Source organism: Phoenix dactylifera, chromosome 1, assembly GCF_051530095.1.
Source record: "Phoenix dactylifera cultivar Ajwa chromosome 1, Ajwa_hap1_PhDact_Kaust_v1.1, whole genome shotgun sequence".
NCBI classification, from domain to species: Eukaryota; Viridiplantae; Streptophyta; class Magnoliopsida; order Arecales; family Arecaceae; genus Phoenix; species Phoenix dactylifera.
Genome location: NC_143190.1, coordinates 49,348,918 through 49,491,643, shown reverse-complemented (window position 1 = coordinate 49,491,643; position 142,726 = coordinate 49,348,918). Strand labels below are relative to the sequence as shown.

Here is a 142,726-nt window from a genome sequence, read left to right as displayed (position 1 = left end):
ATTTAATATTAGTGGATTGATTTAAATTTAATCATTGGTATTGTATGAATTTTGTTAGTCTCAAGTCTAGTTTATTCTCTAGAGCTCTGTCATAGAAAGTGTACGGCCATATTACATAATTGGAACTGGATATTGGATTCGGAGAGTGACAATTTCAATAACAAGCTCTTATATTGAAACAGGCTTGGTTGGGGAAATGGCAGCGAGCCAAGCTATAAGGCAGACAACTAGACCCAACGTTTTAGCTCAGTACATGCGATACTGATTTTTTTAGGGTCGATTTGGATATCAGGATCCCCTCTTCAGCAAAACATAATGAAAGGCAGGAACGACGGAGAAAAAAATAATGCTAATTTTTAGGAATGGCAGATACATTTTCCAGATGATTTATCTTATACCTAGAGAAATAATAATTACTCCAACAGTCTCCTCCCATCGCCGAGTTTCCAGCCCCGCCGACAAGACATTCCAGCATCCACCCTTAATTAAGGAACTCACTAGTATATATACACTCGAAAATTACCAAATTCTCTTAAAAGTTGAGACCCATTTTTCCCATCCACTAAATGCTCCGCGAACCTAAACCAGACATGCAGGACCGAATGAAATCTAAAATGCCATAATGAAATAATTAGACTTCTGCTGGGTTTCTTCTTTCGGCAGCCTTCCGAATGAGAATTTTGGGTTACGTGGAAGGGTCAGTATGGTATGGACGATGAATTTCCAGTGGTGGAGAAAAAAATCAAGGGCATCAAGATGGTGGGCCTCTGGCTTGGGCAATCATAGCGGCCATGGCGACCAAATCGACGAGAGCGTCGGCAGCCGAAATGGGAGAGAATTGTCTCGGATACTTAAAATCTCCAAGGTGGACTTTTTGGTGGATGCCTCCTTAGGACATTAAGAGGAGTAATGATTAGCCAAGGTGCGGCATGGTCGTGGCAGGATATCGGAGGACTTGGGAAGCATGATATTTAGTGTAGTGGTGGACCTCCAAGATTTTCTTGATCGAGGAAGGCCACGAACCTTAGTCCAAAACAACTCAAGATAATTTTGCTTTTTCTTTTTTTTTTTAAATTGATACATTGGTTGCTCACACTGCTGCACAGCTAGCTATATCACGTGCCGCTTCGTCGGTCTCAATTAGATCTAATCTTAATATTTAATGGGCGGTCACCGAGATGAAGAAAACGAGGTAAAAGTTTCAGCATTGCCACTGAGGTGATAGCTAAGTAGAATTGAACCTTTACTTCCACCCGCGCGGTTCGAGTTCGAAACGCACATGCGTCGATTAAATGTGAAGACCGGACGCTCTCCGCTCAGACATGTGGGGTGGAAGGGCTTATTGGTCCTCTGGTAATTTCGGTGGTGTTAGATGTGGCATACTCACACGGAGGATTTGTACTAAAGCCTGGAGGGATAATCGAGCCGGGCCCACGAATGAGGAGGGTATAAGTAAAATCAACTAGGGTGCCCAACATACGGTCATTTCTGCTCGCATCGAACATTCTTCTAGCGGGTAGAGATCCAGTGGGGGGGCTGCTACGTAGAGGTGGGCTTGTCTCTTCCTCCCTCCTACCTCTTTTTCTATAAAAAAAAAAAAAAAAAAGTTTGATCATTGGATGTGCTCCACGGTATAACGGTCGATTTAAAGATGGACCTCCACCGCCCCCGGTCTCTCCTCAGGTAATTCCGGACCGGCGTTGACCAGTCAACGCAGTTCGTAGTTCATTGTTATTGAGACGAGAGAAGGGGGATGGACTCCGACACGCCGCATGTTAGACACGTGTGGAGGACCCGGCAACTGTTGCTGTCTCTGATCCGACACCACCCACTGCCAGCCACGTTAGTGTCCGCTCGCTCTCACGTGGGGGCGCGTGCGGGGAAGAGATCTTGGGCGGTTGGACCTTTGACCCGACGTGGACGGATATGATCGTCCCCTAGCTGTCTGGTCTCGTGCAGCAAACAGCCTCATGTTTCGAGTGTAACATGGATCCAACGAGAAGTCCATTCTTGGATCACATGACAGGAAATGGACTTTGAATCCTACGCCGTCCGCGTGTATTGATGTCTAAGAAAGATTACATTTGTTAATCGTTACATGATTGATTTCTTGCAGCAGGAAAGCGTGCAGGGAAAACTTGGGACTGGATTGTCCCTTGCATCACAGAAATCTCAAAGTGATCCAAATTTCGTTATTCATCCATCACCGTAGATCCCAAAGCGTGCGGCTGATGATCTGACGATGGATTCACTCAAACAAAGATGAATTCTTCTCTTGTAGGAAAGATACACCTCAGTGCCTGAGCCTCTGCAAAAAAATAAAAGATTAAAAATTTAGAAAAAAAAATACAATAACTCATCAAAAATTAAAATAATTATGAAGATATTATAATTATAATTATCTAGATCTATATTCATCTAGTATTTCTCTCTAGAACCATCTTTAATGTCATTCATATAAAAAGTAATTAGAATTAAAAATAAAAAAATTATATAATTTTTAATTAAAAGTAAAAATAGAATGGCAAGCGCAATTCATGCTACAGGCAAATAGTGGAAAAAAAAGGTAGGGCTGAAATAGAATCAAATATTAGCATATTCATATATATATTTATTTTAAACAAATATGGATATAAATTGGATATCTAAAACATGAATATAAATACGGATATAAAGGATAATTAAACTTTGTGACCATAGAATCAACGATATTCCTGAGTGAATTATAAATTAAGTTAATAGTATGCTAATATGATCATTTATTTTTATTAAAGTTTGTGAATACTATATAAAATTAAATATAGTTACAAATGGAATCAGATATTTGGATATGCATTAAATAGTTGTCTATCCATATCCATATCCATATCTTTTTTTTTTGACAGTTATAAATAAAGATATAGATATTAGTCAAATACTTAAATTCCTATCCATATCCAGATTGATTCGGATACGAAAAATGATTTAGATAGATATTATCCGATCTACTTTCATTTTTTAAAAAATATGCTATATTTGATTTGGAATCTGTACACTATGATTAATTTACAGAAAATAAAATCTTTAATAATTGAATAACATGTCATTAATTCTTTTCGAAGGAGAATTTAGATAATTAATTAGTAATGGAAAATCATGAGTAGTTAAAGAGTAATTTGATTTTTTTTATGAAAATAACATATCTATGTATCATCAGCAGCTTGCTTACTTGAAGCCAGTCGTACACAAGCAAAACTTCAGATAGAAATTCATCAGATCTGACTCAAAGGACCCCCCCCCCCCTCCCAAAAAAAAAAAAAAAAAAACGTTGCAGAGCTTTTAATGTTCCTTTTAGAAAGTGATCTCACTGCGCACCAAGGGGGCAAAAAGATAAGAATAGGAGAGATGCTGAAGAAATACTGCAAGGATCATATGAGAGCGGAAAAAAAAAAAGAGAATCCTACATGCTTGGATTAAATCTTAGCAAATATATGAGTAGTGCATGATCATGAGAAATCATTCAATACACTAAAGGAACTACACGGTCAACAAGCGTTTGTAATCGGGGGCGCATCGCCATCTGACTGCATGCAGTGTAAAGATGATATTTTGGATGATGATAGAGTAAGCAAATTGTATAATCTAGAAAGATGTGCTCTCTAGATCTTTCCGGTTTGGAAAAAAATGTCACTATATTTTTCAAATCAACTTTGCAAAATTTCAAGATATATATCAAGATTTTGGAACACGACAGATCCTTGAATTGCTTTCACATTATTAACAAGTCAACTAGTCCAAACAGGAGCTATTTAGGAATCTGTTAGGTTCAGTGGGAAGCAACAAACCTTCATTTCAAAATGCAAAGCGCCACCGGTTACCATGGCATTATTTGCACGGGTGCTTGCCGTAAACGGACGTGACAATTATCATGTAAGTAGGCAGCCTGTCTTAAATCGATGTGACGATACCATACTAGGAAGGCACTTGGAAGCATGCTAAGTCCCATCTTGATCGAGACAGGCACCAATGTCACTTCTCAAGCCTCGTCGAACAACTGAAAACCTATAAGATTAAATTGAAAAAATAAAATAATATCACATTTCACCATAAAAAAACCTTATTACTCTACAATCATAAAATGATAAAGCTTTGTAACTAATGTATTCAGACAGCAAGATGTCAATGTAGGGGGTTGTCACCATGTTGTTGTTGTTTTTAGCATATACAAGTTGCCTCAAATCATTCAATCCACAAGGAGAACATAGCTAAACTTCAACATTCCAAGAAGCTAAGCATCAAGTATTAGCATAAGACTGCTTCTCGCTACTCATATAACATTCGCTCCGAAGAATGGAAGGAGCTAAGTCGCCAAATTGGCTGGATCTCCTTCAAACGGAACACTGTTTAGGAACCTATTTTCGATGTGGAACTTTTTTTAAACAAAAGCTCTTGGGAAAAAAAAAGAGAACTTTTTGAAAAAGGCAAGGAGAAATCCACGAGGGGGGCGGGGAATCTTTTTTATCGGCTAAGCGCCGCGGTGGCCACCATCTCCGCCATGGGAACCGTGACAAGAGAAAGGAGCCGAAGATGGGCGAAGAGATTTTAATATTAAACTTCAGAAAGGTAAAGATAGTGATTATCAATAAGATATTAAAAGTTTAACTATTTATACAAAGAAGATGATGGGGAGAGAGAGAGAGAGAGAGAGAGAGAGAGACTTTGTGTGAGGGAGAGAGAGCTCAAGGACGAGATCGGGAGGAGTGGGATGAGGGGTTTGGGATCTGAGGAGGAGTTGGAAGGAGTTTAGGAGGCAGAGAGGAAGAAGGAATGAGGATTTAAGGGCAATTTTAAATCCTTGAATTCTCCTACTGCTTAAATTTGGAGTTTAAGGAAAGATTGGATTTTTGTGGGGTTTTTTTTGGTGCTAAGATGGAGGAAGATTGGATTTTTGTTGCTTCCCAAGCGTAATCCACGCGGATTTCCACTTTTTCCCTTCTTTCCTTTGATTTTTTTTTCAGATAAATATAAGTTGTTGTATTCCTCGAGAAGGAAGTATTGAATGAGAGATCCATTTCATCCTAATCGGAAAGAGAGAATAGGAAAAAACGAAAAAGGAAGATTTTTCCCTTCTCCTTTTTTAAATTATTGGATTCCTTGCACCAAATCCTGGAACACTATAGCACTTGAATGCCAAATCCCTAGTTTTTTCCGTCCAGTTTCATGGTTTCCTGTCGCCACCCGCACATAGAAAACCCTAGTATTCTGTGGAGATGTCGTTTAAGAGCGTGGTCCGAGAGCTGAAGGAGATGAGGGACGGGATCGGGAGCATGTCGAGGAGGGGCGCAAGAGCGGCCGCCAGCAACGGCCGGGGAGGGGCGGCACGGCCACAGGCGCCCGGCCTCCAGAGCCTCCACCACCCCTGCCACTGGTGGCCGGAGCGGCAGCAGGGGAAGTGGGCGGACCTGCCAACGGAGCTGCTTCAGGACGTGATAAAGAGGGTGGAGACAAGCGAGGCATCGTGGCCGGCGAGGCGGCACGTGGTGGCCTGCGCCGCCGTTTGCCGGTCGTGGCGGGAGGTCACCAAGGAGATCGTCCAGAACCCCGAGCAGTGTGGCCGGATCACCTTTCCCATTTCTCTCAAGCAGGTATCTTCTTCTCCGTTCTCTAAAGATCTGATAAAAGTCGCTTTTTTCACTCCTATTTGGGGATTGGATTAGGTTTTTGCTCAAAACGCTTGGATTTTTATCTGATTTTTGATTGATTGGAATAGCCGGGGCCGCGGGATGCACCGATCCAATGCTTCATCAGGAGGGAGAGGGCAACAGGAGCCTATCACTTGTATTTGGGACTTAGCCCTTGTGAGTTATCTAGCTTTCTGTGTTTCTGTTCTTGTTGATCTTTGATCTATTTTTTCTTTGTTTTCATATTTCTCTTTGGTTTTTAGGCTGCTTGGTTGTGAGAATCTCATGTTGCAATACTTCTAAGGAAACTCGTATTGCCTCCCATCATTTTCATATGATAGTAGGTGGTGTTTAGATTTTTTTGAAATAAAAACCTATAAATTGTACCTTGATGTTAATGTTGCTAATGAAGTTCGGAGATTAACTAGCCCACTTCTCTTCGTTGGTTTACCAACTATTTTTGTATTTCAAGTAGGTGACCGTGTTGACTTCAAACCAGAGGCAGGTCAAGAAAATAATGTGATATTACCATATATATATAGTTCATAGAGTACTGTGATGGCTAGCAGAATAATGGCAACACCTTTTATGTTTTGAAAATACATAGAAGTTGCTAGTTTCATTGTGCTAAACTGCTAATACAAGGAAAGGGATTTTTGTAGATCTCCAAACAGGATTATTTGCATGTCTAAAATCAAAATTTTGCTGAAGAACCTGCATCAATTGTTTGTAAAGATTGGTTATGTTAAGAGAACGAAGAGGCAGTCCAAGAGTTCCAGTTATAAAACTGCAAATAAAAGTGAGTTTTGATTTTGTATTTGGCCAATTAAATGTTGACTGATTTTGCAGCACCGCATGGGGAGAACGGGAAACTTCTGCTTTCAGCGCGCAAGATCAGACATGCAACAAGCACTGAGTATGTGATTTCACTGGTCCCAGATGACTATTCTAGAGCTAGCAGTACCTATATTGGGAAATTGAGGCAAGTGTTGTTGTAGGTTCTGCCATAAGTTGCTTCTTCATTTTCTTTACCAATTTATAGCGATCTATTGGAATTTCAATCAGGTCAAATTTTTTGGGTACAAAGTTCATGATTTATGACGGCCAGCCTCCCTGTGATGCTACAGTTAGATTAAACAGTTCCTCAGGTCGAAGGATTCATTCAAAACAGGTCTCTCCAAGAGTACCTGCTGGCAATTATAATGTTGCTACCATCAATTATGAGCTCAATGTCTTTCGAACCAGGGGGCCAAGGAGAATGCATGTCATGATGCATTCAATTCCAGCCTTGGCAATTCAAGGGGGAACTGCACCAACTCCCACAGGCTTCCTTCACCCTCCAGATGAACAATTCTTGGCTTTATCACTTGCAAAGCTGAAGGACCCAATAGTAGAGTTCTCTTCCACAAGCCTTGCTGGGTCACCAATGCCTGCTACGGCGAGATGTGAGCCACTGATTCTAAAGAATAAGGCACCTAGGTGGCATGAGCAACTCCAATGCTGGTGTCTGAATTTCAGAGGCCGAGTCACAGTAGCTTCTGTTAAGAATTTCCAGCTTGTTGCGGCCGTGGATCCCTCCAACCAGGTTTCTCTCGCAGAGCAAGAGCGAGTTATACTTCAGTTTGGGAAAATAGGAAAGGACATCTTCACAATGGATTTTCGGTATCCACTCTCTGCGTTTCAGGCATTTGCTATCTGTTTGAGCAGCTTTGACACAAAGCCCGCATGTGAATGAATAATGGAGACATGCTGAAGCTTCTTAGATATTCCTAGATTGTTTGCTATGCAAAATCTGATGTTGTAAATATATTATCCATAGGCCGCTCTTGGCGCATCAGCCTTTATGGCTATTCAGCTGGTTGTACATTTGCTGCTCGTATCTGGGCGCAAAGTTGGACATGGGAGGTTATTGTCTCACATATCTTTTGATAATTGTCTGCAAAAGAGAGGAAACTTGGTATGCTCCTTAATGTGTTTGTAACTGTCATGCGCTGTGTTTTTGTTACTGATCATGCAGAGATTGTGGAATTGAGTCTATTTCAGAAAGAATATTATCAGTTATGAACTTGCTTTCTCCTAAATTGAGAATATTCGAATTGTTAATGCAATGTTTATGGGCTACAGACGCAATTATTTCACATTATTACAGTCATCAAACATAATTTTATACCGGATGGCAGGTAACAATGCTGAAACTGACTCAACATTGATTGTTTGTTTGAGCCAGCATTGTTTAAAGAAAAAAAAAATAAAAGAGCTGCTATAATAGCTGCGGCTCATTACATTGCTGTTTTGTGCAATTGTGAATGCTGGTTTCACGCTCTACTTGTTCCTTCCTTGACTTGCCTTGCCCTTGCATTCCTGTTAGTTGTGGAGGTGCCATCAAGATCACCCTTTCCCTTCTTTTTCTCTTCACAGTTAAAGCGACATCCATGCCGTCGTGGCTTCTGAGGCTTCTCTGGATCACTTTCACTAGATTCCATAAAGAGAGCTCGAAGGCACCGTCTTCTGATTCTGGGCTCGTGGGAGGGTTTCTGGTCTGCAGGTGTTATGCTAGGGGCAGTCTTCTGTGGTTTAAGGGGCGCTGTTTGTCGCCTCAAATTTGCAGCCTCCATTTTCTTGCTTGATAGGTTCAGGTGAATGCCAGGGTCTCTTACATTGCAGGAACTGTCATGCATGGTTGAGTTGTTGATGCTTTGCACATTGCTATTAATGCTGGCTGTAATTGCTGAGTTTTCGTTACCTCCAGGATTCCGCCTTCCATCGACATTATCACTGCTTGCCTCAACATTGCCCTTATCATGCTTGAATCCCCTGTGAACATGGGTGTCTGAACCTATAACCATGGATGCTCCATTGTTTTCACCTGCTAAGGTTATCATACTCACTGCTTGTCCATTTCCTATCCTCTTTGAGTGCCCAATGCTCAAATCCTGGGCCAGTCTGGAAAGCCCCTCCTTGATCTCCTTCTCAAAGGGAGCTCGCTGACCATTGAACTTAGCACATGACATGGTAGAGATTGCAATTTTACCCTCTTTTCTGCTGGAACCATTTTTTGTCGACTTATTTCCGGTCACGTTCTCTTGCTTCTTAGAATGCTCAGGTTTTGAGCTTCTGAGTTCTGCTATGATATCACCAGCCTTCAGGGACGATCTGGTTGGTTTGGTATCAGATGTTATGCTGGATAGCTTGGCTTCCGTCTGTTTTTCCGGTCCATTGCTTGCTTCAGCTTGAGGTTCCTGGGGCTGTGTTTCTATCTTTGTTTTGGACTCATCTTCATCCAGCCCTTCGACATGGCTGCCTGGTTCTACGTTTTCGGTTGGATTTTTCTCTTGGCTAGCTTCTGCTTTTGTTTCAGGCTGCTCTTCTGAACCTATTTCAGAATTTTCTTCTGACTTGAGGAGTTTGCTAGGCTGCATGTCTAATTTTGATTCTAGAAAATTTCTGGGTTTTTCTTCATTAGTTTCCTTAGGTTCCTTTTCAGATATCGAGGGGTATGGACTAGGGGTGGCATCAATTTCTGCTGGAAAATCGTTCTGCAGAGAACTAACAGAACTTTGTTTGGCCTCTAGATCTTGTGCAGGTTGGTTATCTTGTGGCATATAAGCTGGCTGGATTGGATTCATTTCTTGTGTTTGAGAAATAGTTTGTATCTGTAATCCTGGCTGCAATTGTGTAGGTGATTTGGTTTGTACTACAGGCTGGGATTCCTGGGGCAGTAGATTTGACTGGTTTGAATGTGTAATACTCCCAATTGGTGATTCAGGTTGTGAGGAAGGAGGCAGAGGTTGAGATGGGAGCCGAGACAACTCCTGAATTGCTCCTGGTTGTGGCTGGGAAGCTCCTTTTGATGGCGATGTAGAAGCATTCTGAATTGCAGGTTGTCCTTTTGAATCTAATTTAGATGGCTGTGAGGGGTGAGATGCTTTCCCGGGTACCGTCGGGGACGGAACCTGCAAGCGAGATGGTGATGGCTGATGTTCTTTTCGATCGCCCGATAGAGAATGAGATGACTTTCGTGTTAGTGATGGCAGTGGTGATGGAGGCTGAGGTCTCGCAGCTCGAGTTGCTGATGCTGGTGTGGACTTTGGTTGTGTCTGAGATGGGGATTGAGGTTGAGCTGGAGGCAATGGAGTAGATGCTGGAGTTTGTGGTAGGGGTTGCCACCGAGCTGGGATCGGTGGACGCAGAGGGGGTAGGGTTGGATTTGCCCAGAAAGGGAGCCAAAAGCGAAATGGCTGGGGTCGGTTGGGTCTATCAGCCATGACTGCCCTTTGGAAAAGAAAACAAGAATTTTGATGAACAGCCAGCATATAGAAGTCAAGAGGCTTTTGTACATAGTTAGGCAAACAGAAATTACCAGAGACCCTTCTGTGTGGATTTGCATCTGATACTCAATGCATGGTCCTTAAGTTAGGTATACTTCAGCAACTTTCTCAAGGGGAACCTCTTGCCTTGAGAAGTTGGATTCTTGTTGGGGCTGCCTTGGTTATCAGGCATTGAACCTATATTGCTCATAGTTGCCATAAAGGTGAATGAATGCAGGAAACAATCAAAGTGGGAAATGTGAATCCATTTATGGGGTTAGAAAAGAGGTACACTGTCTGAACAAACAAGAAACATGTTAAAAAAAAAAAAAAAACTACGAGAAATCATGGCGAACTTGTAGGAAAATGCCAAGGGGCATGTTCCACATGGTTAATATTTGTAGTTCACAATGAAGTTTCCTAATGTCTTTCTAGTGGTTTCCTTGCAGTTTCACATATATTTCTGCGTTGCGTCGAGGAAACTGGATAAAATTCATTTTCCAAATGCTTTAGGATGATACAATTTTCTTATAAACCCGATCTCTTTTACCTGCGCATAATTATTAAAACAAAGCTCCTCTGTCCCTGAATAATGTTACAAGCAGACACAAGATACCAGCATAATCTGTCATATTCGAGTTCAGATAAAGTGTAGGAACCATATGGATCATCACATGCCCTGTGCTAGATTTCACATCAGAGCATCAAGGAATACCACTCAAGGATAACAAGCAAGAGCATTTTTTTTGATGGAATGATGAGGATTCACAGATATCAGAGACAAAGATTGCATCCCTCGTCTCCTTTTCCTCTATTACAACCCAGAAGAGACCCAAAAACAGCCTGTCCTCGAGTAATGAATCCCTCTGGTCTACCAAGAATTCATCTATCAGTCTCACTATAAGCAGTTACAGGTGTTGCAAAAATTTGCTTCTTTGTGTGCTTCTATTTTCTAGAAACAGAAACAGAAGTCCATGAATGAAAGATGAAGAGTAGTCGGTATCCATTTTCATTGTCTCTTCCTTTTATATCACCCAATGCATCGCATATGCCAGAGTGCTACTTCCAAGATGATTAGGTTTCAAAAAGTCCTAGTGAAGTGATGTCAACATTCACGATGCAAGTAACATTTATATTTTCTAATATTATCTAAGTTAATTATATAAATTGTTATCATGATTCAAATGAATTGAATAGAAAATTTGTGATTACATAAGATCTAATTCATCATTATATTTCTGTTAATTAATTGCATAATTGAATCTTCATTATGGATCAAGCATGTAGGTTCAATTGAAGAACTCAGAGTAGATATCATAAAAGACAAGAAGACTGGATTTATGTTTATATGTGTGTCTATATATGTCACACCCCCATTCCGAGTTCACGAACCAGGAGTTGTGTCAACCGCCGCATACTCATAAGGACCCCTCCCCACAGACATACAGGGCATCTCAACATGACATCATAAACAAGCAGTAGAACAACCTTAAATGATAATAAACAAATTTATTTCAATAACTAGCTCAAAATTTAAATGTCTCGCGATTCTAACAATATTCTAGGGTAGTCCATCGATTTAAGTAAACTATAATCTAAAATAATAAGTGCCAAAGTTCTTCTAATTGCTCTTCCATATTGAAAACCCTAATCATGCTAGTTTTCTAAATCTGTATAAAAAAAAAAATTGTATAATGAGTTAGATAGCCCAGTAAGCAATGATCACTTTAACTAAATAAATCAAGCAATCAAATAGATAATAATTTGTAAAAAATAAGCATATATGCAGTAGTAATATATGAATCAAATCTTTTTTAAAATATTAAATTTTTGTTCATGAATTAATTTTTTTTAAAATATTTAATTCATCTTATCGATCCTGAGCTATGACCACAACATCCTATGGCAGGGTCATAACATCGACTAGTCTTTTTGCAGTAGTGAGTTGCACATCATCTTGTAGCAAAGTCCTTCAGAACTGCTGGTCTGCTGGCGGTATGTTGCTAATCATCTTGAATATAACCTTCAGGACAAATCATGTGCCAACGCATTAGCCCCCATTAGCGGCGTCCTCAACATAGCTAAATCGAAATTCAAATAGTTCTAGATTTCGGATTTTAGTTCTAAATGCATGCGGTGTCAAAATCAATCAATCATATCTATAATAAGATCATATATTATCATAATATTTCAAAATAATATTTTCTATAATAATATACTATCCAAAGTATTAGTCCAATCGGTTTCAAAAATTCTTCTAAGATCCTAGTATTTAAAAATTATCAAAATTTATCATGATCATTCCAAAAACAGAAATCCTAATTCCAATAGGACTGACCAAGCAAGAGTGCCTGACACTCCAATAGATCTAATCAAGACAAAACTCAGCTGATCATATTCGAACTAGGATGCAGATGGTTCAATAGAGATCGAGAGTAATCCAATCTAACAGTGTCTAAGAAGGGTCAAGATGGTGGCTGGCATGCCGCCCGTTGATCATGGATCAGGGCCCTTGACCGGGGTTGACCCAGAATTTGAAGAGAAGTATCTTATTGGGTCTATCATCTCTAAAAGAGTAGAGAGAGAAAGTCCAGTAGAGAGAGAATCAAGAGAGAGAAAAGATGGAGAAGAGAGAGAGAAGAGAGAGAAAGAGAAAGGGCAAGCTTCTCTTTCTAACAAAAAAAGAGGAAGGGAAGGAGATGGCCGCAAGTGGTGCCCAAGTTTAAGGACTCACGACTGGCCAACAAGCGGCCGACAGTAATTGGCAGCTGGCGATGCCTAAACCATTAAAAACAGGATTTTCAACTCCTTAAATCATGAAATTGAGGTGCTTGATGGTCGGAACTCCAACCAATGCTACATGCCGTTGCGGAGGAATGAAAGAAGGCCACAGTGACAAGAATCAAGGGTGGAATCTACCAGAATCAGAAGAAAAAAAAGAGCTTGCTTTCCGAAAATAGGGGAAACATGGGCTTTGCCACTTTTCGGCCAAATTCTGATAATCATTGGCCGGAATTGGGCTTCCAGGCGTCACCAAAGTGGGACAAGAATAAATGGAAAGAAATGTGCCTGGTCTCCATCTGATCCTCTTTAAAGCAGGATCATTGCATAAATTATACATCAACCAAGAGAATAGAAAGAAAGCTCACTAAATTACTTATGTTAGACTATGAGAAAATCTAACTAAATTATACCAGAAGGTGGAGAATAAAATCTTATATAAAAAATAATAAATCGAAAAAAAATCTGCAATGTCTCCATCTGACTTTTTTTATAAAAGTTAAAAAAAGAAATCTAGACAAACAATGCCGGAGGGCGACTCCGCTGAGGGTCGTCCCCAAAATCCCTCGTTCCGTAAACCAGCTCTCAATCCAATGGGCCAAAAAACACTGTGCGATGGATGGCGGAAATGTTTTATTTAAGATCGCACAGGACGTATCGATTCGCTCCAAGCTGTCGCATGCTTAAGCGTCTCTTTATTTACTGCTTTTGACCTGATTTGATTATGGGAAGAGGGCCTTTAGTCTGTCTGATGTTCTTTTCAGAGCTCCCATACAAAAAAGAAAAGGAGGGGCGGCGCAGATTTTATTATTCAGGCCCGTTTGTCAGAGTCATGGCTGCAGGACAGTCAACTCTTCAATATATCAGTTTTGGGTGCAGAGCTGAAGGCCGTTTGGGCATGCCTTCGTCACGCTCAGTGTATTTTACGGACCAATTCTATCGTTCTGAAGGGAAACTCAGCTACGATCATCAATTGGATTCGGGGGGTCCAACGAGTAACGGTTGCATCTATTCTTTGCTCCGAAATATCTGGGCAATGGTGAGGGATGGAGGGGCCTTGCAAGCCAAGCATGTCTTCCGTAAAGCTAATGGGATTGCGGACTAAGTGGCTGCTTAGATAGCCAGTCACTCGGATAGTACCCTGTGAGCTGGAGATACGGAGTTGCCCTCGGCACTCTGAGGTATTTTATTTTTTGATTTTATTGGATGCATCTGTACTCGTCTGATATGATCCATCCGCCTTAGCCAAAAAAAAAGAAAGAGAAGAAAAAAAGAAAAAAGAAAATAAAAAGATTTGTCTCAGCATAGATAGGATATGGTGGATACCGAGATGAACTGGCTGTACTTGTATAAGTGTCTTCCGAACTGTAAAAGACAACAGGGTAGCAGAAAGTGAGAGTTTTTATGCAAGCAAGCAACGCCCTTGATCTTTTTATATTAACAATTCAGAGGGTTAAGCCACATGGTAGTTTATTTTTTTTATTTTATTTATATCATGAGATAACTTCAACTTTATTATTATAACAGCCAGCTACCTTCTGTACTGTGTCAGAAGTCAGAACAATGTGCTATTAAACTAGTAACAAATTTCTTGTAACCATGATATGAAGTTTGCCTTGTAAAACCAGGTCATTATTTCCAGCAGAGACATTTGGCATTGCATCGGACTATTATCTAAAATTTCAAAATCTTAAAAAATATACCAATTCCAAATGATTCAGAGGCAAGCCATCGTTTCTCAGCCCTGCCTGATGGGTGCCTCTTTCTGAAGTACATATATCATAGCATTCAGATCTCGAACGTTTTCCCCCCTCTTTTTCGAAAATAAGGTTTCTATAACTAATTTGTTAAGATAATCAACTCCATGACAAGTTCCTGAATAACTCTGTAAATTAGCAAAATATCCTTATATCCATTAGCTTACATGCAAGAAAGGATGCAATTTGCTGAATGATTGAAAAAAAAAAATCAAGTACAGTCCCTAGAATTTTCTATCAATAAACATGCACTTGCACTAACAAAACTGAATAATAAATCTGCTGAGTACCTGGTTCTCATTCAATCAACTCAGCAGGCAAATGAGCCGGTAACATAATATTAATTGTTGTTGCTCAAGCGAAGCAGACAAAAAAACAAGAAGAAAACTCCACATCATGCGGACAATTCTCCAAATATAAGACTCTCTCAATAACAAAGCACAAACGGGAATAAAAGCACCGCAGCATATATGTAATAGTATATGTAATAGCTTCTCTTACGACTGAAAAAAGGATCAAGAACATGGTATAGTGGAAAAAGAAAAGCTTACAAGTCCATAGAGAAGTACCAAGAGGCTATGATAAAAATGCAGGCTGCATGGAAGACACATGATATACAGTTTTTTTTCCATTTTTCAAAAGTAACAACCATCACCAACAGATGTTAACTTTTTTTTTTTTTTTTTTTTTGATACAACGGCAACTCTCACCAAACGTGTATGAGTGCACCCATAGGAATCAAAGAACAAAAGTCGACGGAGGGGGGGGGGGGGGGGGGACTCCGTGCCCACCCACCAAAATTCTCTTGAGTGGTGCACCGCATAGGAGGCGACCCAATCGGCCGCAACAAGTGTCAACTCCAATACAGCATCAAGTGAAGCCTTTTGCAAGCACAACAGTTCTTTTTGTAAGTGTTGAAATAAAGATTTTTCCCTTTTTTTGCAGAGTGTAACTGATACTCATCTTTTCCAGAGCACTTGCATTCATCAACAGAAACTTAGGAAAATCAATGCAATCCTTCATGAACCTAAACTGGAAGAATAGAGTAGTAGTTTTCAGGTGATTCCTCACACACTCAGAAAGTATCTGTTTATCCCAATAATCTGCCTCAACAATCTCTGTGTGTGCATGGAACTTATCTATCTGTCACAGTCAGAACAGGCTCAGAAGACGTTGCACCAAAAAATCATAATAATGTCGGGAAGAAATTATTCTGGACAACTTATCCCAACTGAAAGCTTTTGCATATTTGGAGAACTATTGAGTAGGCATACTAAAATTGAAGCAAGATATTTGTCATTGAAGTGCATTATCAGATATAGCTTCTTCAACTGAATCAAGCAATGTCCAGGAACCCTTGGAACCCTTGGAACTCCAAGCACTTGACAAAAGGAAAGGAAAATCGTAAGAAAAACAAATTCAATAAAAACAATTAGCTTATAAAGATGAATGGAATTAAGGGGCCAGCCTCGGCAACTTCTGTACCAAATTCCAGTTTAAGTGTCTTAGTGTGGCTGAGACCCACCAGTAACTACAGGAATCTGTTGACCTCGCTCCCCTCCTACCGCTCTCCACAACCTCACCCTCAGGACAATAAAACTCTGGGTTGGCGATATTTTTAGTAGGAGTAGAAGATATTGACCGAATCCAAGCACAGCGCCTCCTCTACGAAAACACCGAGAGGCCTGTGGGTGATGACCTCCAGCCTGGAGAGCCTACTGGCACATATCACAAGGTTCTTGATTTGGAAGCCATTGTAAACAATCAGATTCTCCAAGGCTTGGCAGCCGCATACCATCATTTCAAACTGCTCGTCGGTCGTGGCAACATCATTGAGCTCGGGTTCGGAGGCTCTGAAGGCCAGTGAACTCAGTGTAGAACGGCATGCTACCTAGAGTAGATCAAACACACCGGCTCAGGATCAAGAACAAACAATAGTAGTGGAAGCAAAAAAATTGGGAGAGAAAAATAAATTTATTCAGAAAAAAATAAATGCCGAAGCCACCCTTGTTGTCAACAAGACTTGGGTCAATTGCTTGCCACCTCCCAGCAAAGTTCATCCACAAGAGGTTCCTAGTTTTTATCCTGGAAGCTGGCATTCTTCACCCAAAAAATCTCCACTCTTTCTTGGTTCTGTTGCTTTCCTCGCACTCAGATCTCATGATTATCATTTTTCTTCTCCAAACAAAACTACAGGAACTAACATGTTAGCCTGTCAACCCCCACAGAGTTCTGATAAACTGCATGAACAACATAGCAGAAGGGCCTTGCAATAGTTTAAATGCTGGTAAAGATGTAAATTGTGAATGCGGCCATCGACACAACCAATGGTCAACCGAACATATATTTACTGTTGTTGGAGGGCTATAGATGGAACTAATGCTGCCACTACTCATACTTCAATATGCAGACATGCCATAATATCTGCACCGACCCGAGATTACAACACTCTTATCGGATCTTATATCAAGTGATTAAGTAAAATGGAATTCAGTTCATCATATGAAAACAGAATGATGAAAGAAGACAGGAGAGTGCTGGTCAATTAGTAGGGGAGGGCAAGATCAGTTAGAAATTTACTAAATGCAAACATTATTTGACAAGAAAAATTATTTATTTATTTTTGAGATAATCAAAATATTGTTGATAGACACAAGGGCAGTGCCTCATTGGAAATAACATTACAAATCTACCACAGGTCAAGTTGCATCCAACAATAAAAGGTAAACACTGAGTAGCCTAAACATGCAACAGCGTCAATCAAATCATTCACAGCGATCCAAAATTACAACAAAAGAATGTCTGTGTTATAACTTTTATTGCCCGTAACTTCTGGACCCTAGTGAAAAATTCAAGTTTCACTTTCTATCTACAGACAAGTCATGGTATGAGAGAAAGTGCCCGACCCAATTTGGGAGTCCCATCCAAGGCTTGGTGTCAATACTCGGCAGAGATGGTCAGAATCGACTTGGGCTTCAGCTCATGCTGCAGAGGTGCTGCAAGCTTCCCAGAGTTGTTGAGCCTCGACTTCACAGTATTTTGGGGATCACCACCATTTTTTTTTTTTTTTTTTGCTGAAAACGGGTACTTCATACAGTACGAATACGAATACACCCAATAAAATCAAAATACAAGACCTCACGGAGTGCCAATGGCAGCTCCGCCTCCCCTGACCAAAGGGCATACCCCGAGTGGTGGGCCACATGACCAGCCACCCAATCGGCTGCCCCATTGGCCTCCCTGAATACATGTTTGGCCAAAGTGGCCCCTCCCTCACTCATCATCACAATATCGCGAATGAAGGGATGGTCTGTGCTCTCCCCCCCCAATCCCCTCTGAATCCATCGGACAACAGTGGCCGAGTCCCCCTCCAAAATAATCGAGCTGGCCCGCAGTACTACCCGCGCATGTCGAAGACCTACCCAGGCTGCGTGCAACTCTGCTCCAAGCACCGATATATCAAACAACTGACAGCCACCTGCGGCCACTACCCTGGAGTGCGGGCCTCGTATGACAAAGCCTGCACCGCCTCGCGTGCCGCCATCCAGAACCGACCCATCGAAGTTGATCTTGAGGAAGCTCAGGGGTGGGGGCTTCAAGGTGAAAAACACCACCGTATTGCCCTCCAAAAGCGAATGTGCTTTCATTGGTAGAGAACCTTCTGGTAATTTCTCCAACCACAGCGCCCTTGTGCAGACTGCATCTCATCCAAAATGGTACACGTAACACGTATGAGGCACAGAGCGTGTCTCCCATGTCCGCCCTACTCAAAAAGGGAGAGGAATTTATCAAAAAAAAAGAAAAGAAAAAATTGAATTGCATTCTTTCTAAGAAACATTTCACCAAACATTTTCTGCTCACCTCACAGGTTGGGCACAGGAGACCAGCAAATGGGATGCTGGGACGAATGACGACCTCGCCTCCTCATCGCCGCCGGTGAAGAAGCCGTGGAGTCGTGTAGATCCTGGTTGTCTCAAGGTCCCGACGCTGGTGGTGAGGTGATGGTGCTGGAGCTCCGGGGGATGAGGAGATGAAGACGACTGAGGAAGAAGACGTCGGTCGGTGGGAAGATGACGGTGATAGAGCACCGGTTTCCGGCCGGGATCCAGTGGAGCACGGCATGCCGGTCTTGAGGAGATGAGAGGAGAAGACGAAGAAGACACCAGTGGGATCCAGCGGAGAATGGCGTGCTGGCTGTGAGGAGGTGAGAGAAGAATACGAGGAGGCGTGCCGGACGGTGGAGAGGTGCCGTGAGAAGAAGACGGTAGTGGAGCACGGTGTCGGTCGATGGAGCACAGCGTGCCGGGGAGAAGAAGATTACGCTGGAGGAAGAAAAGCGGAGAAGATGACTTGGGGAAGAAAAGGGCTCAAACCGCTGTTATAGCGCCCAGGTTCGCCCTTGTTTCTTGGGTGCCCCCACCCCTTGGTCATCTCAAAGTGAATTTCGATGGTGGTATGTTGATGGATGGTGTAGCTGGAGGCATCGGATTTGTGATCAGAGATTCTTTTGGCAGGCTAGTAGCAACCGGAGGACGGCGCATTCCTGGGATTACTGTTGTTGGGGCGGAGCTTCGGGCTGCATGGGAGGGGTTGACATATGTGAGGAGGGCCCTTGGAGCCGAGAGAGTGTATCTCGAGGGGGACTCTTCTGTGGTGATTGACTGGATCCGAGGTGTGGATAGATATGGGGACGGCCATCCTCTTATCAGAGAGACTCGCAGGATGATTCAAGAGATGGGTGGGTTGGCTGCTCATGTGTTTCGGGAGGCGAACAGGGCAGCAGACTGGGTCGCCTCCTTTGCCGCTAGGCACTCCGGAGACTTTTTATGGACATCTGCAGAAGATATTCCTTCTCCTTTGTACTCTTTGCTTTCTCGTGACTGGACAGGATGTACTCTAGTTAGAGCTATATAAAGTGCCGCATTTACCAAAAAAAAAAGAAAAGGGCTCAAAAGTGGACTTTGATAGTAGTACGTCGGCGGTGGCTGGAGGTATTAGTTTTGTCATATGAGATCATCTCGGCAGACTAACTGCAGCCGGAGGCCGATGCATATCTGGTCTCATAACACTTGGGACAGAGCTTCGGGCATTATGAAAAAGAATCTCTTATGTTAGGAGGGTATTGGCCGCAGAGTGTGTGCACCTTGAAAGTGATTTATCGATCGTGATTGATTAAATTCGGAGAGCAGATAGATACGGTGATAGTTATCCTCTCATCCGAGAGTATTGCAGACTGGTCCAGGAGTTCAGTGAGGTTCAAATATCACATGTTCAAAAAGACGAATAGTGCTACAAACTGGGTCGCCTCTTTCGTCGTCCGACACTCTATAAAGTTTTTATGGACATCGGCAGAAAGCATACCCTAACCCTTGTACTTTTTACTTTCTCTTGACTTGGCAGGATGTACTCACGTTAGAGCTATATGAATTGTTGTTTTTACTATAAAAAAAAGGGAAAGGACTCAGCCACTTTTCCATCTGACTTGGATCAGCCGACAACCAATTTAAAATAAAAAATTATAAAATATTTTTTATTTCAAAAAGTAAGAATAGAAGAAATGAGTGTAATCAATTGGTAACCATAAATTCTTAACAATGAAATATCTTGAATACCCTAATCTATGGATTGCGAGGGTATTTCTTAACATTTTATTAAATAATATAAAAGAGCACCATAACAATTCTTAGGACTATGTCGGAAGCCGGTACCTAAAAAATTAGCTTTTACATATTTAATTGGTCATAAAAAAATAGCACATTATAAAATAATTTATATTTAATTGAGCATCTACCTTAAAAAAATATATAAAATACTTATTATATTTTTAATAAAAAGAAAAACTTTACTTCATTTTATCTAAAACTTAATTATACTTTTGAGAAAAAAATATCTCCCAATTTCTAGTCAATGAGAATTGAACTTTTCTATACCCTACATTTTTTTTATGAAATATAAAATTTTTATTCTAATGGAAAAGCTGTTTTCAGATCTTCCTACTTTGAAAACCTAACCAAAAACCGCGTATTTTTTTATGTTTTTGCTGACCACACTTTCCTGAACCAAACGGGTCCTTAGTTTTGCACCGGGCCACCAACCATTTAACCGGCATCTGCAAATCCATGTTTTCTATATAGCATATTAGCATGAAACGCCATTTGAGCATGTGTATTTCATAGGTCATGCTTGTATTTCTATGCCATTTGGTTTGGGATTATTATTGATTAGGAGGTAACAACATAGGCTCCTTATTTGCCAGACAATTATCTGCACGTCAATTCCCCCAATCAACCCACTTTAACCAGAATTTGTTTAGCTCAAAGGGAGAGTAATTATATTCTAGTTTACCCATTTCACTTTTTTATTGGCGTAGTTCATTCTACCATGCAGATGAACTCCAGCGAGCCTTGTTAAATTTTACTCAACGTGCCAATCCATGCAATCAAGCATTTGGCAATGAGCCGGATTGCACTGGACTATGAAAATTATTTGGCATTCTTCACAATCGAATCCTTGTTGATTCAATCCAGTTCGAAGTCCGGATCCAGGCAAACCTCATCTCCTACCATCATGAGCTGATTCGCCTAATTCTTTTTGTGTTTGTTCTTTTGCTTCGTCTTCAAGACAAACTCAATGGCTTTAGCTACCACAACGGAAGATAAGCACCCTTGAATTCCTTACCTTGCTCTGTAGACAAAGCTAAGGACCAGTTCCACTGCATCCGTATCCTTAAAAACTTCCATGGGGAAGGATCCATGGTCTCCGCAACCATCACAACCCCAGAGGAACAGTTCTGTGGCCTTTGCATCTGCTCTCTGGCTCCCTCTTGCATCAAATAAGGTACGATAGCTCGCGAAATTTGGGAACGTTTGCGAGCCTTATAACTTTCTTTCCTGCATGTAAACAGCATGTCACCAAGGTTGTTAACAAAATTTCTAGAGCAATTGCTTGCCTTGAAAATGCTCCCCTGATACACCCACTTACAACAGTTATTCATATAAAATCTAATGGGAGCACAAATGCTCCCCATTTCCAAAACCTTAATTCTTTCCATTTTAGTCAATGGAAAATTTTCAAATTTATGAAATGTTTTGTGATGGAAAAAATATGAGTCAGAGGTGAAAACTTTGAGCTAGGAAAATCCTTGTGCATAGAATGTTTTATATTTGGTAATTCTCAGAATATTTATTTCTATTTTCTGATGAATTCGAACTCCTACTTGTATAATTTGAGAACTCAAATTTTCATTTCACATACAAAGAGACAGATTATTGATGATACATAACAATTAACACACTACAAATGGAGTCCTCATCCTGGAAAATTTCAGCTGAAAGAGGTAGCATTTAATCACCAGTTCCTTCAGCAGATCGTCAATCCAGAAAACTGGTGATGACTCGACTCCTAAAACAGCTTCAATCTTCGCTCCTTCAATTTCTTTTAATCCAAAGTTTTATTAATTAATCATCCTACAAATTCTTAAAGCCAAAAGTATCTTCTGATTATGTCAACCGAGTTTGATATTAGCTGTTACTTTTATTTCACAGATTAGAGATGCAAGGCGTAGCTGAAGCAATACGTTTCCATGGGAACCGTCTTAAACTTGCGGTTCTACAGCACATTAGCATGAAGGACAAATATTTATGGTCTAACTTATTTACACGCTTTGAGAGTGCTATTTCAACTCCTACCTTACCTCATAGAGGATTGGAGAATACAACAATTGCACAGCTCTTGAAAGCAAAGGGAGAAGATGAGGCAGGAGCCGTATACTGGTGTAATACCACAGACACAGTCTATGATGCCGTGAAGAATGTAGGAACTCATTCAACTTCAACTACACAGAAGAATACAAACTTAATTAACTGATCTGAATGCAATAATGGCAATTCATGGATTTTTTTGATTTGTAGATGACACAACATAATATTGGAGCTTTGGTTGTTGTGAAGCCAGGAGATGAAAAACTGCTTGCTGGAATAATCACTGAAAGAGGTAATCAACATTTACTTGTTCCACAATCCAAGGACATCAAAATCTTCATTCTTTCCTTCTCATGGAAGGTTCTCAAAAGAAACATTTCTTTGGTTTCAAACCTATTATGAGCAAGGAAAACTGTTTTCTGACTCATCTCAGAGATTTACCAAACAACGTGAGTTTCAAACTAGGATAAAAGAATACAAATCTTATGGATGGACTTGATCCAACATGGTACAATTGATGTAGTTCCTGTAAGCATTCCAGACTATTGTTCGCCACAGAGGGACAGAGAATTTTCTACTAGGACAGAAAACCTACAGATCTTACCACACACTCAAAATTTTGGTTCCAACTGAACAGGTGAATTCTTTTTCTATTGTGAATTTATGTTGCTACAGATTATCTCAATAAGATCATTGTGCAAGGAAGATCTTCCAAAGCCACAAGAGTTGGAGAAATCATGACTGAAGAGGTAGACTCTTGCATAGTTACTGTAACAGTCTGACAATATATATTATAATTCCTTAATCTTCTACCATTTTGTGAGTATGGTTTTACAGAACAAGCTCATTGCAGTGTCTTCTGATGCAAATATTCTTCAAGCAATGCAGCTAATGACAGGTATGCTATTGACCATTTCTCGAAAGTGTTCTTCCCTAAATTTTGTATTTGACAATTCATCAGAATAAACAAATAATGAATAAACCGATGTTTATTTCTGGTGCTGGCAGATAAACATATACGACATGTCCCGGTGATAGATCATAAGGTAGTTGGCATGATTTCCATTGTAGATGTTGTCCGAGCAGTACTAGAACAACAACATCAGGAAGTGAAGCGTTTGAATGAATTTATTAGAGGGGATTACTATTGAATGTCAGCAATGAACTACCAGCGATAGTTCATATATGAAGGCCTTTGAGGTGGACAATCATGATGTTTAAAGCTATATTATGTTCTTGTGGATCTATCTTGAAGGTCAATAGATGGTTAGTTAAACTTTCATTGCCAATATTGCAACATACAAATTCTGAGAGTACGCTATGTTCACTGACCAGGCTTGAAATTCCAATCAGTCTTCACAAATTGTTCCAGCAACAGAACGAGTATTCTTACTCATTATAATTGCATCAAGTCAGAAAAAAAAATAAAGAAGAAGAAAAATCAAATGTTTTTAAAGAGTTTTCTGCAACAATCATAGGCACATAGGATATGTGACATGGAACATCTAGAGCAGCCAAGCATAAAGGGATTTTGCATTTTGCCAAAGCTAACAAACTGCATAACAGTAAAAGCATACAGGTTTTAAGACTGTTTCATAATCTAACAAGAATAGAGTCCATGTTCCCAGCCATAAAATGATGAAAAATTGGCACTGCACAAAGAAATTTGATGCATTGATAGACCAGTAAATATCCAACTTTTGAGAATCATGAAACCGAAAAATCCGTAGCCCAGGTGATTCACTACCTCTCTCTTGCTAAAATGGGATGAATCTTCTACACTAATGTATCTAAAATATATGCTTTCTCCAAATCTTAGGAGAAAATGATGGGTTACACTGTAACTACCTGGGACCTCTCCAGAAAAGGCTAGCCGGAAGGTTATTTGTGTTCCTTGGCTTTATATAAATACCCAAGATCTACCCAATGTATAACCGATATGAGACTAAACACATGTCCGCATAGGTCTTCGCACACTCCTTTGGTTTAAGTCCTAATATCTTCGCTAGACTAAAGGTCCAAATCCAATCAAACCTAATCATAAACACTATGATCAATCCATGGCCAGCTCCGAAAGAGGTTGTGTCGTAGTGTCCTCTGGTTCGCATGGATCATGGTTTGGGTCTTCTCTGAAACTATTTATAACAACCCAGAACTCGCCCAAAAAGACTAACCAAAAAATTATTTGGGTTCTTTGGCCCTACATAAATACCCAAGATCTATTCAATGCATAGTTGATATGGGACTAAATACATGTCTGCACTGGTCCTCATATATACACTGGAAACTTGATTCTGAGTACTTTCCAAGATGTCCATATTTTCTAGTGTTTGCTATTGCTACCATTTTTAGCCTATACAGAATTTGTCACTAATGATCATACTTAGAGTTGAGCAGGAGCTGCATTCCTATGAAATAAAATGACATGGTTGATGAGGAACATGGTTCCTACAAAAAAGCACAAGTAGAAGGGCCTCAGTAAGAAAACTTGTGAAATTACAAATAAGAAAATTTGATAATTCTGACATTCGGACAAGGCCCATATATTTTGATTTGGCACACATGTGTGTCCCTCTCTTAAGTGATTGGACAAAACCGCAAGTTGGAGCATGAAAGTGTGAATAAATGTCTTGCTGCAAGATGAAGATATTCTTAGAGTACTTTTAGCATATACAAGAAAAATTGTGGCCGAATACTAATTAAATTGTGTATTCCATTTCATTGAGTAATCTTGCTAATTGAGACCCGATCATTAGCACTCATTGACTAAACATATGTAACATAGTTTGCCATTTAAGATGACAGACATGGTAGCAAACCCTCCATTTTGAAACATATTAGACTATACATGAACAATGATAATTCAATAATCAAAACTTTCAATTGCATGCTTCATATATGGAAAAATCAAGATCAAGAAAAGAGAAAGAACTTTAAAAAGTGAAAAGATTGATATAACACACAGTAGTACAAATAAAGAAGAGAATTTCAAATTTGAAGCATGTAACAGGATCCAAATTTTAATCAACCTAGCTCAAACAACCACCTTAACTACATCGTCATGTACAAATGGCTGTTAACACATGTATTTTCATTTTGAACATCATCTTAAGATTCTAATGTCTGCATGCCATTTATTATTTTAATAAAAATAATAGATATAAAACCAACATTAAATCTATTAAGTACCTATCTGAGCTCTTAGCAGCAATCATCACCAGTGCCTTCTCCTGACACGTATCAGTTGGCTACATAGCACAACTCAAAGTTGAGAACTCTTGGCAACAATGAAAAAGGAAATGCCTATGGTAATTAAGGTTTTTTATAATGAGAAACATAATCCCAAGGCAGAGAAATAAAATTAATGTATTTAAAAAATGATGCACATACTACAATCCCCATGAACTATCTGTCTATCCATAAACCATGTTGCTTTCTCGAATGCTAAAATAAAAGAAAATGAGATTATATTTTCTCCAAAACAACAATATATCCTCCACCAGTCTCCTATGCAGAAAATCTCTTGAAAGGGGAAGCCAACTTTCGACTTACTTAGAATACTTAAATCTAGTGGATTGAAAAGGGTCCCATAGTATGATTATGAAACAATTGCTAAAATATAGATATTTTATATGTTTAAATAATGTACAATCACAAGTAAATATAAAAAATATTGGGCAAAGTCTCCATAATCATCATAGCTTGCAGTTAAACCATTAAGAACTGGCCAATTTCCTTTGGGAGTTAACAAATGGGAAACTTTTCTCTCAAACATGGTGAGGATTTCTTTCTTTCAAAATCCAACCAGTGGCACCCTTACACATAATCTATAAAAAATCTAATTTTGAAGCAAAGATGCAAACTTTGACAGGTAGGACACTATAACATAAGATAAATTGAAATGCACGAAGAAGTGAACTATGTTCTTTACAACGGTCAGGCTGGATCATGAGGAAAAAATGCCTCAGAAAACTAGAACCAAAGAGGAGAAAAAAGGTCGGACAGGTAAGGAGAGCATGATATTTTATAACAGTAAATTATAAATGTCAACCTTGTTGGTTTATGGTTAGAAGGTGCCAGTAACATCTGAACTTTACTTTCAGTTGCACATCTATGCCACTAATATGGAGTGAACTATTAAAAAAAAAAAAATGAAGTGATCAACATTTTAGAACATGAACAAAAATAACTAGAAAGCAGAAAAACAGATACAGGTAAAATGGAGAGAAAGAATTTACTATCTTATTTTGAAAGATAAAGCAAAATTCTTAATAAAATTTAGAGGCAAGGCTCATTATTTATGTTTAGGTTACTAATAAAGCTTAAAATTTGTATTGTTGATTAAAAAGAGTATTATGGATTAAAATTCTTTCTAAGATTTTGATATCTGCATAAGGATGGACAGAAAATTGAAAATGAGGCATAACCAAAGTAGAACCTGATGTGTTTCAGAACAGAATCATGGTGCGATGATTAGTGGTCTAGACATCACAAAGCTTGGGCTAACTCCTGGTATGAAAAACATGAAAAATGATTTCAAAGCAGGTGGGGAATGCGAGAGTGGTCAGAGTTACTCATGTGTATTACTATTATAAGCTTTCAATCATGTAATGGCTAAATGATACCTGTAAAATGAACTCCAACGTATCCTACACTAGCATAGATATAGTAGTTATTTAAGAAAAACACAGGTACTAACATATTACCTTGTTCTTGAATTTATAGACAATATATGACATTGCATCATTAGCGTCTAAACATTCTAGTATCCACTGCAGAACACAGGATAGCATAAAGATTTTTTATGTGATAACTCAAACATAATTCTCGAACCAAAATCCTAAATCTTATTGTTGATAGAAGGAAAGAAACATATCACTAAGTTCAGTGATGCCAAACATCTGGTCCCAAATCATCTATAAATCATTTAGCATACTGGAAGGAAAAAATTAAAAAAAAAATGATAAAAGGTAGGAAAAAAAAGAACAATGTTTCAGCTACTTCTAGAGATGCAAAGAAAGTGGTTCTCAAATGCTACAAACACTTGAATTAAACATGGTTGGTTACATACCGAAGATCAGTTCCAGATAAAGGTTTGTGAAATGTGAGCCGACTTGCTTGACAAGCTCCACAACTCTCTCCCGGAGCGCAAAGAGCATGAAAGCCAAATGAAACTTTCAAAAGACATCAAGTCAGATACTCGACTAAGTTTCGATTCCGTTCGGACTAAAAACAATCAGAAGATTCGGGCCATCTATACAAATTATCTATACATTCTAACAAAGTGATCAAAAAATTATAATTAAAACAAAAGATTGAGAAATATTTTTATTTTAATTTGTGAATCGAAAAGGACGACCTTCATGTTGTCGAAAGCATCACCAGCACGAATAGAGATCTCGTTCGGCGTGCAGCTTTCGTCGAGATTGATATCCACATAGAGAACTAGTAGCTGAACCGGATGTTAGCATTCCATTGAGAACCAATTTGATAGCAAAATTCGTGAATAAAATTCGACAAAAGGGTTCAAAATCGACGAACAGAACAAATAACAGGGAATCAAAATCATGCAGCTTGACCTCCTTCTGGAACTGGATATTCACCAAATGAGGGTGAGCTCCATTCGATCTGAATCGAAAGAACTCATATTTTTTTATCAATCTTTCGACTAAATTAACAAGGGAAAGCTTATTATTTGGTTCCTTCTCTTAGGGTTTAATGGATTGGAAGATAATGCTTTGGGGGAAAAGGGGCAAGCATTGGAACTTTGTGAGGGAAGAGAGAAGGGGCAGGGAGACGGATGGATTAACTGCCACTAGGCGTCGAGTTTGTCGCCGCGGAGGGCGAGGATTTTTTTTTTTTTTTTTTGGCACAATAGCTACGCATGTTGTTCTTTTTGCGTGAGTATAGCCAGCTTTATTGTCCTGAGCTCTGCTTTCTTTTGTGAAACATGAGTGTCTGGGAATAGGCTGCAGCATGTACAGAGCGCTTGGCAGGTGATTGGAAATTCTTTGCGGTGAAGTTTCGAGGCTTGTCTGGGGATATTTTGTTGTTAAGGAAGCGGAGGATGACTTCTGTAGATGTTTTATGCAATTATTCTCAGTAAATTATGATGGTTATTTCGGAACCAAATGAATCGCCATAGATACTGTGTGGAGTATATGCCAGCATCGACTACCGAACAAGGAGAATTCTTTGGGGTGAGTTGACTAGTTTATTGATCTAGGGGATACCGACTATGGTTGTAGGTGACTTTAACTGTATCTTAAGCCCCAACGAGAAAAGGGGTGGAAAGGCCTATTCTGACTTAGTGGATAGGAGGGAGTTTCGAGAGTTTTTGGCAGAAAATGGTTTGGTGGACTTCGGCTTTTCAAGACTATGCTTCATATGGTGCAACAATCATCCGACCAGGCTAGGGTGTGGGAGCGGATCGACAGGGTTATTGCATCTCCAGACTGGGTTCAGAAGTTTTCATCTTATCAGGTCAGTCATCTAGCTCGGATTGCCTCTGACCATTGCCCCCTTTTGATCTCTACAGTTTTGGGTACCGCACATCACAGCCCCTTCCGGTTTGAGAAGCTGTGGTTGTCATATCCCTAGTCTTGGGATGTAGTCAGGAAGGCTTGGGAGGTGCCGGTACGAGGTGATGCCATGTAGAGAGTGTCACGTCGGTTGGAGCTCACCAAACGTCGCCTTCGTCGGTGGAACCGGGAGGTCGTCGGCAACGTCTTCCGGAGATTAGAGGAGGTGGAGACTGTGATTGCGGACCTCTAGGGGCGGGAGGATTGAGGAGAGGAGCTGACTGAGGCTGATATGGCAGACTTGCGACATTCCCTAGCTTCCCACCACTCCCTACTGTGGCAGCAAGAGATCTTTTGAAGACAAAAGTCCAGGGTATAGTGGGTCAAGGATGGCAATCGGAACACTAACTTCTTCCATCGATCGACAGCCATTGGGAGGCAGAGGAACACGATCCGCTCATTGAGGGTTGGGGCAGGCCAGTGGGTGGAGGAGGACACTGCTGTGATACATGTATTAGTGGAGTTCTTTAGATCCAGGTGGTCTGAGGAGGGTGGGATATCTGAGATTGGCCAGCTCCCTAGGTCGGAGACCAAAATTGCGGAGACCGAAAATGCAGCTTTGATTCAGCCAGTGTTGGAGATGGTGGTGCAGGAGGCAATATGGGGCCTTGCAGAGGATAAGGCCCCTGGTCCGGATGGGTTTCCACCCTTCTTCTTTCGGAGGTATTGGTATATTATTCGAAGAGCAGTGGTAGAGGCAGTACAACTTTACTTCAGTCGGGCTGTGATGGTAGATGATTGGAAGGCCAGTTACATCACATTGATACCGAAGCATTAGGACGCTTCGGAGCTGAGTCACTATAGACCCATTAGTCTATGCACCACCTTGTATAAGGTGGTGGCGAGGATCATGGTAGGGAGGATGAGGATCATGCTGCCAAGAGTTATCAGCCAGGAGCAAGGAGATTTTGTGGGGGGAGAAGCATCTCAGACAATATTCTGTTGGCTCAGGAGATGATGGGGGATTTACAACGAGCATCGAGGAGATGATGCTTGATGGCAGTGAAGCTGGATATGAAGCGTGCTTATGACTGGATTCGGTGGGATTTTCTTTAGCGAGCACTCGAGAGCTTTAGTTTCCATTAGGTTTGGATTGATTAGGTTCTACGATGTGTGTAGGGCCTAGCTATTCCATTCTGGTGAATGGCACGTCATCGTCTTTTTTTCGAGCTACTATGGGGATCCACCAGGGATGTCCTCTATCCCCCTATTTATTTATCATTTGCTCCGATGTTCTTTTCCGTGCTTTGTATGTAGCTTGTGGGAATCGGGAGCTGGCAGCCTACAACCCAGCCCCCAGCGCCCACCCCACCTCTCACTTGCTTTTTGTAGATGATTGCCTCCTACTTGATAGGGCAAAGGTGATGGATGCGAGAGCTCTACAGGGCGTGTTGACAGAGTATTGGTGATGTCCGAGCAGAGAGTCAACCTCCAGAAGTCAGCCATATACTTTAGTTCGAGCACAGAGCGGAGAGTGCGACGGGAGATCAGGGCGATTCTGGAGATGCAGGAGCAGGGAGGCCCTTGTTTATCTAGGAGTCCTCCTCACAAGGAGAAGGTTACGAGTGGCGGAGTGTTCTACCTTGGTGGAGAGGGTGCAGAGCAGACTTGAGGGCATCATCACTCTCCATGAAGGGCAGATTGACACTGATTAGGTCAATTTTGTGCTCTATGTCTATCTATCTGATGGCACATATTGTTGTGCCGAAGACGGTGCTGGTGAGGATTGAGCGGCTCTTGCAGAGCTTCCTGTGGGGCTCCTGGGGGCCATGGGGCACATTTGGTGGCCTGGGAGAGAGTATGTCTGCCATTATGAGAGGGTGGTTTGGGTGTGCAGTCACTTGTGGGGAGGCATAAGGCACTCATGGCACGGCGTGCGGTACAGCTGGTCTTGGAGCCACATGGATTTTGGAGTCGAGTCATGACGACTATATATGGTCAGGTGGGATCTGGCAGGCAGGTGGCAGGTGGCAGGCGACCGGAGGAGTTCCTTTATGTGGCAAGAGATTGGGAGGTTTGTGCCCATGGCCCTGGCGCATTCCAGGTGGCTGATCGGCGACAGGTGGAGCATTGACATGTTGGAGGACCTGTGGGTGGACGCACTCCCATTGAGACTATGGCCGACGATGGTTAGTAGTGAGGTAGCGATGAGGCTACGGGTGTGTAACTTGCTCAGGCCGGGAGTGGCGGAGTGGGATGGCGACAGCTGGGTCAGTTGTTTGGGGAGCACTTGGCAGATCAGGTTCGAGCGGTCCCTATTCCGGGATCAGCCGGTCTGGATGTTAGGGTTTGGAGCACTACTTGTAGAGCCAGTGCCGGGATTGGTGATGTCTCTTGGGCTTTTCAACAGGAGTCAGAGCAGGTCTTAGATTGCGGTTGGGTGTAGGGTTTTGGGCTTCATCAAAGGGTTGCTCTCTTTCTCTAGAAGCTGGCCTAGGAGCGTCTGCCGACGAGTTTAGTACTGAGTAGACGAGGAGTGAGCATCTCTTCCCTGTGCTTGTTTTGTGGGGTGGACGAGTCGGTGGATCATATACTTTTCCAGTGTGTTTGGGCGAGGGGTGCTTGGAGGTTGTCAGGGATCTCGGAGGACGCTTGGAGCTGGAGAGAAGGTTTTCTGCAGGAGTTTTGGAGATGGTCTGGTATCCCCAAGATGCGCTTTTTAGCTATTAAGGCAACCTGCACAGCTTATCAGGTATGGCTGGCCAGGAACACCTGGACATTTGCCGAGCTCAGTCCGTCCCCGTGGTTCGTGATGGAGCGGGCTCGTGCACAAGTAGCAGAGATCATCCGTGCAGCTTCAGACTATAGACTTTTGATAGCTCGGGACATTTGGGGCTCTCATATTACTTCGGCAGCTCCACATAGGGTATTCTTTACCTGGGAGCCTCCATCCCCAAGTTTTCTCAAGATCAATTTTGATGGTTCAGTCATTGAGGGAGGTAGGAGGGGTGGCGCTGGATTTGTCATCAGGGGCCCGAGCTTCAGTGTAGTGGCAGCAGGGGACTGTCAGATTTTCGATACCTCAGTTTCTGGAGCAGAGTTGCGGGAAGCCTGGATGGGCATGTGCTATGTGAGACGAGTGCTTCAGGCGAGCTCAATCATTCTAGTGGGTGACTCGGCCATGGTTATCAGTTGGGTCCGAAAGGGCCCGAACAGTGTCGGCGGAGTTCACCCCTTGCTTTGCGATATTTGGATGATGGTGAGTGAGAGTGTTATATTTCAAGCTATGCACGTATATCACAAAGCTAACGGGATGGGCAACTGGGTGGCGGCATATGTAGCGAGTCACTCAGGAGGCACTCTATGGACTGGGGAGGGAGGGATGCCAGGAGCTTTTTGGGACATTTTGTTTTCTGATTCGATTGGGTGTATTCGTACCCGTGTTGTATGAAATGCCCGATTTAGCAAAAAAAAAAAAAGAGTCTAGAAAGAAGATGTGGCATAGAAGTAGAGGCAGCTATATAATATGTCCAAAAAGTATCTTTCGAGTGTTTTGCAGCAAAAGAAGTGATCAGTCCGCAGTCCTATTTGTCTTTCAGTATACATGCACGATCTGAAAGGAACCGCAGTTTCTTACCATACTGTGAATATCACTGAGCAGTGGGTGTCCGTCTTCCTGCCGACTTCATCTCGAATTTACTCTATCACCATAGCTAAATCCCCTTTAAAGAAGACGCAATCTGCCCTGCCTACAATCTTTAAAAGTTAGCTTGATCCAAATCCCGCCGTCACTCTGCTTTCTTATTTTTTGAATCCAAAGTTTTGGCCCAAGGTGCTTACCGTAATTATGATACGTAGGACGCGCGTGGCATGAATTTGCAAGCGAGTGTTTAGAATGATTTCAATCAAATTTTCTTTAAAAAAATAATTGTAAATTATATGTTGGATAATCATCTTGTTATTCAAAAGCAAAGGAAAAAATTAATTTCTAAAATGTGGAGTTTATTTTTCTGGAGTTCAGTTTCTAGACTATTGAGAGGGTTCTTTTTTTCCTTTTAATTTTCTAGGATCATATTATGTGTCATCTGTTTGCGACTATCTTTAACTCCAAACAAAGAAAAATCTTTTGTGACAATCTGGTATTAGGATTCTTTAAAATGCGGTTAACGAAGATACACAGTCACAAAACAGCTGTGGAGACTTATCATAACACATTGCCACTAAACAGAAGAGATTAGGTCAAATCAGGTTAATTATTCAGATCGGCTGCCTTTTTGATACCCATGCCTGACCTTACGGGACATTGGAGTTTAACATGGGATTTATGCTTAAGTCAAGTTAGATAATGCACATAAAGCTGCAATTGGACTAGCATCCGGTCAATTAGAGGGTTCTCAAAGACTGATTTTGACTAGGGTCTAAATTTGGAGCAACTACTATAGTCTTAATCGAGAAATTTAACCGTTACTTAGATAGGTCCCATAAAATCAAGTTAGCCTAGTTAGCCATGCTCATAGTTAGGCTGGCGCGAGATCATAGCCATGGTCTATGCCCCCTGGTGAGTTGGGATCTCAAATAATGCTCATGTTCAAATTGAGTAGGATAGGAGTCGGACAAACATAAGTTAAAATTGATCGCATCCATGGCTGGCTAGAACTAACCTAGATTAATCCCATTCACAATTCCAATTGAGAGTCAAATTCCCCTAATGCTTTTAAGAATAGTGGGATACATAGTGGAATTTAATCATCTTAAGTTCTTATTGAGATCGCTTTTGTTTGTGTAAGTAATTTGCTTGCTTCTAGTCTTAGCTATCGAGTATTATGGTTTGCTTTTTATTTGATGAACATATCATTTGTATTCATTTGACTTCTTTGAATGCACTAGTACAAGTTTGACAAACCACACTTTCGGACACAAAACAGAACGGGTTAGTTGGCGGCAGTAAACAACCATCTGCTAGATTTTTTACATAATCTGGTAAATAAATTGACATTTACAAACATGGAACATATTCAGATGCTTAATTTGGCATAAGGATTCATCCAAATTACAAAATGCTGGCTGCTTATTGCGTAAGTTGTTGAACATATTGTAATAGCAGGTACAGCAGTTGAAATTTTTCATGATTTTTTCCCTTTTTTTTTTTGTTAGAAAAGCATACAAGGCATCTCCGTGTCCAGGATTCAAGACATTTTTGCTCCAAGATTGAATGAATTAACTCCACCTTAGGATCATCGAGTCGTGCCATTAATGATGCAGCCATTTCGTTTTCTCAGTGAAGCTACCGATGGGTTCTTTCATCTAATTACATCCAATGAAAAATGATAGTTAATATTCGCCTGCAATAGATAATTAGTATTGTGTTCTTCTGCAAAACCTGTATCAAAGGAAAATATGAATGCAATGCAAGCTATTCAAGAATAATTTGTGTTAATATATGGTATTGATGGTCAGTGTCATGACTTCAAAGGTCCTCTAGTGGAAATTCTAATCCTTGGTGGATTACCATGTCGTAGCAGCTTCTCATATTAGTGTCCCAGGTGACAGACGAACCATTAACCTGAAACATAAGAACATAAAATAAATGTACCAATTAGTTGCTTGTGATAAAGTGGCGATTGATGCTATGCTCTGCTCTAAACCAATAGCTGTTTGCTTACAGTAGTTACGGTGTAACATGAATCCATGAATGCTTCTGGCACTGCTGCAGGTGCACTCATGGTCCTGCGAAGGGCCAACTCTGGATGATCCAAGGCCATGTCGAGCCCACCTCGTGCGACTGCTTGCTCCGAGTTGTTGAACGGAAGATAGGATAGGGCCACGGGCTCGCATGGCATCCCAGCTGGCGGACAAGTTGTGCTCGAAACTGGGTCCATCTACAATAACATCAAGAGAGCTACGTACGTTATTACGAATGACAATGACAACACATCAAAAGTGGAGGAAAAGGAAAAAGAAAAGAAGAAGCTGAGGCTTCACTTTGATTCTTATATCACGAATTCTGACTCAAGTTTAACAAAGGAGTGGACCTCTGGATACAAATATCTTTGTCATTTGTGATAAATGGCTACTTGTAGTTCGAACTTCAGCTTAATTAGTCGCCAACTTTTATGGACAGTAGCAGTCATTCTCTAAGTCATTCTTCGGGGAAATCTATGAAAATAGAGCTAATTAATTAGAGAGTTGATTAGGCCACCATCAAGTGGGATCCAGTGCAATTATAACTACGACAGTTTGACGAGTGGGCACCATTGATGTGCATCCTACCAAGGCCATTAATTTGTTGCAAGAAGTGTCTCACTTCAACCATGCTAGGTGTACGTAATTAAGTGACATAACAGTTGAACTCCTTTTTGAAAGAGTTTCTGTGGAGTGTTTGGATGTGCCATCGAATGTGTTTGACAACTGCAAATCTTGCAATTCTTGCATTGAAATGATTGGGGATGTCTCCGCGGTTGTAACAGTGATTGCACTGTTACCTAAACCATGTTGCAACTAAAATCAAATTTAATTAATCTGAAACTCTGGCTTACTGCTTGCTAATATTGAGTGAAACTGTTCAGTAACTTTTATGTCTGAATCAAAAATGTACAGCATCTATGTAATGATAAATTAATACCAACCCTCGCAAAAAAAGCCTCGAGATAACAGGATTTATGCCTCCTATATATAGAAGGACGCACCACCCAAGCTCACGGCCCTTCACCTCTAACGTTGGATTCACTAAATGCTAAACCTAGTTCTTTAAGGTTCCCCCCGGCTAGTTTGTGAGGGTTGATTTCTTCCAAGTTCCAAAGGACAAAACTGGCACAGGCCCAGTTACTATCAGATTCAGTGACATCCACTAGGGGCCTAGCTACCTAAGCAGGACTCCCCATGAGGCCTGCCCCAGCCTGCAAGAGTGCGAAACTTGCATTAACTTGTCCGAGCGCTTTCAGTTCGCGTATTCAATACACCCCTTGTATATATTCTCCATTTGCAAACTGACTTTGAACAACATCTAACTGTGTAATTGCTTCTTTTAAAGCTCAGAGAGCAGTAAATTCTTTGTTCCCCAAAGCAGAGGAAGCTTATCCTTGCGTCGGTCATGTCTTGTACAGGCGGACCCAGGTTTTATTACCTTTATAGTACTGTCTATAATGCAGTTTCTTGATGTTTAACTGGGAAGAAATTTACCTCTTTGCTGAAGAATTCGTCGATATTGTATTCGAGTGTTGAATTCGCACTGGCCAGTTTCATCGACAAAAACTAAGGAAATTCAAACAGATAGACTATCAATATACAATCTATTTTGGATTCCAAAGTAAAATTATTAGCCTGAAGGCATGGCTCTACCTCAACTTGTTTCTGAAGCGATTGAACATAGTTGATGATCTCATCAAGCATGCTAGCCTTGCCCGTTATCTTGTTGCACCCCGGCACAAGATCTTGTAAAAACTTCATTCTTTCGCTGATCTTTTCTCTCCTTACCTGCACCAACTTTCCTTGTTCAGTTCCATATACGATTCAATTTTCCCAAACACCATCTCAAAGCAAAGAAGATGATATATATACTCTTTCAGCCAAGCTATGTCTATCGGTGGCTTGGCCCCGTCGAGCTCTCACGTGGATGTAGTCCTGCATCGGCGCCAATGCTTTTGAATTCTCCTTTGAGTTCTCACCCGAAGTTTCTTTCTTCTTGTCGTTACTGTTGGATTGTTGGTTTTCCACTTCTGGCTTCACCACCAATACTGTGCCATCACCAGTGCAACCCACCTGGTCAAAGAAGTCAAAGTCCTTACTAACTCTTTAATCATGCAATTGCTTTGTATATAATTATGTGAAAGAGAGGAAGTATTGAGAGTCGATCACCTTTCCACTATGAAATGCGTCAGCCTTCCTCTTCTTAGAGGCACTGGTAGTGCTCTCTTTCTGCAACGGAGAAGAGCCCAACATGGTATAGCGGTTATTGAGCTGCTGCTTGCTCTCCTCCTCCTTGTCCTTCCCATAGCTACTGCAGATGGTTGTGGGGCGGTTTTCTTGGTCTATACAGCTAGCTAGTAGATAGCTATCATTTGCATAGCAACGGTTGCTTAAAGTAAAGTAGGAACCCTGCTGTGGTTGATGCCATTTGAGCCGGTCCAAAAGGTTCCGGTCCGAAGTTGCCATGCTGGTGTTGGTCCCAGAGACGGGCCGGTGCATCAACATATTTAGCATTGCGCTCAAAAGATAGAGACAAATTAGAAGAGATAGAGTGTGCGTAGCTGCCTAGCAACTGGTGATAAGAGGACTCGCTTTCCCCTCTCCTTAGCTTTATATAGAAGGAAAATAACAAGCTCTCACCAACTCCCCTCTCTTCGCTCTCTCTTTCTTTCTTCTTCCTGGACTTGGAGTACATATTTACACGGGAGAATGGCGTCCCGGTGATGGGTTTATTGTCTCGGTACATAGACTTTAGACTCAGCCCCGAATTAAATTGAGAGGGAGAGAGTGATGGCTGTAGCCGGGCTCACAGAACCAGAGCCCGGAGATGAAGCAATCATGTCGCGACAAAGTGGGGCCCCTGGCTCCCTGAGTGCACTGTGGGCCCACCAAGGACTTGACGGACACGTGGGCTTGTCTCCGAAAAGCAAGCCAGGCTGGAGGAGGACGCGGGCGTCCGGACGTCAATAACGTAGGATCGCCGTTGGAAACCGGGTAGCTCCCGAAACCGTGGGTGGCGCACGTGGTTTATGTGGCCACGTGGCAATCTTTAATTGGTTGCATGTAACGGTTGTGGGCGGCGTATCTCAGGGTGCGTTCACGTGAAGGAGCTTCCACTGGCCCAGCTACCCAAGTGGCCGTAACGTCTTGGCTTTTATTTGTCAGTGCTTCTTCAGGAAATCTCTGGAACTGTTACCGCCTGCTACCTCCCGGATTCCCTGCCCGTTACCTCAGCCTTCAGTGCAGCACCGATTCGTTAGCCGTTTGTTTTGCTGCCAACAGGAATGACAGCGGATAGAATATTCATAAAATTTATATTTTTTATATTTAAAATTTTGCTATTCGAATTTCTTCTAAATTTGATTAAAAATTTATCTAAAAATTTCAAACTTATTTCGTCTAAAAAAGTAGTAATCCATCCGATATACGAATCCATCCGATTAATTTTTATTTCGATCGATTATTCGGATCAGATCAGATGCCCGACCCGAAATTATAAAAATAAAAAAATATTAAGTAAAAATATGTATAAATATAATTTTGCAAGATAAATAAGTTTTTTAACTTAATAGTAAAGATATAAATTAGATGTCATCGGATTTTGAGGTTTCACTCTCCTCACAATATATATATATATATATATATATATATATATATATATATATAATCGTATTCGGATAGTGGATATTCGAGGGTCAAATAATAATTCGTCGCAAACTCTAACAAATTTTAATTTTAAATTCCAAACCTATTCCAAATTTTGTAAAATTTTGCTAAATGAATTCTATTAATATTCGAAATAGGTCAGATATCCAAAAAAAATCGTCCGGCTACCATTCGTGCCATGTTGCTGCATTTTAAGTACTGAATAAGTGTATGGAGTTCCATATTTCAAAGTTCTCATCAATTCAACTATATTAATTAACTTAGCCAAATAAAAAAGCGAAAGAAACTTAGCCAGGTTTCTAAGCTATGCAATTGAATTAATTTTATAGATTGTGAAAGTTAGTTTGTGATCAGAATTGGAGATACGATGTAAAAAAGAGAGCCATCGCTTTGAAAGAAAAAAAGGTGAATCAATATATTAGTATTTAGCATAGTATCTCTATTAGTATAGAACAAAAACTATCAATCTAGCCTAATACTATCACTTACCTATGGATCCGACACATATAGTTTTGTTATATATATATATATATATATATATATATATATATATATATATATATATATATATATATATGTGTGTGTGTGTGTGCGCGCGCATCCCCTGTCGAGAGGGCGGCAGATGGATTGATTAAGATTTAAATGACAAAGCTGCAACCCTCCGATAATACAATTCGACATACCTCGGATATATTCTGCTTCCCAAAAGCCTCCAACCCTGCTTCCGGGTTTACACGGCCCAAGAGACTCGACTTGTAGGGATTTGATGGGATTCACAGTAATTGGGCCATTCACGAGGCTTGACATCAAGCATACATGCATAGAATTGATCAGAACCAGTTTGAAAAATGGTTAGGTCATATGTAACCTTTTCCCTTCTTCCCTTAAGACACGCCAATTCACTTGCACCATTTTTGTCTTGGTTCAACTCCATTCTCTTGTACCTTTCCGTGCATGATCCAAGAATCCAAGAGAACAGCTGATTAAGATACGCTTTATGAGAAACTGAAACTTTCTGTATGGCCCGGACTTTCAGTATGGCACACATTTCGGTACATTTAACTGTCAAAAACGTCAAGTTGGCGTGAATTACTGGAGGCAGCCTCAAGCACGACAGGTCATATACTACGGGATTAAAGAATGTTTCTTTGGTGTATCCTTATCTTTACGGAGACGGAGGTGGCAGGACCACAAATTATTTTGCAGAAACGAGAGGATTAGTGGTTTACCTGAAATTGTTCCAGAAATATCTTCCAAGGTTCAAACGCAATACACTTTGCCCTCTGCAGCCTTCAACTGCGGTTTTATCTTCGGGCTAAAGCAGACTGTTGATTTCAAAATATTCATTTTTTGGCTTCAAGCAGAAAAGTAGCGCTCCAAAATCCCTACGAGGTTTTGCCTAGTAGTTTCGGCAAGCAATAGACAATCATTAGTAAAGAGAAGGTATGAGATCGGTTGGGCCCTTGAAGCCGGCGTATAAATATCCAAAACCTCATTCAGGGTAGCTGCTTGGAGGGTGCAAAACAGGATATTAGCATAGATGATAAAGAGGTATACGGATGGTGGGCAATCTTGACACAGGCCGACCAAAGAAGTGAACTTCATCAGCATAAACATAGCTTAGAATCCAGCTGATCCATGCTCCACAAACCGAAACTCTCCAAGGCATACATTACAAAGTCTCAGCTCATACTTGCATAAGCTCTCTTTATATCCAACTTGATAGCCATAAGACTGTGAGGATAAGAGGCCAACTGGAGGTCATGCATAACTCTTGGATGATAAGCACATTATCCGTGATATGCGACCACTTACAAATGCCTCATGCTATAGGCTAATAAGATGAGGAAGGACTGGCATTATTTTGATCATCATGATCTTTGCAATAGCTTGGTACTTGGTGGTATAAAGGCTTATCAGTTTATAGTGGTTAGGCTCATATGCATCCTACCTCTTTGGAATAAGGGTGACAAAGGACTTCTTTCAAACACCTGGCATCACTGTCGAGGAGAAGAACTGCTGAATGGCGATAATCACATCATGGTAGGAAGGACATCGACATATCACCCCCCAAGACTAGCTACCCACCTTGATCTAAAGAATTGAAAGATCTCATGTTTGATAGCCTCAGCACTACCAATCGCCTGCCCATTGCTATCCCTCAACCTTTGAATACAATTTCTTTATCTTCTAATGATCGTGGATTGATGAAAGATTTTGGTATTCTTATCCTCCTTTTTGATCCACTGCACCATTGACTTCTTCGGCCAAAAGGTGTCCTGCTGCCTCCATGGAGAGTGATGCTCGGAGGGCTGCCTCTTGAGATCTGCCAACTCCTCAGGAGATAAACTTCCTTCTTGGTTCGGCCCTTCCGCAACTGAAGAACGACAATAGAATCCAATCTTCTAAACATATTGCCCAACTCTACTCGATTCCAACTCCGAAGCTTTCATTAGCGAGCTCCAATTTATAGATAACTCTATACACGACATCACAGTGCACCAGAACCTTTCAAGCACCTCGCACAGTATCCCACGATTAAGGATAAGAAATCCATAATTTTTCAAATTGAAAAGGACAATGATAAGCAATACTAGCAATAGTGCAAATCAATATTAGACAGTAGTCCGAGGCAATGTGAGGCAAGTGATTCACCCGGTACTTAGGAAATTGTTGGATCCAGGTGGCCATGGTGAAAGCCCTATCAATCCTTTTCTAGACGTTGGTGTAGCCTAGTTAATTGCTACGCTGGATGAAATTGGGTCAAATGAAGCCAAGATCAATCAGGCTATTCACTGCGATGAAATTTCAAAACTCCCTAATCTCAATTTTATCGGTGATCCGATCAGAGAGAAGAAAAATTTTCTTCAACCTGCTCAACTTGAATCTTTCGAAAGAAAACTATAAGAAGATGGAAAATTTTTGAAAGTCATGCTTTAAATCTTCTTTTCTTTTATTGATCATTCACACCTCTTAAAATGAGGTACATAGTTCCTATTTATAATACTAGTGAGGTTGCCTCCCTTTCGTAATTTGGGTTGGATTTCTTTTCTAGTTAGAATAGGACTAGACATCCTAAAATAAATATGATTAATAAAAATATTCTAGAAAAAACTAAAATTTACAAATATTTTTTTAAAAAATAAAATTCTTGAGGAGGTAGATCTTGACTTCTACTTCAACTATGCCTTCTGTCGCTCCACGTGATTCTCTTAGATAGAGAGCTATGCCTGATTCTTCTTGGATAGAGCTATGCCCACTTAAAGTTTTATCCAAAAAAAAAACTTTTTGTTTAACCAGTCTGTTTTGTGGCCTAAATGATGGAATTTCAACCCAATTCAATCTCCTAGGAGATTGGCCGAAAGTTGTAAATATCGAAAAGTTATCCAATTTCATAAAAAAGATTATTTTAATCGGGCATTGTATGACCAAATTATGGCTTCTGAAAGTTTGGCTGCAACTCAGCTTTTCAATGTGGTGGATCTTACTCTTGAACTCTATCCAGCCCCGTTCATAGCAGTCAAAGTGTTCCATATCGAGCCAGGTGATCCTTCCGAATACTCGTAGTGGCTAGAGTATTCTATATTGAGTATGGTGATCCTTCTGAATACTCATAGTGACCAAAGTATTCCACATCGATTTTGACAATTTCTTCAGAATACTTATAATGGCCAAACTGCTCTACACAAGTTGGACACTTCATTTCAAAGAAAACACTTCTCTCTATACTAAGTGCCACCGTACACAGTCGATAAGATCCAAGATTTTTCATTGCTTTCTCTTTTAATCTAAAACTCTGAGGCTTGACTTATGCTTCCTAAGTTTATTTTCCTCTTTAAAGTGATGTAGCACCATCTACCAAAAAAAAAAAGTGATCTAGTACGCTGCTGAATCCCAAGTATGGACCACTACTCGGCATTATTGCTTTACGTTATCACTGAGAAAAAGAAAAATTGTTCCATGAATAAATTATCTATCTGATATCTCATTTATTTGGCACTATGAGTAAACAAGTGGAAGGTCCTCCTGCCACTATGTTGTTCACTTCATTATCTCAATAAAGTTGGACAGGCTTCTCTCCTCTTTTTTTTCTTTCAAAAAAAAAATAGTCAACACCAGAAGGTGCAAAAAAGAGGGGATGACGACCCAAGTCCTGTAGGGCCAGGCTTGGAGATCCAAAATTTAGATTTGCTCTTTGGGCCTGGCCCGCATGGCACACCCTGAAAGCCTGAAATAATTGAAGGACTCAGGCTAAATGCCAAATCCAGCCACCTAAAATTTGGGCCACGTTTCCCAAGATTCTGGTGACTGCTGGGCTTCTCCAAATCACCAAACCCATTAATTCTAATGCTGTGGAAAACACCGTAATTCTCTACTTGTCTCTAATTTCGAGCATGTAATCGCTTCAAACGACCCTGGCTCCATAACAAAAGCTACTTTCTGTAATTCCATGTCGCATTTTCAGGCTTAATATAACATAAAAAACGTGGCCTGGTATCCCAAGGATTTCCATATATTATCCTCGCCCTAAAGCTCCAGGCTTTTAGAAATGGCAATCTTTGACTCCACGGAAGATTGATTTAATTAATAGAGACCAAAAGATGAATGCCTGCTCTTTCCAAAGATGAATGCCATATGGACCTGGTCCGGTCGTTGAATCCACTTGTGTATAAAAGGTCTTATATGGACCTCAAACCATATGGCATCTTACCTTGTCTCTCCTCTTTCCTTGGTTTGGTCATCAGTCACTTTAGACGAATGAAACTGCGTCTTGGTGGTGATGGTCCGCAGAAATTCCATTCAGATAGATACGGAGACCGACACATATTCTCCCAACTTGTGTGGAAAGACCACAGAACTTGAAATCGTACCAGCCTACAGCAACGTAAAAGAACGGAATTCACAGCCATTGCTTTATGGAGATCGAAATGAGATAGAATATAAGAATTCTATGTCAGCTCTATTAAAATATTTGTAGAAGGAAAAAAAAAATATTCGATACATCTTAAGAGTTATATTTACTCGTACACAGTTTCTATATAAGAAAAATAATATAAGCTAATATATTATCATGCTAACAAAAAAAATATTATATATGATACAGATTGTTACTCTAACAAGATCATGCTAGCAAAGAAAAATAATATAAGTTGATACAAGATCATGCTAATAAAGAAAAATATTATGAATGATGCAAGTTGTTACGTGATCTCTAAAATTATACTAATAAAAATTCCATTCAGATAAATAGATTCTCCCAACTTGTGAGGAAAGAGCACAGAACTTGAAATGGTACCAGCCTACAGCATTGGAAAAGAACGGAATTCACAGCCATTGCTTTATGGAGATTGAAATGAGATAGAATATAAGAATTCTACGTCGGCTCAAAGCAAACTTTTTCTGCAGTGCAGATTCCTGGAACAATTGGCTTTTTTGTTCAGCAAAGGAGCAACTTGTTGGATCGGGGCCTGTTCTTCGAATGGATCTTAACCTTCCACACCTCTCGAGAAAGGGGAACTTTTTGGTGCTGTGTTCCGAGGTCTTTGGGAGATTCTAGCTTAGCCGACTTCTGTTCTTGTCGTTGATGATGAAGTGAGATTGACAGGTGACACTGGAGGAGCAGCATACCTCCATCCTTCTATGCGGATGTCACAAAATAATATACATACTTCAAATTATGGAAAAACATGTCAAAATGGAGATCACCGTAGACGTAACTGTTGGGTTATCCCTCCTATGTTGGAGAAGACTTAGTCTAACAAATATGGGCTAAGTTTTAGCCCATTTGGTTAGACTACTTTTGGCCCAAAACGTGAGGCCCATTAGGACAATATTTTATGTTGAGAAGGTAGGATATGTGAGCCGTCTTCCACAAGTTAAAAATAGAGGAAGGCAGCAGAGAAGATGCAGAATTGATATTCAGCATGCAATCTTGATCAAATGACGATTGGAAGGTGTTCCGTGGTCCGATTGAGCTGCAATTTGGATAGCAGGCGCACAACAAGTGGTTCTCCAATCTGTACGGTGTGATCGCCATTTGCAATCTTCTAGGAAAGTCAGATTTTTGCATAAACGTGGCTGTTGTTTATGTGAGATCTTTTCAATCTTTCTCTCTTATTATTGATGTTTGTCAAGAATATTATTCTTGAGATTATGTGGTGATATGTGCCTCTAGTTTTGGCTAGAAAGAACTGATTATATACCCATTATTGGTTGATAGTGGAAGTTTTTTGGGTGGAATACGGTCCCGTGGTTTTTACTCTCTACATTGGGGAGGTTTTCCACATAAAAATTTGGTGTTCCTTTTGTGTTTTCCATTTCTTTGATCAGCTAGATATTTGTGAATGTCTTGATATATATATTAAGTGGATTGGCTCTAGTTGTTTGTTTCCTAACAGATTTATATAAGGTGGGAGAGTTGTTGATTTCGTTGTGTTTTAATTGTCTTATTTATTGTTACCTCTCAATCCCAATAGAGTAACTAGCAAACTTAATCTATGGTCAGGCAGACATGGCTGCCAATACCTATCGCTAGTGGCAGATATGTGACTAAAATACTGTAAAGCCCATGCATGCGTTCTTATATATTCAGCGTTGGCTTCAGGAATAAAGAAGGTATAAGGCTTGGAATAAGTCTGATGCTGGCCAAATATCTTTCCCAAAGAAGGCATAAGCAGAGAATAGTTATTCTGGGCAAACCTGTTTCTCTTAAGCACTACTATTCTAAGAGAAAGCTGTCGTAAGTCAATATCTATCATAAAACCCTCCTTAATGCTTAACTCCTTCTCTGTATGGACAAAAAGCTCTAGTGTTATTTCAGAAAATGTAGTCAACTAAAAAAAGGCATAACTTGTAGAATAAACATTCTCATAACAACAGCTATTCCTGTTGCGCATTCCTGTTCCTGACCCAACCACAACCTAGCAAATTGCATGATATATATGTATTGGGGGAAAAATGGATTACCCCAAAATGCATGAACGCATCACCAGCACGCGACCAAGGCGCCCGACCAGGAGGCGCCCGACCTGGAGGCGTCCGACCTAGTGGCGCCCGACCTGGAAGCATCCGACCTGGAGGCGCCCGACCTGGAGGCGCCCGACCTGGTGGCGCCCCACCAGAGGCCCGACCTCAGGGCTCCCGACCTGGCGCCCGGCCATGCGCTCGACCCCGAGACGCCCTACCCGGGCACCCGACCTCAGCATCCTTGACCTCGGAAGTCCAACCTCACTATCCACCCGCTGCGGTCACATCCTTCTGCAGCTCGATCGGGGACTATGCCCTACAACAATTAAGGCGCATGGCCTCCGAAGATCTTCGGCTCACTCAACAATTAACGCGCATAGCCTCCGCTGATCTCCGGCTCACTCAACAATCAATGCGCATGCTATCTACGTATCTCAAGCTCTCCACGGCAAACAGTTGGCTCACTCAGCCACGTCCGATCAGCCACGACGACTCACTAGCTTCGGCTTGATCTCCCACGGCAATGCATTAATTTACACGATCGTGCATTAATTCACACGATTATGCTCAATCATGACGGTAACCTGTTCGCCCCATCACATCGCAGGTAATCCTGTACCCCTCTATAAAAGGAAAACCCCTCCCTCTTAGAGCGGGGCTGGACTCTGAAACTCCAAAAAATACTTTCTCTCCCTTTATACATTTGCCCCCTCTGACTTAAGCATCGGAGGGCAAGCGCCGGAAACCCCGGTCACCGGCTTTTTACAGGTCCCTCGGAGGATGCCGCCCGCCGACGAACCGCCAACCGCCATCTCACGTCGGAGCTCCTCCTTCTCAGCCACTGGTCGCCTCCAGGTCCAATTTCCAGCAACAGTTGGCGCTAGAGGAAGGGACCGAGTTATGGCCATGAAGTTGAGAAGCAAAGGAGCCTCCAATGCCTCTCGGCATCCCCCACCGAGTCCCGGACACTCTATCCAGAATTCACCACCAAGACCTCCGGCAGATTCATTTCCCCAAGTCCAGCCGGAACAGTTCAACATCCTGGTGCAACAAGTTCAAGCCTTGGCCGCAGCGGTCCAAGGCCTGCAACGCGTGGAGGCCCCACTTATGCCCCCTCCACAGGCCCAGGTCCAGCCGGTGCTTCCCCTAGACAAACCGGTGCCCCAGGGCCAGAATATCCATGGCTCCTGGAGAGCCAACAACGAAGAACGGTGCTGCTACCAAGGCTCAGCCCGAGAGTCTCCCCGGAGAGAACTGCTAGGGAGGAGCATTGACAGAAGGCCGCAGCGTTCGGAAGCTGAGTCAGCCCTGGACTAACACGGGCCGGAGCAGACTACTGTGGCAATCCCCCAGGGTAGGAAACTCGACAGGAAGGTCGAGAAGCTCGAGCGCAAGATTGAAGCGCTCCACAGTAGGAAGGCAAGGCGCGAGGGCGACTTTGAGTTCACCACTAAGTCCTCCTTTTTCTGCCAGATCGAGGATGAGCCGGTCCCACCGAGATTCAAAATGCCCCAGGTGGAGCCCTACAATGGAACTGCCGACCCCCTCGACCATTTGGAAAGTTACCGAGCCCTCATGGCATTGCAGGGGTCCTCGAAAGCTGTGCTCTGCAAGGCCTTCCCAGCAACTCTTCGGGGAACGGCTCGGCTCTGGTTCTCTAGACTGAAGCCGATCACGGTATCCTCTTTCGAGCAGCTCGGCAGGCTGTTCGCCACCAACTTTGCTGCCAACCGACGTTAGCAGCGAACGTCGGATTCCCTCCTCGACATCAAACAAAAAGAGGGAGAGTCCCTCAAAGATTACCTCGACCGCTTTACCGCTACAACCTGGGAGATCCGCGAGCTCGACCAGTCGATAGCTATGTCGGCACTTAAGACTGGGGCTCGATCCTACAGGTTACTCTTCTCCATTGAGAAGAGCTTCGACCAAGGTCCACCTCGACAGCGGGGACAGCTTCGATCAAGGTCCCCGCCTCGACCGAGATCTCCGCCGCAGCCACGAATGCCCTCAGGGAAGTACGGGAACTACACTCCCCTCAATGTTCCCCGGGTAGAGAACCTAATGGAGATATAAGGTCGAGACTACTTTCGACTTCCACCCCCAATGCGGGATACAGGAGCTCGGCGCAATCCTAGGAAGTATTGCCGCTTCCACCGGGACCACGGCCACGACACGGAGGATTGCTTCCAGCTTCGGAATGAGATCGAGGCGCTTATCCGCCGCAGAATACTCAACTGGTTTGTGCGAAACCGGCATGAGGAAAGGAGGCTAGTGAAAAATGCCGCACTGCCTGAAGATCCAAATGATAACACGCCTATCGCCGGCACCATCAACACTATCGGAGGAGGAAACTTAGTTGAAGAAACCACCGGGGAAAGGACCCCTCCGAAGCGCCCGCACACCTTCGAAGCCATCTCATTCTCGGACAAGGACTTGGAAGAAGTTGAAACTCCTCATGATGACGCTGTGGTCATCTCCATAATTGTAAATAAATTTGATGTAAAGCACGTCCTAGTAGATAATGGAAGCTCGGCAAATATTTTGTACTACGATGACGGAAAGCCAGCTTCGGAGAATGAATGCTCCACTGGTCGGATTCATCGGGGATTCGGTCCCGGTTGAGAGCGAGGTCAGCCTTTTTGTCACAGTCGGGCTCGCCCCTCGAGAAAGCACCGTGTGGATGGATTTCCTTGTAGTCCGTCTGTCTTCGGCCTACAACGCCATTCTTGGACGACCAGGATTCAACGCCCTCCGAGCTGTGGTCTCGACCTATCACCTGCTCATGCGGTTCCCCACCGATCGAAAAGTAGGCGAAGTTCGTGAGGAGCAGTCAGTAGCTAAGCGGTGCTATATGGCGACTCACAAAGCAAAGTAACCGGCTAAGGCACCAAGCCAAGAGGAGCAACCGGCCAAGGCGCCAACCCAAACATCAGATCAGATGCTTCCTATCGAAACCTTTGAAGTGCGGGACGACCCCCGGAAGAGACCACCTAGTCGAGTTCCTCCTGTCCAATATGGACGTCTTCGCTTGGTCGCCCGCCAACATGCCGAGGATAGACCCCAAGGTCATGGTTCACCGACTCCAGGTGAAACTGACCTGCAAACCTATGCAGCAGAAGAAACGGGGCTCTGCCCCGGAATGATAGCGATCAGCGGCCGAGGAGGTGGACAAACTTCTCGAGGCCGGCTTCATCTGGGAGGTCTCATATTCAGACTGGCTCGCCAACGTGGTCCTCATAAAAAAAACTGACGAAAAGTAGCGCATGTGCGTGGACTACACCGACCTGAATAAAGCATGCCCAAAGGACAGCTTTTCACTCCCCAGCATCGACCAGCTCGTTGACTCCACCTCGGGACACCAGTTGCTGACCTTCATTGACGCCTTCTCGGGATACAATCAAATCCGAATGGCGCCAGAAGACGAGGAGAAGATGGCCTTCATCACCGATAAGGGCATTTATTGCTACAAAGTGATGCCCTTCGGGTTGAAAAATGCCGGAACAACATATCAAAGGCTGGTCAGCCAGATCTTTAAAAATCAAATAGGCCGAAACATGGAGGTCTATGTGGAGGAAATGCTAGTAAAGAGCCGAACAGCAGAGAACCATGTGGCTGACCTCAATGAGACATTCTCCATACTCAGGAAGTATCGAATGAAGCTCAACCCTGCCAAGTGCGCATTCGAAGTCACCTCGGGCAAATTCCTTGGCTTCGTAGTCACCCAGCGTGGAATCGAAGTAAATTCTGAGAAGATCCGAGTGCTGCAAGAGATGGTGCCACCAAAGACGGTCAAGGAGTACAATGGCTCACTAAGCGGGTCACAGCTTTGGGAAGATTCGTTTCCAGGTCGGCCGAGCAGTGCCTCCCATTCTTCACAATCCTCAAGCGGCCAAAGAACTTTCTGTGGTCGGAGGACTGTCAGCAAGCTTTTGAAGAGCTCAGGCGTCTTCTTGCTTCCCCTCCATCACTTACAAAATTCTAGCAGGGTGAGCTCCTCTACTTGTACCTGGCCATCTTTCCGGTTGCGGTAAGCTCGGTCCTGGTTCGAGAAGAGAACAAGCTTCAGAGATCGGTGTACTATACTAGTCGGGTATTAAGGGACACCGAGACCCGATATTCCAAGCTGGAAAAAACAATCTTTGCCTTGGTTATTTCAGCTCGAAGGCTCCGACCCTACTTCCAGGCCACATTGTGACCATACTGACTGACCAGCCCATGAATCAAATTCTGCAACGGTCGGATCGCGTAGGGAGGATCGTGAAGTGGGCAGTCGAGCTCGGAAAGATCGACCTTGAATACCGTCCGAGGCTAGCGATTAAAGTCCAAGCACTTGCTGACTTTCTCGTGGAGTGCACTTTGCTGGACGATCCCGAGCTCTCACTCATGCCAGCGGAGGAGACCCCGAGGCAGCCATGGGTCCTATATGTAGACGGCTCCTCAACCTCGGGGGGTAGCGGAGCAAGTCTTATCCTTACTAGCCCAGATGGGGTAGTCGTAGAGCAGGCTCTACGCTTCGAGTTTTTCGCCTCGAACAATGAAGCAGAGTATGAGGCACTCATTGCCGGGCTCAAATTAGCAAAAGAGCTGAAAGTGGAGGACCTGAAGGTCTTCAGTGACTCCCAACTGGTCGTGAGCCAAGTTTTGGGCGACTTTGAAGCAAGAGAGCCGTCGATGCAGAGATATCTCCAAAAGGTGCGAGATCTCACATCCATCTTGAGCTCCTTCAACATCCAGCACATTCCCAGGACAGAGAACCTAAGGGTAGACCACTTGTCGAAGCTCGTGACTTTCCGCATTAGCGAGCTCTCTAAGGTAACAGTACTCGAATAACTCCAAACGCCCAGCACAGAGGAGCCTGAGCCAACCCTCTGCATCGACACCGAGCCAAGCTGGATGGACGAGCTTGTCAGCTATTTGCACAATGAAGCCCTTCCCAATGATGAGCTCGAGGCCCGTCGAATCAGACGTCTAGCCTTCCGATACATATTATATGAAGGCAAGCTTTACCGGAAATCTTTCACCTCTCCGTTCCTTAAATGCCTCCGTCCGTCAGAGGCGGACTATGCTATGCGAGAGGTTAATGAAGGGATATGCGGAAACCACTTGGGAGGCCGAGCACTGGCCCATAAAATCCTGCGCCAGGGATACGACTGGCCCACACTTCAGAAGAATGCATTAGACTTCGTCCGAAGGTGCGATCGATGCCAGCGGAATGCCAACATCCAGCACCGACCTTCGGTCCCGTTGACCTCGATCAGTGCCCCCTGGCCATTCGCCTAATGGGGGATTGACATCCTGGGACCATTCCCCCTGGCTACCGGGCAGCGAAAATTTCTGGTCGTCTCCATCGACTACTTCACCAAATGGGTCAAAGCCGAACCAGTGGCCCGGATCTCCGAGCAGAAGATGCAAGACTTTGTTTAGAAGTCAATAATCTATAGATTTGGACTCCCCCGCATCCTTATATCTGATAACGGCCGTCAGTTCGACAACATCCATTTCAAAAAATTCTGCTTCGAGTTCGGCATCGACCACTGCTTCACCTCGTTAAACCATCCACAGATGAATGGAGAAATCGAGGTAACAAACCGCATTATCCTTCAGGGGCTCAAGGCTAAGCTCGACCGATCCAAAGGGCAATGGGTCGAAGACCTCTACAATGTTCTCTGGGCCTACAGGACCATATTCCGACTTCCTACCGGCGAGACCCCCTTCAATCTGGCATACGGAACAAAAGCTGTCATCCCTCTAGAAGTCGGACTCCCCTCGCCAAGAGTGGAACATCACGATGCAGCCTCCAACTCCTCCCAACTTAGGGACAACTTGGACCTCATCGAGGCGACAAGGGAGGCAACCCGAGTTCGCATGGCGAGATATCAACGAAAAACAGCACATTACTACAACTCCCTCGACCTTGGGAAGCGTCACGAGGTCGACAGCAAGCCCAAGCTCTCTCGACCTCATGCTCGATCCTTCGACTAAGGTCGGGATGCCCCGCTGAGTCGACAGCGAGCCCAAGCTCCCTCGACCTCGAGAAGCGTCACGAGGTCGACAACGAGCCCAAGCTCCCTCGACCTCGTGCTCGATCCCTCGACTAAGATCGAGATGCCCTGCTGAGTCGACAGCAAGCCCAAGCTCCCTCGACCTCGGGAAGCGTCACCAGATCAACAGTGAGCCCAAGCTCCCTCGACCTCATGCTCGATCCCTCGACTAAGGTCGGGATGCCTCGTTGAGTCGACAGCGAGCCTAAGCTCCCTCGACCTCGGAAAGCGTCACCAGGTCGACAGCGAGCCCAAGCTCCCTCGGTCTCGGGAAGACATTCAACGATGGGGTAGTTCCTACGCGGACCCTCGTGGCTTACGATGACAAGGTAGTACCTACGCGGATCCCCGTGGCGCACAACGACGATGACAATGGGATAGTACATACGCGGACCTCCGTAGCGCACGATGACGGGGTAGTACCTACGCGGACCCCCGTGGCGCACAACGATGATGACGGGGTGGTACCTATGCGGACCCCCGCGGTACACGACGACGACGATGGGGTAGTACCTACGCGGACCCCCGTGGCGTACGACCCAGGGGCAGTACCTATGCGGACTCCCTGGCGTGCAAGCGCGCCCAAAGTAGGCAATACCTCGTAGGGAACGCAGCATCCTTCTCTGCTCGGTCGGTGCGAGCCATGCTTTTGCGCAAGGCTCCGGCCAAAGCGCCATCCTCGCAACAGATGGCGCCACCTATGGGAGCGGACTATAAGCCAAAGAACCCTATTGAAAGTCAACCTTAGAGCGGAGTCGCTTACCTCAACCTGAGATGCTCGGCTCCGATGGTGCGAGAGGTATATCCTACCCAGCACCTACGTCATTGCGCTTACTTGCTTATATTACAGGACGGTCAATAAAGCCTCGACCAAGCTCGAGATTCCCCCCTACGAAGGTCGGGATGCTCTTCTGAATCGACCACGAGCCGAGGTTCTCTCGACCTCGCGCATAATCTTCCAACTAAGCACGGGGAGCTCCTCACCACCAATCTCCAGTTCAATTTTCAATTGCTCCAGACCCCTCTGGATGGGGGCCCGGCCAAGTCCGAACGTCAACTCAAGCCAAGACGGCCTGTAACGACGTCCTCGAGCTCCATCCGATGATATTCTGACCATGCTCGGAAGTGCCAAGTCACTCACCATGGGCTCTAATTTTACCTGATGACACTCGGACCAGGTTCGAGATCAAAAAGCATGAAAGCTCCAATATAGCCCGACCTCGGCCTATGTTATCTTCGGAGCCCGAGCTCAAAGCTTCGACAAGCTTATTCTGGAAGCCGAGCCCAAGGATTTGGCGAAATTTTTTCAGAGGATAAACCTAAAGGCCTAGCAGGACTTCTTCGAAGCCCAAGCACAAAGACTTAGCGAGTTCTCCTAAAGTCCAAGCCTATAGCCTCAGCATGATTCCTCTTAGAACTCTAACAACTTAGCGAATTCTACCGGAATCTAGGTCTAAAGACTTAGCCGAGCTTGGAGACTTGAAGAAGTTTGCCAAAGAGGAATCCAACTTAAGCAGCCAAAATGAAGGTTTATCAATTACACAAACAGAAGGAAGCATAAGTTTGGAAAAAGAATGTTTCTCATTGATAAAGGCCCGAAGGCTAAGTACAAAATCAAGGTTCGGCTGTACAATGACTTCGAAGGCTGACCTCACTTACAAAATGGAAAAGAGAAGGCTAAGTCCTAGGCCCCGGCAGCTGCATCGGCATCGACCTTGGAGTCGTCTACAATGATCACATGGGGGTCCTCGGCAGAAGTTGGCTCGGGACCTTCCGCGGCAACCTCAGATGGGGTTTTGCCAGTGACCTCGGGAGCGCCCCCGGCGACTCCCCCAGAGGGAGTCTCCCGTGCCGCTTGCTCGGCCGCATCAGCCTCGGCCTCATCGGCCTCCTGCTCGGTCTCGAGAATCGCGGGATGCGCCGAGCTCAAGCCGACGTTCATTAGGGCCTCCTCGCTCAGGAGGTCGGTCAGAAGGATATCCCCCCGAGGCCATGCAGAGCGTTGAGAACCCTCTTCTCGTCCGCCGAAAGCTGGGGGAGCTTATATAGGGCCTTCAACCGGGGATGCCCCCACCTCAGATCCAATCCCCACATGAGCTCGGAGGAAAGGAAGAAAAATTTTCCCTTTCACTCATGAATGGAGGAAGGGGCACCTCGGAAGAGTGGCCTACCACCCCGAAAGGCGAGATAGAGCCACTCCCCGTCCGCCGGGTTTGACTTCAACATCAAGCACCGGCGGAAGACGTTCACCGAGGTCGGTATCCCGTGCGCAAAGCAAAGGGATAGGAACCCAATGATGGTCCTCCACGAGTTCGGAACGAGTTGTGCTGGGACGAGCTGGTACGCCACCAGCAACTCGTTCATGAACTCGTGAAGAGGAAACCGCAGGCCGGCCCAAAGTGTCTCAATGTACACCCCGATTCGACCTAAAGGAGGTCTCGTCACCCGGTCCTCCGACCCCGCAGGCTCAAGACGAAATCCGGACCGGAAGAAAAATCGAGAACGGACCAGCTCCAGTTCCTCCTCAGTCAGGCTAGACCCGACCTCACCTGGACCACGACCCATCCCAGAAAAGGAAAGACGAAGAAGAAAACAAGGAATGAAGGAAAGAAGAAGAAGAAGAAGAAGAAGGATCCCCCGAGCCAACGTGGGAAAATATCCTACTGCGGAGTCGCCGGAAATCGCCTTAGGGCGCCACCGGGAAGACTCGGTCGAGACTGTGAAAGAAGAAAAGAGACGAAGGAAGGATCCTTGACCTCGGAAGCCTAACCGAAGCGGGAGCAGCGAATGCGGCGGCCAAATAAGAACTTTTAGGGCCAGGTCTGAGATTTATATAGGACCTCCCGACGATCCAGATTGGCAGGTCCGGATCCCGCCTTCCGTCCAGATTCTGCCATGTGTCGGCCCCAAAGACCGAAGCGGCATATTTAATCCGGATCGACGCTTTGAATACAGAATCAAGGCAGCATCCCATCGAATTTCGGAGCCCCATCATGAGCCCACGACGCAAGGCAACCTCGAAAGGCAAAAGAGCGTCGCCCTGTCTCCTCTCATTAAGGATGCCCTAAAACACACGGAGCGCGGGAATAATTTAAGGCTTCCTGGCCCCACTAATATAGTAAAGGCAACTACTTTCTTCGCCCGAGCTCGTAAGCGGCTCGAACTCGAAAGTCGGAGGGTAGTGTTGGGAGAAAAACGGATTACCCCAAAATGCATGAACGCATCACCGGCACGCGACCAAGGCACCCGACCTGGAGGCGTCCGACCTGGAGGCGTCCGACCTGAAGGCGCCCCATCGGGGGCCCAACCTCAGGGCTCCCGATCTGGCGCCCGGCCAGGCGCTCGACCCCGTGACGCCCGACCCAGGCACCCGACCTCAGCATCCTTGACCTCGGAAGCCTGACCTCTCTATCAACCCGCTGCGGTCACATCCTTCTGCGGCTCGATCGGGGACCATGCCCTGCAACAATTAAGACGCATGGTCTCCGTAGATCTCCGGCTCACTCAACAATCAATGCGCATGCTATCTACGGATCTCAAGTCCTCCACGATAAGTAGTTGACCCACTCAGCCACGTCCGATCAGCCACGACGACTCACTGGCTCCAGCCTGATCTCCCACGGCAATGCATTAATTCACACGATCGTGCATTAATTCACACGATCATGCTCAATCATGACGGTAACCCGTTCACCCCATCACATCGCAGGTGATCCTGTACCCCTCTATAAAAGGGAAACCCCTCCCTCTTAGAGCGGGGCTGGACTCTGAAACTCCATAAAATACTTTCTCTCCTTCTACACATTAGCCCCATCTGACTTAAGCATCGTAGGGCCGGCGCTGGAAACCCCGGCCACCGACGGACCGTCACCCGCCATCTCACGCTGGAGCTCCTCCTTCTCAGCCACTGGTCGCCCCCGGGTCTAATTTCCAGCAACAATATGATATAGTAATAGTTATAGTAGGAGCGATATATTAGTAACAGCTTCTATATTCTTGAATGAGTGGACAAAATATTTTACAACAATCAAATATATGTTCTGGTGAAAGGTTTTGGGGACTATCTTCTATCATAATATCACAGAACTATTGAGGATGTGAAATTGATTTGCTGTTGTTGCAATATACTTAACTAGCTGAACTAGTATGTTTGTGATAGTGCTTAATACCATCTGCTAAATTAGATGTATTATGGGGGGCCCGATTCAAAGTTCGAGTAATTACTGTTTGAGCAAAAGGAGCTAGAGTAACTTAGGAATTCGACTCACAATAAATAAGTGTTCAAAACAAATTTAATGGATGCAAAAATTATTTTTATATGAAATCTGCCTAAAATTAACATTACCCAACTTGTAGAATATCATGTAGAAAAGAAAAATCAACCATCACCAAGTGACTGCAACCATCCGCAGAACTGGTCAAGACCACCCATCTCTTTGTAATGTAGTGTGCTACTCAAAAAACATTGAGGAAATCCAGGGTTTATAAAATAGATAATGCAATTGGACAATGTAGTGGTAATTAAGCAGCGGCGGAGCCAGGAATTTAGGTGGGGGGAGGCATAACAGCTTTATCAGATTCATCATCTTAACAAATAAATAACTACGTAATATCTAAAATTAATTAAAGAAGATAACCCCATCATTTTATATTATAACTAAAAAAATATATCTTGTTTTATAGATAGTTTCAGAAAGAATGTACCTTATATCTGTTTAGAGCTAATATTGGCTATTATTTTGGTTATAACAGTAAATAGTAGTTATGTGGAGACAAATTATCGGCCATCTCTTTTTTTTAAAAGTTTGAACCAATCCAAAAATTGTGTAGAGAACGAAGAAACTTAAATAATTTAAATTTAAAAAAAATTGAAAAGCAGAATTTTAAGTGGGGTTAAGTTCACATATCCTACTATGGGATTATCACATTATGATCGATAGACAGGTTCGTAGGGTTTTTTTCACTCGTTACATAATTAAAAAAAAAAAATGCATCCAACCATCCATTTTGGGTATAAAACCAACTCAGCTAGGTTTATTGAATCAAGAAAAGAAATCGAAATATTTTTTTTGGCAAGATCTGGTTAGGGAAACGAGATCATGGGAGTTGGATTACTCTTTTTTGAGTGGAAGGAACCCTAGAGAGGGAGAAATCATTAGGTTGGCAGAGTCACTAAAGAACTAGAATGGAATCATTTAATTATAATAGCAACATGACTTAGGATGATTTCATTCCAAGTCTATAATGGATCTAGTTCACCTGATAATTTTTCGGAGAGAGGAGAGGAGAGGGACTACGTGCTGCAAATCAGCAATGGAGGGTCTATATGTTACGGTGGAGAGGAGTCCATCAAGCTCCGCGCCTAAATGTTAGATTTAAAGTGCTACAATATAATCACGAGATGACAATAAAATAAACTATTGAAAACATAATCACTTTACCTAACTTGTTTATATTGTTTCCAAACTACACCTCAAATTTAGAGGAAAAAAAAATTGCTGGCCATGGTGCCTGCGAGTTTTAAAGGGTCCAAATCTGCATCTCCAATTCAGCAATAAAAGTACAGATATCATTATTAGAATATAAACGACTATCAAACAACATGCACAGTATATGATATGCCACGTGTTCATAAATTATTTGGCCGTGAAGATCCGTTCAAAAATACAGTAGGCTCTCGTGAGCCTGTATCCGTACGGTCTTCAGCGTCCTCCGACGTAAATAATGCCCGTGAGCTCCACGCCCTTGCCCTTGCTCGCTTCCGATGAATAACAGGAGTGGTGATTACGTGGCAGAAGGATATTGGTGCTGATTCAGTGCGACGTACAAGAGTTGGGGGCATCGATATAATGCCATGTCAGCGCCATGCACCAACCATGAATGACCCGGTTCCCTTGGCAAAGTATTGGGTCCCATGATCGGTAGACCATCAATAATGATCGGATTCCCTTGGAAAAGGGATGGGGTCCGATGCTTATCAAAAATGGGAGATGACATGACGTAACGCACCCTTAGATGCATATTCTGATTCATACAAAGCATGTGTCACATGCAGGCATGCATCATATCAAAAATTGTTCTTTACGTGGATCCTTATGTACATGCCGAGTAGGACCATCAAATGGTCCGATGAGCTGAGACGCAAACTGTTAAACTCTGGTGCTCAGCTGGGAGGAATTTAACAAATAACACAACGTGACACCCGACCTAAGCTGAGATCCATAATGTAATGGCCTGGTTCAGGTCCGGTCTGCCCAAGGCTGGCCCAAACCTTAGGTGACTTGGGCGATCGCCTAAGACCCCGGCTCAAAAAAGGTCTATCGCAGGAAAGACCTCGAAGACAAAATGGAAAGAAAAAAAAGATTTCTCTGTGAGTTCGCCTTAGGCCGACCCACTATAGGAAAGGCTTCAAAGACAAAACGGCCTTAGGCCCCCAAATACATTGGGCCGCTCTTAGGTCTACCGGACCGGCCCAACCAAGCTTTGGCCCAACCCAAGTTTCCGTAAAAAATAATTTAAATTATAAAAATCTTTTTGAAATTAGGGATAAACTATATTTACACCCAATAGTATGAAAAATCTATGCTTATTCTCCTGAGGTTTATTTTTCTCTAATACTTTAGCCCATAACTTAATAGAATACTGGTCAAACTGTTAACTTTTAATAGGACCTAAGTGCCACATTACTAATGTCGTTAATTTAACTGGGAGTAAGTGTAAATTTTACAAACTATTGGGTGTAAGTTTAATAAACGTAAACCTCAAAGGATTTTTTAATTTACTTAAAAAAAATAGAAAGAATAAGACTCCCATCGAGAGCTTCTTCTTCATCTGACTCCCGCTCGAAGTCCACTTCCACAAGTCACCGGAGGCTTGCCTCCTCTATAAAAAGAAAGCCCTTCCCCTCCATGACGCTCCACCACTAAGCAGCGACCCTCATTCTCTCTCTCTTTCTCCCTTCAAAATCATGACAATTCATCATTGTGCCCGCTGCAAATCGAGGTTGGAGAGCCCTCCAGAGCTGAGGTAAGGCCTTGGTCTTCCTCACCTTTGTCCTCTCTTCCTTCCCACGATCCTAAACCATCGTTGCCGGTTGAAAAATCGACCAAAAATTGATCGAAAAATTCAACCCCTATTTCGCCTTTGATCTCCTCTTTTCTCTCTTTAAACAGCCTTGTCTGCCTTTAGCGCTCCTTGCCGAAGCTCTCGGCTGCTCCCCCACGTTGGCCCCTAGCCGGAGCCCTAACCGCCAACGAGCGGACTAGGATCTGAGGATGACCAAGCGAAAAAAACACTTCAGCCTTATTTTTGGGCTGAATCCAGTTGGCCAGCTGTTGCCGCCAGCCGCTCCCCGGTACCTACCACCGTTGTGCCCTTGCCGAAGGACCACCAATTCCTTCCTTTCTCCTCTTCCTTTATTTTGCAAAGAAAGAAGGAAAAAAGAAGAAGAAGAAAGAAGAGAGGATCCACCCCTCTCTTCTCTCTCTTATTTCTCTCTCCTCTTTCTCTCTCTAAAAATGATCTATGGATCCCGGCTTAGAGTTCTCTCTTTTTTCTATAGACCCAATTAATCCTGGAGAGAAGCCCTTGAATTGCCTTGGTATTCGGGCAGCTTGCCGGACCGACTATTCCAGCCTTGTTAAGTGCTTCTGAAACCTACTATTGATGAACCCTATTGAATGACCATGACCCTAATCGAGTCCGTGCCTCATGATTCATTGATCGAGTCGCTTGAACCTAACCCAACCGGGCCACCGCACATCCGACCATCTGCCACCTTTTTTTGTTATTTTAATACTATTAAAGTTATCGAATAAGAATTAATTTTGCTTCTAATGTCTTTAAATAGATTTAGTAGAATCATCTAATGAAGTTTGAAGGTCTAAGTGCAAGAGGTAAGTAACCCGATACTCCTTATTAGTTTTTAAATTTTTACTTTTTTTTTGATATTATGAAGATGCGAAAATAATATTAAATGTTGATGATATCATATTTTTTTAAAATTAAGGATCAAGCGTATCATATTATGAAACTCATGATTTATTATGAAATAATGATTTCATAAATATTTTAATATTAATGACTTGTTTGTGAACTATGAACTTCATATTTATGAAATTTATATTTTTGTTATGAAAAGAATGATTTCATGATTATTCTACTATTAAATGCTTATTTATAGACTATGAGCTCTATAAAGCCCCTTAGTATTTTATTCATGTATGATTCAAGAAAATATGATTTAGGAACATATAACTTAAGAAGAATTATTTTAAGAACTATAACAAAATATTCTCAGATAGCTATGTATAGCTCCTGAAAGTGAGGTAGATCAATATCCGAAGCTAGGTCCATATGATCATCCTGCCAGTAGATAATAGTAGTTGGCATATGATCTTACCAATATGTAATAGTTGTTGGTATTTTGTCGATTACGATCCTGTAATTGGTATAATAGTGACCTTAACATTTAGTCTGAGAGAAATAATTTAATCTATGCTATGGTTAAATGGTTAATAATTTATGATTTTATTATATACATGGAACTATATTTTAGAAATATTGATGATTTATACATGCATAATTGGCTTTATGATTTACTTTATCACATGATACTCTGAAATATTCTATCTTGCGATAATTGCTATTTTCTCTATATGATGTATTGATTTATGTAAAAACTTATGTTTGATTAGCTAAGATAGTGAAAGGTTTACTTACCGAATTGTGTAGCTCATATCTCTTTTTATTTTTCTCTTTTCAAATAAATAGGATTAGTAAGAATGAAAAATGGTCTAGGTTTAGAGTTCGTGCTAGCAAGCTTGACAATTTTTTATAAAAATTTTAGTATTTTAATTGACTATGAATTTGTAGTTAATGAATTTTTAAATTTTAAGGATTATGGGTTTCCGTATTTATGTTTGGATTTAGACGATCTGAATCAGTATTAGTTTTATGCAATGGATGATGAAATAAAACTTTTATTTATTATATTTTGCTTGTGATAGATTTGGAAACTAGATATGATGGTTGGCTTCGTATTATCGTGGGTTGTACCCTCAATAGCATGGCCGTATTATATTTTGGAATTGGGGCTTGACACATAATGCATGTCAAATACTTATGATAGACTCTTATCCTCATGTATTTATCATGAGTTTAGATTCTCTTGAATTCGATGAGCAAATTTGACGGTCTAGTTTACAATTGGCACCTGCTCGTGTATTGCAGGATGGCTCGTGATGCACTAGTATTGAAGGGATGCTATGTCATATATAACATGGGTCCTAATGCATCATGTACTGGCATCATGTATACATAGATGGCCATGATGGTGAAATTGGATCCATTTTTAAGGTGTAATCTTTAGTTGGATTAGATTTGCCATTAATTTTGGTGGACTAGTCTAATCATGAAGCAACACACATAAATGTAGTTCATCTGTTATTGTGTAAGACAGTTGGACTGTTTTACAAGCTCACTCACCGATCTGATCCAACCAATAACCACTCATTTTTGCGCGGCTGCTCCTTCATGGCATGCACTCTCTCTTTATTACCAGTGCAAGTGCTAAGTTCCTGGGAGGAGAGAACCCTTTTAATCATAACAGGAGATGAGAGCGAAGGGGCGAGACAGAGGAGGGAGATGAGGCCTGATCTTTCTATAAAAGGAATGAAGCCAGCCAAGTATTGTCCAAATCCCTGTTGGAAGAAGGTTTCTTAAAACCATTATATCAGTACATTTTTAACTGATGCCTCAACAAATTTTTTTTGAATTTTTTTTATTTTTTTATTTAGCACATCGGCTACTCGCATGAGCACAGTCAGCTACATTGGGATAATTTTTTAATGAACCCAAGTTATATCAGTAATATGACAAGTATGAAAGATTTATCGTATTAGAATACAAAAATTATATTCCTTTCCTCTTGCTTATAACTTCTATGACCATCACAGTGGAGGTTCTCATTAAAGTTCCCTTCCATCCCCCAAGGACTATGCAGAGCCTTGTTATGGGCCCTCACTCCTTACGGTTCTCCTCTCATGTTTTCTTGAGGGGAGGTTCTCCTCTCAAATTCCGCCACTTTTCCTCCATTATTCGCCAACTGGCTGCACCTGAGCACCACTCACGACCGAACTCCCCTCCTATAAGAAGCACCCTCGGCAACTGCCTCCCCGCATCAGCCCACACGAAGTCCATAGGGTCTAGAACTTGGAAGGGTCCCTTTCCTTCACTTTCTCCTCTTCCCTAAGAGATTAGAGCCTTAGAAACTCACCAAGCTCCCTCTTGTCCACTTCCCCACTCTGTTTCTATCACCATTTCCTCTTACACTCGCCATTGACAACCGTCTCCACCACCTAGGAATTAAATCACCTCCCTCTCCAGCGATCCTTTCAATTCTTTATTCTAACAGATGGCGTCCAGTTCACTGAGCTCCTCCTGGACCCCAAAGCAGAACAAGTTGTTTGAGACGGCCCTGGCGAAGTACGACAAGGACACGCCTGACCGCTGGCACAACGTGGCCCGGGCCGTCGGCGGGAAGTCGGCCGAAGAGGTGAAACGGCACTATGAAAGGCTAGTTGAGGACATCAGGAAGATCGAGTCAGGCCACGTGCCATTCCCGAGTTACCGGTCGTCCGGCGGCAGGGGTACTCTGTTTCACTTCCTTCTTGTTACTGTCCCATTCCTTCCTCGTTCTCCTCTTGCGCTTCCATGGTACCCTCTGTTTCGCTTCCTTTCTATTACTGTTCCATTCCTTCCTCTTGCTCTTCTCTTGTGCTTCCATATTGTTTTCCTGATGTGTGAGACTTGGATGGAACACTTGTTTTCAGCTGGCTTAAGGCAAAACCCAAACAATCAACTGTGCTTTTACTCTCCCCTCAACCCTGATCCCTTTGCCATCCCACTATAAGGCGCATGAAATATAGCCATGCTTAAGTACTTAAAAGATAGATTACCATCTCTTGGCTTCCTATTGACTTTGCTAGCCTGAGCTATGGCTGATCCAGGCTTCATAATATGCCTTTCTGGGTCACTTACGCTTGTGACACTCTATTTTTCATGCAGTGTTGCTTTCCTTCTCTAAAGGTTAGACATTTATTATTGTATTTCTGCATGATGTGCAGCCAAAACTCATTCTTTCGGATTGTTTATGGTATTGTCTGATAGGATCTCCCCATGGGTTTTGTTTTCATATTTACTCTTTTTTTCATTTTCGTTTTTGAACCCATTTGGCAGGCTGAAGTTTCTAAAGCTCCAGCGAAGCGAAAAATAGGAAGCAGCATCTTTGTCGATATCAAGTAGCATGGGGCATAATTCTTCTCTGGAGATGCAGATAGAACTCAAAGAAATAAAAAGCCAGATGCATACATGTGACTTTCAGATGAAGATCAGATGTCCCTGACCTTATTGAAGCCCTCTGTTTCTATTCTTATGTATCTTCCCTTCACTTTCATCCTATCGTAAACTATTGAAGACTGACATAAAATGCGTGGCTAGTCTTCTAAGTTGTGTGGTTATTACTTAATAAAGCTAAGTTTGATATAACTTCTATATGAGAAATCTTAGCATAGCCTTGGAGCAGGTCTTGCAAAACAAACTTCAGTGTTAGAATAAGTCAACTCTAAATTGAAAAAAACTCAGCAGAGCCAGGCATCAGCGTATGGTTCCTCTTCATTTTGACATTGCCCAGGGGTCAGAATCCAACTTCCTTATGAAGAAGCAAACCAGATCAAGTATTGCCATCGACACCTCTTTTAAGCTACGAGATTTAAGAGTTGAAATCAAATAGTATCTTATTCCCAAACCCCACTCCCCTTTATTCGCTTCCTTTTTTCTGGAAAGAGTCGCACAGTCTTATTATCTTGACTCCCTTCTTTCTCTTCTTGAGCCATCAGTCATTTCAAATGGAATGAATTCAGTTTTGGAGTTGAATTATACGCATAGATTCCAGGCAGATAGATACCGACGCCACCATGGATTCGTTCAAGTTGAGAAAAGGACAGCTAGAAGCTATGGGGATAGAAAGGGAAGGAATCCACTAGACACAAGATGGTTAAGATTTTTCAGGGAAAATTCAGGTCCACCTCCATGAATTGTGTACCATTTTATGTTAGTCCCAATTAACTGGACATGCATGTTGTTTCCAGTCCTTAATTTCAATATACTATTTATCCCCAGTCCCTAGCTTTTGCATAAAGTAGAAACGCATGCTTTCTAACCTGTTTGTAGAACCAGGCTTAACTATGCATAAAAAACCAAGCATGAGATGCCTAGCCATGCAAAGATTAATCACGAATTATAGCCAAATGAAAGCCAGGTGTTAAACATTCTGATTTTTATTGCAATGGAGGGTCCGTATCATTATAGATTTGCAGCAAATTGTTAAATGGGAAAGGTCCTTCTTTATATATATATATATATATATATATATATATATATCAGTTATGTTATAATTGAATGACAATTATGGATGAGTTTTTGCTCATCCCTCTCATAAGCAAGTTTGGCTGGAATAACTATTCTTCGGTCTTATGTTTTCTTTTGGAAGAAAAAAAAACATTTGACATGCACAAGTTTGTAACTCTCCTTGCCACCAGAATATATGTAGTCATAATAAAATAGAGAAAAGCTTGCCATGAAGGCTTTTTGTTGTTCTAGAATAGATGGAACAACTTCGGGGCAACTAAAAAATATTAATAAATCTATTCGGCATTTTGATCGGATAGCATTTTCTAGGTTCAGATGAAGCCTGTAAGTAAAAAGTAGCATATTAGCTTTCACAAAATTTCACTTTGGCCCTTACCTTAATCTACTTTATTCCAGTGAAAATAGCAGTTGCTTAGTGAAGTAAAGTGGGCTAGATGTGCTATATTTAGGTTTCTTCCAGGTTCTTTACAAACGTTGTATGCTTTAGTAACTGCCTCCCCATGTTAGCCCAAATAAACTCCATACTCCAGAAACAGTTTTCTCGCTGTTGTTCTCGTGTTTCATGAAGCTTGGGCTTTGAAAAATTCGAGCTTCTCGCTTGCCCTTTTCCCAACTCTCCCCTGTCTCTACGACGATCTCACCTCATACACAGCATTGTTCCCACCACCATCAACTGCTTCACTGCTTGGAGTCACACCTCCTTTCCCTCAAACAATCCCCTGGATAAACTGGTCTCAAGTTTGCAGAGTTCCTCAGGGGCACCTTGCATAAGATCAGGGCACTGCCAACAGCTGGCACAATGTCGCCGAGCCATCAGCTAGAAGATCCCTGAAGAAGCGAACTGCAGAGCTGATCATGAGCCGAGCCTCAAGCCTAAAATCTATTCATTTTTAATCGGACTTTAGGTCAGGCTTATATAAAATTTGATATTTTCTGTGCCCAAACTCAGCCTATGATCACCTTAGCGACCATAATGAACTTCTTGCGAGCGACATTAGGCATATCGAAGCAGCTACCAATCCCTGGTGGCAGGGGAGGAATGACGGTGGCCAATGGGGAGCAGAGGTGGATTTTATTCTCTTGTTCTTTCCTATATAGTTTCTTATATCCTTCTGTTATTCCATAGGATAAGACTAGGACGCAGCAGGCTGGTTTCAGTTAGTTGGCCACTCTCTCCATCAGCTTTTTGTCTCTTGTTGAACCAACCCAGTCCACATGAAATCTAAGCCAAGCATAATACAGTACGTAATAATAATAATCATAAAGGTATAGCTAGGATGGGCTTTCCCAGCTTGTGGCTGACCCAGCCATGGACCCAGGATTTACAATATGCTTTTGCATCTTTAGCAATACTCAGGATTTGAACCTTCAAAGACAGAGGTACCAACACTTTTATTCTTTTGAGTAGGATAAAAATAACCAACAAAATACTAAAGACAACCGAGGTCAGCACACATTGTTGCCACATCAAAGTCCCTATATCATCAAACTCAATCCCTATATCATCTCCGAAACAGTCCCTCCCTGTGCAATGACCAAGATTGACAAAGTCCTCTTTCTGTTGTAAATTAAGAATGTGGAGAATGTGTTCTCTGTTCCAGTAGAGCAACCTTTAATGATTTTTATACAAGGCCACAATACCTAGGTGGCAAGATTGCCGCCTACAGATATAATCCCTTAACAAACCACCGCAACCAAACAACTTGAGTTTGGAAACAAGATGAGAATGTCGTGCTTAGGTTTGAGATTGAGTAAAAGGAAAAGCCGGCTGAATCTCAGATGGAATGCCATGAAGAGAGACTCCTGGCAAGATAATGGTGCCGGGGGAAAAAATGCATCAACCCTAATACATGGTGTCAGCTAGTGCTTGGTGCGATTTGTGGGAATCTAAATAGTGCTGGTGTCATCACAGTAGAGCGGAGTAGACCCAGAAGTAACAAACAACCATGTCACCAAGAAGCCGGCGAAGCCGGAGCACGTAATTCAGCTCCAATAAAGGAGCAAGAGACAGTGGTTTGTTTATTAGACTTCCAAGAAACATAAGAATAACCAAGAAACACAGATCAGTAAAGTGACCATCAATAGTATCGCTTGTGTGAGTTGCAACAGAGAAGGTGGGAAGCTATAGACTGGAAGAGCTGGAGTAAAGCAAACCATGCGAAGTAATACGCGAAGATATTGAAAGAGACATAACAGAAGTCGGAGCCGATACAAACTGGCTCAAAACATGCACATTGTGAACAATATCTAGCCTGGAAATAGTGAGAAAAACTATGCTACCCACAAGATGTTGATGGCAAGTATGATCCGAGAGAGGCTGTAAAGTGGGCGGTTCTGAGGTATTCTGCTTAGATGTCTGCAGCAAGGTGCCATCAGCTGTAACAATACAAGGCTGCATATAAGAAGGTATACAAGAATGGAGAGATACATCTAATGTGGAGTCATATAATAAGAAACACTGGATTCCGGAATCCAAGCAGACTAAGATATACCTAATGTGCCAGAAGTAAACTGAAGAAGAAAACTCAGATGATAAGGCAATTGTGCTATGGAGCTGGGGACTTAGTTGCCTAACAAACTGCTTGATGAACTCCTGAAGAACGCTGAATGGAGTCGAACAAGACCCAAATTTGGTTTAAGTGGTATAACAAGTTGTGCCGAAATGAACATAAGAAGGCTCTTGAAAAATGGAGTTGGCATATGCCTTTTCTTTTCTTGGCTTCTCATATTGGACGCGTAAATCATCCGTCAAGTCCTTGCATGTCATACTTCGACTTGCCATAAGATAAAAAAACTTGAGTTGTAAAAACCAAAATAGGAAACCAAGTTGAAGCAAGTTGACCCATATAAGGACCAGCGACAATGCAAGCAAATTAGACTGGAATTAGACCACCAAATAGCTGATTCGTAGGTACATGCAGCACAAAAGCTTTGTGCAGAATTCGTGTACTAAGTGTAGGTGAGGCCTTTAACCAAACAGCTGGCGGGCAAGCAAAAAATCTGCACTACTTGGACCTACGAGGGACGAATGTGTCCTGGTAGGATAAAGACATGGTGAGCCGGTAAGGTGGTATTACTTGAGTTTGCTACTTTAGATGCCAGAAGAAGTGGCCTAGAGCTTGGCGATTGGTTGAGGCCTTCCATCAAACCAGTAGTAAGCCAAATGGCTGTGTAGAGTTGCACACAATTGCTTGGACGCTGGGTGAGAACATCCACCGAACAGATCGAAGAAAGCTGAAAATGTTTGACTAAAGCCGGATTTAGAAGAAATCAGACCCCTCAAAAAGATCGGATGGAGGATTTTGGTTGGAGAGAACAGAGGCTGATTTTGGAATGGAGTGAGACCAAGATGCGACCGGATTACCGTTTTCAGCTGGAAGAATGTGGTTGAACAGGGCTGGATTCGGGTCGGATCAAATGCACTGAATAGAGATCCACGGGCCAACACTCAGAATCCAACTTAGATTGAGTGCAACATTGAGATTGTTGGTTCTGATATCATGTTATAAATCAAGAATGTGGAGAATGTGTTCTCTTTTCTATCAGCGCAACACTCACCGGCTTATATACAAGGCTACAATGACTAGGAGGTTACCATGATAAAAAAATAAATACATACAACCAAATAACATATATGCAGATTATAACCCCTTAATACTAACTCTGCTATGTGTTAACCATTATTTTTGTTGTATTTAAAGCAAGTTAAGTGTACCCCCTTAAGGTGACATCCCTATAATTAAATGATGGACGGCAGCCATCCATCTTTAAGATAGGGAATCGGCCATTCAAATATATGCAGGTCTCCATGGAGCAAAATATACACCAACTCCCCTTTATTGTACTTTAAAAGGAAAAAGAAAAAAAAGAAGGATAAGCAATTAACCTTTTGGTTTTTTTCTTTTTTTTATTGATAGAAAAATAACCTTCTTGAAAGTATGTGGAATGAGGACTCTCGGCCACATGAATAGTTCAATATGCTCATCAGCGCATGCCTTGCTTGAAGATATAGATCATCTAAGGCATATTAGCGGGTGTTCTTCTTCTATTCGAATCGAAGCCAATGCATAAATTATTACAAGTATACTTAGCATTTAAGTATACATTGCAAAAAAAACTTCTATGCCAAGTATTCTGAAATGAAGAAAAGACCTCTTTATTTCCTTACCAAGAGTTTTGATCATTTTTATTCTCTACTCAGTAAATTTGTTGGAATATTAGACCTATTCTACTTAAAATGCAATTTAGTTGACCGCAATCTCGATGCAGCAAATGGCATTAGTGGAAGTTAAAATTGCAAGAAAAAAGAATATCCCTAACAAGATTTGCCAGTGACTCTGCACAAGCTGGTGATGATGAAGTACCCTTGACTGTAACTCAAAATTATTTTTACGTGACGATGTGCAAAATCCATTGGCAGAACCAGGTTTTGGCAACCATTGTTTAACCATCCATGAATAAAGCTCTTGCCAGTGCTTTGATGCTCTACATCAAAGGTATATTTGCCAATGGCCCATGTCATCAGCTATACTATCTTCATTCATAGTTTGAAATTGTTCTCAAATATTCTTCTAAAAGAAAAAAAAAAGGAAGACTGTCTTCAAATATAATACTATTCCTCAACCTTACTTCACCCCCCCGCCCCCCGGCATTGACTTCATTTCTCCGGTATTTTTGGCAAAAACAGAACTTTCTTCCAGCTAGATTTTCATCAGTGTCCAGGATCATCAAAATGTTTTTATGTAGGGGTTCGGGTTGTATCTTTCATGCGAAAAAATGATTCCTTTTCTTTCGCAATGTCAACCACCGAATTGCGCAATGATTGCTTTAAGATCTACATAGGTAGATGGAAGAAAGAGATTGGAGAGCTTTGAAATTTGTATAAGATGCGATCCAATAGTTGATATCGCGAGAAAAAACTAGTGATAGTTGTAGTAGGAGTGACAGAGTAGTTAACCAAGCGAATGACCATCAAACTGAGTCATGTATAGAGACTATAGCTAGCTGAAGAAAGAATATTACCTTCAAAGAATATAGATGATCGCATGGCCAATAAAAGAATCATAGATGACACTAAATTATTCCATAATTCACATTATACTATGGTTATACCTTCTCTCAGTTTTCGCTTTTTTTTCATATACTTTACATGTTTATATTCACCTAAAAGATAATAATGGAAATTCTAATATGATGCTAATACATCATAAATATTATAACAAATAGATGTAAAATATGTAGTAAAATTGACATTTTTTCTCTCTCTAGATTCTCTCTCTAATTGGGATTTTCTCTCTCTAGTTTGATTTGGAGAGATCATTGTTTGTAAGGATTGCTAGATAGTCCAAGGTTTATAGAGGATTTTGGGTTGTGGATACCCCAGATAATTTTTAATATTGACTTGGTTTTGTAGGAGAATAATCTGCTGGATAAAGAAACGTTGAGTAGGGTTCTGCGCAATCCAGTTCGTAGATTATGGTAGTCTGTCTGGGTTGTCAGCGAAGAGGTAAGGATTTTTGTACGCCGACCTGCATGATATAAATATTTTTATACCTATATATGTATGATTTGCTATGGTCCAGATAAGTAATAAGCAAAAATAGTTTTATATTAAATTGTATTTTGATTATATTTGCTTGTGATTGGTATCATGATGTATGCATGTATGCGCATAACCTACACTTGCATAATTAGATTTGTGGATGTGGTGCTCCCCGTCATGGGCGGAAAACGTGACTATAGTTAGTCTAAAGCTAGAAATGAATAAAAAGGGATTGATGTGTGGATGTGAATTTGATTAAATGAACAAAAACTTTGGGCTTATCTCGTTACTGGTTGCCCCATCACAGACAAGAAATGTGATACTTTTGATTGCCCTATCACATCACAGGCTGGAAATGTTATACTTTTGATTACCCCATCATGGGCTGGAAACGTGACCAGGATGTAACCCAAAATTGAAAATATAGTTGATCTGGATCAAGTTAGTAAGGAACGGAATAGAAAGCATTGAAAACACTAATGAAGATTATAAGATATCGTATAATATAATACTCTTGAGTGGCTGGATTTATATTGGTTTTTAATATGCATAATTATACTGATTATTTGAGCACTATTGATAGCCGATTTGTGATTTAATGATGTGTGCAATGATATTTTATGGCTTTCAAACTTATATTATTATTGTGTTGGTATAGATGTGTGGAGATTTTTACTGGGCTGTAAAGTTCACCACCCCTTCTTCTATCTCTTTTTCAGAGCTGTAGGATGCATAGACATGGATGAGATGGGCATAGAGAGCGAGTGTCACAATCATCAGTTAATTAATTAGTTTATTTTGATACCGATGAACATTTAAAGCTCTTGTAATGAACTAATTTGATTATTTGGATATATTGGATTTATCTATTTGCATTAATTAATTAATTATAGAATTATTGAATTTTTGTTCATCTTAGACCTTGCATGATCTTTAGGGCACTGCTCTAGGACTCATGAGGCCGAGTCACGTGCCAGACACAAGTGCTGGGTTCGGGTGTGACAAGAAGTGACAGAGTAGTTAACCAAGTGAATGACCATCAAACTGAGCCATGTATATAGGCTAATAGTTAGCTGAAGAAAGAATATTACTTTCAAAGAATATTGATGATCACATGGCCAATAAAAGAATCACAGATGACACTAAAATTGTTCGATAATTCACATTATACTATGGTTATACCTTCTCCCTATTTTTTTCTTTTTTTTCATATACTTTACATGTTTATATTCACCTAAAAGATAATAATGGAAATTCTAATATGATGCTAATACATCATAAATATTATAACAAACAGATGAAAAATATGTAGTAAAATTGACATTTTTTTCACTCTATCAATGAGAATGCTGGTACTAATTCAACAGAATAGATTATCAAAGTCCTATGAAGAGACCATTTATCTTGTAAATGATATACGTTGAAGAGTAAAGCAACGCTGATCATTTTCTAAGGCCCCATTTGGGGAGCTTTTGGAGGGCCAAAAAGCACTTTCTAGTCCTCCAAAAGTACTTTTAGATAAAATAGGGGTGTTTGATAAAAATTTTAAAAACTTATTTTAGCTTTTTCAGAAAACTAAAAACAGCTTTTTGGGAAAACTTCCATTTTGGAAGAGATTTCTTTTTTTTACCAAAATATCCATGATAAAATATAACAATTATACAAAATGTCCCTTTGATTAATTGTTTATCCAATTTTAATTATCACCTAGCTAGAAAAATTGTTATATTATGAAAAATCAATTTACGCTAATAATTATAATATTTTATATCTTTATTATTGTATTATACTATAAATATAATATTATATTACATTATATCATAATACATTGATATGTTATGTTAAATAATTTATTATTATGTTAAATTATTATGCTACAGTATACAATATATTACTATATTATAATAATATTATATTACATTACAGTAATATTATACCATATCATATATTTATGTATTAATACATATTATATTTTATTATGCTTTGTTGTATAATATTATGCAATATCCTTTATGGTCATTTTGTCATACCAAAAGTATTTTATAATTAGTTTGTTCACCAAACACATGTTAAAGTGGCATAGCATTTTAGAAATGTAGTTACCAAACATCAAACAACTTGTTATAAAAGCTTTACTTTCAAAAGCTCTACTGCCAACAGCTCTTCCAAACGGAGCCCAATTCATATGCAATAGATAAGTTTACAAGACTGCGAAGGCATGCATTTTTGGTATATTCTTCCTAAGCTATTGTAATTTTTCAATAGAAGCTCCTCTTTGCCTGCCTTTTCCATCGAACTTTATGTGGGTTATGTTTCATGAATTTTTGGTAATGCGATGATTCGACATGGTCCCCTGGAGTTGAGGTCATCCTTTGCCCAATTTGTTGATATTTCATCCAAAAAGGATTCCATTGAGGTCTTAGTTTGTCATTCAATACATGGTAGTATTGTTGAGGTATGTAGATATTTTTGCTACACCGTAGTCAACCATCAATAGACTGGCCACCCAAAATTACACAGAGAAGGTTTGTGTACATCTTTAGCTTACAAGTGCATGGAAATTATTTTTCCCTCTGATCGCTCAAATAAATCTTTGGACTGATGTCTTACCCACTTATTATTTTATGAATTCTTTATTATTCAGTAATGTGAGATCCTGTGATGGAACTGATTTTGAGAGTCAAAAACCATATTTTGATTCGAGAATAATGACACGAGAATGACCAAGGATAGGTTTAACACCTCTGGATAGTTTTGCAGAAGTAATAGAAGCCCACAATTAGTATAGAAACGTTATGAGCCTGATAAGGTCATCCTTAGAGGTTAGTTTATTGCTGAAGATTCTCTACGTCGTAGCCAAACTAAAGTCTCCATCAAAAAAGAATCAAGGAGCCTAATCCTTCCTCAAAAGAGTTGTTGACTCCTTAGTTTCTCCAGGGATTCCAAAGAGAAGATTATCGAGCATTCTCTTCTTAGGAAAGACCCCTTTACTAGACAAACATTTTTTTTATCTTTGTGTGAGTAGAATGAGAATACCACAACAACTAATCAATACAAAAACTACCAAAATCAAACCATAAGAAATACAAGCAAGAGACAACAAATTTTATGTAGAAAACCCTCCAATATGAGAGAAAAAAAACCACCAGACCTAAGTCCACCTCAAACCTCTACTATCAACAATAATGGGCTTATAAAATATCCTCTCTAGGCTAAGCTAGAGGTTCACATACATCAAGGATCTCTTCATTGGATCACAAATAAAGAGTTGACATAAAAAAAGAGTATATGCTCCAATAATAAAATGAGAACAATCTCACCGAGTGAAGATTTGCACAAGGTTCTTCTTTCTCTTAAGATGCCTTGAATAAGATTATCACCTTCTTCTTGAGATGGATTCCACAAGCACTTCACCAAAAGGGCTTCTCTCTTTTTCTTCTCATCCACCCTCTAATAGAATAATCCCTAACTCCTCTTTTTTTCTTTTTGTTTCTCTTTTCTTTTTTTTTTCTTTTCACTTAAGTTGTTGGGTCCCACCTTACATAAGGTGGGACTCAGCCAACAATTCTCCCCCTCCCACATTATGTGGGCTCCACCAAGCTTATCTTAAGCGTACAAATATCATGCTTCTTCTTAGATAAAATCTTAGTCATCATATCCAACCTATTCTCATCGATATGAATTTTCTCTAGATGCAAAAGCTTTTCTTCCAATACATCCCGAATCCAATGATACCTCACATCAATATGCTTCGACCTTGAATGAAAGCTAAAAAATTTTGCCAAGATAAATGACACTCTGATTATCATAAAACAGAGTATACCTTTCTTGTTTCAAGCCCAATTTTTGGAGGAATCTTTTTATCCACAACATTTCCTTACATGTCTCTGTCGCCGCAATATATTCGACCCTATAGTAGACAAAGCAACACATTTTTGCAATTTAGACTGCCATGAAATAGCTCCCCCTGCAAAAGTCATCATGTATCCTGATGTAGACTTTCTACTATCAATATCACCAGCCATATCTGCATCTGTGAATCCTTTTAGTATAGTTTTTTCATTTTCAAAGCATAAGCAAGCTTTGAAAGTACCTCTGAGGTATCTAAGTATCCAGTTGACTGCAGCCCAATGTTCTTTGCCAGGATTCGAGAGAAATCTACTCACAACACCAACTGCATAGGCTATGTCTGGTCTTGTATACACCATGGCATACATCAAACTTCCTACTGCTGAAGCATAGGGAATCTTTTGCATCTCCTCTTTCACCCTTTCACTTGTAGAACATTGCTTGTTTGTGAGTTTGAAATGATTTGCATGTAGAGAGAAAATCGATTTAGCCTTTTCCATATTAAACCGCTCAAGCATCCTTTTAATATACCTTTCTTGTGATAGCCAAAGCTTCTTGTTCTTTCTATCACGAGAAATTCTCATACTAAGCATTTGCTTTACGGGCCCCATATCTGTCATGACAAAAGACTTGCTTAATTCTTTCTTCAACCTATCAATTTTATTAGCATCACAGCCAATAATTAACATATCATCTACATAAAGCAATATAATTATAAAATCATCATCTCTAAATCTTTGCACATAGATGCAATGATTGGATTTTGTCCTCTTGTAGTTGTGGCCCATCATGAAAGAATCAAACTTTTTATACCATTGCCTTGGTGCTTGCTTAAGCCTATATAAGCTTTTCTTTAACTTACAAACAAGATGTTCTTTGTCCTTAGCTTTAAACCTCTCAGGTTGCTCCATATAAATTTCTTCCTCTAGGTCTCCATGCAAGAAGGTTGTCTTCACATCAAGCTGCTCAATCTCAAGGTTCATACAAGCTGCCAAATCCAATACAATCCGAAGATATGATATTTTCACAACCGGAGCAAAAATTTCATCAAAATCTATACCTTTCTTTTGACCAAAGCCCTTAACAACTAGTCTTATTTTGTACTTGGGTTTTAAGCTGTGCTCATCCTCCTTTAATCTGTATACCCATTTGTTCTTAAGTGCTCTCTTGCCCTTAGGAAGCTTCACCAAATCAAAAGTATGGTTTTCATACAAGAATTTTATTTCCTCTCGCATAGCTTGAAATCATTTATCCTTGTCCTTATGATTTTGCACTTTTTGGATGCATTCTGGCTCCCCTTCATATGTAAGAAGAACATACTCTGAAGTAGATATCTAGATGATGCTTTGTGCTGTCTAGTAGACCTTCTGACCTGTGGTTTTATCATTTCAGACTGATAGCTCATCATGTTCTGAAGCTTCACTGTGACCATTATCACTTGTAGAACCCTTATTGGCACCGGTATCACTATGCTCATTGTCATCCTGCATTATCTTTCCTATCATCATCATGCACCATAGGTGGAGGAATTGGATCAGGATTAATTGGAGAACTATTCAAATACTTCGGCTTCTCTTGCTTTCCAAAATCTTCAATAAACTGATCTTCAAAAAAAACATCATCTCTACTCCTAATCACCTTTTTGTCTTTTGGATTCCACAACCTGTATCCAAATTCTTCATGGCCATAACCTAAGAAAATACATTCTTTAAACTTTCCATCAAGCTTTGATCTTTCATCTTTTAGAATGTGAATAAATGTCTTACATCCAAACACCTTCAAATGACTGTAGGATACATCTTTTTCTGTCTAAACTCTTTCAGGCACATCACCATCCAAAGAAGCCGACGGAGAAAGGTTGATCAGATCCACTGCAGTCCTCATAGCTTCACTCTAAAATGGTTTTGTCAGCTTTGCATGAGAGAGCATACATCTGATTCTCTCTACAATTGTTCTATTCATTCTCTCTGCAACTCTATTTTCTCGCGATGTTTTAGGAACTGTCTTTTGGAGCTTGATGCCATAGTCTTTGCAATATTTTTCAAATAGCCCTCTGTACTCATCTCTATTATCTGCCTTGATGCACTTTAGCTTTTTATCTATCTCTCTTTCAACCATGATATAAAAGTGTTTAAATACATCTAAGACTTGATCCTTGAATTTTCAAGCAAAAGCTCATACCTTTCTAGAATGATCATCAATAAAGGTAACAAAATAAAGTATACCACCAAGAGTTCTACTATCCATCATGCATATATCATTATGTATCAAATCTAGAATGTTAATTTTTCTAGATATAGGTGTTCTATGAAATGCAACTCTATGTTGTTTTCCGGCTAAACAATCAACACAAGCTTTCAAGGACACACCTTTGGTATTTGGTAGCAAATCCTTTTTGGCTAAAATTTGAAGTCCTTTCTCACTCACGTGCCCAAGCCTTTTGTGCCAAAGCTTTATAGAGAAATTATCATCAATTGCATTCACCTCTCCTTTCTTTAGCTTTGCTTGCATCATGTAGAGAGTATTATTTTTCTTTCCTCTTGCTATCAACAAAGAACCTTTGGTAAGCTTCCATTTTTCTTCACCAAAATAATTGCTATAACCTTCATCATCAAGCTTGCCGGTGGAGATTAAATTGAGGCGGATGTTCGAAATATGTCTAGCATCTTTGAGTAGCAACTTGCAGCCTTTGTTAGTCTCTAAACATACACTCTTTATATCAACAATTTTGGATAAACCATCATTTTTCATCTTAATACAACCAAAATCATTGAAAGTATAAGATGTGAAGAAACCACCATGTGGAGTGACATAAAAAGAAGCACCGGAATCGATCACCCAGTTACTATCTTCATATGCAAGGTTGACACAACCATCACTAACAACAATGATATCTGCATCAGCTGCAACTGCTGTAACAACTTTTTTCCTCTTTCTTTGCCTCACCCTTTTTTGTGCTTTGCTCTCTTTTCAATGCTCTACACTCTCTTTTCATGTGTCCTAGTTTTCCACAAGGATAGCATTTTATGTCTTTCCTTGACTTTGATCTGCCTCTGGATTTATCTCTTTTGTAAGGATGCTTGTTTTTGTTTTTACCTCTTCTTTCTGTCGCAAGAGCCTCAACTTCAAAAGATATTTTCTGTTCCTTTTTTCTAACCTCTTCATTTAGCATGCTATCCTTTACCATATCCAAAGTGACATTGCCGTCAGGTGCAGAATTGCTTAGAGACACCACAAAAGTCTCCCAACTGTCTAGCAAAGAACTAAGAAATAATAAAGCCTGCAACTCCCCATTTAGGACAAGCTTCATAGTAGTCAACTGATTCACCAAGCCTTGGAAGTTATTCAAGTATTCTGTCACACTTTTTCCATCTTTGTACTTCAAGATGACAAGCCTCATAATCAAAGAGGCTTTATTCTGTGCAGTCTTTCTCTCATACATGGCTTCTAATTTCTTCCATAAAGAGAAAGCATTGGTTTCTTAAACAATTTGATGGAACATGGTTTGATCAACCCATTGTCTAATTTGTGTAACTGTCTTTCTATTCATTATCTTCATTCCTTGTCGGTTTTCTCTTTTGGCCTAGCCTCATCTTCATGGAAAGATTTATACAAATTTTTACAATAAAGGATATCCTCCATCCTAGGTTTCCAAATGACATAGTTGGAAGATGTCAATTTGATCATGCCTCCTATAGAATCCTTCATTCTAGTCATACAAGAATTTTATTAAATACCTTATAGGCACAAAACCTTGCTATGATACCACTTGTTAGAAAAGACCCCTTTACTAGACAAATAACTTTCCTATTTTTGTGTGAGTAGAATGAGAATACCACAACAACTAATTAATGCAAGGACTACCAAAATCAAACCACAAGAAACGCAAGCAAGAGACATCAATTTTTAAGTGGAAAACCCTCCAATATGAGGAAAAAACCACTGGACCTAAGTCCACCTCAAACTTCCACTATCAACAATAATGGGATTACAAAGTATCTTCTCTTGGTTAAGTTAGAGGATCACATACATCAAGGATCTCTTCCTTGAATCACAAACAAAGAGTTGATATAAAAAAAAGGTGTAGGCTCCAATAATAAAATGAGAACAATCCCACCGAATGTAGGTTTGCAAAAGGTTTTTCTTCCTCTTGAGATGCCTTGAATAATATATTCACCTTCCCTTGGAGATGAATTCCACAAGTACTTCATCAAGGGGGCTCTTCTCTTTTTTTTGTCATCCACTCTCTAATAGAATAATTCATAACTCCTCTTTTCTTCTTTTTGTTTCTCTTTTCTTTTTCCATTTTTTTCACTTAAGTTGCTGGGTCCCACCTTACGTAAGGTGGGACTCAGCCACCACCTCTGATGCCGAATCTTCCTCAAGATGTGCTGCCGCATGCTTTCATAAGAAAAGATCCTGGAAGTTATGTGGCTGCTATAGGTTCATTGAAGGCAATTGGATGGTGTCGGCCAGATCTATTTCTGAGAAGTTGTTTGCATTATCCTGTGGACCTTCGCCAACCACTTGAAAATCCTAGTCGGCGATTTCTAGATGAGAAAGCGGCTGCATCTCTGAAACCCGCACTGCCCGCAAAGAGGTGATGACTGAATTTTTTTGGAAGCGACCAGCACCAAAAGATGGAATCTTTGCCTTCTGATGATAAGAACAAAAGGAGGAGGCTGAGACACAGGAGATGCACCAGCAACTTTGAAAACGTAGTCCACAACCAGGAAACTATAAGTAGCCACCATGATTCGATGACTAATGCGAACAAAACATAGCATTAACCGATAATGGAGTCGATCACCTCAATGAATGCCGATGTGCTTTAATTCTAGGTAGAATCGAAAATTAAAAAAGATAAATATTCCTTCCATTCAAATCCTTCCTCATAATCACAGTAATATGTTCGTATTAGAATTTATGTAATGCAGAGGAAACAGCGTGAGGATTGCCGCTTTGGAAATAAACAGGGAGATGTGATGACTTCGACGGGAAAAAGATCCCCCCTGCCGTCCTCCTAAAAGGGTGATGTCCCCTACACACAATCTTATTGCTCTTCGGTTCTCAGAATTTGTGGTTCTCAAAAGTACGTGTCATCGATATTCTGTCGTCCTTCCTCTCCTTTAGCACTTTCGCCAGCATTATTCCCCAACTGGATCCATCCCATCACCACCACCCCCACAATCCCACTCGCCTATTGTTTATAAGTAGCACCCTTAGCAACTGCCTCTCTGCAGCGGCCAACACCTAGCCCATAGCGTCCAGAACTTAGAACAGTCCCTTCCCTCTCTTTCACCTCTCCCTTGGAGCTTCACTCACTTCCTTCTTCCTACTCTCGATCATCTCGTTTCATTCACACCACAGCTCCTACCTCCAGATGGCCTCCAGCTCCATGAGCTCCTCCCGCACCTCAGAGTCCTCCTGGACCTCAAGACAGAATAAGCTGTTTGAGGAGGCTCTGGCGAGGTACGACGAGGCAACCCCAGATCGCTGGCAGAAGGTGGCCGAGGCCGTCGGCGATAAGTCAACCGAGGAGGTGAAGCGCCATTACGAACTGTTGATCAAAGATATTAATCGCATCGAGTCGGGCCGTGTGCCGTAACGCAGCAGTTGATCCTCTTCCTCTAGTTCCAGGGGAGGCAGCAACCTGGCCCTTGAGGAGCAGAGGTACCTCGTTCTACCATCCCCATATACCGTTCATTCCTTCTTCTCGTTACTTTGCTTGCACTTGCCTTCATGGTTCTCGTACCTTTCGGTTTCCCAAAGAATACAAGGCTTGGATGGAGCTGCTGCGTTCGGTTGGGTCATACGCCAACCACAATGACCCAAATTGGATTCTTGTTTCTACTGTATCTCTCCAAGCCTGTCTCTTGCTCAGCACCCCACCAAGGCCCCATGAAATTAACTTCTGCAGAACAATGATCGATGCCTGAAGAAAATTATGGCTCTGATAAGCTATATATGGCTGATTGCTATCTTCTTGAAAGATTTGGATTGAATATTATTTTTTTTCTCATGGGTTGGTTATATTGTTTGACAGGCTGAAGTATCTGTGGCTCGACTGAAGCACGTACTATATAACACATCATCTACGTATGTATGTACTGGTAGGAGCATTGTTCTTCTCTGGGAGTTCCAGATAGATATGAAGTCAGAAACATCTAAATGGCCGTAAGAGGTAGATCAGTGGTCGCTGATGTTACCAAAGCCTGATGTCTCTCTTCTTGTAAACAACCTATTGATTATTGTAAAACTATATACTGAAGACTGTCATAACCATGTCTGGTTAGTATTCTACTTGGTGTGCTCATGGCTTAATGAAAATAAGTTTGGCGTATAATTCCGTTTGGCTTTCTATCCTTTTATATAACATATATTTGCAAGTATTCTTGAGAGCTACGATGGGTTGAAACCCGACCGAGTACTGGATAAAACCCAGGTCTCATGCATTAAAATATTGAAAGAAAAACATCCTAGCAAAGGCAGTGCAGAAAATCTTTTTTTACCCTTTGTATGGACATGGTGATGATCAAATGGTACTTTATACGGACTATTTATTTCCCTTAAGCAAACGATTTGAGTGTCTTCATACAGAAGTCATCTTAGCTAGGGACTTCAAACATCTAAAATAACATGGTATTATCTCGATTCTCTTCTTTATCTCCTTGCGTCATGACTCATTACCGCATAAACTAACTTCAATGCCGAAATTGTATAATCCACAAAAAAAATCTGTTAATGGGATAGAAGACCACCATGGAATTCTTCCAACTTGAAAGGAAGGGCATTAAGGCTTGATATACAGCTTCCCTGTTAGCTTAAGCTTTTGGAATCTAGTAGTAATGGTTGATCTAGTAACGATCCGATCGAGAAGAAAAACGATTTTTCTCAATCTGCTCAACTCGGACCTCTCAAAAAGAGAAAATAAAAATATTGGGGAAAGTAGGATTTACGTCTCTTTTTTATTCATTGATGATGATAAACTTATATGCAGAGTCTTTATTTATAGTAGTGAGGTATGTTCTTACATAATTCGAATCATATTCTTCTCCTGGTTCAAATAGAACTAGTTTTTCTAAAATAGACATGCTAAATAGAAATAAACATAAAAATGCTAAAATCCTACCCTAGGTAAATCTCAACTCCTTCTGCCATTGTTCGCTCCATCTAATTTTTTCTAGACTAGGAGGTACATCCGGTCAAAATTTTTCATTAAAAGAAAAAGATTTGGTGGGCCTGTTTCGGGGCCCAACTGATAAAATTTGGACTTGATCGCTAGATGAGCCACCTGCTTTAGGTCGTTGTGTCATTTCGTAGATTTCAAAAAGTTACTATTTTTTTTTTAACAAATCATCTCAATCAGATGTTGTATGACCAGGGCCGGCCCGAGCCTTAGGCGACCGAGGCGGTCGCCTAAGGCCCCGGGCCAACGGAAGGCCCCCGGAAGGTAGAGAGAGAGAGAGAGAAAGAGAGAGAGAGAGAGAGAGAGGGAGGGAGGGAGGGACCTTGACCAAAAGGAAGCAAAGGCCCCATATAAAACGGGATGAGCTGGCTACGAGTCTTCCCCCTTGATGGAAGGGAGGTGGAGAGTTTCTTGGCCTGCAGAGGGGAAATTTAGGAAGTTGGGGACGGTAGTTTTGTTTTGGATGGAGAGAGAGAGAGAGGAGGGATTTGGTTGGCTTGATACACGCCTGAAGCCACTCTTACCTTTCATCCCTTCTCTTGTTTGGTTTTGGTCTTGGTTTTCCTTCCCTCACATTACTCCTGATCCAGCTGGGCCATCAGGAAGAAAGGGGGATTGGAAATGGACTTCTTGGAGGGTGGAGATTCTTTTAATTTTCTCCTCTCGGTTTCTTCTCCCCTCTTGGGTGGTAGAGAGAGAAGGAGGGAGGGGGTTGAATGGCTGCTGTGCTGTGATGTTGCGGTTGCTGCTTGGGTACTCACTTGAAGGGGAGATGGAGGGATGGGACTTTTATTAATTAGATGGAGTCAATTTCCCATAATGCCCCTACTATCTCTTATAGAGAAGCTCCTGGACAAATTCTTTTCTTTACCTTGACCATGAAGTGCCATGGGATGACCTTTTCCTATTCCGCTCTTGCTTGACATGATAAACAATATTGCCAAGCATTATCTCAGTTATTTAATCAGTTTTATGGCCCTTCTTTTAGGATAATTACTTTTCTGCATTTCCATTCAAAAATAATATTAAATTAAAAAGATTTCTTGCCTATCTTTGTTAGATTCATGTACCTTTGTTGAAATAGTGTACTTGATAGCCATCCATTTTCATATCATTTTTTTAATATTTTATATTTATTAAAAAAATTCATTATTAAAAAAAAAGCCTCATTCATTGGATTCGCCTTAGGCCCCCAAATGTATTGGGCCGCCCCTGTGTATGACCAAATTATGACCTCTAAAAGTTTAGTATGCAACTATTCTTCCCCATATAATGGATCTCGTTTTTAGACCTTGTCCAACCTTATCTATAGTAGCCAAAGTAATCCATATCAAATCTAACGATCCTTCTAAATTAAGTAAGCTAACATGATGCTAGATAAAAGATCAAAGGATCAAAATCTCACCCTAGATCAATAATATACTTTATCGACTTTTTTTCTCCTAAAAAAGATTAAGCTGCGTTGTAGTGGCAAACAATATGCTGTTGACAAGAGAACCAACGATAATCTGCTTTGTCGCCAAGTGAAGGCAACTTTTCTCCTTTCGCAGATTCCATCATCCAAATGTTGGGCGGTGATTCTGGAATTGTTTGACCTGAGAGATTCGAATATCATTTACAAATGATTGATGGTGCCCCCACAATAATTTTTATGCAAAGATATCCACGACCATGTAAATATCAGCAAGGACATCTTGTAGTACATGTACCTCCCTCCCCCAACTAGAAAGCAGCCCTTTGATGCTGCTTCCCAGGTCGTAGGAAGATTCCCATTGTAGAGCCCATATCTGTTGTCATTGTAACCTCTATAATTGTTTGAATTGACATATGATAGGCTCAACCATGTATGACATGGTGGTGCAACTCTTTCTTTTCCTTTCCTTGGACAATACCGGCACCAGTTACAAGCTATACCCTTAGAAAACCACGCTCTAATGATTGAAAGATTAACAATAATCAAAAGAGTTTTTTTTTTTTTTTTTGCATAGATACTCTCCTAAATATCGAATTTTGTATTAATACCCTTCCAAAATTGATATTTACATGTATACCCTCGTAAAACACTTGTTTTGCTATTCTACCCTTTTTTTAATCCTTATTTTTTTGCATATATACCCACACCATCTAACGTCGTTAAAAAATTAACGATTTTAAATTAAAATGACTAAAATATTTTTAATAGATAGATGTGAAAGAAAAAAATATTTAAAAGACGATCGTAATGGAGAACAAAAAAGTAATTTCAAAATTCTATTTTATTTTCAATTAAAATAAATATGGCTTTTATTAACGGTGTTAGAAGAACCGTTATATTAGGGATATGTGTGTAAAAACAGTGTTTTATGAGGGTATAGAAATAAATATAAATTTTAAGAGGATATTCGTGCAAATTTCAATAATAGTATTTATTTTTTGAGGAAAGTATAAAAAATTATCACGATAATTATGGGACTGAACAATGTAAAACTTTGGGTGGCTCAACTTTTTCTGGGAAAATAAGTGAAACCTGTGATACGGTAGAGGTATAAGTCAAAATGGTGGTACTTGTGGCACCGCAAATGAAGGAGTAGATAACCATGTTTATAACCATTTTGTCATTCAGGAACTACTCAGATGAGGCCAAAGAATCATGAATCCGAGGAATAAATGCAGGGGATTTGCCAGAAGTATGAAGAGTGTTCATGGAAAGTAAACAATGCTTGAATACCTATCATAGGTTTTTCATGCCATGTAAAAGGCAAAATCAATGAATACTAATGGGAAAGATAACCCACCAACAGCAGAGTTTAGTTAATTTGTAATCCGTGGATTTTTCTTGAATTTCAAGTTAAAAAGAGTTGATAAATAGGTTGAAAACTTCATGAAAATTCAATTTTCAATAAATATCCTCCAATAATTTGTATAATTGTCTTGCGAAGCATAAATTACTGATTTTTCAGAGATTCATTAACAATCTGAAAACATCTTACTCTGTTGCAGTCAGCTGAGATGACAATGGTGATGCCACTGGAAAACTGATACATCATGTATAATTAGTAAAGTGGCAGTAGTATGTGTATGTGCACGAATTATATTATTTGCTGGAATGAAACATGACTCTATCAGCAGGAGTATTAGTATAAAAAGAAAAGAATATAAAATTCTATAAAATTCCTGTAATATTGAACTTGGATGAGGCATCTTGTGAACAATGTACCTGACGGTCAATAAAAATCTATACCACGTAATGGCATCACGGAAATTTACAAATTGATAGGCAACAATCAATATACGAAATCTGTTGAAGCATATGTTTTCTGCTAGTCCTCAAGTTCCTGAAAGATTCTTCAACAGGAGTCCTTCTCAGCTAGCCTCTTTCAGATCCAACTTCTGCGGACTACTCTCAAGGACTTTTAGCAGTGCGTATATGCAAGAGGAGCCATCAATTGTTTCTTTTTTTCTCCCTTTCTTTTTTCTTTGAGAGAGAGAATGGGACATCAACTTGTAGAAGGGCAGATCCTACGTATTCCTATAGGTTAAGATTCTCCCAGGACCAAGTTGTTGATATGTCATTTCAAAGATTCCAAGATATCCATTTCGCATCCATGGGCTCGGCTTTTCATTGCGTAAACCAGTTCTTGTTGATAAATATATAGAATCCTTTGGTACACTAATGACCATCCACAGTCAAATAGAGAGAAGGTTTGTCTTCACAACTTTTTGTTAGTCCTCATCCATGACCGAAGTTTTTTTGCCTCCCTCTTATTAGTCAAATACATCATTTCAATAATGCTTACCTGGACAGTGTTGTATACTTTTTTGTACAATCATTTACTCCCAACAAAAAAATAAACATGGAAGGCTTGTATACTTTGTGTTGATAGAACATAAAATGGAATAATATTCTGCAACAAAGTTTACATTGCCCATTCTATATCTATGCTATTAATATCCAATTCGGATTAGTATCAGTCAGAAACAAATAAGTAAACAAATTTGTGAAGAAGAAATGATAAGCTTGCCAGTGAAATCTCCTATAGTCAAAAGCCAGCATGTAAGCCTTATTTTGATAGAGAGCAGAATAGAAATTTTGTCTCGTTCCGCTCTTCTGGTGGATGAAATTATGGAAGCATATCATCATTTAAATGAAGCACAATATACACACACCTAAGCTATATTTTCTCATCACCATAAATGGAGTACAGCATACCCACAAATGTTAGAAACATGTTTTTCTCTATGAAATATGGTGGTTATTTGGAACCTCATACCTCTTCTTATGGAGAGAAAGGTGCCGACAAGTTTAACTAACAGCTCATCCTGAGAAGAAAAAACAAGTTAGTGTTTCTTGGAAGAGTGAGAATTATCAGTGTTCTTTAATATCAAAGTGCTAGTATACTGTGCTGATCCCTCAATGAATAGCATTAATGTTGGCATTACCCAATTCAGAGTTAGTTCATATGTAAATTGGAGAGGGCCGGTTCCCCCATCACACTCATCCATGATTGGCATGACAGCCATGACTAGGTGAGCCCCACCAGCACACTATCACATATATAAGATGGGGTTATCTGATAATGGCCATCACACCAATCGTGGACGGTCATTATCGAACAACGGACCCTCTTTCGTTCAGGTACGAGTTGGAGAGAATGGGAACTCTCCAATTCAATTTTTGAGAACATCAGCACAAGGAATTGACGACTGACTGAGCAGAATCCACGGTAGCATTTCTCTTTTTGAGATTGAAAAGATGATTCAAGTGAACAAAGGACTGCAGGCCCAAAAATTTCCTGTCCCTATTTCCACAAAACTGGGGGACAGATAAGAGATCAGATTCAGCAGCAGGCATAGATCTTTCTCTAAATTCTCTAAAAAGGAATATCACAGCTAGATTTTATGCAAATCCCTTGACTGGCTCTCTTTTTAGCAAGTGGCATGCTTAATATTCTTATTCCATGTCAGAATCAAAATTTATTAAGACCAATGTGGCCGACTATCGTAAGCTACAAATGTTTGTCACCTGTCAAGGCGGGAAGCAAAGAACAAACAGAAATTTATAATGGTAACTATTGGCGTCTAAGAATTCCATTTAGCTTAGAAGATCCTAATCAGATAAGCTAATTTTTAAGGGCAACCTTGTTCTATAGCTTTTGCAATCTGGATTTCATTCATACACTGAATATCTCATATATGGAACACTGCATAATATACAGAAAAGAATGATAAATTTAAAAGGTTGAGTATTGATGAAGATTACACAATGGAACAAAGAGTGCCACTAAAGAAATATGAAGGGGAAGAAGTAAACATCCATATCAGATGCAATAACTTCCAGTCAGAAAGATTCCTTCCCTCCTAAGAGGAACAGGCTGATTCTCTCCATTCCTACATACTATCTTCTTGTTTTTTGGTCCCCACTCCTTGTGGCTCACAAAGGTCTGAGTCATCCATATTCCTCCCTCCTTCATCCTTTAGTCCTTTGGACAGTATCGTTTCCCAAGTGGCTCCGCCCCACCATCAACCCACATCTCCATCTCCCTCCTGTTTAAGCAGCACTAGCACCATCACCAACTTCTTCCCCATATCAGCTTATATAAATTCCAGAGTTCAAAACTTACAAAAGTTGCTTTCCCTTTGTTTCTCCTTCATCCTTAGAGTAAAGCACTTGAAGATAGTTATTTTCTCTTCCTTATAGTTATTTTTTCTTCTTCCTTAGAGCTTAGATTAGAACTTTCTCTTTCCTCCACCATCAACTGCTTAACTATGTGGAATGTCTAGCAACCTTCTTTGCCCTTAGCCCTGAAAGATGGCCTCCAGTTCCCTGTGCTCCTTGCACAGTTCAAACTCATCCTGGACTCAAAAAGCAGAACAAGCTGTTAGAGCAGGCCCCTTGCAAAGTACAACAATGACAAAAACAAGGCCGTTCTGATGCACATTGCTCTCTCTCTCACATGGTCATGCTATAAGACACAGGTCTTATCTGAAAGACCATAGAGGAATAAACTATTTACAGACAAAACATATATAACTGCAGAAAAGTAGATGATAAAGTTGCTTCAGTTGCTTATCATAGACAAATGATGTGATAATCATCAGCAGAGCTGTGTCGAACTTCTCAAGCTATTGCCGGAAAATTTCTTTCTGCAATTATAAAGTTTAACAAATTCTATGCATTAGCTTTCTCGTTATTGCTGATAACTTTAACTGACAAAAAGCAAAGTCCAGTCAGCAGCTATTTCATCATGTTTAGCTTTATCTGCCAAATACAAACAAGCAATGCTTGACACCAGTGGGTTATCTGCAACTATAAAACACAATATAAACATAATATTCTAAAAAGAGCATATCCAAATCCAAGATTCTTCATAGAACTCAAGCATACTACAGAATGTTACTGCATCAATTCTAAAATCAATCACTGGACATTAAAAGAGAACAGCAGCACATACATGGATCAGGATTTGTGATGATTAGTTTAATGACCAGCAATACCTTTGAAATTGTTGGACCCGGACTCCAACTGCTCTTCAAGATGTTCAGATTTAGTTTTCCAGCACAATCAACATCACAGTGGTATTGTGAATATAACCTGCAAAGAAAAATAATTAAACTGGGATAACAATCAGAACATGAAAGAAAGTTAATGAATGGCAATGAAGAATGTGAAATGAAGTCTCAAATGAAATTATAGATAAAATAGAGGTAGGTTTACTGCAGGCTACAGCCATAATTTAAAAGTAGTCATCATAAAATATAGTGACCAAAAATATAGTGGCTAATAAATAACATCTATCATATATGCATGTTAACCCATATAAGCAAATTATGTAACAATAACAAAGCTAATATAAGAATTCCCCATATTTCAGAAGTCATAATTCTATGTTTTCAAATCAATTATTTTAAGCTTGCTTTTGCATGGTTCAACATGAAAAGAACCCCTGACAGTACTATCACGGTTATAAGTTACGTCAACAGCGCAAAATTGTATCAATTTTTCAAAAGATAAGTTTTTCTTTAAAAAAGTAGTTGGTTTCAGGCAATCTGTTACACATGTTTCCCATCTGTAACAAGTATAAACTATGACCATTATTTGCCACAGCTGTATTATCAAAACCATAATTATGATTATTTGAAGAAGATCCAAATATATGAGGATAGTTATTTAAAAAAAAAAGCCATTGGATAGCTATCTCTGTGACTGCTCTAGCACTTTGAAAACTGCTGCAAGCTGCTACAGTGGTAGCTGTAAAGAAGCAATGTTCAATTTAATAAAAATATATTACAAAACCAACAATCTATCAAACCAACCTTTAAAATATAATATAGGCTTAACTTTCACAGAAATCAGGTAGCAGACTTCATTTAACCATAACAGCATGGAGCCAAAAAATTTCGGAAGCAAGAGTGGCTGAAGAGTGGGGAAGAAATAATTACAAAATCTTAGGGAGTGGAAGTTCTTAAGAAACTTCATCTAAAACTATATAAAAAGATTAAAAAAGCATAAGCATGGATTAAATGGTAGTGAATTAAAAATACACATAATGTTGGTTTCAGGACATATTAACAGAGGTTTTTTAAATAAAATAAAATAAAACTAAACTTGGTTCGTTAGAAATATGGTATCAAGAATGGATGATCAATGAAAGAGAGTAGAGGAAGAGATCATACAAGGGGGACGTGCAGGATTCTAGATTGTATGTGATACAGTTACAAGATTCCATCTAGGAAGCATGTAAAACTTCATTGGGAACAACAAAGCTCTAAAGCATGTCACTTCCTGGTTGTTTCAAAATCTTCAAGTCCAGATTGGTGTAGTTCATCCCCGCATTCATTCTCTTTCTCGATATTGTAGATGGTCATGGTGCTTATGAAGCTAGTGGAAGAAGACATCACTCACTTACCAATCACCACCACCTTCTCTCTTGCTTGATTATTCTTTGAAATGGATGAATTTGTTTCAAAAATTTGTTTGTTTAAGGTTTTCTGAACACACTTTCTAATTTCATAAAACGTGTGCATTTTCCATGGATGGGTCTTTATTTAGTATATTTTATCCTTTCTCTTTTCTTAATTCCTTCCTCTTTTCTTTCCCCTTTTCTTGTCGTCTATTGTTTTCTTCCCGCGCTGCTTCAGACCTGATTATTTTTTGGTCTTTATACTCTTGCTTTTGTCTTTTCTCTTCCATTTTTTCTTTATTTTCCCCCACTTATTTATTTTTACAATCTTTTTTTACTTTATATATTTTCCTCTTTTTTAACACCCCCCCAACCCCAGTGGGCAAAAGCACATTTTGCTAGTTAGTATACTCCTTTCGTTTTACTTGCTCTAATTTTGTGTTTCTCTTCAATTCTCTTATTTTATTTATAAATTAATGTATAATGAAATCATAACTTCATATTGACTTATGTTAGCCTTATCATGTTTCAATCGTTAGTTTGGTTTTTGCATGTATCCAGGTTGGGTAATTTTTCAGGGTGCCTTTTTCTTTTCTATTAAGTTGGAAACCATGGTAACTACAAACTAAAAGGTAATAAATCCATAAATAAATGTGGAACATGTATAAGTGAATTGTGACTTATGAAACGTTTTAATCTGTATAATTCGCTTTATTCACACTTTGACCTATCCTGAAGGAAAATGAATAAATTCCTGGTAATAAAATATAATCAAGAAAGCCATATACAAGAACAACAAACCTTACGACCTTGAACGGAGTCAGCTGCAGGGATTCTACTTCGCCATTTGTTCAAATCCAAACCCACGTAAATTATAAAAAAAAAAAGAATGATATAAGAAATTTGGGACATCATTTATTATAAATGCCATCACTATTGGGCCGTCGCCAATATTTCATGCTTTAACTAGTCTATAAGTGATTCCATAAATCAAAAGAGATCACAGACAAATAGTTAACTCATTAAATAAACAAAAATCTAAGGAGTGAAAACCTTTCTGATGGAACTAAACGTACTAAGAAAAAACTACGTCAAGCCATATCTAATACATACACATTCCATCAGTAATCTTGGCCTGATACTTCTATAGGGAGATGAATTACGCTAAAAAGACTACACTTTTGACTAAAAGTATAACCTTTGATTCTATGGTTCACATGATTAGTGCCACTACTAATTACCATGATTCCCTCCCTTTCTGATGACCGACTCATCGAAATTAACGAGGGTCCGGTGGTTCCCATGGAAAAAGAGGAGGAGGTGAGAGAGGGTTATACTCTAATAGAATACCTCGAGGGCCCATGACGGTGGAGACCCAGTGGTAGAGGTTGTCGACCTTGGGGCCGGCGGAGTAGTTGGCGTTTCACTTTTTAGTTCCTCCTCCCCGACGACGACACCGACGTGGTCGACGGCCACGACCGCACTCCGCCGCAATCGCCGCCTCCTCCGTTGCCGGCGGGGCTCCGGATGATCGCGGAAGAAAGATATCTCTAGCTCGCCGCTGCCCTTCCTCTATATCGAAGAAGAGAAATTAACTATAGTTCTAATGTTTTGGAGGAGGTTGCGACTTTCGAGTAATAACGTAGTTACTAAGTTCCGGCAAGGTATGTGCCGGGACTAGTGCAAATTTGGCACCGCAAGGTGTTTTCATAGCTTAGGACTTCTCTGTAATTATAGAAACATTAGGATTTAAATGGAAGATATAGAAAAGGTTCTCTCGGCTGACAGCGTGGCGAAAGTAGCTATCTGTGTCGAACTTACCTATAATTATTGCACACGTTGGGGAGATTTATACCAGAATGCAAAATGTCTAATTTTGAGCCAATCCCGTCATGCCTTCTGCCGACACTAGTTAAAATATGATGGAAGCAGCTTTACAAATTACCCCTCACGTCTTTTGGGACATTGGGACACCGCTAAAGTTCATAGATTGTGGCTTCTTCAGAAAATTCAAGGACCTATACCAGCGTGACACATGTCATATAAGTAGAAGGATATATCTCAAAAATCAATTTTCCAAATCATTCAATGCAATCCAACCTACTTAAGCAAAACCATGACTACTCCACTTCCTCTAGCACACAACATAGATCAAGATGGCCAGCGGCTTCGAGAGATGCCTACTGTAGTGCTGCTCAACTACCACAACTTGTATAAATATTTAGAATTTTTTATATGTATACTTGTACCAATTAATATAGCTCTTGCATATTTACTCTCCAAAAATTATTATTTGTATAATATCTTCAAATCATCTTATTTTTGCATGGATGCTCTTTTCATTAGATTTTGGACTAATGGTATTAATGAATAACTATTTTAAGTATCATTTGGCACTATTATTTTTCTTACACTATTATCCTAAAAATTTAATATTCAAATTTTATTGAAAAAAGCTATATTTTTATACAAATTTATTAAGGGTATTAATCCAAAGAGTTATTAACATAAGCCATCAGTCAAAAGTCCAAATCCACACAAAAGCAGAATGATTTGAAAGAATATATGTGAATAATAATTTTTGAAGGATAGATGCATATATTAAGTTGTATTTATAAGGATCAATATATTAAAATCTAAACTATTTACAATCTCTTTGGAAATTCTGCCAAAATCCTGCCACTGTACGATCTTAAAATAAGCGTTGGCGGTATAGAGATAACAGAGGAGATGGTAAAAATATATGGTGGATGTCATAGCTTCAAAGGAAGACCTTTCCTAGCCGATTATTCTCTCCACTTCACCACCCCCACCTCCAAGATATTATTCCTCCTGGCCTTACTCCTTGTGGCTGTCGAGGGAACGAGTCATCCCATATTCTGCCATCCCTCCTTCTTTATTTCCTTTTCCATTATTCTCCAACTGGGTCCACCACCCCCACGACCCCCCTCCCCTCCTGTTTATAAGGAGCACCCTTGCCCAACTTCCCATACCAGCCCACACAGACCATAGAGTTCGTAAGCTTGGAAACCAAGAGACCAACCAACTTCTCTCCTTTCAATCTCCCAACTCTCCCCCAGGTCTCTACTACATTTTAATCTCATTGCCACAGTAGTTCCTACTTCTAGCTATCCCCGTTGAACATACTAAAAAGCATCTCTTCCTTTATCAGTCATCTCGTTTTTCAATCCTGAGAGATGGCCTCCAGTTCTCTGAGCCTCCCTCGCACCTCAGACTCCTCCTGGACCCTGAGGGAGAACAAGAGGTTTGAGGAGGCCCTGGCGAAGTATGACAAGGACACCCCTGACCGCTGGCACAAGGTGGCCCAGGCCGTCGGTAGTAAGTCGGTCCAAGAGGTGAAGCGCCACTATGAACTGCTCATCAGGGACATCAATTACATCGAAACCAGCTACTGATCTTAGGTACTCTGCTCCATTACTCTGTTCTCTTATCACACTTTCCTCCATGGTTCTCAGTTCTCACCACTTTAACGGTTTCTCAAAGAACAAGACTTCGCTGCGGCCAACTTCGAGCTTTCCATTCTTTTCAGACCCAGTATCCCTTGACCAAGTCATCAAGGCCGCATCAAATCTAATCTAAAACAAAAGTTAGAGCTAGACAGAAAGTAGTATGGTTCCGATTAGCTACCTATAGGCTTTCCAAGCTTGTGGCTGGCTCGTGCTCAATAATATGGATTCCCAATCGCATTCACTTGTTTAACACTTTATTCTATAATAAAGCCTTCCTGTCTGTCCTTTCTGAAAGCAATGTGATTATTAATTATGCGCTATCTTCATATGATGCCAAAACTTCACAGAGCTCGCTCGTTTTAGAATACCGTTTTATGAATCATTACTAAGCTGATCTGATTTATTTGGCAGGTGGAAGTATCTAAAGCTCGAGTGAAGCATATGAAGCAATAAATATATCCGTATGGAATAGTAGGAATGTTGTTCTTCACTGGAGTTCCAGATAGAAGCATATTTGTAAGCCACCCTGTGTGGATAAGTTATCGCCGATCTCATAGCAGCCTGATGTCTCTCTTATGTTTTCACCTGCCCCTTTCATCCTATTGTAATTCCACTGTAGGCTGATAAGCCTGTCTGATTACTAGGGTTTGTGTGCTTATTAGTTAATGAAAACTTGGTATAATTCCATGTTCTAACCTCTCTGTTCTTCGATATAACGTGGCAAGTAGTGGAGCAAATCTATTTCATTCTTTGTATGGGTATGGCCTAGCACTGAATGCTACTTCTGTATGAAATATGTGTTGATGGTGCGACACGTAGAAATTGCTAATCGATTAATAATTTTAAATTTTTATAACAGAAGAACTTTTAAAATCAAAAGATCGAAGGCTTACCTACATCGAGGCATGCGAAGAACACTCTTTACGAACGAAATCAGCCCAATCCTCTTCTGATGAGCACGATCATATGGAAAGCTTGACCTAATCAACTCCTTCAATTGCCCATATGAAGGATTAGAAATCATGGAATGAAAACATATGAAAAATAAATTAAGACGAGTGAAAAGAAAAATTGAGTTGGGACTTCTCTATCTCGGATTAAGCTATTCGCGTGCGCATTAATTATCCCCCAAGAGTAAGCCCTTTCGAATTTCAAATTTAAATTTAAAATCGAAATCGGCCCATGCACTTGCGCGGTCACCACCCTACTATCCTTGAAATTTAACTTGGGCTTGAAGAAACAAGTCATGTATAAATGCTAGAGCACTAGTGTTTACGCATCCAATGCGAGACTATTTAAAATTATATTTTAAAACTTCGAATCTTCTAAGAAAGGAAAGAATTAAATTTCTATTTAAAAAAATTGAATCTTTTATAACAGGAAATTCAAAATTTCCAACAATATGGAATGCAAGCTAACAATTCAACTGACTCCATAAAGAAGTCAGCTAGGGTCTCTAGATAGCTGAAACCAAAGAACCTATCTTGGTTCCCTTTTTATTGGTTGCTTCATCAGTCATTGCAGACAAAACGAATTCAGAATTGATTAATTAATAGAAATGATTCCAGTCAAATAGATACAAGGACCATGGTGGATTCCTCCAACTTGAGAAGGACCACTTAAATAATCCAAACCAATGGCAAAGGTATCCACCGGATATATGGCTATGATTTCATAAATCAGAAAGGACCACTTAATAGTACAGATACCTTGCAAATTGTTAGGGACTGGTCCCGTTTAAAATTTAACCCTCCCCATCTCGCAGGGGAGCATATTTTTTATTATGCTCCAATATCTCAGGAAGATTCCAATTACAATCACCAACATTGTTAATGTCACCCGAGCGATCTCTTGAATTGACACACAATCTAGACATTCCAAGACAAAGTAGTGGTGACGGAAAGAATGATAGAACCTGTACTCTTTGTTCCAAAGGCTGGATAACCATCTTCATGACCACTAAAACTTCTTCTGACCATTCATAGTCACAGTCACAAGTTTGACGTTAAGGAACAGTCTAGCCATGGCTAAATATTTGGAATTCTGAAAAGCCGCACAGAATGTACCATGAAATTTGAAAAGTTTCATTCACAAATAATAATAAAAATGTAAATATGTTATATATCCATAGCTTCTCGAATATTAAAGCAGGAATAGGATAAGCAACAAGGCCGGCAAACAATAGCAAAAACAACACCGCCAACAATATATATACACATTCATGTGTAAGCCCCAAGTGCTCCTTGAATAAAATAAGTAGAGTGGAGAATTATTTGGCAGAGTAAAAAGTAGTGAATTATTTGATATTGCTCGATAGTTTGGAGAAATAAATTCCTATGTTTACATTTTTGCCAAACGATGGCGATAATAATACTAATGGAGAACTGGTACATCGTAAGCAGTAAACAAAACTATCATTCAATTTGTGTATCAGAGATGTATGTTATTTTCCAAACTAGCAATGTTTGGGACTTCTTGTATCGTCAGGAGTATTATGACATTAATAGAAGACAGATGTTTCTCCTCATGGAGAATAATAACAATGAGGGTGAATATGTGGCCGTGAATTTGCCAAGAATAATGGCAATACCAGTATAGAAATGTTCCATCATAATTAATATTTAGAATTAGCTGCGAAGGTTTATAAGAAGTAAATGCCATTTAATGAACTAGAAATATTGTACTTAGTAGCTGTATTCTCAGTACTGCTGTATCAACAGAATACAATATATTTCAGCCATTAAAACATCCATGTCATATACTCCTCAGGAATCTTGCGAACTATGTTGTGTCCAACAGTTAATAGAAAGTTATACCACGTAACAGGATCATGCAAAAATTGCAAACTGATACTTAACAATTAAGGTATACAAAGCTTGTGTATTGAGGCATCATCCTGCTGCTTTTATGAGATTCTTCGACGGGATATATTCCCTCTCTGCCTGCCTCTTTCACTTCCAACTTTAGAGGAGCTACTTTCATGGAATTTAGTAGTGCGAATATGCAAAAGGGGACATCAACTTTGGCAAGATCCAACACGCTTCTAACCTTTGGATTCTCCATTCTCCAACTTACTGACATTTCATCCCACAGAGATTCCATGAAATCTGATTTGCATCCGAGCTGTCAACTTTTCATCATGCACAAGTTGTCGTGATAGATGCCGGAAAAAATGATAAGTGTTACAGAACTCTCGTCCTAAAAAAGTGAATGTTTCTTTCCATCTTTGGCAAGAATATACACGCACCAAATGTTTTTATCCACCTTCGAATGTATTTTTATGTAATTCTACGTGTATGGCCGGACTGTGTCGAGCACTTAATCTTTCTTTTGCATGCTCATGATGTGGCAGTCCTTGATTGAAAGCAGTTTTCAAAATCCAAAAGCATAATCAAATTAGATTATTCTATCCATTTACGTGCTACCAAGTCAACCAGAAAAGCAAACGTCAAGTGCATATAGTACTGTGCACTGATGATAAGGTGTTATGTTGTTGATTCAAGCATGGTAAAGGTTATCTGTTAATTGACTGAAAATTTGGTAGCATATGTTATTGGAAAATAATCTGAAACCCATCTAGAAATATCTCAAGGTACTATTTGCTCATGCCCTAACATTTAATATAAAATTCCTGACAAAAACATACATATATTTCTTGTAATAATCCTACAAAAGTGGGCAACTCCAACAGCATGCTTGGCAGCCTTGCGTCCGCATATATAGAGTGGCATGATGTAGAAGAGTAGAAGCAAAGATGGTAGATTATCTAACATGATGGCGTATTTTGATATAGTGCAGGGTGCAGCCCATGGGTACTATAACTAACTGGACTATGCCAAGCTTTGCGAGAGCCAATGGATTTGCAGACAGGTGAAGAGTTCAAAAACTGGGTTTGAGTGCACCTTTGGAATTAACAGCCCTTATAATGAATGGTAACATGCGGATTAATAAGTGGAGTTATGGTAGCCATGGAACAAGCTGCTAAGTTTAAGTCATGTAAGGCTCTTGGACCGGAATGGTAACATACTAAGTGAAAGTATGGTATAGCTCCGAGGATCTCTTTTTTACAAGTGGCATCTCATGCATATCATAATGATTTATTTTCAAACGGTTTTTTGAGTAGGAAAAATCTGTTAGGCAATAGGAAGTGAATGAAAAAATAGGCTCAAAAGTGACTCATTTGAGAGGTTGCTTCATGGAAGAGGCGTGTCTCTTCAAAAGAAATGTATCTATTCATTTGTATGGATGCATCTTTTCATTTAAAAGACATGACTTTCAGCATAAAAAACATGACTGTTAACATGAAAGGCATGACTATTCGTAGGGATGTATCTATTTATTTGAATAGAAAAGACATATCTCTTCACTTGGTGTTTGTCTTGAATAGTCACCCCATGAACTCTATAAATAGAGCCTTCCTTCAACCATTTGAAACACTGAATTCTTCAATTCATCTAGTTCTCTCATTTTAGAGTTCTTAAAGAGCATCAGTGAATTCATTCAAAGGGAGTATAAAAACTCAATTTTTGGTTCGCCGTATAAATAAATTGGTGTACTCTTTTTGTTTGTGAAAATCATTGTATCCTGAGAGGCAGACGCTCAAGAGATCCAAAGCACCTGTGTGGAGGGCGAAATCTGTCTTAAGGACATAGTATCAAACACTAGTCTTGATCTTACATAGTTGAATCTTCATTTGAGATCAGATTTATTTATTCATCGATTTATTATTCAATCTATTTTACAAATTTGTCATACATACAAACAACAAAATCTCATTCAAATATATCCGACAGTATTGGCAGCAATTGACTCTTAAAGCGATCTCATAAATTAGGATCGCACTTAAAGACACAGCGAGCAGGGAGACGGTACCACTAGGTGATAGAAAGTGGGGAAGGAAAGATTCACTCTGAATTGGTCCCTATATTAATGGTTCTAAAGGGTGCGAGTCATCGATATTCTGGCCTCCCTTAGTACTGTTCCCAACTGGCAACCGTTGCCCCACAAACCCATTTCGGCGCCAACTGCTTATAAGTAGCACCCCAGGCAGCAACTTCTCCAGATCAGCTCACATAAACTCCATAGATTTTGGAACCTAAGAGCAATTCCTTTTCACCCCCCATTTGTCCGACCTCCTTAGAGCTGTATTTGGTCCTTTTCCCTTCTCTCTTAGAGCATCACACTCAGAAACCACTCAACTTCTCTTTGACCAGTTCTAAACTCTACTGTGTCTGACATACCTTCTCTTCTTATATTTAGAGTTGAGCCTTCTCCTTTGGGACCGACTTGGCACTTAGCCCTGAGAGATGGCCTCCAGTCCACAGAGATCCTCAGGCGGCTCGAACACCTCCTGGACCCTGAAGGAGAACAAGCTCTTCGAGCTGGCCCTGGCAAAGTATGACAAGGAGACCCCCGACCGTTGGCACAAAGTGGCCCAGGCTGTCGGAGGGAAGACACCCGAAGAGGTGAAGCGCCACTATGAACTTCTTGTCGAGGACATCAAGTACATTGAAGCAGGCCACGTGCCGTTCCCCAATTACAGGTCTTCCAGCAGCAGGGGAGGCGGCAGCGTGAGCAAGGGTAGTATATTCCACTCCTCCCAGCTATTTTTCCATTCCTTTTGTGTTTTTATTCTCTTGCTCTCTCCTTTATCGTTCTTACTCCTGGCATGAAGGGAATAGTCGCTTCACAATCCTGACGAATAACCGATATGGGACTAAACACACGACCGTACGAGTCTTCACAGTTACTCTCAGTTAGGGTTAATTTTTGGCTTATTTTTGATAACATAGGCACCTCTCCAGCAAGGCCACATGACATTATTCTAGCACAGGATAACAGTATGGCCCTGATAAGCTATCCATAAGCTTGTGGTCGACTCAGGCTTTATAATAGGCCTAGTTTCTATGGTCGCTATCACTTGCGTCACTTTATTCTTTCATGTAGTCTCGTTATCCTGCATAGAGAGTGGTAGTTTTTGTTATATCCCTTCTTCCCATAATGCCAGAACTTCTTAAAATTTGGTTGTTGAGGATAATGTTTGATGAAACCACAAAGCAGAACTAATGAAGTTTGTTTTTTCACTTCTTTGGCAGGCTGAAGTACTTAAAGCTGCACTGAAGCAAAAGCTAGAAAGAAATAAGTTTGCTTGAAATAGCATGGTATTGTTCAAATAAAGAATTGGATGCATATAAGTGAATCTAAGAAGATCAGATATCACTGATGTAGAAGCCTTATCCCTTATGTATCTTCCATTCTCCTCCCTAGTCCATCCCATTGTAAAGATATGGAAAACTATGTCGTAAACATGTCTGGCTAGTCCTCTTGTTGGTTTGCTGGTTTGTTAATTAAAGTAAGTTTAATATATTTCCATGTGGTAACTTCTCTTCTCTTCTCTTTAACAAATTTCGGCAAAGAAGTGCAACAGTTATTCAAAAAATAACTAAATAAATAAATAAAAAGTAAAAGAGGAGGGCAAAAAAACAAAAGGAATAGCTGGCTGTTTCAGCCTTTCATGGTTTGTGATTGAGACAGAAGGAGATTTGTGCAAACATCTTCAGTACAAGCTGCTATATAGAAAAGCAGAACTGGTACATCAGACTCTAAGGAGATTCAACTTATGAGCATGCAATGACATGTAGATACTGCTTCATATATAAGCAGATATAGTCATAGTCATAGACATAGCTATATCTTGGCCTATATATAACAACTAAAATATTGAAATATCAGCCAGTCCTTCGTTTAACTGTTGTTTTATGCTTAGCCCTTCATCAGTTAACATTTTACTTTCAGTCCTTGTACATAGTCAACCCAATATTTTGCATGCAATTATGCATGCTTTTTAAATGATTAAATAAGTTTTGTATGTAGTTCTGCCTGTGTACATAGCCAAATACTTGTATATTCTCGCTCTTTCTCTCTTCTCCCGTTCTTTGTGAATCCGGTGTTTCTCATAATCTCACTTAGTGAAATGGTGGTGACTCTATTAATTTTTTTTTCAAAACATATATTTTTATTTTTATTTTTGAAGTATTATGTGTGGAATTATTAAGTTATATTATTTAATATTTCTCTTTGAATAGAACAGTGGACATCACCACCTCATATGATCACCAGCCCCAATACTATGTTGCTATTTGTCTCTTAATTTCCGAAATACTATTTATGGAGATACATAGTTATATCTCGTATTCACTTTATGAAACGTTTCTGGTTTTTGATTTGGAATGTATTTGATAAGAACGGTAGCCACCACCCCTACCACCAACTACAACCAGCATTAATCAAAAACGGAACTCGATAAGTGCTCTTTCAGACCTTATTTGCTGCTTACAGTATCGAAGCACTGCTGGAATGCATAATTTAGAGTGCTTCCAAGAATCTTATACTGTTATGGTTGGACTCTGCTAGCAGAAATGAACTCAAAATTTTCATTAAACATACTTCAGTAACATTACATATTCTTTAACAAGGAAAGGAATGTGAAAGCATAAAAGAATTTCGCATCCATTACATCCAAAATCGTGGATTTGGGAGGCAATGAAGGTGAAGAAGATATTGCCACTGTCACATCCATTCGTCCAACTGTGAGTTTTGTACAGTCTACTGCGAAGTGGGAATCAAGCATATTAAGGAGGATCAGGAATTTGGGTGGACCCACACTCAACTACAGTCAACACAAACCACATTTTAGCCATTAGTTTCTTTAGCAGAACAGAACAGAGGAAGTTTGGCTTTTTTTTGATAGTAAGGGATAATATTGGAGACAATCAAAGAAGTCTTCCATCTTAGAAAGCATTTAGAATCTACTCAAGAAAAAGAAAGCATTTAAACGAGTCATCAAGCCAAATCAAGCATCATAGGAGTCCTCCTAAGAGTCCCCAGAGTCCTTTATGAAGGACTCTGCACCAGCAGAGCAGGCATCATAAAACCTTTCATATCCCACGTAGTTGCATGGTTCAGGTGGAAGCCGCGGTGATGATATGGCAGATCAACGGCCATCATGTTAACCTTGAACTCCTCCAAGCGTATCTTGGACGAGTTAATTGCGACCGCTTTGGCTGCAGCTCATGCTGAAGTAGCCGGTAAAAACGGTAAAAAAAAAAAAATACAAAGTAACTGGTAAAAACCTAATAAAATGATGGAGGTACACAAAATAGTGAATATTCCCGAGTACGGTAGTGATTCAGGAGCACCATCACATAGAACGCAGCCCTCAAGACACCTGCCTAATTTCCTTTGTAAGAGCTCCCTAGTATTCAACATTTTAAGGAGTGCCGACAAGAGGAGACATTTGAATTTTGAGGGCGCCTCGATGTTCCAAATAGTTTTATACATTGACATTTGAAGATTTTTGTTTTTCAGCAAATATTCAACACCTTATAGTGGTCCATAAATGCGTTATATATAGTCTTAGTAAAGTGATCACAAAGTCGTCAGCAAATTAAATTAATATTGTCATAATCCGTGTGAGCGTATGTTTCGTCCTATATCGATTATTCGCTGGATAAATCTTGGATAGTTATATAGGGTTAAGAAATTCAAATAATATCTTTCGGCTAGTAATTTTGGATAATGTCCTGAATTGATACAAATGATATCAGAGCGGACCTGGCCTATAACCTATGTAGACTAGGAAGTCTGCAGCATGAATCTATTGAATCTAACCACGGACTGATTGTAGTGCTTGTGATTAGATTTGAATAGATTTGAACTCTTAGTCTGACGAGAACGTCATGGCTTAAACGAGGGGAGTCTATGAGAACCATGCGGGCGTGTATAGTAAATGTGACAGTCGTTTCTACTAATGCTAGAGCGTAACAACCCGGAACCTCACCCAAAATGGCTAGCTGAAATGTATTATTTGGGTTCCTTGATCCTGTATAAGTATCCAAGATCTACCCAGCGAATAACCGATGTGGGCCTAAACACATGCCCGTACGGTCCTCACAGACTCCCCCCGTTCAAGCCCTAACGTCCTCGTCAGGCTATGGGTTCAAATCTATTCAAATTTAATCACAAACACTACGATCGGCCCGTGGCCAGTCCTAATGGATCCATGCTGCAGTCTCTTCCAGTCCATATAGGTTATAAGCCGGGTCCGTTCTGATACTATTTATAACAACCCAGGACCTCACCCAAAAAGGCTAGCCGAAATGTATTATTTGGGTTCCTTGCTCCTGTATAAAGACCTATGAGGAGTTCCTAACATGAATTGTGGGCAGAAAAGATCAGGTACTACGACATCGAACCATTCCTTTTGTGAAGGTATAATGAAACAATCATTCGGAAAGAGAGGCTATTTGGGAGCTCGAAGAAGAAGAGATGAAGGTCAAGCATCTGCAACTATTTGAAACCTCAGATATGCTAATTTTGAGGACAATTTTTTTTTTAGGGGAGAGAATGTAAAGACCCACATTTCATTGGGCTTGGGGCACCAGCCCGACCCATGAGAAAGGGGGAGGGAGACTCCCGATCGCGTATTCTCCCTCCCCTATTTCAAACCCTTCTTCCTCCTCCTGAATCCATTGGAAGGAAAAAGAGAGAGAGGGAAACGGGAGATCAAATCCTACCTAATTTGAATTGGTCCCCATCTATAAAAAGATTTTTCACCTCTTCCTAGGGCATCAACCGAGAGCTTTTTCAATGAAATCCGTGAGAGAAAACTCAGGTTGTTCGTCGTCGGGCCGTCCGGAGTAGCTTGCCAAAGGCGTGGTAAGGTCCTTCTCCTTTCTCTCTTCTGTCTTTGGGCCACCATCCCCTAGAAATCCGGCCAGCAAGCCACCGGATTGATAGAAAAATCGAACCTATGTTTAGTCTTTTTCCTCCTTCCGTTTGGCCGACCATCGCCGGACGTGGCGTGTGGCCAACCGTCGCTGGTGTGGCGTGTGGCCGGCGCCATGTTTGGGTCGTCGACTGCTGGGGTCGTCGACTGCAGGCAGCTACTGCCACCGAGCATGCCCACAGGGAGAAGGTAGAAAAGGGGGGGGGGGGAGAGAGAGAGAGAGAGGGAGAGAGAGAGCCACTCGGTTCTCTACTCTTTTCTTGTCCTTATCTCTCTCCTCTCTCTAGTTTCTCTCTCTAGTTGGGGTTCTCTCTCTAAATTTGGATTCGGAGAGATCATTGTTTTGAGGGTTTTGAGTTATTGGATAAGTTTCAATGATGACTTGATTCTGCAGGAGGACAATCTGTTGGACGAGAAGACGCTGAGCGACGTTTTGCGCATCTCGGTTCATAAATCGCCGTGAGGAAGGGTGATTAGTCTATCTGAGTTTTTCAACAAAGTGTAAGAATCCTTATACGCTAAGACTGCAAATGGGTCGGATCGACCCGTGACCCAATCCGTATTTTAGGATCCGCGGGGCCGAGTCAAGTCCTAAAATTGGATCTGAATCATTTTCTAGGTCGGGTCTAGGTTTATTGAATCGGATCCGATCCGAACGGATCCAAAAGAAGAGAGAAAGAAAAAGCAAAAAAGAGTCTTGTTTTTTTTAGGGGGTCGTGGTACTATTGGTCATTTTTAAGTGAATTTATAGCAAGTTTTCAAGGCGGACAGGAAGGAGATATGGGTTTCCTAGGAGCTTGTTAGCTTGCTCCCATGGCCTTATCATTCTCCAAGGGATGGGAAATGCCAGCCAATGAGGAAAAGCTTTCTACCAAAAAAAAAAAAAAGGAAAAGCCCTAAGGGGAGCAGAGTTCAAGCGTGGAAGGATAGCTACTGGTCTCTTGGTAGCTGGCTTTTTTTTTTTTTCCTTCTGTTTTTTGGTTTTTGTTTCTTTTAACTTTTGAAGGGAGAAAGTGAGGGAACACTGAACTAAATATGGGTCATGTGCCAAAGTTTTCTGCAATGGAATTGGATTTTGGAAGGTCTGGGATTTTTTTTGTCCTCCTGAGAGGGGAGCAGGGAGACACCAAGTTCCGTCCAATCAGTCATACAGACAAAAAATAGTGTGATATGAAATTTGGCTTGTAGACCGACTTAGTTAGTAAGTCATGGGTCATCTGTTCTGACTGGAGGTCAATTGCAAGTCTTTCAAGTCATGGGGTTACCCAGCACCTCATAATTATGATATGACCAAATTAGATTTGCTCAAATCTAATCCAACCCGGACCGATTCAGATCCAACCCGACCCGATCCGATCTTCAACCGAGTGGGATTTGGATCCAAAATTAGGACCCAACAAAAAATCGGATCGGGTCGGAATCACTCGGGACCCTATCTGACCCGACCCAAAGCAAAAATAGTTTTATATTAAATTATATTTTAATCGTATTGACTTGTGATTGGTATTATGATGGATGCATGTATGCGCATAAACTACACTTGCATAATTGGATTTATGGATATGGTGCTATAGACTAATCTTGTTATTATTGGTTGCCCGTTATGGGTTGGAAATGTGACCGTGGTTAGTCTATAGCTATAAATAAAAAGGAATTGATGTGTGGATGTGAAATTGATTAAACAAACATGGACTTTAGGCCGTCTTGTTACTGTTGGTTTGCCCATCATAGGCTCTAAGTGTGCAATATTGGTTTGCCGGTCACAAGCTCTAAGTGAGACACTTGGTTTGCCCTATCATAGGCTAGAAATATGACCGGGCTTGAGCCCACAGTCGGAAAGATAATTGATCCGGATCAAGTTTAAAATGAATGGAATTAAAAACTTTGAAAATTTTAATGAAGATATTTGAGATATTGTATGAGATATCATACTTGAGTGGCTGGATTTTTGTTGATATTTGACTTGCATATTTATATTAATTGTTTGAGCCTTTGACAGCCGGTTTATGATTTCATGAAATGTGAATCGATTTCTTGTGATTTTTATATTCATGTTATTATTGTGTTGGTATGGATGTGTAAAGATTTTTACTGGGCTGTAAAGCTCATCGCCTTTTCTTCTTTCTCTTTTCAAAGTTGCAGGATGCATAGACATTGATGGGTTGGGCGCGGAGAGCGAGTATCAGAGTTATTAACTAGTTAGTTAGTTTATCTTTCTTTGATACCGGTGAGCATTTAAAGATCTTATAATTGAACCAATTTGATTATTTGGACAAATTGAATTTGTTTATTTGAATTAATTAATTAATTATGGATTTATTATATTTTTGTTCATCTTAGGCCTTGCATGATCTTTAGGGCACTGCTATAGGGCTCATACGGCCGGTCGCGTACCAGACCTAGTGCTGAGTTCGAGGCGTGACAGAGTGGTATCAGAGCGGACCCAGCCCATAACCTATGTCGGCTAGGGGACATTGCAGCACATTTTATTGGGGCTGACCACGGGCCGATCGTGATGTTGTGAATAGATTTGAACCATTAGCCTGACGAGGACGTCAAGGCTTGAACAGAGGGAGTATGTGAGGAACCATGCGGGCGTGTGTTTAGTCCCACATCGGTTATTTGCTGAGTAGATCTTGGGTACTTATATAGGAGTAAGGAACTCAAATAATACCTTTTAGCTAGCCATTTTGGATGAGATCCTGGGTTGTTATAAATAATATCAAAACGGACCCAGCTCATAATCTCTATGGACTAGGGAGCACTGCAGCACGGATACATTGGGGTTGACCATGGGCCGATCGTGGTGTCTGTGATTAGATTTGAATAGATTTGAACCCTTAGCTTGACGAGGACGTTAAGGCTTGAACGAGGGGAGTATGTGAGAACCTGTGCGGGTATGTATTTAGTCCCACATCGATTATTTGCTGGGTAGATCTTGGGTACTTATACAGGATCAAAAAACCTAAATAATACCTTTCGGCTAGCCATTTTGGGTGAGGTCCCGGGTTGTTACAAATAGTATCAAAGCGGACCCAGTCTATAACATATATGGACTAGAGGACACTGCAGCACATTCCATGGAGGCTAATCACAAGCCGATCGTGATGTTTGTAAATAGATTTGAACCCTTAGCCTAACGAGAATGTCAGGGCTTGAACGAAGGGAGTATGTAAGGATCCGTGCGGGTGTGTGTTTAGTTCTACATCAGTTATTTGTTGGATGGATCTTAGATACGAGCAAGAAATCTAAATAATATATTCTGCCTAGCCATTTTGGATGGACTTTTGGGTTGTTGCATAGGGTTAAGCTAAGTGAAGGGTTATTATCATCTTTCCCAGCGAAGCCCAAATCTGATACCATGAAAATGCCCTCGGTGTAGCATACAACAACTCAACAAGGGGGGATTGGGGTGATTAATTCACAAAGAATTGGTGCAAGGGCGGGTCCTCGTGTTAAGCACCAAGCCTGTTATTAGGTGATGACACGTGGACCTGAATCTGGTGTCGGTATCGGATTTGGGTCCGAAACCGTCATGAAAGCCATATAGCAGTATATCAGACGTTATTTTACGCAACGCTTCGAAGGTCAAACTGCCCGAGGCCAACAGCGACCGAAATTGAGAGTGAGGACTATAAAGGGATGGGGGGAGTGGCAGTGGGCACTGTGTTCTCAGGGTGTACGTGCTGCGGATACGAGCTTGGGGTCATCCTTCGGAAGGGATCCCAAATTGCCCAATGGTAATGGAGTCGGAAGGTAACGGTCATCGAAAACCCTAATCCTTCTCTCCAGCGAGCTTCTTTGGATTTGAATTTGCCCCAGCTTTCTCGTCATTGGATTCTTGTGTTATTAGGGCAAAGGACGGCTTCGAGTCCCGCGTCCATGCTCTCGGCCCTTATGGGCAAGAAAGAGAAACTTCAAGAAGAGCTCCGCAACATCGAGAAGCAGGTATTTCCTTATTCTTTTGCCGCTTCTTTTTTTTCTTGTCTTCTCAAGACTGATGACTGGTAATGTGATCGAGAGGGATCAAAAGTTTGATCTTTTCTAAGCAAGGTATGAATTTTCCCCACTTCTGCGATGGAGTAGGGTTTTAGATGAACTTTTATGATAGAATTAGACAACAAGTGCCGGTTTCTCCGATAGTACGGTAAATATAAAATGAAGATGTTTTTTGATTAACTTATATTTGAGTTCAAGAAAGGGTTTAGATTTGTTTGACTGACCAGGGTTAAGTTTCATTCATTATTTTGTTAGCTTATGGTGTTGAGAACCAGTTTTATGGGTAGAAAGATCCAATCTCTCTCCTATAAGGATGGGCACTGAGGTTTTTGGGAAGCCATAATTTTTTAATCTGTCTTGTATGCATTTTGCTAGGGATCAGTTCAGTTGTTCAGTTGATTCGTACTTGTTATCGTTACAATCTGGTGGCCGTGCATGTTTAGTTTAGCCTGATTTCTATACACAATGATGAACATTTTCATCTTAGCGCACTAGGGAGTAACTGGTAATACTGAGTTGAGCAAAGCTTATTTAATAATTTAGTATTTTTAAGAAAACCTGGATGTTTTTTTTAAAAATGGATAACATTTTTAAGGCATTACGAAACTTTCAAATAATCAAATATTGTTGATTTTGATGGATATGAAAATGGATACTTATTAATTAGAGTCTTCCTATATAATCTAGATGTTGAAAGAGCAACAAAAGCATCAGTACTTGCTGGTGTCTGTTTCTTCCTTTGGCAGAATGTTATTTTTTAAGATTAGATAAATGCGATAGAGTGTCTCTCCGTTTTGTTTTCAGAGCTCTAGTCGGCATGGTACACCATACCCATTGGTATCGGTACATACCGGATGTACCCCGGTACCGAACCAGTATGCAGTATGGGAGAGCATACCAAGTATAGGTATGCTAAACCGATCCCCATATTGGGTGTATCGACATGTACCAAGATGTTACTGCTGCGAGATTCGGTACCAAAACAGCTAATCTTGGTAGTTAGTGTTGCATAGCATGGCAAGGGTAAAATAAGAAATTTACCTTGAAAAAAAAGCTGTCAGCCCGTTATGAACTGTGCCAATCCCCTCACTCCATGTCAGGTCAAGAACGAGCAGGTGGATTGAGTGGCACTCTTAACATACTGTTTGATATTCTTGTGAATGGTTTTGATAGCTAGATGTAACTTATCGAGTCTATTGGATACTCCTTTCAATATCTCTGTAGGTCTATGACTTGGAGACTAGCTATTTACAAGATTCAAATCAGTGCGGAAATGTGCTGAAAGGTTTTGAAGGATTTCTATCATCATCAAAGAGCGCCATTAAGTAAGTTGATTGAAGCCATCTTCTGCATAGATCTTTTGCTTCGCATATATCTCGATACATCTGTTGTCTACTATTTTATCTTAAAAAATGATATGCTATTTTCATGTCAATGAATGGAATTATTTTTACTGCCAGCTTTTTATTAAGTTTTCTATTCCGATTGTTGATTATTTCTAGATGCACTATCAACAACTTCCTTCAATATTTCCTAGAAATACTTGGTAGGATATCGCATTTGTTTTTATGCAGCTGCTGCTGCTAAAAGTCTGTAATGCCATCCATTTTATTTTTATTTTTAATGTTGTTCTTGTTTCTTTATATTATCATTCCTTTGAGTGTATTTGTCTCCTCAAAGATTTAATTTTTATTTGTGATTTACGGGGTCAACAAGGACCTGGTTAATAGTGCTCCATCCACTAGCCTTGAATATTTCAAAGTTTGTATCCCTTCTTTCCGCTTCTTTCCATTAATTTTATTAGCTTTTGTTACATACAACTTAAAGAATGAACTTCTTTGTTACAAGAATACTTCAACTTGCTTTTTCTGTTTTCTAAAACAAGTGCAGAATGTAGGAACTGCGATAGCTGTAAAGCTTTGATGATGCCCTCCTTTTCGAGACCAGCCAGAACACATTTACATACCTATTTAGGTTCAATCAGAATCCTACAAAGCGTCTAAATCAACCCATTGCAGCATAGTAAATCTTTTAAGGGTTGTAAGATTTATTGTGAGAACCCGTGCGAGCGTGTGTTTAGTCCCACATCGGTTATTTGCTGGGTAGATCTTGGGTACTTATACAGGATCAAGGAACCTAAATAATACCTTCCGGTTAGCCATTTTGGGTAAGATCCTGGGTTGTTACAAATGGTATCAGAGTGGACCCGGCCCATAACCTATATGGACTAGGGGACACTACAGCACAGATCCATTGGGGCTGACCACGAACCGATCGTGGTGTTTGTGATTAGATTTGAATGGATTTGAACCCTTAGCCTGACGAGGACGTCAGGGCTTGAATGGGGGAGTATGTGAGGATCCGTGCGGGTGTGTGTTTAGTCCCACATCGGTTATTCGTTGGGTAGATCTTGGGTACTTATACATGATCAAGGAATCCAAATAATACCTTCCGGCTAGCCATTGTGGGTGAGGTCCTGGGTTGTTACATTTATATTATCATAGAACTACATTTTGAAATGCATCCAACCTTCCAAAATTAGATTGTAATAACTTAAGACTTCCCTAACCCAATATATAGCAACAATAGGGCCTTGAGACACTTATCCTGCTTTCCTACTTAAAAATATGACACTAAACTTATGCCAAAGATTGCCTAAATAAAAGATTGGGAATATTATAAATTGAAATCAGAATTGATTCTTCTAGTTTCTTTCTTTTTTCTGTTATTGTCATTTTCTGTGAGAATAAGGATTTCCTTATGATCATCTTATGATCATCGGTGAGATTGGATAGGACATAGGGTAGCTTCAAATGGAGTGGGTGTTTTTAGGGCTGTGTAAACAAGCAAACTGTTCATGAACATCTCATGATTGACTCGAAATGAGCTTGTTTGATCAAATATCAACTAAGTTAGACAAGCTAACAATGGGCTAAACCTCGCTGGCTTTTTTAGCTCTTATAGCTTGACATATATATAAATATAACAATATATTTGAAAATATATACTAATATTTTTAAAAAATAGATACATTTATATAAATTCTATTTGTTGTAATTTGCAAGTGCATTTTCTTAAAAAATCTTTCCTTGCCATCACCCACAGTCAAACCACTGATCTTGTTTTAAGTTCTGTTGTAGCTTACATATTATCACAAACATAAGATGTTTGATCTGGCGGTTGAGGTTAATCTCAAGAGGACATATGAGGAGGGCAAGATCTAGACAAGACCTAGTGCTGGCCCTAAGTTTACCTAGTGTCGACCCTAAGTTTTTTCACCTCATCAGTCCCCTCCACTAAACATCTCTCTTTCTCACACACACAAACAAACAAACATAAGGCAACCCTGAAAGTGGCTGCTTCCCTGCTCTTTCGCTAGTGAGACATTTAAATGTCTTAGGCCACTCCATTCTTTTCTCCAATTTCATTGCCCCTCACTCATTCCTTTGACCACCTTCGCTGCCTCCCATCTCCATCAATGACTACACCTTACCTGAAGGCTTCCTTACCGTCAACCTCAAATTAGCTTTATTAGGCCGAGGTCAAGCTGGCTCAAGTTTAGATGAGCCAAACATGAGCTCCGCTTTTCAACTTGTTCAGCTCAAACTAGCCTGTCTAAGAACCGAGCCGAGTTTGAGCAGGCCCCAACTCGCTCATGTTTGGCATGTTTGCACCCCATGCTGTCATGCTTATGAAGCCTACCATGGAAGTGGAGGTGCGATCGTAGAAGGGTTGTTAGGGTACCTATGGAAGGCCCTATTGCAAATGTTGCCAAAGATGTTGGAAAAACAGACATCAAAATATTCTATGGCAAGGGTTTGAGCAGTATAGTGAGACTGTTTTCATCTCATATTTTCATATGGTTCTAATTTCATATGGGCAGTTAGGTGAGCTTTTTCCCATATTTTTGTTGAACTGGATTCTGCTCAACATAAACTTCAATAGTAAGGCCAACCAATTGCTTCATATCTCAAGAGTGATACTTATTTCACGATCTCTCACCAACATTACATTTATATTCAGATTTTAGTAGAATTGGAACATCAAATTCATGTTTCAATACGACAGAAAGTTTTCAACACATGAGAGACACCTCCGCAAAGTTCCAGCATTCGTAAGTTCATCTTTAAATTAGTCAATATGTATGAGTCCACTGTACTTGTCAGGCTTGAAGTAGGACTCCCATGCATTGGTATTGGGTCCTCCAAAAAAATCCCCAAGCTGCCATAAAAATTATGTATACTAACCTAAGGGTCAGCCTAACCCAAGGGCCCTTTTGCAAATAAAAATAACTTTATATGGGTCGATTGGAAATAAGGATAAGAGGTGGTGTTACACACAGGATTGGCAAAATCCTGGGTGTCATATGCAAGTAACTTCTGATCAACCAAAGAGTCACTTGTCATCTTCATACTCAACTTCTTTCAGCACTATATTTGCTATATTTCTAAGAGAGCTGGTTGGCTTATAGCATTTATTTATTAATCAAATATTTGGTGGATTGGCTGCTTCTTTATTTTACAAGGACTTCACATGGTTTTGGTGATGGATATGCTGTTTAAACTTTAGTCCAATAAATTCAAGCTGCAGATATCAAGGAAAAATATAAGAGTGATACAAGATGTTAAAATGTCTGAAGCCCATTAGAAGCCTATTATGCAAGATCCAGCTTCTGCAGAAATTCTTTCGGGATGTCTTTCAGAAGAAAATTGCCCTTTTACAACTCAATTATCTTGAGCACTTAATCTTTTTATGAGCATCAGGACAACATTATTACCATTTCAGTGTGATTGAAAGCATTGCCTCTTTCCTCAGTATTATTAATGTTTGTTGAATAAATTTGAGTATGAATATAGTATTCCCAGTGGCAAATTTAAATGTCCTTTGGAGTCTGTGCTTCTTTTTGACATTATCAGCTTGGGTCCAAACAATAGTTAAAGGTCAAAGTGCAACCTGTTACATGATGAGCTGTCTAAGCAAAGGTTCTTGGACCACTGACTTTGCAAGGTGGTGGCAAATTGCTCCAATCGGATGTTAAGCATTTCAATTGATTGCCTCATGTGGTTTGAGAGCTATGATCCTCCAAAACCCCCTCCCTACCCCCCCCCCCCCCCCACCCACCACCACCACCTCTCTCTAAAATTCATCAACATAATCATGACATGTCAAGATGTTCCCATTTGAATTCTTTGCACCAAGAGGTTCTAACATTTCATCAAGAGCAAAGAATTCTTCATCAAGGGTTTTACCTCCTTCATAAAACAAATGGTGCATGTGGTATAAGGGCCTTGATGAACTTCACTGGATTGCTTGAGATGCCAGCAGACCTAACCCTTCAACTTTCCAGGGAAAATTTTGATGTGGTAGGTTCCTTACAACTTGGGCCAGTTGACCAATTTGTTGGTGACCAAAGACAAGTAGAAGTCCCACCAGAAGTGAAGAATAAGTTTCTTGGTAAAAGATCACTAAGACTCCCGGCTTTTTTTAATTATTATTTTACTCTACTAATCCTATTTTCTCTTTTGATCATTCACGTACAAATGACACTTGCATCGATGAGCTATTTAATTTTAAGAATGAAAAATAGGTTCCTTATTGGAAGTAAGTTTGCTCCTGCCTTTCTCTCATAATTTCCTCCTGTGGTGAGTAATTCTCTTCTCTCCCTACTTCTCGATGATAAATACAAGTTGTTATTGGAGGTAGTGATATTTAATTTGTTGCTAAAATTGGAAAACCTTCATTTTCATGTTATTCTGCTAATGAAAGATGTGGAGACTGATGTTTTTAATACATCAACTCTTCCATCAAATATTTTATGCCTCAAGAGCTTAATGGGTCCTTAGCTTCTTCAGTAGTAATGTAGTACTGAACCATGCTATTTTAATACAAAATCTGTTTATACGGCAATAGTCTTATATTGAAAGGTCAACCCATTAACTATTGACAAAATAAGAGGTCCATACACCAAAAACAATCAACAATTCACTCATGTGCATAACATGGTGGCCTATACAAAAGCTACATCGTGTATGTACACCACTAGTCTTGTCTATAGGCCTGTTAACGAGCCGAGCCGAGCCCGAGCCTGGGAGCCTCCAGCTCGGCTCGTTTCACAGAATCTCGGGCTCGGGCTTGTTTGGCACAGCAAGGCTCATGCTTGAGCTCGTAAAGCTCGTTTCAATTACGAGCTCAAGCCCAAGCTCGGGGATGGGGATGGGGCGGGCGGGGGAGAGAAGAAAGAAGGAAAGAAAGAAAGAAAAGAAGAAGAGAAGAAATAAGGAAAGAAAGAAAGAAAGAAAAAAGAAAAGAGAAGAAAGGACTCACCGGCTCGTCGTCGCGTGCGGCGGCCGCCGGCTTCGGCCGTGAGCGCCGCTGGCATGGGCGTTGGCCGCAGGCACGGCTGAGGACGCCGTGGGCTCGGCCACGGGCACCACCGGCCGTGGCCCGACCCTCCCGTGCAAGGGACTCCTCCCTTGATTCACCGGTGGAGGAGGGCTTCTCCTCCCCTCCTCTGTTGTGTTAGAACGGGAAGGAGGAGTCGGGAAAGAGAGGGAAAGAAAGGGAGAAGAAAGGGAGTCGGAAAGGTTCTGGAGAAAGGAGAAGAAAAGAAAAAGAAAGAGAAGGAGGGAATGGGTTAACGGGTTGGGTTTGAGTTAACGGGTTGAGTTCGAACCCGAACCAATCTAATCTGATTTAAAGAAATTAAATAGATTTGGGTTAGCTCGGATTGGATCTAATCTAAATCTAACTGGGTTCAATCAGATTGGAATTTAATTTGATTAAGCCAAATAAAGTTTAATTGGGTTGAGTCCAAGTTTAATTGGGTCTGAACCCAATTAAATTGTTAGTTGGACTGAGCCCTCATATGGGCTCGTGAGCTGTTCAGGCTCGGGCTCAGATTTAAACGGGCCTCATTTTGGGCTCGGGCTCGGGCTCAGGCTTGGGCTCGTTTGACTAACGAGCCGAGCTCGAGCCGAGCTTTTACTAAGCCGAGCCCGAGCAGCTCGGCCCGTTAACATGCCTATTTGTATATCCATTTTTGTGTTGTCTATACAACTTAAGGTTTGTCAAATCGATATCGGAGGGGGGTACCGGCTGGCAACCAGTTCGGCATGGTATGGGTCCATACCGTGCCGTTCTAGGATATATCAACATAGGAATAGTTGGAGAGAGAGAGGGAGGGGGTGAGCAAAACCCTAACCCTAACTCGACTGAGAGAGAGAGAGAGAGAGAGAGGGACTCACATAGTGGGGGGTGGGTGGGCGCTTGCAGGGGAGGGGTGTGGGCATTGCACTTGAGGGATTTCGAAGCTGGGAGGGGGGACATTCTCTCATTTTATCCGAGTCAAGGAGGAGAGCCGAATTAAATGCCTGAACCGTGCCGGTCCCTAACCGGTCCAGTTCGACACGGTTCGGTGAACCTTAATAAAAATATTTGTCTATAGAGATAATAAAATGTTGAGAAGAAGCAAGACAGAAACTATAATTGTAGAAGGCACAAATGGCAAAGGAGGGGGCAAATTGGGTGGAGGGTTTAGGAGCACAAGAGGGTGGTATGGGGTAGGGACAAATGCAAGGGAGTGAATGAAGGAAGGTGGATTTAGGATGGCTGGAGAGTGGGAATTGAAAGGGGGAGTCTCCACTCCTACATGGGTTCGGTCCTATTAAAAATAGGGTGATACCCATATATATCTATCAGAGCACGCATCTCTATACGCCTCCGGATGGAGAGCCACGCTTCGTCACACGATCACGCTTGAGAGTTTCCGGAGATCGGTCACAACTCTTGGACCTTTGCTCTGATACCACTGAAAGTGAATCCTAGGTTCTTCGGTGTTAAGCATGTTGATTTTTTTTTTTTTTTAAACCATGGCTGAACCTGATCGGGTTGCCTACGTACCCCTTCATAAGGGGGATCAAGCCATACGTAGTTCTTTTTAAGTTTCAAAAACGCAGCAGAAAAATGAATCAAACAATTTAATTCATGCATGCTTACAAGATCAAATCTAGAAATCAGCACATTAAGAACACATAGGATTATGCCGGAATCGTTTAAACAATTATGCTAAAACTTTTATGCATGATTAACTATCAGATCTGAAACTTAAGAACTCTATTCCAATTAATCTCCGAATATCCATCGAATGGATTCTGTAGATATCTCCGTGAGGAGCCCCAAAAGAGGGTAAAACCTCGGGGAATCGGACCTAGATCTTGACACCATAATAAATGATTAATGCTAGATTAATACCTTTTATGATGGATGAAAGTTGTGGATCTGATCCTTGACTTCGCAGCCACGCACATGAATGGCCTCTACGAGAAGTACACGCGAAGTTCCTGAAGAGATCCAATCCTGCGGAAGTGCTAGCTTGCGCAGAATTTCTTGAGGCTGAAATTTGATCTTCCCAACGCTATCAACTTTTGAACCGCCTTCTTGGAACAACTTGGAGGAAAGGTTTGGAGGGATTGAAGAGGACTTAGATCTGATCTAAAGACTCTTATCAGGGACCCGTAACACTAATGGCGCGATGGACTTAGAGGAGGAAGAAGTCAGCTAGATTGAATGCAGAATTTTTTCATGCATGAACTAGGGTTCCTCTCTTTTCTTTTCCCTTTTTTCTTCTTCTTTTTCTCTCTTTTTTCCTTGAATTCGACCACCAGCTGATAGAGGTCCTTTTAATGTTGCTCTCCCACCTAACTTCATGCCAACCATCCCATATTTGTGGAGGATTTTGTGGGGTTTTGAATTTTGAATTCAAAATTCAAGTTCATGTGCCATTACATGATGAAGCTTGATCTAATCTAAACCATTCATCATGTTGCCACTTCCCTCTTTCAATTTCGAAATTCCCATGCCCCCAATCAGATTAGAGGGTCACGTGGTGATTTTGTGGTGATTAAATTCGAAATTCAACCTTAATTAGAAGTGAGATAAAGATAAGGATGACATATATCATGAAGAGAGAGAATTTGATCTTATCCAATTCTTTTCATGAATTTATCTCTCCATTTCGACCCATCTAATGATGAAAGAGGTCCCTGATGTTGCCAAGTGTCCCATGGCACCATTAAATAAATTAAATTAATTTTTAATCATATTAAAAATCAATTTATGGCGCCATGCATGGATATATGACAAGTGGATTTTAAGATCCGAACAGTTTCAGATCAAACCCATTTAATTTAATTAAATCCTAACAATTAGAATGATCCAATTACCATGGGTTGAACCTAATCCAATTAGGTCAATCCCTAATTAAGCACAAATTTAATCTAATTTAATTTGGTCAACCTAAGTCCTCTTGATTCAGACCTAATCCAATCAGGTCAAAAACCCTGATTGAGCCCAGAATTGCATCTAATTCAATTTGGCTCATCCTTAGTCTAATTACTCAATCCAATTGAGTTCATTAGCAATCTAATTACTAATTAATCCTTCGATAATTACTTTAATTATTTTATAAGATAATTTGCCAATCGAATTGACCAAATTACCCCTGAATGATTCTTAATCATTCATCAGCCTTCTTGATCAATCAGGAATCTTCTATGCGTGTGACCTCATAGGTTGGAACCTAAGCCGGTAGTATAGGAACGACTTCCTACACTAATCGATGTGACCATCTAGCAATGGTACCCGACGTCCAGATAGGCCGAATATATGCGAAGCAAATATTCTGGAACCCTGAACTATGGTTACTGTATAATTCAATCCATTTGACTCCTAATGCCAGGATGACTTAGAGCTCACTGTCAACCCTATAATTAGTACATCCATTATGTGATTAACTTTAGATATCCCGTGACTCTTCACTGGGATTACCCTGGCCAAGGTTTTGCTAAATTAATCACAAGACATTATCTCCTGTTTCCAGGAGGGGTCAATTCCATCTCGACTCACAACTGACTACGCAAGTACTTGACTGCATCCAGTGACCTTCCGTCACTGAATTAGAAATCCAGGTAGTCCGGTACCAAAGTACAATGAGTTGCTTGCTAGTCACAGGTTGCGGTCTCAGGTCAGAGGGCCAAACTTATACCCATAATCCACTCGGAACATCTCTTGACAGTAGAGCGTTCCTGAATTGGTCACGTTCAGTGAAATATACTCCTACACTTCACGTGTGTGGCATACCAGTGTCTCCACACTCCTTGGTTAAGAGGACAACCAACGTATATGTCACACAACGACCTAATCTTGATAATGCTGTCGTCCTTGTAACAACATATCATTTGGTCGCGAACTAGTTTAAGGACTCGAAGATAAATCCTCCTTTATCATTAATAAGTCCTAAGGACTTCATCATATAAGAGTCCATTTGAAGATGTAAAATGATGAATAATGCCAAAAAATACTTTATTGATTTGTCAATTCATTTACAAAATTCAATCATCAATATGCTGACGATTGACATTTAGGATACAATTCCCAACAGGAATAGGAGGGGAAAGTAGGGAAAGAATGCAATATGGGGGAAGAGGGAGGGACGGGTGCAATGGAAAGTTATGGTTAGGGATGCAAATGGGTCGGGTCGGGTCGGATCATGAGTGACCCCGACCCGACTCGGTTTCTTGTTCAGGTCCTAATTTTGGACCTAGACCCGACCTGATTAAAAATTGGATCGGGTCGGGTCCACCACTACAATTTTTGACCCAATGGGTCATTCGGATCGGCTCGGGTCCATGTATAACCCGAACTCAACCCAAAAAATTTGGGTCCGGTTTGGATCAACCCATCCATGGCTTCAGAACTTGTATTTGCACCCCTGCAAGCTGCAGTCTGCGGTCCCAAATAATTTTATAAATTTGGGTCAAATCGGGTTGTGGGATTAAAAACCCAAAATTACCCAAATTTTAAATGAGTTGGGTGGGTCATGTCTGAATTCAATAAATCCAGACCCGACCCAAAAAATGAAACAGGTCCAATTTTAGGATCCGACCCGGCCCCACGGGTCTTCCAAAATAGGTCGGGTCGGATCACGAGTCAACCTGACCCATTTGTAGCCTTAGTTATAGTCGTGGGGCTAATGCACACACTCCCCCCCCCCCCCTCTCCCCACCCTGCCCCGCGCTGGACTTTGGTAAAATTCTATTATTTTGCTTCTTCTTTAAGGCCCTACTTTTAGCCCTCCCTCAATGCAAACTTTACTAGCACATGCCCCCCTATATAAATTTTATATTGATGAATATTTTTAACATGTTTATTTATATTTTTAGAGCATTAAGGCAAATTTTTATACTTGAAATTTGTGTTGATTAAGATTTTTAAGTATATTTTATTATATTTTTAATTTAAGATGAGTTGAATTTGACAAAGTCTGAGCATTTTGCCAACCCCCAAATATATATATATAACCTAGCTCCGCCCCTAGATGAATGGGAGATGTAATGGAGGAAGAGGGAGCTAAGCAGAGGGGAAGGATTAAGGAAAATGTAAGGAAAAATAATTAAAAAATAATTTTCAAAAATTAAGGAAAAAGTAAATCTAAAGTTGATGGACATAAAAAAATAACTTTGAGTCTACTTATGGATCTTTATATAATGTTGTTTGCATCTAACAGTCATGTTTAAACATTTGACTGTGTAAGCATTATTAAAAAAAAAAAAAAACTTAAAATTCATGCTATAAGAGACCCAAGTACTACAAACTTATGACCTTATACCTGCCTCAGAAACTCTATCCCTACCCCAACTTCCTAAGCATATTGTTGCCCTATTTTTTGCTGAGAGGCCTGCTTCTGTATTTTTGCACCTGAATGTTATGTTAACTAAGCTTATGATATAGTGATAGAAATAAACTAATAATAGCTTGATTTCTTCTAATTAAGGACAATATTTTTCATTTTTTAATTTGACAGAGGTTGACAGTTTCATGCGGTGAATATGTATGACAGGTCTTCCAATCCTCAAACAGAAAGATCTCTAACAGTAAAAGAAAAGGCAAGCTCAAAAAACAAAAGAAGAGGAGGAAGTTTGTTGTTTGTATGAATTCGTACTGATATAGTAAAAACCAGCACAAACTGGTGTGAACTAACATGGATTGGAACAAAATGAAATAGACAGTATAGTGGTTCACAACAATAAATCTGCCCCTGTCTAGCTGGTACGGCTTATATAGTAGTGTAAATATCAATATGTTCTGGCACCTTAATCCTTCGCAAGACTAGGCCTGTGATATATTATCCATCAAATGCAACATCCTGCTTAATGCATGAGATTTAAGATATTTGCTTTTCTTAGTTTATCTTAGATTAAGATAGATGGCTTTGAGCATGATATATGTATAAGTTGGTTCCGATGATATTTCTTCTTAAACATTAAGCGCATAATTTTGAATTCGTTGAAATAAAAGTACTATAGAGTAGTATTACTTCTTTCCCTTCAAATTTTTTTTTACATGCCAGCATTTTGAGTTATTGTGTGCCACAATTTCATGTTCAGCTGCATGATCTACGATCCCTATGCTACTTTTTTTTTTTTTTGTAATTTTAACAGTTGTCTGAGTATAAAAAGTTGTTGGATTCTCATAAAGATACCTCATGGAAAGTGACACTTAACTTGTTTCTATATTGTGCTTTCAGCTTAAAACGCTCAAGGAAGTTTCAGCCAGATGATAGGATATTCTCCTCATCGTCAGTTACTTCACCTGCTGTATGTAACCTCATCATGAATTTGAGTGTAATGCATGCATGCTATTCTTCTTATCAGTTCAAGATAATTCTTTGGTGCAGGAAAACAACTTCCATGTACCTTTTTGCTTTAAGGCTGAACAACTTTATGTTTCCATGTTTTTGTTTTGAATCTAACAAGTACTTGAATCAGCTTTTCACATCTTATATAATTATGGTATGGCTATCAAGTTCACTGAGTGGTGCCTTCACATTGTTCAAGGTTTTTCAATTTGCAAATTTCTTAATGGTTCAAACTGTCAGGGCTGCAGATGGATTGGATTGACCCACTTTTGATCTGGAACTAATCCAAAAATAACCTGGTCCAGCTTGAGCTGTAGTTATTTGGATTAGGCTTGAATTTAAAAGTATAACTTCCAAACATGGATTGGATTTGGGTCACTTAATACCTGAAACCAAACCATAGCAACCCGAGCTAATCCAAAACTTATTAACTATATTTTCATAGCTGTCCTTGAATCTACTCAATTTATTCACTTATAGTGATAACTTTTATACAATTAATCATCATCTTTCATTGTTGATTATAATTTAGATATGGCTGTCACTCAAATGTTATGTGAGGTAGGTCATTATTGATGTTTAAACATTGTTTAATTGCTTTTTTCTTGCATAACATGTTTATAATACAATTAATTAACCTATTAATGCATGTTTCTTACAGCTTACGTGTGAATTATTCTTGACCTGATTTGACTTGACGTAACTAATAGATTGATAAAATAATTTCTGAAACAAATCCGGTCCATCATGAACAGAAAGGGATTAGGCTTGGGTTCGTTTCTTAACCTGATTCAAAAATGGTTTGGATCGGGTTGAGCCAATCCCACTTGATCCACTTGTAACCCTATTGTCATTAACCACCATATAATGTTATGTGCTAGTAATGAGTTCAGCAATAAACTAAATATTGACAACATTTCAGACCTCGAAGTAGTAGACCTTGATATTTTTTTGTGCAATCTAAGTTCATAAAAATAGTTTCCAAAAGCAAACTTGAATAAAAGTTCAAACTTATGTTTGAAATTCTTACGTATGTTGCCCATTTTCAGGTTGAAGAACATATAGTTGGACGTGATGGTGAGCCTACATATGTCGATATATCAAATCTAATCAACAGCAACAAGATGTTAATGACATATTTTTTTCTCTTGTTATGTCAGATGGAAGGGCTGATTATGGTGCAGGCCGATTAAAGGGCGGGTACACTCCTGCTAATGGACAGTGAGTATATTTATCACTTAGCCTTTTGAATCACATGCCGATATGAAATGTTTTCACTAAACAGCACATGTGCCAAATGGAATATTGAGGTTCTTCATAAAATTTGGAAGCCCTAAGTTTGTTATTACATCTCATTCTGATTACTTTTCTTGGCCGATCATCTGTGGTCTGTTAGTCGTAGCTCTTTTTTGTTACCTGGGTTTCAATTGGATTCTATTCCCTATTCCTAAGCTGAGTTCACTTGAAGAATTTTAGAGATTCCATTGATCCAATATTACTGGGTAAATGAGTTGGATATTTCTGAAGACATGCTTGCGCAAGTGCCCGCATGTGCATTTTTTTTATTTTTTATTTTTTCAGTGTATGCATGTTTAGAAACACCTTTTTCCATGTATGATTGGCTTTACAAGGTGCAAGCAAAGTGTACATATTCATGTGGCCTGGATGTATAATTTGAAGGTAAATGAATGACATGTATAATTGATGTTTTCACAGAGGAAAACCGAAGAAGGGAGGAAGAATTGCACTGAGAGAAGGAAAGAGAATCCGGCCATCAAATGAAGATATTGAGGATGAAGATGATCCTGATGTAAGATAACTTTGACCCATGCTGAGCGGAATGGACTAGCAGAAGGCTTGATGTGATCTCAGCTTTTTTTTGAAAAAAAATTCATAGAAGTCTCCTAATTTTATAATGTATGCTCATACTAACTTTCATCGAATTTAGAAAACCTGACCTTTTGATCATGCTATCTTTATACCTCTGCTGATCATCATTTAACTAGGGCATTACGGCTTCCTTGTCGCTGTATCTGAGTAAACTTCATGGACACCTTTTAGTAGCCTGATGGTAAAAAGGAAGGATTTGCGACTTTGTAGTTTCCTTTGGGACAGACATATTCATGTATGGATATTTTTTATTGGAAGGTAAATTTGGAGATATGAGCTGATATGGCGTCCAGCACAAATCATTTTTCTTGCAGTGTGACCAGTTATTTTACTCGTGAGATTATCCTAAATATAGGATGGGACTTTGTAGTTTCCTCTGTGACAGACATATTCATGTATGGATATTTTCTATTGGAAGGTAAATTTAGAAATATGAGCTGATATGATGTCAACCGCAAATCATTTTTCTTGCAGTGTGACCAGTTATTTTACATAGCGATTATCCTCAATATATGGTAGAGCTGAATGAAAATTCATTTCATTAGTTCTAATGGTGGAAGCATGGAATGTTGACAGCTTAACTAATGCCCATCTTATTATGAAAGCACCCATGCAAGGGGTGTCGTCAACCTGGCTTGAACTCCATGATGTCTGGAAGGTGAGGTCTTGCAGGTTGATCAGTTCCACTGGCTTATTACTGACAAAGGCAGCCTTGTTTGAATGTTGTACACTTGCTTTCAACCTCTTTTTCCGGAAGCCTAGTGCTGTTTTAAGTATCTGAAGTTCATTCGGAAGCAGTGTAGTAGTTACCTTCTCAGGATGTTAATTTCCTTGGTTACAAAACTAATGGATGTCACATTGCGCTCATGTTTGCTCTGGATGTCTTCACAAATGCTGCAGTGAAACTGCTTCCAAGTACTCAGGATGCCATTTTATAGAACATGCATGAGTTCAAATGCAACAGTGAAGTATAAGATTTCGGGGATTCCAGTGTGTGTGTTTTTTATTCAGAGTTCTTGATTAGTTAAAGGATTTTAAAAAAATGTTATTTGACAAAACTTAGTTTAACACCTACATTCTTATTAATCTAAAAAGAGAATAAAAGTTCAAGAGTTGGATCTTATCTAATAATCACACCCTTCTACTTAGCAATCAAAGATTTGAGGTTTAATTCTTGAATTGTATATTTCGCTGGACTTGGATTATCATTGTGTGATGAGCCTTCCCGGACTTCTCTCAAAAATTATCATCAGAATGAGTCTGCTTGATTAAGTCCAACTCTTTTCCATTTTTCAAGAATTTGTAGTTAAAAATTTAATAAATAAGCAATGTCCAATGTATATCCAACTTGGAGACATGTTTGATATGGTCGATATGTAAACATATGGATATGTATTCCCGAAATTCCATAGAAGGCAAAGCAAAGCAAGGCCATGCACAAAACCTCCAATATAGAATATTTTGGCATTATCCTAAGCAGTGCCTAGCATCCAAGTGCCTTCGTGCTATAACAGCACTTTTTGATTATAGAAATTACTAGTTATAATATTCTTTAAATTTTTCTACGATGACTTATTTTCTTTCAATTAATTATCATATATAAACAATTAATCAACTAAACAAATGAGTGAATATTTTTCTTCAGAAATCAGAAAATATGGAGATCAATAATTTGGACAAGTAACCGCCTAAAAATAGCTAGCGTATGCTTTGAACCGAATCAACCGTTATCCTCCGGAAAACAGAGTCCTGTCCGTTGCCATGCAACGCTCCGCCGGGTGTGGCCGAGGATCCGGCCAACCTCTCTATCTCTGTATGCCACGTGTCCTTCCTTCAGAAGCACCTCCCCTCTCCGAACGCCACGTCGCCCGGACTCCCCTCTCCAACTGCCACGTCTCCACGGCTCACAGTATATGTACGAACCGATCCTTCCTCTTTCTTTTCCCATACTTCCATACCACCACCGCAACGGAACAGAAACGCACACAGGGAGAGAGGGAGATGGCGACGAGGGGAAGAAAGGAATCGAGTTATGCTTCGAGTTTGCTCTGGCTAGCGGGGATTTTCCTCCTGCTATGGGGGCCGAGGCCGGCGTCGGCCGACGGTTCAGCCATGGAGGAAGCCAAGGAGACGACTGAGTCCTGGGCCAACTGGGTCCAGGACAAAGTAACCGAGTCCGTCCCTTCACTACTCTACTTTCCTGTACCAATTATTAATGCGTGATTGCTCCAAATTCTTTGATGTTTTTCTTGTTTTGTACTAATGGCGGCGGCGACGGTGGTGGTGGCCGCAGGGGGCTCGGGCTGAGGCACGAGAACGCGAGGATGGCGGCTGAGCAGATAAAGGATGCTGCGGGAAATGCTGCCAACAAGATATCCAGCGCTGCATCCGGTATGATTCAAGCATGCATGAATCATCCAAATAATTCTAAGCGTTCATACGACTTTCGTTTCTATAAAAAAAAAATCTTGCAACCGATGGATGGCTGTAGAGAGAGTAGCAGAATTGCGTTTGGCATCCGTCTTTACGTACTCAGGGAGACATAACTTTCTGTTCTAAAAACTATCTAAAAGGGGATATATATATATATATATATCAGTTTCAGTACCCTCGAAATACCCGGGCTAACACCCGGTACGTCGGTGCAGTCACCGCATCATGAATCTCCATGTAAATATTATCCTTTTCTAATAAACGGGTGGTCTTATCCTCCCTTTCTTTTCATTTATATAAGGGATCATGGACCATTTTGAGGAACACACTACATCGAGATGCATGAAATGCATGGCCGTGCACGCATCACAAAGATATTAGCATTGATGAACTTCTATCTCATGCATCGCGGTACATGATGCATGTGTACGTGCATGGTCTCGGTGCTGCATAGGATCATTTGGTGATCCAATAAACACCAGCCCTACTTTGCTTGCTAAACGGAGTTATTAATTATTTTGGAAGAGTGTCGAAATATTGGTGTGTTACTTGGGAAGGACGAGCGATGCCTTAAATGCGGCACAAGTAGAAGCACCCGTCACAACGTACATTGGTGTTGTGTCAGGTCCACGCATAACAAATATTGGCCTTAAATTACATTTATAAGGGTGGAAAGGGTTTGCATCTGGACGCGGGCCCATGAAATTGTCTCTGGTGCATCTGGCGACGATCCATGTAGTACTGCTGCATCAGAGTCATATCGAAATCAAACTATTGATGTTTTCACCAAAAAAAAAAAAAAAAAAAAATCAAACTATCGATTATTGATCATGGGACTTTTTCAGTGTTCTTGGACTTAAGAGGAATGTGATTATACATCCTGCTTTATGGTTCTTTCTTTTTAAATAGTATGAGAAGGTTTTGAAATGATTGTGTCATAATGTTATAATCTCATTCTATTGGGTATTTTGATAATTGTTGTTAGTCATTTTTTACAGCAGCAATATAACGTTAATGGTGGTTTTATTTAATATTTAGCATTCTGCTGTTTTACCAAAATAATATAATGTTTCGAAATCTAAATCTTTGCTTTAAATTGAGAACATCTTTCTATTTGTGAACTATGGATTGGACAAATAATTGTGCTAGTTTTCGATTATTGACCATCCTTTATAGTTGATACATTATTTTTCATTACTTCGCTCAAATTTGAGCAAATAATGATCAATATATGTTGTAAACATTTGATAATGCTTCTTCTTTTTCTTTCTTTCTTTTTTTTCTTTTTTTGTGTGTGTACCATAGAGAGAGAGAGTAGTAGTAGCCCAGCGACAGAAAATAGAGTAAATTTAATAGTTTAAGAGCCTACTAGGATGATTGAGCTTAAAATTCTATATAATTCATGAGTTGGGCCAGTAAACTAGCAAATTTTACTGGAACAAATCCTGTTAATAGGCCGACCAGAATCTTATAATGTTGCTAGTTGTACATGCCGAACTCATGAATTCTATAAGATTTTGAGCTCAATCATCCTAACGGACCTTTAAACTATTTAATACAAGCAGTGGTCTTTCAATGGGGAGGGGTTAATTTCAGTGGATTCTTCTGGTCCTTTGAAGTTGGGCGTCCTTGAAACATTTTATAATGTTTCAACTATCCTTGCTGAAAAAAAAAAAATCACACTTGTCGGTGTAGATGAGGTTTACTTATAACTACCCTAATAATGGGAAAGGAGGGCTGGAAGGCAATTATTGGCTATGCTCTCACATGGGGCTAGTGGTGGATATATAATTGTTGTCATAATCTAAGCCTAAATTGGGGATGGCCCATGACAGCAAGAATCTAAAGTTTCCAAATGTGAGATAAGACAAACAAAGCCGAAGGCTGGCATGCTTATTTAAACCCATCCATGGAAAATCTAATAAACAATTAAAATTAAAAAGATCAGATCCGATAATGCTTTTAAATTTATGTTTCTTTTCTAGGTCGCAACCTAACTTGTCGGGGGGAAAAAAACAATGGAGTGATGAAAGATTCTTCCAGAAACTCTCACTCATTTATCAAAAGGAGTTCAATGACTCTAGATACATCTTGTAACTTTTATGGCAATACAAAAAGGTTGATTTCATTGAGTAAACTCATAAGAAGCAATTTGATTAGGTTTGCAATAGACTAATTAAAGCAATTTGCTTTTTTAAAGGAAAAAAATCCATTAATCAATTTGAGACATATCAACAAGTTCAACCAAGATCCTTCTCGAAATAACTCTTAACACATGAATCAGCTTGAATTGGGAGATCCAAGCATCAATCAGTATTCATTTGTCCATTTCTGAATCGATAAATACAAGTCATCTCAAATTTTTATCTGAAACGAGTATAAAAATATAGACTCTTAGGTTGCAGTAGTCTCCTGTATTAAGTTTGAATCTCATGCTATCTCGCATAAATACATGGAAATCAGGACATAGTTTTATTATTCAGACCCATCAATGACATAGTTTTATTATTCAGACCCATCAATGCTTCTCAATGTTGGCTTTGCTCTGCAGACACTGCCAAGTACGCAACTGGGACAGCGGAGGAGATCAAAGATGCCGCGATGAAGAACCAAGGTGGCAAGGGTGGCAGCTCAGCTCAGGTTGAAGACTCGCAGCTGAACGCAATATTGATGGCACAGGCTGCCAAAGCGGGTGGCAAGTCTCACATGCCAGAAGAGAAGCTTATGGCAATACTGAGGGCAGAGTCTCCCATACCAAATGAGAAGCTTATGGCAATGTTGAAGGCAACTCCCCTGACAGAGGAGAAGCTTAGGGCAATCTTGAAGGCAGGAGGTCCGAACTCGAAGCCCGAAGAGGCAAAAGTAAATGCAATGCTGAAGGCAGAGGCTGCCAAAGCTAAGATTAAAGATGGAGCAAACATGGCTGCCAACAAGGCCGAGAAGGCCTACGAGGGAGCAAAGGAGAAGGTCAAGGAGACTTATGACACCGCGAAGGACACCGTGACAGAGTCTGCCAAGGCAAACTATGAGGCCGCCAAGGAGAAGGCATCCCAAGCCACAGGTGATCTGGGGGCCACGATGCAGCAGAAGACGGCGGGTGAGCTATAAGAGGTTTGAGAAGAAGTCCTTCTCGTCACTTCTTGATCTTCCAGGAGTTTTGAGAGACTTGAAGTAGTTAGTTTGTGCTGCAAGTGTGTTTGATTATTATTATTATTTTTTTTTTGGTTCATGCTGCTGCAGTACTTTGTATTGCAGTACGTTGTATGGGAGGGTTTGTATTGCAGTATTTTCATGGGAGCTTGTTTTGAATTTTTGGTTGTTTGTGTTGCTGTTATTGGTCCAGCGTTTAGTTATTCCATCGTCTGAGACACTCGAAAGTCTAATTAATACTTCCATCAGAAAAGTCTAATTACTACCATGTCTTATGTGTTGCTTTCACTCATCTTAATCTTCAGTCTTTCCTAAGAAAACTCTGAAAGATCAGATGGGGGAAACTCTATTGTATGATTTAAATCCTTCGCCAAGCCACTTAAGAAAAACTTCTGCTATTCTTTGGTTGCTACTTTTAGCAATTGGGGCGACCAAAAAGTGGAGCGGCCACGCACACACTTCATTACATTATAAGAATTGTGCTGTTCATTGTGCGGATGCTTGAGGCCAAGACATGCAACTTTATTCGATCTTCTTTAAGCGATGCATGGAACTTTATTCATGAGTGACTCGAGAGGAATTTAGTAAAGGCAGCAGTGATATCACTGTGCACAACAGTGGCACGTACAAAGTTGATGGTTCCTTGGACCTGGTTAGTGCTCTCTTCATCCTTGCGGTAATTAAGCTACCATCTCTCTCCTTGCTGTCGTACGGTCGGGGTTTCTCTAATTTTTAGGTAAACAAAACATATTGAAATAATTTGAAGTAAAAAACAAACTCTTATCTGGAGAATAACCAATTCTAGCAGTTACAAAACAGATCCTTATTTTATCATTCTATTGCAGACCAAGAAATGTTAAATTAGTTACTGTTGAAATATATATCCTTATTTTATCCTCAGGCGCCATTTGGTTGCTGGATACAAAATGGTGGGATAGGGATTTCTATTCCTTAAGTATCCCTCCAAGATTCCTTCAGTAAATCTGTGAGGATCCGTGCAGGCGTGTGTTTAGTCCCACATCGGTTATTCGCTGGGTAGATCTTGGGTACTTATACAGGATCAAAGAATCCAAATAATACCTTCCGGCTAGCCATTTTGGGTGAGATCCTGGGTTGTTACAAATGGTATCAGAGCGGACCCGGCTCATAACCTATGTGGACTAGGGGACACTGCAGCACGGATCTATTGGGGCTGACCACGGGCCAATCGTGGTGTTTGTGATTAGATTTGAATAGATATGAACCCTTAGCCTGACGAGGACGTCAGGACTTGAACGGGGGGAGTATGTGAGGATCCGTGCAGGCGTGTGTTTAGTCCCACATCGGTTATTCGCTGGGTAGATCTTGGGTACTTATACAGGATCAAAGAATCCAAATAATACCTTCCGGCTAGCCATTTTGGGTGAGATCCTGGGTTGTTACAAAATCTGATTTCTGTTTGGTTTGCAACAAACACCACCCCATGTAATGATTGCAGGATAAGTCAAATCTACACCCTTTTTCTAAGCAATGAACAAGATTGCTCCATGTCGTCTCCTAGGCTAAGTATAGAACGATCAAGTTACACTGAGATCCTTCCCTCATGTGATGGCATCCAAACCGGGGACATAATCTAGGCTTTATCCAAACAACCAAATTGCTCGAATGTAGTCAACAGCATGTTGGCCATGTACGTAGTACACATTCAAACTCACCACGAGGCGCCCTTTTTTTTATCGCAGAGAATGATACAACGCAACCAAATTCATCACTTTTTTTTTTTTAATATAACAATTTATGAATGCTATCATATAGGTGGGCGTGTTCATGGCTATAAGGTGTGCAATGACGGGTGAAAAGAATGTGCCATCCTTGCATATCTCTGGAAAAAAAACAAGAGGGTGGGATGGGCCAGAGAGGGTGAAAAGCAATGACCATCAGTCGTCCGCACAGGACAAGCAATGCCTGCTCGCTGGTATCGAGACACAGCATCACATCATCGACAAACTTAAAAAAGTATCAACAGCTATGCATCTGACGAAAATGGGGATTGATCAACCACTATGCCATGCATATTTTGATAGCAACCCAACAGCAGCTCCAAACTGCCATGGCCCTTCCAGACGGACAGAGATCATGAAGCGAGTCCTCAAGAGAGAGAGAGAAAGAGAGGAAAAAGAGAGGGACTGCGAGAGGAAGCGAGTCCTAAAAATAAAATCATGGCGCCGAGCTCAAATGGAGCTTCATCAGCGTTTGCATATCGAATAACCATGGCATCTTCGAAGTCATGACTTCCACCTGAGCCAAGAAAACAGTGATGGAGTGGGTATTGGGACTCGGGTGGGAGGAGGTGGGAGCTAGCTTGGAGCCGGGTGGCGACGGATCTCTTGCCCTCTCTCTCCTATGGTAACCCGTGGTAAAAGGTCGCCGGCGGCAAGGTGAAAGGAGGGGCAGAAGGGAAAATGGGAAGGAATAGCTTTAACCCCGTCCAAGGGGTCCTCTAGAAATAATTTTATCCCATTTGAGAAGAGCAAACATGCTTTGGTTGGAACTTTTCTAACCTAGCAAAAGCTGTTTCATTTGGCAAAATAAGGCCCAATGGCACGTCTTATCCCGCCTTATCTCACAACTACACAGGATCTCATAGGAAGGAGGTTCCCTTCACACAGTTTGGCTTTTCTTTTTCTTTTTTTTTTTTATGCACCGCAAAAAGTTGTACCGCTTACATTGCTTCCATATCGTACATTTTGGAGATAGAAAGCTATTGCAACTATCAAAAATAGAAAGAGTATATAATATTTATCTCCCATACGAAAGATGTGGTTGATCCCCATCTAAAACTTTGAAATATTCTTGTAATATATCCTGGCACCATACGTTGAAAGACATTGATCGATTTATCTTTTAGAAAAAGACTAATTCACATTAGGATACAGAACTTATATAGTTGCATACTGAATATATAGAGTTCTTCAAATTATTTAGAAGATTGATCCGCTTGTTGAATAGTTTAACAGATCTATTTACAGACCACTATCTTTTATAAAAAAAATTTATTGCTCTTTTGTATTTTTCTTTCTTGCAAATTTTTTATAAATAGTTTATGTAAATTTTTTATTAAAAATAAAGGCCGAGTGGCTTTGCCTTCCTTTTCATAAACAAAATATTCAAAATTGTACAAGCCACGTTAGAGGATCCTGACTATCACTCTACAAGCCACGTTAAGTACGCCCAGATGTTTGACCTAGATATATATTTCTTCCTTAAATTATAAAAGTAGGGGAGAAAATAAAAATAAAGACTTGGAAATACCTCAATCGAAGATTTCAACCTCAATCTACTCTATTGCTTACGATAGTCTTAGCATGTGTGCCACATTCGCACCCTCTCCCGCGTCGCCAACCCCCGTGCTACCTTCCACGTCCCCGACCTCCTCCGCCCCCACTGCTCCCCCACCCTCCGCCTCCTTAACTCCATCCTCGATGCCCTCGTCCAGCACGACATCGACTTCGCCCGCAACTTCTTCAGCCAAAAAATGGCGGCTTTTGGCGTTTGCGGCGACGAACGCACCTTCGGCATCCTAATGAAGGGCCTCTGCGGCACGAATCGGATCGCCGAGGCATTTAAGCGGCTTAACGCTAAACCCGGTGATCTACAACACTTTGATCCATGCCCTCCGCCGCAATGGGAAGTTGGAGAGAGCAAGGAGCTTGATGAGGGAAATGAATACCCGAGCGGCATTACCTTCAACATTCTGATCTCGACCTTCTGCAAGGATGGCAGTGTGGTTCAAGCCTTGGTAATACTGGATCCTTGTTATCCAGCCCGAGCCTGAGCCCAAGCTCGAGCTTTACGAGCTCAAGCCTGAGCCTTTGCTTTGCCAAGCAAGTCTGAGCTCGAGCCCAATACAGAGCTCGATACCGAGCCCAAGCACGAGCCCGAGCTTCTGTGAAACCCAGGCTCGGGCTCAGCTCGTTAACAGGCCTAATTATTGTATAGATTTTCTAAATCCAAAACTGAACTATTATTCTAATGCAGATGATTTAATTTATCTAATATTAAATAGGTTTAAAATGTAAACAAGAATGGCTTAAAAATTGGATGAAAAGTTAAACAGACCCTGTATAGTAATGTTAGGAAATCACTATAAGCTCGGAGGATGCCACTAGTGCAATTAGAAAAGTTTCTGAGAGCTCATACCAGGGACTTGGCTCGAGTCCAATTTTGATAGGATTTTCTTATCCAGATTCTTTGAAAAAAATCACTACAGGGTAGTCTTACAGAAGAAAAATTTCTGAACACCTGGTCTCGGCAACGTCTCTCTCTGCAAAATTCAACTAATGAAACTTAAAAATTCAACTTTTCTTTCTTTTTTTGATTCTAAGTACTGTAAATATTACAACAGCTATAGGCTATATGCCTATCATGCAGCCAAATTACACCTAAAGCAGTCAAAATAAACTCCAAATGCATCAAATCAAGATGAACCAGCCCGTAATTCTATTTGACTTTTGTGTAACCACCCTAATTCACCATAAAAAACTTGCACTACGCTACTGTGCCGGACCAAGGCATGGCCCCATCCCCACTAAGAATTTTTTTAAGAAAAAAAGGGGGAAAGAAACGGGCTTCCAACCACAAGGTTATCCTGGCCTGGGGTAGATTTTTTTTTTTTTTTCCTTAGACAGGACATTTTACACTACTGTAATATGAATACATCCAAAAAAATCAAAAAACAAAATATCTCCATAAACTCTAGATGTATGTATTTCAGAAATCCAAAAAATGATTGGTTACAAAAGAGGTTGTTCAGTCTGCAACTCCATTTAAATTTAGTTTACACTCTTGTAATATCTTATCAGTTTTGACAAAATTCAACCTAGTTGATCTTAAAAATTAGATCAATTGTCACCATATCTCTCATGCCCACCCATTAAATAATAAAAATATATAAAATATTAAAGAGATTAGTATTTGTTTGATATTATAATAAATTGAAATATAAAATTTTATAGTCTAGAGACCATTAAAAATATTATTTTTGGTTGAGCGGATATTGAGCCAACAAATATGCAAGCATATGACCTAAAGACAAAGGCTCTGGGGCCTAATCGCTAGTATCAATTTTGCTAGCATTCTTTCTTTTAAGAATCCGGCAACATAAGACTTTGTCATTCAAAATAGCCGGCGGCTTTCTTCCACATTTGATGCATTTCGTTTCCACTATGCCATTCATCTAAAATGTTCATTATTAAAGGGGAAATACATTGGTCACAGAGAACTCATGTTGCATTCAGACTAATGAAAGCATGACCATACCAAAACAAACCATAGATTTTTCTGCTTAAATAATAACAACAACAACAACAACAACAACAATAATAATAAAGATTTATCTTACTTTCTTTGACACTTAAAATCTTGCAATCTCCTCATACACTACACTACAAGAAAGGAGAATATATTGTTATGTATAATATTTTCCCGGCGGATGAGAGATAACCGTGGGGAAGAAGCTTCTTTTTTTTTGGGGGGGGGGGGGGGGGGGGCGGGGGGGGGAACCGTAGGTAAAACTTCACGAAACTGGGTTTTTCTTTTTTGGCGAAAAAAATCCCTTGTGAGCAAGGCTGCCGGTGGGAACAAAGGAATCTACCAAATGGAATCTATCATGGATTCGCATCATTCTTTTATATCTAATGCAATTATTTTTGAACTGACTTGTACGCCTAGCATAACAATGTCTTTCAAACATACCCCAAGATCTGTGTTTTAACCTCCAAACTGAAGCGTTTAAATTTGCCACATCTAATAGATATTCTTCCTTTTTTTTTGATTGAAAGGGAGGTTAAAACCACCTTCATTTTATTGATTGCCAACGAATACAAAAGCCTGCTACTGCCAAGAGGAGGCAGCAATCATGTGTTACAAATCGGAGGAAAAAATTCAATCAAAATACCCTTCTTCATCTATATAAAAAAATATAAAATATATAAATAAATTTATATTATTCTATAAATTTTAAGTTTTTAGAATAAATGGTGATTTTAATATGATATCGAAAGGGAGGTCCTAAATTCGAACTCTACGTATTAAAAATTTTACATGTTAGGCTCACCTATTAAAAAAAAAATCCGGCCCATATATAAGAAAAAATATAAAAAAATATAAAATATGTAAATAAATTTATCTTAGTCTATTGAGATTTAGCTTTTGCCTTTTCATGGTTACTGCTTACGTAAGGTATGAATACATGAAATTATCTTGATAGGTACTCTTGTGGTTCAAATTTGGCCTGAGGGTGGCCACGCCGGTGGAGTCGAGGGAGCCACCGGGGGTTGGAAGAAGAAAACGGAAGCCACCTCTGCGCGACAGCCATGGACCTGCACAAAGTCTCACTGGTGTTTCCGGTGAGAACCCTCCGACGATTAAGTTAGAGTGGGATAAATTTGGTTCAACCAAAAAAGTTCCTTAGAAATTACTTGACTGAGCTATTTATAATCTTGGTGGAGTGGCCCAAGTGGCAGAGGCACTGTCAGCCCTCATCATGAGGGGGCATAGCTCCGAGCCGGATGGCGAGCAGTTTAGGCTGGCTAGTGGCGTGCAGTACCGCCCGTTCTTGAGAACGGTAGGGTGTTGATAGTCACGGCAAGGTATGGCCGGAGTAGTCAAGGTACCGTCTGACTGCTGAAGGCCGACTATTGAAATGTGACACGGTAGTGTTGTGAAGTACGGCCACGTAGGTGGGCATAGACCCGTACATGGGTGTGATCGTTGGCGAGACCGAGCTTGTTAAGTAGTCGCATCATGCATTTGACGAGGTCGACTTGGCGGGTGCTAGGAGTAGCTCGGCTTCCCAGGTTCTGAGGCATGCTCAGTGAAGCGCCCCAAGCTCGAAGGTCGGGGCGTACTACTGGGGTAGGCGCTCCGAGCTTAGTCGAGACGGGTTGGCAAACGTCTGAAGGTACCCCGAGCTTGAACGGGGAAGTTGGTGAAGCTTTTGGCGAAACTCCGAAGTCGAGCTGACTTTAGGCCGAAGTGAAGATTCAGCTGATTGTCGTTGACGTTCACTGGACCGAAACTACACAGCCTTTTAGTTGTGGGCTAGACGATCCATTTTTTCCCATATCAGGTACATATGAACAACTGGTATAAATATATGAAATTGTGTTGATAGGTACATACGAACAACTAGTAGTATATCTATGCTCGGATAAATTGTGTAGTCTAATTAAACGATGTATCTTTACATATGGTTTTATTAATTAAGTTCTGGGTTTTCATTTTGCATTCTTTTTAGCATTGGCAGGCAAATTCATTAGCTGATTGAATTTTTATTTTATAATTGACTTTCAATTGATACATTGGTAAATTTATGATTTAGATACGTTCTTCTTCTTTTTTGCCCAAAAAAATATTATTTTCAATAGACTACAATCATTGATAATAATCTTTCCAGCAATCAGTTGCATTAAATGAGAGAACAATTTTTCTGACAAACATAACCATCGCAAAAAATAGGTTGTTACGGGTCAATGCTCATAACTTTTGCCTACGGACAAACTATTTATTGGCAAAAATTCCAATTATTCCTTGCAATAATAAAACTATGGTAAAAGAGTTTATTTTTTCCCATCTGATAAATTTTCATCATAAAGATAATTTTTATGTAATCAAAATCCGTCAAGAAAAGTTTTTCCAACAGTTTTTATTATTTTTTTCTCACGAAAATTTCCATTGGCAAAGGCCTTTTCGCTTATAGTGATGGTGGTCCTTTGGCATATGGTTCTCCATGAAACATCCGCATCAACCACATAGCAAAGCTTTTTTTTTTTTTTTTTTTTTTGCTTCTCATCATTCTAAAGATATTCTCTAGATCCGGTGCGTAACCTCGGTGCGTAACTATCGCTCCACCATTGTAGAGTATTTTATTTTGTTAACATGAAATTAATATAAGCCGCCGGTGAAACAAAAAAAAAAACAAAGCTATATATGATGGAAACATTTGGAACAATATACTACCCAAAACAGTGAGATGATAATTTTCAAATTATTACCTAAATGTATATGATGGCTTTTAATTGAGAAACTGTTTTGGTGATTGTTCAATAACAGTCAATTATTCGCATGCAACGGGTTCTGCCTCAAATCAAAATATTAAAGAAGAAGCCGATCGATCTATTATTAAGCTAAAATGGTAATAAGAATAACTGGTACGGACGTTAAGTCATCTAAATAATATATTATAAAACTTTAATGCACACTTCCCGCTCAAATGCTCAACTAAAAACATGCAACTGACTTAACATTTATGAATACTTATATATAATCGAAATTTAAAGCAGCAATCGGTTTATAAAAGTCTAAAAGCTTGTAGGTAATTCTTTATAATAAAAAAAAAAACCATGAGACTCCCAATAGTTTATTTGTGTGATTTTTTTTTTTCTTTCCCTTGGAAGCATGAGAGAAAGTAGACCATTTTAAAGCTCCCCACTACAAGCATCTGATGCATGGGAAAATATTTAGCCTTGGATCAAATAGAGCAAGATCAAAACACCAAAACCATTTTAATATTCTTTTTTTCACCCCTCTTTTGTGCATAAACGTGAACTAGCTTGGATCAGCCGTCTAAAATAATCAGCTCTCTCTCACCAAAGGCTAATTGACTTGACTTGATTCATGAAAATATTTGTTACATTATTTTTTGCAAGAGTTTTTAACTATGTTGCATATCTAATAGAAGTTTTTACTTACAAGATCTAAGACTGGTTTTGGGGAGCAAGATGTAATACTTTGCCTAAAGTAATAAAGCATGCAAAAATGTGATCTGCATGCTTTGGTGACAAAATTCCGCAAAACCATGATATTTTTTTATTCTTGCATATTTCTTAAGCAAGCAAGTTATGAGTTTATGTTTACCGATACTTGTGGAATTTATTTAATCTGTCTAGATCCAAATAGAAAACCCGACCCCAAAAAAAAAAAAACAAGAGTTCTGATATCTCAATTAATATAATAAATTAGATTAATTTCCGAAATGAACTGCTAATTTGACTAATTGATAATTCAAATATCGATTGAAATCTTAAGAAATAAAATAGAAAATACTGGCTGATATTTTGATATTATAGTGACCAACATACTAAGTTATATATGCTTATATCGGCTGATATAATAATGACTCGCCGATCCTAATCCAAACAGATGTTAGCAGATATAATACCTTAAATTTAATCTAAAAAAAACTAATTTTCTTTATTTTAACAAAACTTACAAGGATATGATTTACGATTTCTCATTTTGATACTTTTTTTAATAACCAAAAACCTCTGAAAATATTAAAACTTTATTGATGAAAAGAATGTTTTTTTAAAGAATTAGACATCCCCTTGGAGACTGAAAATATTTTTTACAACAAACTAAATATTTTCAAGTCAATGACATGTACTTAATAAACCTTCACCTGTTGTTCTGTTGGCTTTCCAATGGCTGCCTTCCCCATTCTCCTCAAGAAACAAAATGTCAAAGAATTAAAGAGATAAGTGCATAAATATGGAGATATTATAAAAATTGACATAATTCTAAACGTTTATATCATATTAGGGATTGCAAACGCTGCCCCAATCATACACCAGTGAAGCATTCCCAAGACATTTTAAGCAAGTGTAAGATCTCCAAAACATCATAAAAGAACTTACATGAATTGGTATTCTGTGTATAAAATAAAAGAAAAGACATACTAAAATAACATGTCTTAAAAGTTCAAAGTATATTACAGCCCCATGAACCAAGAGGAACAAGACTATAAAAGAAGAATAAATAACGGGAAATAAAAACTCTTTAATCCATCTGAATAGCTAGCATAGCACTTAAAGAAATGGGATGAAGGAAGAAATTAAAATCATATAATGCATATTTAATATTTTTTTGTTTTTAATGGTTGCAAGTGCATTTTGACATATCTATCAATTGCCTCTCACAGCCTATTCCCTGTCCAAAGCCTGAAATGGAAGGACAGCAACAAAAAGTCTCGTGACGGCCCCCACCAAACCTCTCTCTCTCTCTCTCTCATATTCTCTTATACTGGGATTAAATTGGCTTCTGGGCCTGAACAGCTTCCTTAAACGAAAAAGAGAAGAAATGGCATAAAGAGCTTTGATCTCTTTAATGAGCTCGCTACCAAATACCAATGTACTCGCTACTCAGTGTGACCCCCCACCCCACTCTCCTTCCTGGAAGTACAAAAAAAGAACACCAGATTAAAGACACAGCGGCCAAAGAACCTAAGAACACGACGAAAAGAAAAACACAGCCTAAAATGCATCTAACCTTGCTTTGTTTCTAATCCCAACCTTATGTCATCGGTAACCGAAAGGGCCCGGAAAAAGAAGAAACCGTTCAGAAAAAGCGTAATAGCAGCATGGGCAGCTGTAGCCATCCTAATGCAATAAAAACAAAGACAAACAAGATGATGCAAATTAACCCATGAAACTAAACAAAAAAATTATCCTTAAACAAAAGACGGGCGTCTCATTAGGATGCATTGCATGTACTCCTTTTTCATCAGTTACTGAGATGACGATTGGAGTGTCAAGTGAGCAATCCCAGCCTTGGTTTTGAAGGCACGCCTAAGATGCTTTTCCTCTCTTTTTTTTAATATATTTTCGGAACATTTGATCTCTTAGTTACGGTCCAACTTCAAATTTGTTGTCATTTCATAAGCCGTGCAGACAGAAACGTTGAAAACATGGAAAGAAAACTTAATGACGGAAGAAATTTCTTCCAAGATCTTTCACCACAAAGGCCGCCACTTTGGAGAACCGGTGAGGAACCACACCTATGCTAATAAGCTCAAGAAATGAAATGGATCTCATGTCATTGGAAATCTAAGTCCTAACTAGAAGAAAGCAAATATTCAGATCACAACATATGTTAAAAAAACAAATCGCTGTTTAAAGTGGAAAATAATACTAAAGAAGAAGAAGAAGAGATCAAAGGAAAGCAGCCAAACCAGTAAAACACCAAGAAGTGGAAAACTCTCCCCCTCTCTTGTTTCTTCTTTTATCTTCTTCATCTCCTTCTCAAGCATCTTTTCTTTCATCATCCAACTAGCCAAACGGACGTCAAGGCTGCTGCTGGTGTTGCGGAGGTGGCGGTTGCTGCTCTTGTTGCTGCTCTGGTTGCTGCTGCTGCTGCTGCTGCCTTCGGATAGTATGCTTGTTGTTGTGCATCCAAACCTTCAAAACTTGCCTTCGAACTCCGACCTCGGCGCAGAATTGTTCGACTAATGCCTCATCTTGCTTGTGGATCCGCCAACCCACCCTCTCCGCGAAGGCGAGCATCTTCTCTTTTTGCTCCGCGGTGAACTTCGTGCGGAATCTTTTCTTCGAAACCACCACCGGCGGCGGCGCCCCGGCGTTCATCCTCTCCTCGCTGGACGACTCCGTCGTCGTGCCGCCGCTGCCGCTGGTGTTGGCGCCGAAGGCCACCACCGCCGAGGACGACCCCGGCGCCGCCCGGGACGGGCTCGGGGGAAAGGCCATGGGATACGGCTTGTGGTGATGGGCCTGAGGGTGGGGCGGGGGGAGGAGGAGGGGGAGCCGGGCGGCGGCGGCGCCGCGGTAGTAGGAGGAGGGGTCGCCGTCGACATCCTTGCGGTGGAAGCTCCGGTGGCAGCCGCAGGCGGCGCACTTCAAGGCGTCCGGGGTGCCGGCGTCGCCGTAGGCCATGAACTCGCCGCAGCCGTCGACGACGTGGCCACCGACGGCGGCCGCGTGGTTGCGGAGGCACTCGCGGTACCGAACAGAAGATTCGGTTGCCATCGCGGGAGTTTTGCCGCTGCTGCTAGCCGGTCTGGAACCAGATGGAGTGGATGCGGTGGGGATGGCAGCTGGATCCGGGTTTTTTCCGAGGGAGTGAGAAGGGTGGGGATCTACAGGTGGATTGAGAGGGGGTGGTGGGCTGCTGCCAAAGAGGTTGCCGTTTCTATTACCAGGTCCAGGTCCAGGTCCAGGTCCAGCTCCTCTAGGGGAGAGAAGAGACGAGGAGGAGGAGGAGGAGGAGGGCTTGGAAAAGGCCGATCCCCGGATGGGAGGAGGGTTGGTGTAACCCAAAGAACCGGGCATCCCTATATCTTCATCTTGATTCCTGAAGTCCATCAATTCTACTCTATCTTTGAAGATATACGTACCGCTGTTGCTCCGTTTTTCTTATTCTTCCTCCTCCTCCACCTCCTTCTCAACCCATAAATGAAAGAACACTGAAAACTCTTCTAAGCTTAATCAGGCGCGAAGGACAAGATGGATGGTAGAGCTCAGCAAGTGGAAAGATGGATGTAGAGAAGGGACAGACCTTGGGAGGAGGACCAGGATTGGGGTGTTATTGCACCAAGAAGATGAGAAACAGGAGAGAGAGAGAGAGAGAGAGAGAGTTGGAAAAAAAATGAGGGGGTGAGAGGGACTTAACAGCAGAGTGCAGCACTAAAAGCGGCTGCAACTGGGGGCGCGTGGGATGCTTTGGGTGAACAGTGGGGATTATTGGATCATTAGAATGAGTGGGGGTGGGGTGGAATCTCGTTTCCTACCAGCCATCTGGAGGAGGAGAGGATCCAGTGTGGGGTGAGGGTCGATTGATGTGCTGCTGCTGTTTCTGGTGCTCCTCGTCATCAAATGGGGGAAGATGGGGGTCTCTGACGAGGTGATGAGATGGGAGATTAAGGGGGCAGTCCGGAACAACCGACAGGGTCATGTTTCACCCCTCCCACGCCCTGCAACCTGGTCCCATCCCCTCTTAATTATTGCTCTCTTCCACCCCTCTCTCTTGTTTTTATCTCTGCCCTCTGCCCTCTACCTCCTCTTCAACCTCTCTTAGCTGTATAAGACTTGTCTCTCTCCCTTTGCTTCCTCCTTTTAATTTTCGCACAGGGGACTTGGAGGAAGGGGGGCTGAATGTTGAATGGAAGGCAAAGAGGTGGGAGGAGATGAAGGAATTGAAAGAATTATGGGCCCTTCCATTTCAACCACACCAGTCTTGTTGGTGTGTCAGACTCTACCACTAAAAAGGACTGGGACCCACTCACTTTTTTCTTTTTGTTTTTTCTTTTACCCCCTTTTTCACTTTGCTCTCTTTTTTTACCTGCACGCAAATTCTCCATTGCTGTCTTCAACTTGTGCATGAGGGACTGGCTGTCCTCCATGTATTTATTTGCTCAAGCCTCCCACTGTCCACTCTTCTTCCTTCTGCTCCATCTAGCAGAAGGGCCTCCCTCATTTATTTCCGTTCAGATGACCGACCCATGAGTTCAGACTAAAACTCCCTAGGTGTTATCTCGGGAGGCCATCAACCGACAGTTTGGTGAGCTTAATTAGCCCATGTAACAGCCCCCACGCAAATCTTGCCGTCCACATATATGCTTGCCAGCCAGCTTTGCGTGAATGTCCCCAGAGTCCACGTCTCACTCCATTGGCTCACATACCTCCTGACCAAATTAAAGAAAACTTGATATTCTACGGAGGTAATCGAGTCGATTCTACGGAAAAAGCCCGAATACTCAACCACCCATTTCTAGAGGACATTCGACAGCTACTAAGGAGGTGTGATGTCTTCCAAATTATACATGTATTGTGGTTCAAATTTGGCCCGAGGGTGACCACTCCGGTGAAGCCGAATGAGCCGCCGGTGTGGAAAGGGGAAGACGGGAACCACCTCCTGTGCGACGGCTGCGGACCTGCACAAAGTCTCACCGGCTTTCCCAATGAGGATCCTCCGGTGATCAAATTAGAGTAGGTAAATTTGGTACAGCCAAAAGTCCCTTAGAAATTACCTGACAGAGTTATTTATAGCCTCGGTGGAGTGGCCCAGGTGACAGAGGTACTGTCAGTCCCCATCATGATGAGGTATGGCTCTGAGCCGGATGGCGCGCAGCTCAGGTTGACTGGTGACGTGTGATACAACCCGTTCTTAAGAACGGTAGGGTGCTAACAGTCACAGCAGGGTATGGCTGGAGCAGGCAGGGTGCCGTCTGACCGCTGTTGGCTGGTTATGAAGACGTGACACGGCAGTGTGGTGGAGTACGGCCACGTAGGTAGGCGTAGACCCGCACATAGGTGCGGTCGCTGACGAGATCGAACTCGTTAAGTGGTCGCGTCATGCGTTTAACGAGGTCGACCTGGTGGATACTAGGAGTAGCTCGGTTTCGTGGGTTCCGAGGTGTGCTCGGAGGTGCGCCCCGAGCTCGAGGATCAGAATGTATTGCTAGGGGTTTGGCATCTCGAACTTGGTCGGGACGGGTCGACGTTTGTCTGGGGGCACCCCGAACTTGGTCAGGAGAGTCGGCGAATGTCCGGAGTTAGTGAAACTTTCGGCGAAGTTCCGAGGACGAGCTGGCCCTGGGCCGAGGTGAAGATTCGTTCGATTGTTGTTAATGTTTGCTGGGCCGAAACTGGACGGCCTTTTAGTTGTGGGCTGAATTACCCATTTTTTCCTCTATCAGCACGTATTCCAAAAAAACTAATAGAGGTGCTGATTGGATTGCCACCTTTGCTGCTCATCATTTTAGAGGTATTCTATGGATTAGCTCTGTTTTTGTTCATCTACCTTTATGTAGTATTTTGTCCTTTGACTCATATGGCCGTGCTCATATGAGATTAATGTGAGTTGTCGATGTATCAAAAAAGAAAAAAGAAAAAAAAAAAAAAAAAGGCATCTGGACCGCTTTACAAGTAATCTAATTTAGCATAGGACTTCGGTAAGCTAAACTAATTATGCTAAATAACGTCGCTTTACAACAAAATGGCAATATTGGGATCGGAATTGGGGTGCAGTCCCGGATATAAAATTTCCATTGAGGGCATTTGCTTAATGGGCACACCATCAAAAGCCTTGAGTTTAGTTGGCTGCTACGTACCTGTATCCGGTCTCTTCTTGCATTCTGATATAGCTGTGGAGAAAGACAGCTAAAAGAACAGGGTCTTCCTTGAAAGAATGAAGTACAGATAAAATATGTTAATTACCCTGAGATCCTTTATTGACCAAAGGCTCTAGCCTTTTTATTAAGGTCAATTAGTCTGTACGAGAGCAACTTTTTAGCATCTCATGTTATGAGGCTATATCTAGCTTTGATGAACACCGGAACTTTATTATTGGAGGGCTTTCCCTGATAATGATATGCAAAATATCTTTCTGGAAATATTCTAGATGCTAATTAAACAACTTAAGCTTCCCCTGATCAAGAAGTGGAAGTTGACTTCCTCTTGTTAAGGGAGTCATATAATATACTATCATGAAGACCATCAATAGTGACATAGATATGCTAAAAGCTTGGGAACTTTGAAGAATGAAGAGTTGGACATTTAGCAGTTTATGTTCTAATTTGGTTATTGACCCAGAGATGCATTATGTGCTCATTGTGAGTCTCCTAAAATCTTTGAAATCCGTTGTCCCCTTCAGATGTTTTTTTATGTATATATATAAAGAAACGGCTGCTGCAACCACCGAGGTGTCAAAAAAAATGGACTGGACTAAGAGCAGTCAGATACTCAGCTCCCCAAACCATCTTCTCCTCCGATTGTTCCCCTTAGAACTAGCTATCCTTTTTAGTATGGTGAATCCATGAGCTTAGGTTTATGTTGTATTTTGACCACTCGAGCAGTTACTCTTGAGCTGGCCATCATCAAGTGTATTTTTTATTTTTTGGAATGTAAAGTGGAGGAAGTGAGAAACTTATTGATTAGAGTAAAATGTACAAAATAGAGATAGAAGGAAGTTACCGCGTACTACATGCCAAATATTTACATCAAAGAAGAAAGGGATTCACTCTGAACTTGATGGCTTAATTTTCTTTGCTTTTCCATAACACAAAATTCCCCAGCTGTGATAATGGAAGATTTCCTTTCAAGAAAGGTTGTAGAGTTCCTCTCCAACCAAATACACCGACAAAGAGCCATGATAAGTTTATCCCATGCTTCTCTCAACTGTGATTTGATCTTCATAAGACTCCAAAGAGTTCAAAGATCTTGGAAATTAGAAGGCCATCCTTTAAACTTAAGTTGCATCTTCAAGTTGAATCAGAGGCTTCTGACAATGGAAACAGGTGCGCGACCATTTCAGCATTATTGCCGCACATAGGGCAGTCTGAAGAAAAATCTCATCCTTTTTGTGTTAAAATCTTTTCTATATATAATATTTTTTTCAGAGCGAGCCACATATAAAAATTTGACCTTCTCTAGAGTCGCTACCTTCCAAATGACCTTATAAAAAGGGGCATAAGAAAACTTCTTAGTTAATAAGTTCATAGAAAGAGTCCACATTGGTACCTCGGTTTCTCTTAGGGATAGAAGACCAAATAACTTAAATACGCCATTTCATGTTTTTCCAATCCATTGAGAGGCCATTGAGGTATTGACTTTCATTACTGTTCTTAATAGCTAATCAAACATGTACGCAAAAGGAACAGCACCCAGTGATGCATAAAAAAACCACAGAAATTGTACGGGTTCAGCTTGTGAAATTCATTTTAAAGAGCTACAGTCAGACCAGGGTTTAAGCGAGGCATATCCCTTGTTTTTGCTGTTATATTATGTGTCTAAAAGACTTTGATTCAATTGGTCCTTTTAGTCAAGTAGCGGCATAATATTAGGTGTACTCAGGTTGGTTTGGGCTCGGTCAATTTATAGATCAACCAGGTTGGTTCAAAATGACTTTAGAGCGAGTTTTTTCGTGATAGATTGAGTTCTGACGTTTTAGTTCAGTACCAGGCCACCTAGTTCAAGCTATGTTGGATCCAATCTAGTTGGCTTAGTACGAAATTTGTTTATGTAGACCTAGTTAATTTGGTCAACTGTAATCTACTAGGTCAGTCAAGTTGGCTCCCTCCCCTAGTTCAGTCATACTTTTGAACCCTCTGGGCTCCCTCACTATCATCATTAGCTTGGAGCCAAGTCATGCTTTTTTTATTTGGATTTCTTAACCATGTATAAGTACTCGAGATCTCTCTAGCAAGTAACAGATGTACGATGAAATATACGTCCATACAAGTCTTCACATACTTCTCCTGCTTCAGCTCTTGCATCCTTATCAGATTAAATCTAAATCTATTCAAATTCAATCATAAATACCACAAATCTAATCTATACACGTGCTACAATATTTCTTAGTTCGCATGGGCAATAAGTCAAATTCGATATGATACGATTTGTAACAATCTAAGATCGTATTTAAAAAAATTAACCGAAAGATAATATTTGAGTTTTTTAGCCCCGTATAAGTACTCAAAATTTTATTGGCAAATGATTGATGTGGGGTTAAACACACGCCCGCACAACTTCCTGCATTGAAGAACGAAAGTTCGAAGACAA

The 142,726-nt window shown here is 40.6% G+C and overlaps 10 protein-coding genes, 1 long non-coding RNA gene and 2 pseudogenes across 35 annotated transcripts; 8 read left to right on the top strand and 5 right to left on the bottom strand.

Moving 5' to 3' along the window:
- Positions 1-4,224: 4,224 nt before the first annotated feature.
- LOC103722062 (tubby-like F-box protein 5) lies at positions 4,225-7,741 on the top strand. Its single transcript, XM_008812495.6, has 4 exons — positions 4,225-5,624; positions 5,750-5,837; positions 6,510-6,642; positions 6,726-7,741. The coding sequence occupies exons 1-4, from the start codon at positions 5,250-5,252 to the stop codon at positions 7,393-7,395; spliced, it is 1,266 nt and encodes a 421-aa protein (XP_008810717.1). The 5' UTR covers positions 4,225-5,249; the 3' UTR covers positions 7,396-7,741.
- Positions 7,742-7,756: 15 nt separating this feature from the next.
- On the bottom strand, positions 7,757-10,058 carry LOC103722074 (uncharacterized). The gene has a single exon (XM_039125601.3). It carries the CDS (start codon positions 9,971-9,973, stop codon positions 7,976-7,978), a length of 1,998 nt encoding a protein of 665 aa, XP_038981529.2. The 5' UTR covers positions 9,974-10,058; the 3' UTR covers positions 7,757-7,975.
- A 7,235-nt stretch (positions 10,059-17,293) lies between these two features.
- On the bottom strand, positions 17,294-28,403 carry LOC108511838 (uncharacterized). Of its 18 annotated transcripts, XR_015969058.2 has the most exons (6): positions 27,277-28,382; positions 25,395-25,453; positions 22,199-22,339; positions 21,184-21,395; positions 18,367-19,385; positions 17,294-18,268 (listed from the first exon to the last, which is right to left on the bottom strand). XR_015969058.2 is itself a non-coding variant. In XM_088704962.2 (4 exons), the coding sequence occupies exons 1-4, from the start codon at positions 27,568-27,570 to the stop codon at positions 21,058-21,060; spliced, it is 339 nt and encodes a 112-aa protein (XP_088561088.1). In that variant the 5' UTR covers positions 27,571-28,387; the 3' UTR covers positions 20,840-21,057. The 18 variants fall into 18 exon arrangements, 1 of the variants encoding a protein (XP_088561088.1); XR_015969051.2 differs by lacking the exon at positions 22,199-22,339 and having other exon boundaries at positions 27,277-28,378; XR_015969057.2 differs by lacking the exon at positions 22,199-22,339 and having other exon boundaries at positions 18,367-18,827; positions 27,277-28,326.
- On the top strand, positions 21,263-23,494 carry LOC103722064 (CBS domain-containing protein CBSX3, mitochondrial-like). 3 transcript variants are annotated; one of them, XM_017846405.5, is made up of 7 exons: positions 21,263-21,342; positions 21,770-21,891; positions 22,050-22,317; positions 22,416-22,497; positions 22,881-22,954; positions 23,043-23,103; positions 23,214-23,494. In XM_017846405.5, the coding sequence occupies exons 3-7, from the start codon at positions 22,057-22,059 to the stop codon at positions 23,354-23,356; spliced, it is 621 nt and encodes a 206-aa protein (XP_017701894.1). In that variant the 5' UTR covers positions 21,263-21,342; positions 21,770-21,891; positions 22,050-22,056; the 3' UTR covers positions 23,357-23,494. The 3 variants fall into 3 exon arrangements, with proteins under 3 accessions (XP_017701894.1, XP_017701893.1, XP_038981530.1); XM_017846404.5 differs by having other exon boundaries at positions 21,764-21,891; XM_039125602.3 differs by lacking the exon at positions 21,770-21,891 and having other exon boundaries at positions 21,269-21,342.
- Positions 28,404-33,595: 5,192 nt separating the features above from the next.
- Positions 33,596-37,079, bottom strand: LOC103722063 (transcription factor HBI1-like). The gene is made up of 7 exons (XM_026810394.4): positions 36,581-37,079; positions 36,284-36,484; positions 36,065-36,199; positions 35,906-35,977; positions 34,390-34,605; positions 34,236-34,289; positions 33,596-34,030 (listed from the first exon to the last, which is right to left on the bottom strand). The coding sequence occupies exons 1-7, from the start codon at positions 36,923-36,925 to the stop codon at positions 33,977-33,979; spliced, it is 1,077 nt and encodes a 358-aa protein (XP_026666195.4). The 5' UTR covers positions 36,926-37,079; the 3' UTR covers positions 33,596-33,976.
- Positions 37,080-61,215: 24,136 nt separating this feature from the next.
- On the top strand, positions 61,216-62,639 carry LOC103722065 (protein RADIALIS-like 1). 2 transcript variants are annotated; one of them, XR_003388531.4, is made up of 2 exons: positions 61,216-62,172; positions 62,323-62,639. XR_003388531.4 is itself a non-coding variant. In XM_008812499.5 (2 exons), the coding sequence occupies exons 1-2, from the start codon at positions 61,499-61,501 to the stop codon at positions 62,325-62,327; spliced, it is 240 nt and encodes a 79-aa protein (XP_008810721.1). In that variant the 5' UTR covers positions 61,225-61,498; the 3' UTR covers positions 62,328-62,639. The 2 variants fall into 2 exon arrangements, 1 of the variants encoding a protein (XP_008810721.1); XM_008812499.5 differs by having other exon boundaries at positions 61,225-61,733.
- Positions 62,640-77,965: 15,326 nt separating this feature from the next.
- On the top strand, positions 77,966-79,250 carry LOC103722066 (protein RADIALIS-like 4). Its single transcript, XM_026810397.4, has 2 exons — positions 77,966-78,577; positions 78,951-79,250. The coding sequence occupies exon 1, from the start codon at positions 78,288-78,290 to the stop codon at positions 78,510-78,512; it is 225 nt and encodes a 74-aa protein (XP_026666198.1). The 5' UTR covers positions 77,966-78,287; the 3' UTR covers positions 78,513-78,577; positions 78,951-79,250.
- A 5,961-nt stretch (positions 79,251-85,211) lies between these two features.
- LOC103722068 (uncharacterized) lies at positions 85,212-89,631 on the bottom strand. Of its 3 annotated transcripts, none has more exons than XR_015969044.2 (3): positions 89,324-89,631; positions 86,568-86,664; positions 85,212-86,373 (listed from the first exon to the last, which is right to left on the bottom strand). It is a non-coding gene; the product is annotated as an uncharacterized LOC103722068 (long non-coding RNA). The 3 variants fall into 3 exon arrangements; XR_015969043.2 differs by having other exon boundaries at positions 85,212-86,216; XR_001880284.5 differs by having other exon boundaries at positions 85,212-85,925.
- Positions 89,632-90,946: 1,315 nt separating this feature from the next.
- Positions 90,947-92,337, top strand: LOC103722069 (protein RADIALIS-like 4 pseudogene; annotated as a pseudogene). The gene is made up of 3 exons (XR_015987682.2): positions 90,947-91,053; positions 91,146-91,395; positions 91,855-92,337. The product of XR_015987682.2 is annotated as a protein RADIALIS-like 4 pseudogene (transcript).
- A 4,412-nt stretch (positions 92,338-96,749) lies between these two features.
- LOC103722076 (protein RADIALIS-like 4 pseudogene) lies at positions 96,750-97,595 on the top strand (annotated as a pseudogene).
- A 7,215-nt stretch (positions 97,596-104,810) lies between these two features.
- Positions 104,811-120,252, top strand: LOC103722070 (uncharacterized). 2 transcript variants are annotated; one of them, XM_008812503.6, is made up of 7 exons: positions 104,811-104,986; positions 105,084-105,178; positions 106,454-106,554; positions 117,813-117,882; positions 118,973-119,000; positions 119,084-119,144; positions 119,640-120,252. In XM_008812503.6, exons 1-7 carry the CDS (start codon positions 104,968-104,970, stop codon positions 119,740-119,742), a joined length of 477 nt encoding a protein of 158 aa, XP_008810725.3. In that variant the 5' UTR covers positions 104,811-104,967; the 3' UTR covers positions 119,743-120,252. The 2 variants fall into 2 exon arrangements, with proteins under 2 accessions (XP_008810725.3, XP_088561052.2); XM_088704926.2 differs by lacking the exons at positions 117,813-117,882; positions 118,973-119,000; positions 119,084-119,144; positions 119,640-120,252 and adding an exon at positions 110,577-111,540.
- Positions 120,253-121,609: 1,357 nt separating this feature from the next.
- Positions 121,610-125,686, top strand: LOC103722071 (uncharacterized). Its single transcript, XM_008812505.5, has 3 exons — positions 121,610-121,987; positions 122,107-122,204; positions 124,798-125,686. Exons 1-3 carry the CDS (start codon positions 121,629-121,631, stop codon positions 125,352-125,354), a joined length of 1,014 nt encoding a protein of 337 aa, XP_008810727.3. The 5' UTR covers positions 121,610-121,628; the 3' UTR covers positions 125,355-125,686.
- Positions 125,687-136,231: 10,545 nt separating this feature from the next.
- LOC103722072 (zinc-finger homeodomain protein 6-like) lies at positions 136,232-138,378 on the bottom strand. Its single transcript, XM_008812506.6, has one exon. The coding sequence runs from the start codon at positions 137,528-137,530 to the stop codon at positions 136,496-136,498; it is 1,035 nt and encodes a 344-aa protein (XP_008810728.3). The 5' UTR covers positions 137,531-138,378; the 3' UTR covers positions 136,232-136,495.
- Between the last annotated feature and the right edge of the window lie 4,348 nt (positions 138,379-142,726).

Coding starts and splice junctions, on each gene's coding strand:
- LOC103722063 (XM_026810394.4), bottom strand. CDS start 36,925: ATGCTAAATATGTTGATGCACCGGCCCGTCTCTGGGACCAACACCAGC. Junction 34,290..34,389: donor CATGTTACACCGTAACTACT/GTAAGCAAACAG, acceptor CTTATGTTTCAG/GTTAATGGTTCGTCTGTCAC. Junction 34,031..34,235: donor TGAGAAGCTGCTACGACATG/GTAATCCACCAA, acceptor GGATGTAATTAG/ATGAAAGAACCCATCGGTAG.
- LOC103722074 (XM_039125601.3), bottom strand. CDS start 9,973: ATGCTGGCTGTTCATCAAAATTCTTGTTTTCTTTTCCAAAGGGCAGTC.
- LOC103722062 (XM_008812495.6), top strand. CDS start 5,250: ATGTCGTTTAAGAGCGTGGTCCGAGAGCTGAAGGAGATGAGGGACGGG. Junction 5,625..5,749: donor TTCCCATTTCTCTCAAGCAG/GTATCTTCTTCT, acceptor TGATTGGAATAG/CCGGGGCCGCGGGATGCACC. Junction 6,643..6,725: donor ACCTATATTGGGAAATTGAG/GCAAGTGTTGTT, acceptor AATTTCAATCAG/GTCAAATTTTTTGGGTACAA.
- LOC103722070 (XM_088704926.2), top strand. Junction 105,179..106,453: donor TCCGCAACATCGAGAAGCAG/GTATTTCCTTAT, acceptor ATATCTCTGTAG/GTCTATGACTTGGAGACTAG. Junction 106,555..110,576: donor TCATCAAAGAGCGCCATTAA/GTAAGTTGATTG, acceptor TCAACTTTCCAG/GGAAAATTTTGATGTGGTAG.
- LOC103722072 (XM_008812506.6), bottom strand. CDS start 137,530: ATGGACTTCAGGAATCAAGATGAAGATATAGGGATGCCCGGTTCTTTG.
- LOC103722066 (XM_026810397.4), top strand. CDS start 78,288: ATGGCCTCCAGCTCCATGAGCTCCTCCCGCACCTCAGAGTCCTCCTGG.
- LOC103722065 (XM_008812499.5), top strand. CDS start 61,499: ATGGCGTCCAGTTCACTGAGCTCCTCCTGGACCCCAAAGCAGAACAAG.
- LOC103722071 (XM_008812505.5), top strand. CDS start 121,629: ATGCCACGTGTCCTTCCTTCAGAAGCACCTCCCCTCTCCGAACGCCAC. Junction 121,988..122,106: donor GTCCAGGACAAAGTAACCGA/GTCCGTCCCTTC, acceptor TGGTGGCCGCAG/GGGGCTCGGGCTGAGGCACG. Junction 122,205..124,797: donor GATATCCAGCGCTGCATCCG/GTATGATTCAAG, acceptor TTTGCTCTGCAG/ACACTGCCAAGTACGCAACT.
- LOC103722064 (XM_017846405.5), top strand. CDS start 22,057: ATGCAAGGCGTAGCTGAAGCAATACGTTTCCATGGGAACCGTCTTAAA. Junction 22,318..22,415: donor TCTATGATGCCGTGAAGAAT/GTAGGAACTCAT, acceptor TTTGATTTGTAG/ATGACACAACATAATATTGG. Junction 22,498..22,880: donor TGGAATAATCACTGAAAGAG/GTAATCAACATT, acceptor ATGTTGCTACAG/ATTATCTCAATAAGATCATT.
- LOC108511838 (XM_088704962.2), bottom strand. Junction 21,396..25,394: donor GCTGCTAAGAGCTCAGATAG/GTACTTAATAGA, acceptor GTTTACATGCAG/GAAAGAAAGTTATAAGGCTC. Junction 21,120..21,183: donor AGCTTTGTCTACAGAGCAAG/GTAAGGAATTCA, acceptor TTTGTCTTGAAG/ACGAAGCAAAAGAACAAACA.